At 42.4% G+C, this 135,970-nt stretch overlaps 3 protein-coding genes across 4 annotated transcripts; 1 reads left to right on the top strand and 2 right to left on the bottom strand.

Moving 5' to 3' along the window:
• Nucleotides 1–20,934: 20,934 nt before the first annotated feature.
• rpf1 (ribosome production factor 1 homolog) lies at nt 20,935–30,664 on the bottom strand. Its single transcript, XM_055922856.1, has 9 exons — nt 30,354–30,664; nt 28,420–28,476; nt 28,142–28,222; nt 27,952–28,047; nt 26,913–27,066; nt 26,536–26,618; nt 25,847–26,028; nt 21,747–21,873; nt 20,935–21,302 (listed from the first exon to the last, which is right to left on the bottom strand). Exons 1-9 carry the CDS (start codon nt 30,594–30,596, stop codon nt 21,261–21,263), a joined length of 1,065 nt encoding a protein of 354 aa, XP_055778831.1. The 5' UTR covers nt 30,597–30,664; the 3' UTR covers nt 20,935–21,260.
• Nucleotides 30,665–74,045: 43,381 nt separating this feature from the next.
• LOC129855322 (importin-13-like) lies at nt 74,046–117,475 on the top strand. 2 transcript variants are annotated; one of them, XM_055922852.1, is made up of 23 exons: nt 74,051–75,003; nt 90,795–90,920; nt 90,994–91,137; nt 94,456–94,668; nt 94,794–95,047; nt 104,618–104,758; nt 105,160–105,301; nt 105,420–105,586; nt 106,051–106,171; nt 106,248–106,395; nt 106,602–106,783; nt 106,907–106,933; nt 107,459–107,593; nt 108,867–109,019; nt 109,148–109,228; nt 109,402–109,539; nt 109,644–109,740; nt 111,160–111,212; nt 112,547–112,613; nt 112,830–112,888; nt 114,781–114,870; nt 115,048–115,229; nt 115,356–117,475. In XM_055922852.1, exons 1-23 carry the CDS (start codon nt 74,935–74,937, stop codon nt 115,456–115,458), a joined length of 2,892 nt encoding a protein of 963 aa, XP_055778827.1. In that variant the 5' UTR covers nt 74,051–74,934; the 3' UTR covers nt 115,459–117,475. The 2 variants fall into 2 exon arrangements, with proteins under 2 accessions (XP_055778828.1, XP_055778827.1); XM_055922853.1 differs by lacking the exons at nt 111,160–111,212; nt 114,781–114,870; nt 115,048–115,229; nt 115,356–117,475 and having other exon boundaries at nt 74,046–75,003.
• Nucleotides 117,476–122,710: 5,235 nt separating this feature from the next.
• Nucleotides 122,711–135,529, bottom strand: LOC129855323 (E3 ubiquitin-protein ligase RNF170-like). Its single transcript, XM_055922854.1, has 6 exons — nt 135,421–135,529; nt 133,788–133,839; nt 128,325–128,433; nt 124,799–124,872; nt 124,525–124,635; nt 122,711–123,832 (listed from the first exon to the last, which is right to left on the bottom strand). Exons 1-6 carry the CDS (start codon nt 135,459–135,461, stop codon nt 123,533–123,535), a joined length of 687 nt encoding a protein of 228 aa, XP_055778829.1. The 5' UTR covers nt 135,462–135,529; the 3' UTR covers nt 122,711–123,532.
• Between the last annotated feature and the right edge of the window lie 441 nt (nt 135,530–135,970).

The following is a 135,970-nucleotide window of genomic DNA, read 5'->3' as shown; positions in this document are numbered from 1 at the left end:
GTGTGTGTGTGAGTGTGCGTGTGTCTGGGTGTGTGTGTTTGTCGGGTGTCGGGTGGTTTGGGCAGTGAGACGTCTTTACTATTTAATGGAAGTGAGGGCAGTGTCGTCTGTCACAGGGACAACGCTGGGTCTGGCCCCAGGCCTGAGGGTGGGTGTGTGGGTGAGTGTGTGTCTGTGTGATTGTTTGTGTCTGGCTCCAGGCCTGAAGGGGTCCACTTCGCTGGCACCACTGATGGTGTGAGTCATAACTCACCATCTCTTTCGGTTACTGCTATCGCCCTCTTTTTTCTCCTTCTCTTTCTCTCTCTCTCTGGCTTTCACTTAATCTCTTCATGGTTAGAGATATAGCATGAATACTTTTCTCTGTCTCTTTCTTTGCTTGGTTATAATTATCTTTCTCTCTCTCTTTGTAGTTTTAATTCTCTCCTTCTGTCCATGTCTCTCTGCTTCCCTCTCCTTATCGCTCTCTCCCCTCTCTCTTCCTCCTCTGTCTGTGAGCCTATAACTCTGTATTCTTTGTGAGTGTATGTCCATCTCCATCATTCTAATGTAATTGGAAAAGGAGCAACTGCGTCCACTATACACTATACTACACTATACATAAAACACTGCACTACAATCTTAGAAAAAAGGGTTCCAAAAGGGTTATTCCAAAAGGGTTCTGCTATAGTCTTCATAGCAGAACCCTTTTTCCCCCAGGTAGAACCCTTTTTGGTTTCAGGTAGAACCCTTTTAGGTTCCACATAGAACCTTCTGTGGTAATGGCCTTCAGAAAGTATTAATACCACTTGACTTAATCCACATTTTGTTGTGTTACAGCCTGAATTCGGGAAAAAAAATCGCCCATCTACACACAACACCCCATAATGACAAAGTGAAAACATGTTTTTGTATTGAATGTATTGAAAAGGAAATACAGAAAAATCTAAAGTATTCACACCCCTGAGTCAATACTTTCTAGAATCACCTTTTGCAGCGATTACAGCTGTGAGTCTCTAAGAGCTATCTACACCTGGATTGTGCAACATTTGCCGATTGTGATTTTCTAAATTCTTCAAGCTCTGTCAAATTGGTTGTTGATCATTGCTAGACAACAATTTTCAGGTCTTGTCATAGATCTTCAAGTAGATTTAAGTCAAAACTGTAACTGGACCGCTCGGGAACATTCACTGTCTTCTTGGTAAGCAACTCCAGTGTAAATTTGGCCTTGTGTTTTAGGTTATTGTCCTTCTGAAGGGGAATTCATCTCCCAGTGTCTGGTGGAAAGCAGACTGAACCAGGTTTTCCTCTAGGATTTTGCCTGTGCTTAGCTCCATTCCGTTTCTTTTTTATTCTTTAAAACTCCTGTCTTTAATGATTACAAGCATACCCATAACATGATGCAGCCACCACTATGCTTGAAAATATGGAGAGTGGGACTCACTTTGTTTTCAGGACAAAAAGTGAATTGCGGTGCAATTATTTTTGCAGTAGTACTTATTAAGTGCCTTGTTTTTTCTGTACAGGGGTCATTCTTTTCCCTCTGTCATTTAGGTTAGTACTGTGGAGTAACTGCAATGTTGTTGATCCTTCCTCAGTTTACTTCTATCACAGCCATTAAACTCTGTAAATGTTTTAAGGTAACCATTGGCCTCATGGTGAAATCCCTGAGCGGATTCCTTCACCTCTCCGGCAACTGAGTTAGGAAGGACGCCTGTGACGTTGTAGTGACTGGGTGTACTGATACACCATCCAAAGTGGAGTTAATAACTTCGCCATTCTCAAAGAGATATTCAATGTCTGCTTTTTGTATTTTTACCTATCTACCAATAGGTGCATTGGAAAACCTCCCTGGTCTTTGTGTTCGAATCTGTGTTTGAAATTCATTGCTTGACTGATTGACCTTGCAGATAATTGTATGTGTGGGGTACAGAGATGAGGTAGTCATTCAAAAATCACGGTGAACAATATTATTGCACACAGAGTGATTCCATGCAACTTATTATGTGACTTGTTAAGCCAAATTTTACTCCTGAACTTATTTAGGCTTGCCATAACAAGGGGTGAATACCTATTGACTCAATACATTTCAACTTTTAATTTTTATTACATTTTTAAAATGTTGAAAAACATAATTCCACTTAGATCTTATGGAGTATTGTGTGTTGGCCAGTGACAAAAACATCTGAATTTAATCAATTAAAATTCAGACTGTAACACAACAAAATGTGGGAAATGTCAAGGGTGTGAATACTTTCTGAAAGCACTGTTCATGGAACCAAAAAGGGTTCTACGTGGAACCAAAAAAGGTTCTACCTGGAAACAAAACGGGTTCTTCAAAGGGCTCTCCTATGGGCACAGCTGAAGAAACCTATTAGATTCTAAAAAGCACTTTTTTTCTATGTGTACACTGAAAAAAAAGGAAGGTTCTTAAATGATTCTTCCTCAGCTCTTAAGGTTCCTTGGAGAACTCTTGCCTGATAAATAACTTTTGAGTTAAGTGTGGGGTTCTTGATGTGGTATCTGAGGTTCTTCAGAATTCTAAAAGGATTTTGAAATTACATTTACATTTACATTTAAGTCATTTAGCAGACGCTCTTATCCAGAGCGACTTACAAATTGGTGCATTCACCTAATGACATCCAGTGGAACAGCCACTTTACAATAGTGCATCTACATCTTTTAAGGGGGGGGGGGGGGGCAGAAGGATTGCTTTATCCTATCCTAGGTATTCCTTGAAGAGGTGGGGTTTCAGGTGTCTCCGGAAGGTGGTGATTGATGTATGGAATGTATGGAATCCTGCAGATGTGTCCCTTTCATAGCACACAGCAAATTGGCCAGTGTTGACTAGTGTTGATTTTTCAGTTTAACATTTCTAGTGTTGATACAAGAGTTAAATTAACACTGTAAAGAGTTCAATTAACCCTCAGTGGTGTAAAATTACCCCAGTGTTGGTGTTAATAACCAGAGTTGAACCAAAACCACAATCCTCAATATCATATTTCCCAGCATGCTCTATTGCAGGATGATTTTTAGAATTGTTTGTATCTACAGTACCAGTCAAACGTTTGAACACACCTACTCATTGCAGGGTTTTTCTTTATTTTTGCTATTTTCTACATTGTAGAATAATAGTGAAGACATCAAACTATGAAATAACACATATGGAATCATGTAGTAACCAAACAAGTGTTCAACAAATCAAAATATATTTCATATTTGAGATTCTTCAAAGTAGCCACTCTGCCTTGATGACAGCTTTGCACACTCTTGACCTTCTCTCAAGCAGCTTTAACCAGCTTCAAATTCACTTGAAAGGCACCCTGGTAAATATGCAAATACGGCTTAAAACCCTACAGGATATTTAATTATAGTCCTGGAGGTTAGAAACATTTCTAAAATGGTTCCCCTATGGTTTATTAATGATTCACACCTGAAGACCAATGCACAGAGCAGGTCCCTATAGAAGACATAGAATCAGAACTTTGGACATTTTACTGTAATTCAGCTATACTTAAATTTGATGTAAAAAATATTAATAACAATGTGGAGGGCAGTCCCTTAGACATTTCACATTTGAGTCATTTTGCAGGCAGTCTTATCCAGAGCGACTTACAGTAGTGAGTGCATACATTTTCATACTTTTTTGTACTGACCTCCCTTGGGAAGCAACCCAGCAACCCTGGCGTTGCAAGCGCCATGCTCTACCAACTGAGCCACACTGGAGCTTAGCCCAGATGAGTGTGTTTGTGTGTGTTCCACGTGTCATTAGAGCGTGCTAATCTAGTGCTCCCTGTTCAGTTTGGTGGAGTTAATGTGCTCACATAACGCCTAGCCCCCCCCAGCCCTACACACACACACACACACACACACACACACACACACACACACACACACACACACACACACACACACACACACACACACACACACACACACACACACACACACACACACACACACACACACACACACACACACACACACACACACTGACCCCCACATGCACCCACACAACAGGCTTGCATATTGGCAATGCTAACATGGCTTTACTAACAAACACACCAACACACATACTAAACCCCTTTCTATCACACACACTCTCGCTAACACACCTGCATCCTGAAGGTGCGAGTAAAAATGACTCCCATTCACATAGATATACACACACACACACACACACACACACACACACACACACACACACACACACACACACACACACACACACACACACACACAGGGCAGGCAGGCACCACTGTTGTTTTGTTTGTTCTAAGGTTGAGGTTGTAAGCAAACAGATGAACCAGCCCAGAGATCAGATGAGTAAAGAACATCTCTGCCTGAAGACATTTTCTATTTATATTTATGGACAACCAGATGAGCAATGACATACATACACTAAACATACATCACACATAAGGCTCCATATGTGTGAGGGTGTATGCGTGTAGATATTCTATGCGTGTAGATATTCTATGTGTGTATGTGTGTGTGTGTGTGTGTGTGTTAAGTGCGTGCGTGCATGTGGAATCTCAGTCTCATATGAAAGGTCAGGCATGAGGGTCAGTAATACTGTAGAGAGAGTTGCCCTGAGCAGAGCAGTGATATCCCCCTGACAGACAGGCCATTCACCATCTGACTCAGACCCAACATCATGCCCTCTCACTTGGCCTCCCTCCCTACTCCAGCCCCAGGCTTTGGTTGACTGGAGGCCCTCTACAGCAGCATACAGAGAGTCCCTCCCCCACAACCACAATCTCTGCCCTGGCTACCCTGGCTGGAACTCTCTCCCCTAGAGGGGGCTAGGGCCTGGGGGTAGGGGGGAGGGGGAGAGGAGGGGGAGATGGGTGTGGAAATGGATGAGGGAAAGCAAGAAAAATAAGAAGAAATGGGTGAAGAGAGGGGTGAGGCTGTGTTTGTCTCCCCTCTGAGAACTGCAGTCTGTCCCTGGCATTGGGGACAATAGAGGAAATAGACCTGTCCAACTGGGGAAGCCACAGCCAATAGCAGGCCGAGACAGTGTGGACACAGGAAGTGTCTACAGTCTAGAGGATATGATGACTCATCAGAGAGAGGCTGACAACACAGAGTACAGCGCCCTTCTAGCCAGCCCTCTGATACTACACTGACACCTACAGGATGGGAGGGGAACAGCAACACTGGGCGATAGCTAGCCATACTCCTCTGTTGTGTGTGTGTGAGCGGCGGGGTTCTATGCGGTGTGTGTGAGTGGAGGTTTGTGTGTGAGCGAGGGCTTCTAAGAGATGAGATGGTTGTTTGTGCCACCCGTTGTGTGAGTGGATTCCTATGGGAGATGTGTGTGTTCCTGCTGCAGAGATGTGTGTTTGTGTGGGGTATTTGTGTGTCTCTGCGGTGCGCGTGTATGTTCCTGCCATGAGTGTGTGTCCCCCAGATTGGTTTTCGGCAGAGAGGGCAGTGTATCTGTCCTGATGTAGCCAGGCTAGGGTGCAGCAGGCAGGGCCAGCAAAAGGTGTGACCGCATGGTAGTATGGAGGGAGGGTGGAGACAACTGTCAAACTCACTGAAACACACAGGACACACCTCCTCTTCCTCCTCTTTCTCTTCATCTTCTTCCTCCTCTTCTTCCTCTTCCTCCTTCTCTACCTCTTCCTCTCTCTGACATAATAGAATTTTGTCTTTGCTGTGTGATAACATTCCTGTCACCTTGGGCTGGTCTGAGGTCAGTTTTCAGAGCCTGTCTGTGTCTCAGCAGGTCAGTCTCTGTATTAAGGTCACTGACCAAGGATCAGTGTGTCACGCTGTCTCAGGTTTCCCGCCTGTGGCTTGTGTGCGCCGTGTCCTGTTAACGTGTAGCGTGTTGTCTGTCTGTCAGCAGGGCTGGTGAGTCCTGGCTATGTCAGACAGAGGACATTAAGATCAGTGTCACAGAAACACACACACACGTAGATGCACACACACACACACACACACACACACACACACACACACACACACACACACACACACACACACACACACACACACACACACACACAAATGAGTAAACGCACACACACATAGACGTACGCACGCACAGACACCACAAACGCGCTCAAAGACCTACGCACACACATCAAATGTCAGTCTCAGTTTTCCATTCAGACGCACATCACACACACACACACACACACACACACACACACACACACACACACACACACACACACACACACACACACACACACACACACACACACACACACACACACACACACACGTTCACTAGGACAAAAGAGAAGAAATACACACCGAACCCAACGCCAGTCCAAACCAATGATCCTCCTCAGATTCACTGAAGATTTCCACTGGGTAACCCAGCAGGGAGAGTTAAGTACACATGCACGTACAATCACACACTTTCTGCAGTACTCACTCAAGTCCAGAGCTCTACAGACAGTGGTTTGTGTCTGTGTGTGTGGTCAGAGGCTTGGGATTGACCAGTAGGGTGTGAGATTCATCAGTCAGCTTCAACTCCTAAAAACAGCAACTTCACTCATCCACCATGACCAAGAATCTCAGCGCTTTCAACAAACATCACAACACATTTCATAAATTACACACAAAGCAATTATAATGACGACTGAATGACCAAAAAAGAACATTAATGACATATAGAAAAGTAATAGAGGGAATTTAAAGTAATATAATGACAAAAAAGAAATGGCATGAATATAATGCAGAAAGTCAGGTAGGGAAGTAATGAAGATACAACTGCCTGCAGACCCTAATTATCCAAATGTAGCCCGCATCGGTCAGAAAATCAATTCAAACGTTTTTAATTGCTGATTCACTAAAATGTTTTGCTCAAGTTAGTTTCTTTCTACTTCCCAAAAATACCTCATATTTTGTGACAGCTATTGTGTCCTCTCTACTTCAGTGTCGAACTAAGCATGTAACGATAGTGTCGATAGTTATTTTGCATGCTTGAACAACCTCAGGGAATATCAGTAGCCTTGTCAAACTGCTTTGCGCGCTGACCAATGCAGGTAGGTGGCCTGTTCCTGATCTTGCACAGCAAGATTACGCCTTATTAGTTCAGTGACAACCTATGTCATTTGCTAGGTTATTGTTATTTATGACTATGCGCTGTTGAATTTTTTTTTTTACCTGAATAAAAGTAAACTACCGGAGACACAACTCCCCACTGGGAAAAAACTGGTTAAATCAAAATTCTTAAAACATCATTTAAAAAAACATCAAATTCACGAAATGAAATAACATCTGTGACCAATAGGTCTCATCTGGCTATTGGCTACAGCTGAAGTCAGAAGTTTACATACTCCTTAGCCAAATACATTTAAACTCAGTTTTTCACAATTCCTGACATTTAATCCCAGTAACAAATCCCTGTTTTAGGTCAGTTAGGATCACCACTTTATTTTAAGAATGTGTAATGTCAGAATAATAGTAGAGAGAATGATTTATTTCTGCTTTTATTTATTTCATCACATTCCCAGTGGGTCATAAGTTTACATACACTCAATTAGTATTTGGTAGCTATGCCTTTAAATTGTTTAACTTGAGTCAAATGTTTCGGGTAGACTCCCACAGCCTTTCAGTTCTGCTCACAAATGTTCTATAGGATTGAGGTCAGGGCTTTGTGATGGCCACTCCAATACCTTGACTTTGTTGTCCTTAAGCCATTTTGCCACAACTTTGGAAGTATGCTTGGGGTCATTGTCCATTTGGAAGACCCATTTGCGGCCAAGCTTTAACTTCCTGACTGATGTCTGAGATGTTGCTTCAATCTATCCACATAATTTTCTTTCCTCATGATGTCATCTATTTTGTGAAGTGCACCAGTTCCTCCTGAAGCAAAGCACCCCCACAACATGATGCTGCCACCCCCGTGCTTCACGGTTGGGATGGTGTTCTTCAGCTTGCAAGCATCCCCCTTTTTCCTCCAAACATAACAATGGTCATTATGGCCAAACAGTTCTATTTTTGTTTCATCAGACCAGAGGACATTTCTCCAAAAAGTACGATCTTTGTCCCCATGTGCAGTTGCAAACCGTAGTCTGGCTTTTTTATGGCGGTTTTGGAGCAGTGGCTTCTTCCTTGCTGAGCGGCCTTTCAGGTTATGTTGATATAGGACTAATTTGACTGTGGATATAGATACTTTTGTCCCTGTTTCCTCCAGCATCTTCACAAGGTCATTTGCTGTTGTTCTGGGATTGAGTTGCACTTTTCGCACCAAAGTACATTCATCTCTAGGAGACAGAACGTGTCTCCTTCCTGAGAGGTATGACAGCTGCGTGGTCCCATGGTGTTTATACTTGCGTACTATTGTTTGTATAGATGAACGTGTTACCTTATGGCATTTGGAAATTGCTCCCAAGGATGATCCATACATGTGGAGGTCTACAATTGATTTTTTTAGGTCTTGGCTGATTTCTTTTGATTTTCCCATGATGTCAAGCAAAGAGGCACTGAGTTTGAAGGTAGGCCTTGAAATATATCCATAGGTACACCTCCAATTGACTCAAATTATGTCAATTAGCCTATCAGAAGCTTCTACAGCCATGATACAATTTTCTGGAATTTTCCAAGCTGTTTAAAGGCACAGTCAACTTAGTGTATGTAAACTTCTGACCCACTGGAATTGTGATACAGTGAATTATAAATTAAGTAATCTGTCTGTAATCAATTGTTGGAAATATTACTTGTGTCATGCACAAAGTAGATGTCCTAACCGACTTGCCAAAACTATAGTTTGTTAACAAGAAATTTGTGGAGAGGTTGTAAAATGAGTTTTAATGACTCCAACCTAAGTGTATGTAAACTTCAGACTTCAACTGTACCTACTGAACAGGGCTTACAATATATTTTATTTTGATTGTTCAGGTTCACCATTAGCAAAAGTTTTGGTAGTTTTTAAATATGCAGGGTAAAGTTGATAATTTCATGGCGAGTACATCAATCACTTTGTGAGGCGCACTTTACTGTGTGTGACTTATTTTATTCAGGCATTTATACAGAACAATAAAGCATGTTATGATTGCGCAACAAAGACAAAGGAGGCCATTTATTAGAAGTTGTTTTTTATTCGTGTTCTGTGTAAACGGGGCCTGGTTAGATGGGTACCTAGGTCAGGTGCACTGTATTTTGGTAGGTTTTGTGATTTTGTCAGTGCATACTTAAAAAAAAAATGATATTTACATAAGTTAAAATGTAGGTCAACAGAGAAAAAATGACAAAAAATAGTCTGTTATAGCCTAGGGACTACACTTGAAGTACATTTCTTCAATGGGAAATAAGACATGTTATTAGGAAGGTTACACATGTCTTGTGTTTGTGGTCTGAGGTAGGCTATGTTGTACTGTAACTGTGTGTGCGTCAATAAGCTAGGTTTGTCTGAATAAGCTTGGTTTGTTTGCCATCCTAGACTATAACAGACACAATTCCGCACTTGCACATGTCCTTCGTCCAGTAGTCATTCACAGTTCTCTTCTTACCGACAAACAGTCTGCAGAACCAGCAGCAGCATTTTTTCTTCTCCTTCTCCTTTTTCCTCTTCCATCATTGCCCTCTAAACAAAGCTGCTAAGGGGGGAAAAACAGCAGGGAGCTTTTTTATTTATTTATGTACAGGACAGGAAAGACACCATCCACATTTTCTGATACTATCAATCAATCAAATGTATTTATATATCTCTTTTTACATCAGCCGATATCACAAAGTGCTATACAGAAACCCAGCCTAAAACCCCAAACTGAAAGGAATGCAGATGTAGAAGCACGGTGGCTAGGAAAAACTCCCTAGAAAGGCAGGAACCTAGGAAGAAACCAAGAGAGGAACTAGGCTCTGAGGGATGATACCTGGATTGTACAATATTTGCCAATTATTATTTGAAAAATTCTTCAAGCTCTGTCAAATTGGTTGTTGATCATTGCTAGAAAACCATTTTCAAGTCTTGCCATAGATTTTCAAGCAGATTTAAGTCAAAACTGTAACACGGCCACTCAGGAACATTCACTGTCTTCTTGGTAAGCAACTCCCGTGTAGATTTGGCCTTGTGTTTTAGGTTATCGTCCTGATGAAAGGTAAATTCCTCTCCCAGTGTCTGGTGTAAAGTAGACTGAACCAGGTTTTCCTCTAGGATTTTGCCTGTGCTGAAAAACTCCCCAGTCCTTAACGATTACAAGCATACCCATAACATGATGCAGCCACCACTATTCTTGAAAATATGGGGAGTGGTATTCAGTAATGTGCTGTATTGTACTTGCCCCAGACATAACACTTTGTATTCTGAACAAAAAGTGAATTGGTTTGCCACAGTCACAGACCAGCAGGGACCCGATTCCCAGTGATCTCGCCAGCACTGGTTTTGGGCCTAGCACCTGCTCAAGGTTGTTGATGACAGCCTTGGCCACCTTGTAGGCATCAATGGACTGCTGAGTGTTAGACAGCCCCTCCTTCTCAGTGACTTGGACCCAGTGAATTGACCACAGAAGATTTTGGGTGTGGTCGACGAAAGCAGGTGTCTCCAAATAGACTTCCTCCTGAAAGGCTTGGTGATCTACTTGAGAAAGCAACCATGCTTGACTTTGAAACCAAGTGCTTCAAGCTGTTTTGGCATGATCTTTATCTTCATCATGGACTTCACCATGGCCTCAATATCTGTGAGGGCCTTTTGGATTGTGGGAGAGCTGCTCAGGTCAAGGACCTCAATGTTCTTTTCCTTCACATGGAAGAGAAAGAGAGGCATTGTAATGTTAGCTCCATGTACACCTGTGGTGTCTTTACTACAGTTTAAAGCAGCAGTCCATATGTATTGTAGTGTATATCTTAATAAATATACAGGTATAGTTCTATTAAACAGCAAAAAGTCACAAGTAGACCCAGTCATTCTCTCCGGGACCTCCATGATTTCCACTGCTGCGGATGAGTAGGGAGATGGGATAAGCTTTGCCTCAAGGTCCTGAGCCTTCATCTCATGGTCTTCTGCATCCATCACCTTGTATCAAAAGGTTGGCTGGTCCTCATTAAAGTCCTGTAGATCACTTCATTACTCCATTTTTGTTTACAAAGCTTTACTACACAAGCTTCCGACCTACGTCACTTCATTGTTAAAATAAAACAAATATGAGAAACCAACCCGCTCACAGGGATGATTAACTCTGGAGGTTCCACTAGTATGTACCGATTTTGGTTTTAATGCCCCACATTTTTGGAATAGCCTACCAAACTCCCTAAAGCTTGACTCTGGTGCCTCTAGGGCAGTTTAAGACTTTGATGTTGAATGAATTTAATGAGAAAATACTTGTAATTTTGGTTTTTGAAGCTGTAGTGTTGATTCTGTAATGTGTAGTTTATTTAATTTTTTATTGATCCTTTTGAATTTGTTGTATTGTTGTCCTCAGGGCACCATTGTAAATGAGACCCTGGTCTCAATGGGTTTTCCTGAATAAATAAAAGTTAAATTGTCCACCAGGCTCTCGATGACCTCCCTGACTTCCTGTGAAATCTCCACCTGGATTTGGCTGATGAGCTCCACCTGGAGCATCTCCTCTGATGTGATCTCAGGCTGGCCCACCATGGTTACCTTCAGATGGAAGAGAGGAAGAAGACATTAGTTCATAGTGTTCCTGTGTGAACTAAAGGTGTAATAACAGATAACCTTTCTAGGACACACGTTCCGCTAGCGGAACCCCCCCCCCCCCCCCAACATTCCGCTGAAAAGCAGCGCGGGAAATTCAAAAATATTTTTTTGAAATATTTTACTTTCACACATTAACAAGTCCAATACAGCAAATGAAAGATAAACATCTTGTTAATCTACCCATCGTGTCCGATTTGTAAAATGTTTTACAGCGAAAACACAACATATATTTATGTTAGATCACCACCAAATCCAAAAAACACACAGCCATTTTTCCCAGCCAAAGATAGTCACACAAAAGCAGAAATAGAGATAAAACTAATCACTAACCTTTGATAATCTTCATCAGATGACACTCATAGGACATCATGTTACACAATACATTTATGTTGTGTTCGATAATGTGCATATTTATATCCACAAATCTCGGTTTACATTGGCGCCATGTTCAGAAATGCCTCCAAAATATCCGGAGTAAATACAGAGCCACGTCAAATAACAGAAATACTCATCATAAACTTTGATGAAAGATACATGTTTTACATATAATTAAAGATACACTGGTTCTTAATGCAACCGCTGTGTCAGATTTTTTTTAAACTTTAGTAAAAAGCACACCATGCAATAATCTGAGACGGCGCTCAAATATAAATAACATTTCTCCGCCATGTTGGAGTCAACAGAAATATGAAATTACATCATAAATATTCCCTTACCTTTGATTATCTTCATCAGAATGCAATGCCAGGAATCCTATTTCCACAATAAATCGTTTTTTTTGTTCGATAGTGTCCATTACTTATGTCAAATTAGCCACTTTAGCTAGCATGTGTAGTACACGTGTCCAAACACTGGCACAAGTGAAGGCAAACGTCGGACGAAAACTTCAAAAAGTTATATTACAAGTCGAATAAACTGGTCAAACTTAGTAGAGAATCAATCTTCAGGATGTTGTTATCATATATATCCAATAACGTTCCAACCGGAGCATTTCTTCATGTCTGTATAAGTAGTGGCACACATTGCCATTCCATGACTAGCGCACGTGACCAGGAACTGGCAATCTGCCAGACCAGTGACTGAAACACCTCCCATCCGGCCCCACATCACACTAAAGGCTTCATTCCACGTTCTACTGACTGTTGACATCTAGTGGAAGGCGTATGAAGTGCAAACAGATCCATAAATTACAGGGAATTGAATAGGCGATGACTTTCACATCGACCCTTTTCAGAATTCTCACTTTCTGTTTAGAAGTTTGCCTGCCATATGAGTTCTGTTATACTCACAGACATAATTCAAACAGTTTTAGAAACTTCAGAGTGTTTTCTATCCAATAGTAATACTAATATGCATATATTATAATCTGGGACAGAGTAGGAGGCCGTTCAATTTGGGCACCAATTCATCCAAAAGTGAAAATGCTGCCCCCTATCCCTAAAAAGATAAATAAACAGTCTATGTGGATGGCACAGGAGCTTGGTGGCACCTTAATTGGGGAGGACGGGCTTGTGGTAATGGCTGGAGCGAAATAGGTGGAATGGTATCAAACACATGGTTTCTATGTGTTTGATGCCATTCCATTTGCTCTGTTCCAACCATTATTATAAGCAGTATTACACATAGCAGCCTTCACTGGTGGACGGGAGCAGTGGTATACTGTCTTTTAGGAAATGGAAAAATATGATTATACCTCTCCTGAGGACTGGTGACATTGGCATTGTGTTACTCTTAGCTCTCTATGAACTCACTGCTCAATCTCATGGAGTCTATGGCTACCCTTCACCTTCAACATCTGTACACACAGAAGGAGCTTTTGTTTACAAATACAAAAAGTCACAACAAAGTTTGTGCCCATTCGACATTGTAATTTGCTTCAGGCTATCACAGCTTTATCTATTAATCTATTGCTCTGTAAGACAGGCCATCGTTAGCTCTCTTTTCCCTGGTTCCAGACCTATCAGCCCATTTATTGAAACAGATGGATGTGGATGGTTACTTTAGGGCACAACATTAATTCAATACTTAAGAGGTCCAAAATAGGATGCTTATAAACATGAGACCTACTGTATAATGACACATGTACCTGCTCATCAATGTAACACTACCTAAAATTATCTTTGGATCACCAGGAGACCAGTAAAACAACTAGAAAAGCTTTTATGGTGGAGAAATTACAAGATGATGTTATAATGCTGTTATTGCATCAAATGGTTGTTTTATGCAACAGAATAAGGGGTTGTTAGAACGCTCATCTGTGTGTGTTCTACTGAAGATGGGCCTCTGGAGGATTTACGATGTCTTTGGGTGATACCGCATTCCAGAGCATGAGTTAATGTTTCTGTTCTATAAGGTACCAGGGAGAGATGACCCCAGATGACCGCCAGACCTTGGTCTCTACACAATGAGATACTGTCTGCTGTGATTTAGAAGTATCTTTCATACTAGTCTTAACCTTGTGACCCATTCATTACATCTGTTGTTTGTCATGTAGACTGAAGGGGGTGTATCTTGGCTATAAAAGACCTTTGTACTTTTGTCTCGGGGCTCTCAACGAATCATCTGAGAGTGACTCGTCGAACAGCCATCATTAACGTAGAGCACTCAATCAATTCACTTCATATGTGTGTGTTGTATTGACCTGCTCCCTTATAAATAAATAAAAAAAATATTTAGTTTAAGTATAACTGTGACTTGTGTCATAAGTTTGTCTCTCCTCATTTGATAGTAAAGAAATTAACCACCACGCTTTCTGTACAGAAAACTGTACAAAAAAAATCAGCTAGAAAGCTGAAATAAGACCTATATAATCGACCAATGCAAGCAACACCAGAGGTGGAAATAGCAGTCTGAATGCAAAATGCATTTGGAACACAAAATAGCCATTCCAATTTTTTATGCAATGACATGTGTGATATTGTGATTTCACTGTTAGATGGCACTTGTTGACAAGAACAACCACTCTCTAATCATCATAATGCATTCTAAAACAGAAGGGTCTTCATGCCACAGGCTTGAAGCATCATAGTAGAGTAGCTAAACTACCACATTTTACTAAAATGTTCACTTTGTGATAAAAAATTGTGTGCGAGCAAGGAGGCCAATAAACCTGACTCAGTTACACCAGCTCTGTCAGGAGGAATGGGCCAAAATTCACCCAACTTATTGTGGGAAGCTTGTGGAAGTTACCCGAAACATTTGACCCAAGTTAAACAATTTAAAGGCAATGCTACCAAATACTAGTTGAGTGTATGTAAACTTCTGACCCACTAGGAATGTGATGAAAGAAATAAAAGCTGAAATAAATCATTATTTCTTCTATTATTCTGACATTTCACATTCTTAAAATAAAGTGGGGATCCTAACTGATCTAAGACAGGGAATTTTTACTGAAATTAAATGAGTTTAATGTATTTGGCTAAGGTGTATGTAAACTTCCGACTTCAACTGTACATTAAAAAGTAATATTTTAAATGCACATGTGTAATACCATCCTTCTTTTCTACATTTATTTCAATTTGTTGGATGTTGCAGTTTTGCAAATTGTTATTTATTTTTCTTTGATATGGTGCAATATTCTATTATGCTGTTCAGATTGTATTAGTTTTGAATGGTTTGATTGATATGTGTCACGAATCCCGCTTCCTGAGTCTGTTTTTGCCTGTGTTCTGTCCTGGAGTGTTTTTCCGGTGTCCTGGAACGCACCCTGTCTGGTTGCCGGGCGACGTAGCTAGTTGGGAGATCTCTGATTACACGCACCTGTATCCCATCAGCTATCTGCACACCTGGTCCTGATCATCACCCCTCCACTTCATAAGCTCTGACCTGACATCCATTCCCTGCCGGATCGTTAGCCATGAACAGTATGTGGTGCCAGCGTATCAGCCTCCAGTTTGATAGTTTGTTTTGTACGTCTTGCTTGCCTTGAACTTACCTCCGTTTGTTCTGTCTACAGTCATTCACCCGGAACACTCACCCCATCCCTGCCTGGTCGTCGGTGGCTTCTGTTACTCCCTTGGATCTGCCTATTCACTCCCATCAACTCACCTCCGCTGCCCGCTCCGCCACCTGGATTTTTCTACCTCTACGTTTAAACTTGTAAATAAATACTCACCTTCGTTCTACTCTCCTTGTCCTGGTCTGCTTCTGGGTTCTACTTTAGAAAAACCGTGACAATATGCACTTCGTTTATGTACATTAAAAAGGTATACTTTAAATGCAAATGTTTAATAGCTATTAATAGCATTCACCGCTATCAGGTGTGGGGTTTAGAATGGATTTCCTACAAATTGCATTTTGACAAATGTTTGAAATTGAAGTTATATTGGCTGCTTCATTACACAAATTGCATTTTCTGTTTAGATATATTAACATAATCTAAATGTGATTCCTGTCATTCTGAGCAGTGGGTGGAGGCCCTAATCCTAACCAATACATATGGGTCGGATACATTTTTCAAATGGTCGGAAATGTATTCTGGCACCACATTTTCTTAACTGGAAACCTTTATTCCTAGAGATACAAAGATGAGTCTTATATATCTGTACCATTATAATGTTTGTGACAGCATGGCCAGCTCCATTTTGAAGTAGTACCTTTTCTTCTTCACAATTGGCTGATCCCTCCTGATGACCAAGTTGAAAATGACTCCAACAGGGTCACCAGGAGGGATCAGCCAATGAAGTTGGAAGTCCCACCCATTAGACAATATTAAAACAGTGGAAGCCCTCAATGGCGCTGCCCATGCTAATAGTCTTTTGGCCACTAGAGGCCTCTATCATTCTTTATGGCTTACATCCTATCGAAACTGTCGTCTGGTGTGTTTGGTTAGACTACTAGCTATTAGCCAATGCCATGGGAAGCAAGGTTAGGAATTAAGCTAGCTAGCCTGTTATGCTAGTGTCGACAATAACCGTTTAGCTAGCCAGGAAGCAAAATATTTGTCTAGCTGGCCATGGCAAGCAAGGTTAGGAATTAAGGCTTAAGCTAGCTAGTTTATGAAAGCAATGTTAACTGTTTAGCTAGCTAGTTAGCTAAAACATTCGTAACGTTCCTTATCAAACACTATTTTCCACCACGAGGTGCTAAATGCTAATCCCGGATGTTGTGCATCAACATCATTTGTTGTGCAGCAACAAGCATTTCGCTACACTCGCATTAACATCTGCTAACCATGTGTATGTGACCAATAACATTTGATTTGATGTAGGTTTCTAATCTTTCCATGAGGGCATTTACCAGGGCCGGCGTTGTGGGTAGGCCTTAGGGGGCCTGGCCCGCCCTACCGTACCTCCTTGCCCTTCCAAATAAAAATATTGAAATAGTGCTCATTTATTTGACCGAGATGCGCGCCAAAAAAAGTAAGACGCATCAATCTCAGATAAAGCATCCGATCGAGCGAAACAACGTCCTTCTGTCTCAGTATGTGTAGACCATGTATCTGATGCTGTCTGGACAAAAATAGTATGGCATGACATAGTCATATGAAAAAGTTTGGGCACCCCTCTGAGGCTGCATAATAATTTCCTCTGTCGTCACAGAAAATGATCACAGTGGCATGCCATTCATTTTCTAATAAAAGCTGAGTACTGGGGTATTGTCCAGACAAAGATTTTTAGTGTAGCAATATTAAGTTGTATGAAATTAAATCAGATGTGAAAAATAGGTTATGCAAAAATGTGGGCACCCTTGTCATTCTGTTGATTTGAATACCTGTAACTACTTAGCACTGATTAATTGGAACAGACAATTGGTTTGGTGAGCTCCTTATTAAGCCTTGAACTTCATAGACAAGTGCATCCAATCATGAGAAAAGGTATTTAAGGTGGCCAATTGCAAGTTGTTGTTCTCTTTGACTCTCCTCTGAAGAGTGCCAACATGGGGGCCTCAAAACAACTCTCAAATGACCTGAAAACAAAGATTGTTCAACATTATGGTTTAGAGGAAGGCTACAAAAAGCTATCGCAGAGATTTAAGCTGTCAGTGTCCACTGTGAGGAACATAGTGAGGAAATGGAAGACCACAGGCACAGTTCTTGTTAAGGCCAGCAGTGGCAGGCCAAGTAAAATATCGAAGAGGTGAAGGATGGTGAGAACGGTCAAAAACAGCCCACAGACCACCTCCAAAGACCAAAGCCCATCTTGCTGCAGATGGTGTCACTGTGCATCGTTCAACAATTCAGCGCACTTTGCACAAGGAGAAGCTGTATGGGAGAGTGATGCGGAAGAAGCGTTTTCTGCACACACGCCACAAACAGAGTCGCTTGAGGTATACAAACGCACATTTGGACAAGCCAGCTTCATTTTGGAATAAGGTGCTGTGGACTGATGAAACAAAGATTGAGTTATTTGGTCATAACAAGGGACGTTATGCATGGCGGCAAAAGAACACAGCGTTCCAAGACAAACACTTGCTACCCACAGTAAAAGTTGGTGGGGGTTCCATCATGCTGTGGGGCTGTGTGGCCAGTGTCGGTACTGGGAATCTTGTTAAAGTTGAGGGTCGCATGGATTCCACTCAATATCAGCAGATTCTTGGGAATAATGTTGAAGAATCAGTCACAAAGTTGAAGTTACGCCGGCGCTGGATATTTCAACAAGACAATGACCCAAAACACTGCTCAAAATCTACCCGGGCATTTATCCAGTACAATGTTCTGGAATGGCCATCCCAGTCCCCAGACCTGAATATCATTGAGAATCTGTGGGATGATTTGAAGCGGGCTGTCCATGCTCGGCAACCATCAAACCTAACTGACCTGGAGATGTTTTGTAAGGAGGAATGGTCCAAAATACCTTCATCCAGAATCCAGACACTCATTAGAGGCTATGGCAAGCGTCTAGAGGCTGTTATTTTAGCAAAAGGAGGCTCTATTAAATATTGATGTGATTTTTCTATTGGGGTGCCCAAATCTATGCACCTGTCTAATTTTGTTTTGATGCATATTGCACATTTTCTGTTAATCCAATAAACCTCATTTCACTACTGAAATATTACTGTGTCCATCAGTTATTTGATAGATCAAAATTAAATTGCTGATCCAAACACCCAATTATTTATAAATGGAAATCATGGAAATAGTCAGGGGTGCCCAAACTTTTTCATATGTATTGTTTCTGGCTATACAGGATCAGATACATGTGCTACATATAGTAAGACAGAGTGGCGCTGTTTGGCTCGCTTGAATGCTTTCTCCGGTGAAGAGATTGCCTCACTCTTGCCAAAATCTGTCCAGAATACCCCTAATGCATTTTTATCGGCATATAATGCAGACCTAAGCTTGCAGCCTGCCTTTGGGACAACTGCCATTGTTAGGGCGAAGACATGAGCATCTCGTCATTGTATACATATTTCTGGTTTCAGCCTCATGCGAATTGGAATGGACAGTTGGCTTCCCCTTAATTTTCCAAAATTAAATGACTCCTTTCAAAATACTTCACCAGAGAGAATGATTTAGCCACAGAGGATCATTAGCTTCTTATATTTTTTCTGTGGATTGTTTCAAATCACTAGTGCATAGCCCTCTGCCTATTTGGGAAGCCCGCAATTTGGGCAGCCCGCAATAGGCCTAGCTGATTAAGTTGCGGCTGTCTGTAAAAAGCATCTAAAATGAGTGAAGATAATGGGTCTTTATAATTTAAAATGTTGAGACAAGGGGAGGGGTGTGTGGTGAAGATATGCCACCTTGCTCTCCAGAATGCATGCACTCAGCTCTTCAGCTGTCGCCCGCAAATTCTTGCGCTTTGATTGTATATTTATTATCAATGTCACCAGTAGGCCTAGTAAATGTACCGTTACTCCTCTGTCATTTGGTTACATTAATTTGTTAATGCATGTATTAGTTATTTAGCCTACCGTTCTCATTATCGGAGTGGAAACTTTGTTTGCAGAAGTTCACAACCTGCTACAGTTGTGAGAAACAAGTTTTGGTTTATTTCATAATCATTTACGAGTTGTCATTTTCATTTGTTTGGAGTGACCCATGTGAGCATGGGTCTGGATTCTCTCTAGGAACATAGAGGGAGCTTGACTGCCTGAGCATGGATAGAAGGCCTACCAGACCTGCATATGTAGGAAAGTGGCCATTTGGGATGTCGGATTTCTGATTGTCTTAACTCACTACGTCCAGTAGCGATGAATGAGAGTCTGAGAGTTTCTCATTCATTTTTTTTCTCTTCACCTCACAGTAAGTCAAGTCTCTTTTTCTTTTATCCTTTGCGAATAGATCTTCACAGTATTTAAAAAATATTTCCAACACTCTCCCGGCCTCGATAATCACCAAGCCTCGGTGACAAACCTATCATGATCTGATGATCCCATATATCCAGTGGAAACAGCTGTCTGGCAACTCTAGGGAGACACACGGAGTAGAGGGATTAATGTTATTTGAAAGAACTGGAATTTATCAGGATATCTTCCGTTTTTATTTGTCGGCTTTTGGCCTATGTATTTTACTTAGTTGACGATGGACGCTATAAGGCCTACTGCTGCTCTGGTCTATTTATAGCTTAGTTCCATGCGCTCATATCTTTTGCCTCCAATGGGATCACAGTGTAGACCAGCAATGTCTCCATATGGCAGAGGCTAGTGCTTTCACCTTAGTTTAATCTTTACTTTTAGTTTTATCATTTTTAATCCAGATTATGATTAACCACGTGACACTGATTATGAAGAAACAAAAACATTATTAGTCAAATGAAACTGTTCCAAGAAAGTGCACATAAAAAATAATCAAAACTCGCAGGCAGGTCGGTAGAAATGGTAGGATAAATTGTAAACCCCACGGGGAAAAAAACATGCCCGCCTATGGAAATCAAAGGCCCATCCAAATGATTTGTTCTACTGCCGGGCCTTCACCGAGTAGATTGAAAGGAGCTCATGAAACTGAACCACTGCAAACCAACATAGGCAGTAGAAGAGTTGCCAGAAGATACAGTAACGCTTTTTTACACCGAGCTGTATTGAGGTCGGAATGCAATCATGGTTACATTAAGACGTCATGGAGCCTGAGCGAGATATGGGTCGGAAAAGATACCTCAATGCAGGGATAGGATATGCCAATGTCCTCCAAATTTTACCTTCATTCATACTGCTCCATCGAAAAGATTGAAATACTGCTAGTTTTCCGGAAAACTGACCCTTTTTGTCCTCATGCTAGCAAGCAGTAGACACCGCAGCCATTTTGGAATGGCATTGTCAGTGTATCAGCTTATTCTTCAACGAGACATGCTACGCATCTTGTGGTGCCCCTTATACACTAAAGTCAAGGGAAATTGCATACCACGTGCTTGTACAACATTTTACAAGTCTTTGATAATAAATGACTAACATTTCAGAGTACATACATGTTTTACTTTAAAATATGAAATACCATTTACAGGTACAGATTAATGTTTTGTCTAAAGCACAAACACAAGTGTTAACAAAGCCAGAATCTATCAATCAGACTGCTTTGCTCTTTCACAATGACTGTTTATCAAATGTGAACAAGATGCATCAAATTAAAATGACAACCTACAACAAGTTGTCACATTTTAAGAGACTTGCATGGGCAAAGGCACAACTGCAATTTTTGCCTTGACAATCTGACAAACTGGTATGCATTGTAGAAAATGTCTCATGTAGATGATGTCGTGGGAAGGTCCATATGTTTCACTCAAAGGTTGAACCTCCTTCTGCAGACGTCATTTTCATGTCGCTGAAAAGTGTAAAAGCAAATTTAGGAATTATTTAGCTACCAAACAGGATCTGCCCTGATTCTGCCATTCACACTAGTCCAATATCGCAAATCAGTGATGCAGCGGTAAAAACATTGATCACTCTTCACAGGGAGTAAAGTAACACCACCTTTGGCTATTTTCAATGTATTTTTCCTGCAAAAAGTGGGTCAACACAAAAGGTGCGCAAAAGGCATTTACCCTCCACTACACCACTGATCTCAACTTCTCACCCAAAACCAAATCACACGAGATTTGGTTATGGGTTGCAGAGATGAGGAATTATTCAAAATTGAGCTGCACACCTTTACTCCCACAGTACTATTGTAAAAGGTTTACTGTTCCACTGCTTTTGCTAAACGAGCAGTCACTATCAGTTTCAATTGTTCCACAATCAAAGAAAAAAACAGGACTGAACAACTCACCTTGAGAACCCACTCATATTCCCCAAACTTGGAGTCAAAGGTCCCTTTCTGTAATGATCGGAGTTTCAGAGTGAAGCGTGGTCCCAGCTCTTGCATGCCGACTCTCTTCTCGTTCTTAAAGATGTACCTTTGGAGAGTACAAGGGCATTGACATGTTGCGGACCACTCTATAAGCCCATCATTCAGATCCCATTAGAATGGGAAACAACAATGGCCTGACAACACTATGCAAAGAGAGCAGCAAACACGCACACCTTTGGCCGACGTATCAAATTGTGTAGGGAACATGAGACTTGTTCCAGTCGCATTGACCCGGACATACATTTTAGCTCTATACATTTTTTTTTTCACCTTTATTTAACCAGGTAGGCTAGTTGAGAACAAGTTCTCATTTGCAATTGCGACCTGGCCAAGATAAAGCATAGCAGTGTGAACAGACAACAACACAGAGTTACACATGGAGTAAACAATAAACAAGTCAATAGCATAGTAGGAAAAAAAGAAAGAAAAAAAAAGAGTCTATATACAATGTGTGCAAAGGGCATGAGGAGGTAGGCAATAAATAGGCCATAGGAGCAAATAATTACAATTTAGCAGATTAACACTGGGTGATAAATCATCAGATGATCATGTGCAAGTAGAGATACTGGTGTGCAAAAGAGCAGAAAAGTAAATAAATAAAAACAGTATGGGGATGAGGTAGGTAAATTAGGTGGGCTATATACCGATGGACTATGTACAGCTGCAGCGATCGGTTAGCTGCTCAGATAGCAGATGTTTAAAGTTGTTGAGGGAGACAAAAGTCTCCAACTTCAGAGATTTTTGCAATTCGTTCCAGTCGCAGGCAGCAGAGAACTGGAAGGAAAGACGGCCAAATGAGGTTTTGGCTTTAGGGATGATCAGTGAGATACACCTGCTGGAGCGCGTGCTACGGGTGGGTGTAGCCATCATGACCAGTGAACTGAGATAAGGCGGCGCTTTACCTAGCATAGCCTTGTAGATGACCTGGAGCCAGTGGGTCTGACGACGAACATGTAGCGAGGGCCAGCCGACTAGAGCATACAGGTCGCAGTGGTGGGTGGTATAAGGTGCTTTAGTAACAAAACGGATGGCACTGTGATAAACTGCATCCAGTTTGCTGAGTAGAGTATTGGAAGCTATTTTGTAGATGACATCGCCGAAGTCGAGGATCGGTAGGATAGTCAATTTTACTAGGGTAAGTTTGGCGGCGTGAGTGAAGGAGGCTTTGTTGCGAAATAGAAAGCCGACTCTAGATTTGATTTTGGATTGGAGATGTTTGATATGAGTCTGGAAGGAGAGTTTGCAGTCTAGCCAGACACCTAGGTACTTATAGATGTCCACATATTCTAGGTCGGAACCATCCAGGGTGGTGATGCTAGTCGGGCGTGCGGGTGCAGGGAGCGACCGGTTGAAAAGCATGCATTTGGTTTTACTAGCGTTTAAGAGCAGTTGGAGGCCACGGAGGGAGTGTTGTATGGCATTGAAGCTCGTTTGGAGGTTAGATAGCACAGTGTCCAAGGAAGGGCCAGAAGTATACAGAATGGTGTCGTCTGCGTAGAGGTGGATCAAGGAATCGCCCGCAGCAAGAGCAACATCATTGATATATACAGAGAAAAGAGTCGGCCCGAGAATTGAACCCTGTGGTACCCCCATAGAGACTGCCAGAGGACCGGACAACATGCCCTCCGATTTGACACACTGAACTCTGTCTGCGAAGTGGTTGGTGAACCAGGCAAGGCAGTCATTAGAAAAACCGAGGCTACTGAGTCTGCCGATAAGAATATGGTGATTGACAGAGTCAAAAGCCTTGGCCAGGTCGATGAAGACGGCTGCACAGTACTGTCTTTTATCGATGGCGGTTATGATATCGTTTAGTACCTTGAGCGTGGCTGAGGTACACCCGTGACCGGCTCGGAAACCGGATTGCACAGTGGAGAAGGTACGGTGGGATTCGAGATGGTCAGTGATCTGTTTGTTGACTTGGCTTTCGAAGACCTTAGATAGGCAGGGAAGGATGGATATAGGTCTGTAACAGTTTGGGTCCAGGGTGTCTCCCCCTTTGAAGAGGGGGATGACCGCGGCAGCTTTCCAATCCTTTGGGATCTCAGATGATACGAAAGAGAGGTTGAACAGGCTGGGGGTGCGACAATGGCGGCGGACAGTTTCAGAAATAGAGGGTCCAGATTGTCAAGCCTAGCTGATTTGTATGGGTCCAGGTTTTGCAGCTCTTTCAGAACATCTGCTATCTGGATTTGGGTAAAGGAGAAGCTGGGGCGGAGCTGTTGGCCAAGGTTGGAGTAGCCAGGAGGAAGGCATGGCCAGCCGTTGAGAAATGCTTGTTGAAGTCTTCGATTATCATGGATTTATCGGTGGTGACCGTGTTACCTAGCCTCAGTGCAGTGGGCAGCTGGGAGGAGGTGCTCTTGTTCTCCATGGACTTTACAGTGTCCCAGAACTTTTTGGAGTTAGAGCTACAGGATGCAAATTTCTGCTTGAAAAAGCTGGCCTTTGCTTTCCTGACTGACTGCGTGTATTGGTTCCTGACTTCCCTGAACAGTTGCATATCGCGGGGACTATTCGATGCTATTGCAGTTCGCCACAGGATGTTTTTGTGCTGGTCGAGGGCAGTCAGGTCTGGAGTGAACCAAGGGCTATATCTGTTCTCAGTTCTGCATTTTTTGAACGGAGCATGCTTGTCTAAGATGGTGAGGAAGTTACTTTTAAAGAATGACCAGGCATCCTCAACTGATGGGATGAGGTCAATATCCTTCCAGGATACCCGGGCCAGGTCGCATAAGTGTTTTAGGGAGCGTTTGACAGTGATGAGGGGTGGTCGTTTGACCGCGGAACCGTAGCAAATACAGGCAATGAGGCAGTGATCGCTAAGATCCTGATTGAAGACAGCAGAGGTGTATTTGGAGGGCAAGTTGGTCAGGATAATGTCTATTAGGGTGCCCATGTTTACAGATTTAGGGTTGTACCTGGTGGGTTCCTTGATGATTTGTGTGAGATTGAGGGCATCTAGCTTAGATTGTAGGACTGCCGGGGTGTTAACATATCCCAGTTTAGGTCACCTAACAGAACAAACTCTGAAGCTAGATGGGGGGCGATCAATTCACAGATGGTGTCCAGGGCACAGCTGGGAGCTGAGGGGGGGTCGGTAGCAGGCGGCAACAGTGAGAGACTTATTTCTGGAGAGATTAATTTTTAAAATTAGAAGTTTGAACTGTTTGGGCATAGACCTGGAAAGTATGACAGAACTTTGCAAGCTATCTCTGCAGTAGATTGCAACTCTTCCCCCTTCGGCAGTTCTATCTTGACATTGTTGAAAAGAGAAGACTATTAGCTTTAAAATGATGCATAACTTGTGTATCAATCCTTAAAATGTTGCGCAGCAGAGCTAATTACAACAGATCAGCTGTTCAGAGAAATACACCCCTGAAGTCGGGTAGTTTTAGCGCAGCGCCGTTTGCATGCTGGACATCGTAACGCAAGTGTCACCGCAGAGGACAATATGTCTTATTTGGCATAAATTATTAGCAAGGAAGCTACAAGTTAACAGTTTGACAAGATTGTGCGCTAGCTAGTTGGTTAATATGTTTACAAATGAGTTTGTGGGTGTGCTAGCAAGCTTGTCAGTTGATTGTTAGCTAGCCAATGACTCGTTTTGAAAGGTGGATCTTGTCATCGGAGACATTTAATCAATTAGGGTTGGCTAGAAAATATGTTTTAGTGAATTCTGTTTTAATCGAAAAACACACCATGCCAATCATTTGACAAAATGTGATTTTTTTTATGCTCATGAACTAGCGGGACTGAAAATGATAGAGCACGTCACATACATAGTTTGGAGAGTATTTGAATATTGGGGAGACCTCGCCGAGACGTATAAATTATGCAAGTGTCGAATTTACAATGCAGATATTAAAAATACATCTGCAAGATGTCTTGCCAATTAGCAAACGATGTTTAAACTGCATTTTCCCAATGTATCCTTCATACATCATGCAAAACATTGGGCAGAAGTATGTGTGCTATCATTATGCGAATGATTTCTAGGCATTCTAATTAACATTCACCTGTGGAATCTGAAAAAGATGAAGTCTCTCTGGTTGTGGAAAGTGGCGACTTGGCGTCCCACAAACTGGGGGTCGTGAGGGAAAAGGGCAGCAAAGAGTCGTCCCATGCTGTGGCCCAGGCGGGTGGTGAAATTGTTGAGGATCACCTCTGGGGAGTGTTCTGTCGGGTCCTTCCCTCGCCTCTGTAAAAGGTTTTTCTTTCAGTATTTATATTCTCACAATGTATACATTTTCCAGATCCATCCCCTAAGTGAGCAGAATTTCTGCTTAAAGAATACCAGACTCATTTGAATCATTTTAAAGCACATAGATACAACACTAAAACATTCAGTCTGGGATTGATACATTTTGGGAATTTTAAATGAATTATAGCTACTCATTCTTAAAATAATAAAACCTGGAAATACCTCATGAGCTTAGTACAACTGTCTTACCCCATCAGAACAATGTCATTGTAAAAAAACACATGGACTGTCAGTTCTTGTATCTATCGTATCTAGTGTGCCGTTTATAAAATTGAGGTTACATTTACCCAGCCCCATCCCCCAGAGAATGTTATTACGGTATTATCCCTCAGCTATATATCAAAATAAGTGGCGGAGCATCGGGTTTGTTGTTTTTCAAATTACATACTGTAGCTCTAAGTGAAACATTGACATGTCTGTTTGAACAGTTTTGAAATGTCTTGCCTTCATCTCCTTCCGCAGTCGGACACTGCTGACTTTGAAGTGTGCAGTAGGCCCATCAGGGAGGTGGCAGAGAACCATACCATCTTAGTGTTGTGGTGAAGGAAACAGAGACATCTACAAGGGACTTTGTATTATTACTGACTCCAACTACAACTCTCCACCTCGAGGTGGGCGGGGCAACTTGAAACAGGACTTAACTGTGTGCCAGGCTGTTAGGATTGTGATACTGAAGCCTGGTCTGTGACTTAAAAGCGAGTGCATGTAATAAAAACGCAGACCAACAACAGCATTAGAGTACCATAAGCATCCTGCTTCATTAACAGTCAACATATTAACATTCGCAATGTCCCTGTTTCAGTCAGTCAACCAAAGGATACTGGGCTCCTTACGATCTTCATTGATGACCAGGAGGTATGTGAAACCTCTGGCTATACACTGGGGAATGACCTTCTTGAGTGCCAAGCCTCTTCTGTAGTACACGTGTGCGTCGGGGATGACTGTGGCCAGCTGGTTGCAGAACCTCACGGTCCTCTGAAAGACAAAGCAGAAAGCAGACAGTTTTGTAATAACTACCATAAAATGTTACTGTATATCTGATTATTTGTTAGAGAATATTAAGTGAAGACTGATCGCCCAGCCCTACATACAGTATTGGTGTCCTACATTCCAGTGCGTCAATAACCGTCAACCTTCTTGTCTACAGATATCAGCCTGAGCTAAATTCACTAGGTCTAATCTTTAGAAGGACTTCTTCCCTTTGTTTGGAATTTTAGGTGATTTACATAGATCAGCCAATGAGGCAACACGTTTTAAAAGATCTGTTTGATATACAGGTTCTCTCTAATTTAGGCTTTGGCCACAAATATGAGTCAACAACATTAACAGAATATGGACTTTTAAAAGTGAGATTTTCACTGGGTAATATGATAAAGCAGGAGTGGCCAACCCTCTTCCTGGAGAGCTACCAGGTACACAGGCTTCCCCCCCATGTATTGACACCTGAACCAGCAGATATGCTAGATCAGCATTAAGGAGCCTACAGCAAGGGAGCGGAAAACATCAGCCAAGCCCTCTACAGTTGATAAAAAAAATATTTTTAAAGAACGCGGTCCAGCGGCAAGGGGAAAAAGTTCAAGTGTGTTTAACTGGACTGGCAGTGAAAGATTCTCCGCTCGTGCATGTGGTTAACAACTGGTGTCCCTCCCGGGGGCCGCTGCTGCCGGGGTGTGGCAAATTTGACGCCGGCTTTATTTGGAAACCAATGGAGGCGGCTGCATTTTACTTTCTGGAGTGTAAGCACCTTTAGAGCGAAAGCTTGCAGAAGGTATCACCCCCGTGATATCAATCTTCTGAGATTCACAGCAGGACTGAAATAAATAACAGCACCGTCTCCGGGTGCTGTTCTAGTCCACTCACCCCTCTAGGTCTGTCCGATGTGGTGATGAGGACTTTGGGGTTGGTCAGCCGGTTGAAATAGGCCGAAAACTCATCAGTTCCCTCATCAAAGGCAACCTGCAATGGAGAGTATCTGAGTAATGCGCAACATCAAAACACTATACTGTAAAGGCACGAGATGACATCAAACAGCTCTGCAGAAAGACAGTACCTCTTCATCTTCAGGGTTAACAGTAGTTTCGTCGTATACCCTCTGGTTTTCTATCGTCTTTGGAACTTCCTTTGGGGGAGCCTACATTGGAAAGGTAAGAGTCATCATCTTAATATCAATTATGTTTAGGCCTACATCTTGGAATTCTTTGGTCTGTCAATAACGGGCTACTCTTATAGTCTTTCTGCTCACAGAGGACTCTAACAGTTGTCTCTATTCATTTACAGATCAGTGGGACCAAGTGATGTCATAAGTGTTGCAGCATCCAACCTACTTACCTTGTCACCTAGAGCATCCCTCTCTTTTTTCTTTTTCTTCTTCATTGCCAACTTTTGCTGAAATTAAATTAAAAAACACCATGTTACATGGTTACACTAAAAGACCGGAATAGATATTCTCGTCCAGTTCCAACTGGTAAGACTTTCCACCGGGGGGGCAGGTATAGCGTCGAGGTTAGAGTGCTGCGCCAGTTACCGAAAGGTCGCTGGTTTGAATCCCGGAGCCGACAAGGTGAAAACCTGTCATTGTGCCCTTGAGCAAGGATCTTAACCCCAAATGCTCCAGGTGCGCTGGACAAAGGTGACCCTTGCCGTGATCCCATTCCCTGCGGGTGTCTCGGGGGGGAGTTGGAATATGCAAAACGCACATTTCCATTACACACTTGTATAAACAATACAAATAAGGACGCACCTAATTGTTATTATTTTGAGGACTGGGTTGTTCAAGTGTTTTCTCTAAGCACCGGCCATCATCCAAACAGCCGTTAACAGACTTATTTTCAGCCGGCTACTTTAAAAAACATCTGCTACTTTTCATTTAAAAGTTTCAATTCGCTAGTCAGAAAAGTCAGCCGAGCCACCTCCCGCTAGAATGAAGGATATGCATCTTCTATCGATCTATGGATAGGACAGGTGCTGGTCAGTCACAAAGCGAGCGATGACAGGGCAACTGCTGTCTGCCTCACCTCCCGGTACCAGTGTGATGTGTGTGCTCTGTGGTTGGTTGTAGTCTAAATTTATTTAGCTGAAGGAGGGAGAGCATGGTGCTCCATCGTCTTTGTGAGTGAATTTGCACATCCCGTGTAGTGCAAGTGGTAACGATGAATTGAAATACTAATTTGTTGTTTTCTGGCACATTCATTTATTTTCTTTCGAGTGTTTTCTTTAGCCAACCACAGAATCATGGCGCATAGGCTATTTGCTGTGCTTAGCTGTGCTTTGATTTATGACCGAAAAGCAAATAACTAGTTTATAAAATAGTATTTGACCATTTAATTAGCATATTTAATCGAAGAGAAAATGTTAATGATAATATTAAGATTTTTTGGGGATTAGTAATAATTTACTTTAAAATATGTATGTGTAAAGTTATATTGTGTAACACCAGGGACGGTAACAAAATGACAGTAACACCAGTGACCAATAACACTGTTAAGAATATTCTATTAACAACACCAGCGACGGTAACACCAGCGACGGTAACACCAGCGACGTAACACCAGCGACGGTAACACCAGCGACGGTAACATGGCGGCCACAGTGGATCAAACCACACTTGTTAAATTGTAAATAAATCACTTATTCATGCAATTTGATCAATTATTGTAATAACATTTCCCCCTACTATAAACTGTCCAACACCAGTGACAACTTAAGGTTACGCATGAAATTACCAAATTAATCATCAAATTGATAAAATATGAAGGGAGAGTGCAGACACACCATGTGTTTTTCAAAACATCCCTTCCTCCAATGAATGTTGCATTTTTTTAAAGTGGTGTTTACATTTTTTAAAGGGTAACACCAGTGACATGTAATTGAGGGACAGCTATTCCCTGTAAATCATTTTTTATATTCGTTTTTTAAGTAGTCCACGAAATAAAGCTAAGACTTTAATTTGCATTATGATATTTAAAGTGGGGGGGGGATTTAACATGACAGTAACGTTAAACCTTGACTCATGACCAGAGGGACAAGCACATTTCATGCTACTGACCGGATTGTACAATATATTACACATTTTTTGTTGCCGTCTAACATATATTTTATAAAAAGAAACATTGTAAAGTTGATCAGACATTTAAGTGTTTTAAGTGGTGGTCACGGCGGGGACTGGAAAGACACTATTTTCGTAGATGACCCGACTAAAGAAGTAAATAGAGAACTTTCAAGAATTATGAAGTGGGAACACATGCATGCTAAACGTTCATTACCTTCCGTTTCTCCTGCTTCAGCTTCATGAACATGAGGTGTCTGCGTTGTTTATTTTTGATTTCAGACACACTGAATGTGGGGGGAAACGAGAATTCTGCTGGCGGATCCACATGTTCTGGCTCTGTTTTCTCAATCATGCTTTCGTTACCATTTTCAAGTGGAGGCTTTGGCTGTTTCTTTGGCTTCTTAGTCTTCTTTTTCGTGGGTTTATCCTGTATATCATGCTCTTCTACGACGTCCATGTTGTCAGCTGAATGTATATTCTTTCACGTGTTCTGTCCAGTACTTCCGCCTTGCTTCCTCATGTAAAAGGAAGTTACGTTCAGTAGAAAAAACGAAACGCCCTGCCCTTTCTTCTTCTTTTGAATAATGGGGTTCACAACAATTATATGTGCATTCGCCACCTACTGTACAGGTGGATCATTTTTATTTGTATTATTTATTTCACCAGATAGGCCAATTGAGAACAAGTTCTCATTTACAACTGCGACCTGTATAATGATCCAAAAATGAAAACATTTGTGGTAAAAAAATGAATAAAAAATATCATTCAAACTATCAGTAACAAAATGTTAATTAAGCTAAATCAGCCTCATTTTCTGTTTAAATCATGTCCCTACACAGGCTCAGAAGGCTCCTGTGATGATGGGACATCTCCTGGCGACAGTCCTTGCAGTGCTTCTGCCGTTAAGTCTTGGAGGCCCAAAACCTTCTCGGCTGCAGAGATGATGTCCAGCTTCTTGGACACTTGTGCAGTACAATTAATAACTGTGGCTATATATGCCACAAAATCCACATTCTTAACAATAAGTGTATCCAGATCACTTGATTGGCGTATAACACCGGCAACTGGTTGTGATGCATCCACCGCCATATCTTCTTCAGAACTGTGGCCTCTTGCCTCTTCAACTCTCTTCACCAACTCCACGTAGGAGATATGCTGTACAGCCCTGATCCTTGACACCTCAACCTCTTTCACCCTAACAGGGCACTCAGGGAATTTGGAAATAGGATCTCCACCACAGTTGCAACATTTTACATTCAGACTCTTTAATAACATATTCCTTCCGTCTGCAAACAGTTGACACATGGACAACGTTTTTACATTTCTTGCATTGCATCGGGTTTTGCACGAACGCTCTTACGGCGTACAGTATCTTATATATCCCAACTTTACATAGGGTGGTAAATACCCAAACGTCAATAATACAGATAAACTTTGCTCCTTTTCCCAATTCTCCATACGGGTCAAGCAACGTGCATTAACTACTCCTGGAATTTTTTTGCCTAAGATATCATCACTGTCCAGAGATAACACCTTTTACCGGTGCCCTGCTCCGAAAATCAAAGCTGTCCACTTCATGCGTCGATTATTCCGCGCTCCTGTTGCTCTTTAGGCACACACAATATCAACATCATACCACTCCTGTCTACTTTGATTGCATTCACTTTCACCAAAGCTTTCTTCCCCATCCTCGTGACTTCACAAGGGTTTCCCAAATAAGCATTATTATCGGGAAAAAAATGGACTCCAACAAGCAACGAGTTATCAGACTAAAAATGTTGGGCTCAAAACAGGTGGGGCTCTTTTGTACACTCAGTGATCCCCACGCAAGGACTAACAATCCATGACATCCAACAGATAGTTAACCACATGACATTGGTTGTTCACATAATTGATGTTCATAAACAATTGAGAAATAAAGGCTTATATTTGGGCATATGATGGAGACATACAGATGGGAGCTTTTTTCATTGATAATATTTCACGTTCTATTTTAATCACGGCAAATTGCCTACTATGACAACTAGGCAGTTCAGAATGATAGGGCCTTGGAAGTTAGTGCAATTGCTTACATATAACAATACAAAATGACTGTTTAAAAGTATTGTGACATGATGGTGGGTAAGTGAGAAACAAAACAAATGATTGATACAATGAAGACAGTTATGCATGTCCTGTCTATAAATCCATAGAAATTCTTATATTTTAGCGTCTGATTTCCTGAGAGCATTAGTACTGTGTTTCTAGACCTATCCAACTAAACAGCTATACATAGAGACTGCTAAGGGTATAATATTTTTCAGCAGCCGCTGTTTCTTATTTAATGACACAATACAGGAGAGATCGACATGCATAATCTACTAAAGGCATGACTACCAACAACATTGTTGAAAGTCTTCCGCACAGCTTGGTTCTCTGTGCATATGGTCCCTCCACCTCTGCTCTCCTGGCTAACCTCTCTGTTCATGTCAGCAATAGAGGTCCAGTGATACTTGGGCCCGCCGTTGTCACACACACCACTTGCAGTCATCCACGGTGATGCTTTACAACTTAACCGAGGGGAGCTGCAGCTTTATCAAAACGTACACAGTGGCCAATGGTGCATCCTGCCCCAGCTCTTGGCCTAGAGGGCACTCCCCAAATGTTTATACAGAAGACCAGAGATCTACAGGAACAAAAGAGGTACAAAAAAAGATAGACATGATTGGACTAGCACAAAATGTCAGAAAACAATTCCTTCAGAATTCTACATCAATCTGGACGAAGAACAAATACCTAGGTAGTCTTTTTAGGCTCATATCCAAAAACAATGTCTTACTGTCATCATATTTGCTGTAGTTTACGTAGCTGACAAACTTGTTTCTAGCCAATGATGTCCTATTCAGCTGTCGGTACTAGTGCCCTTTCTTGGGATAGCAGCCTCAGTGGACCACACACTGGAGCGTGGGGTAAAATGAGTTGTGGATGTTGTCGTACATAAGTAATACTGTATGAGTATACATGAATGTACTGGAGCTGAATAGCTGTGAATACAGAAAATAGTGGGTAAAGATACTATATTTCATCCTCCAATTTCTTCCACCGTCACCATGCTGTAAAATACATGGAACCAAAACACATGTTGATATAAATATTTTAAGGAACCATATAAGCAGTGGTGTTCAAATAACATTGTCAGGAGTCAAACTTGTAAAATCTAGATCATGCTGTTTCAATCACCTACTCAATAATGGTTATGTATTTGTAAACATTACCAATATTAATGAATTCGCTGTATGTGTAGGTCACACAGATGAACGTTTGACCTTTGTTGTATCCACTGTCAGAAGTTGGTTGTTTTAGTTCCTTGAAACTGGTGTGAAACGTGAGAGCCAAATTCCAGTGTATTTCTCCATCATCACAACCCCTGTCACACACGTGTAAATATCTGTATTTTCAGTACTAGACACAAGAAAACATCAGGTGACCCACCAGGAACACACCATTTGTATTGTTTAACATTTCAATTGACTGACTTTCATTGAACAACATGTTCTTACCTGGAGAGAGAATTTGCTTATAAGTGAATATAACTGTATAGGCAGAGTTGCAAAGAAAGCCATATCGCAGACCGGCCAATAAAAATAAAAAGACTAAGATCGGCAAAAGAACACAGACACTGCACAGAGTAACTCTGCCTAGAAGGCCAGCATCCCAGAGTCGCCTCTTCACGGTTGACGTTGAGACTGGTGTTTTGCAGGTACCATTTTAATGAAGCTTCCACGTGAGGCATCTGTTCCTCAAACTAGACACTTATGTCATTGTCCTCTTGCTCAGTTGTAAGCACTCCTCTTTCTATTCTGGTTAGAGCCAGTTTGCGCTGTTCTGTGAAGGGAGTAGTACACAGCATTGTACGAGATATTCAGTTTCTTGGCAATTTCTCACATGGAATAGCCTTCATTTCTCAGAACAAGAATAGACTGACGAGTTTCAGAAGAAAGTTATTTGTTTCTGGACATTTTAAGCATATAATCGAACCCACAAATGCTGATGCCCCAGATACTCAACTAGTCTAAAGAAGGCTAGTTTTATTGCTTCTTTAATCAGAACTACAGTTTTCAGCTGTGCTAATATAATTGCAAAAGGGTTTTCTAATGATCAATTAGCCTTTTAAAATGATAAACTTGGATTAGCTAACACAACGTGCCATTGGAACACAGGAGTGATGGTTGCTGATAATGGGCCTTTGTACGCCTATGTAGATATTCCATTCAAAATCTGCCGTTTCCAGCTACAATAGTCATTTACAACATTAACAATGTCTACACTGTATTTCTGATCAATTTGATGTTATTAAAATGGACAAAAAATAGGCTTTTCTTTCAAATACAAGGACATTTCTAAGTGAGCCCAAACTTTTGAACGGTAGTGTACGTCAAATACGTCATGATTGATGTATTGTAACAGGCCAACAATGTGGCGTTAACTTCCATACAAGCATTATACTCAGATTTTTTCCTCAAAATAGTGTGAAATACACATATAAAACAATAGACTAAATGTCTGCAAACTTTACTGGGGGGCAATGCGGAGATTCAGGATCCTTCCCCAAGCATTTCCCTGGCATTTCTATTGTTTTGGTCAAGTTTGATTTACCTATAGCATATGGTTTAGTCAATTGTTTCCATCCTCATCAAACCATATATGCGGTAAAGAGGTCAACAGAACGCAGATCATAGGGGATAGAAGAAAGATGCCGGATTGGTGCATATTCAACAAATCTGATCTGACAAAGTGGATATTTATCAAATCCGTCATGTATTGCAGGTGTAGGCAACCCTGTTTCTGGAGTGCCGCAGGCACTTAATGTTTTTGATTTAACCAAGCTGGATGACCAGGTGTGTTGAATTTAGGGAATCATAGAACTCAGGTATGGTATGGTGTCTAGTAGGAACCAAACCCTGCAGTACCTGCGGCACTCTAGGAACAAGGTTACCCCTGATGTATTTTAACAGGCCCACAATGTGGTTACTAAAGTCCGATTTGATTATGCCGTATTGGCTGTTTTCGCACAACACAACGCTGCACAACATTTAGCCGTAGCCCCTGTTCAGGTTTAAAAGAAGTGACTGCTAAATGCTAACTCACATTCGTATAAGTTTAAGTCGGAAGTTTACATACACCTTAGTCAATTACATTTAGACTCAGTTTTCACAATTACGGACATTTCATCCGAATAGAAATGCCCTGACTTAGGTCAGTTAGGATCCACTTTATTTTAAGAATGTGAATTGTCAGAATAATAGTAGAGAGAATGATTTATTTCAGATTTCATTTCTTTCATCACATTCCCAGTGGGTCAGAAGTTTACATACATCAATTCGTATTTGGTAGCATTGCCTTTAAATTGTTTAACTTGGGTCAAACGTTTCGGGTGGCCTTCCACAAGCTTCCCACAATAAGTTGGGTGAATTTTGGCCCATTCCTTGCTCGCACACGCTTGTTCAGTTCTTCCCCAAAATTGTCTATAGGATTGATGTCAGGGCTTTGTGATGGCCACTCCAATACCTTGACTTTGTTGTCCTTAAGCCATTTTGCCACAACTTTGGAAGTATGCTTGGGGTCATTGTCCATTTGGAAGGCCCATTTGCGACCAAGCTTTAACTTCCTGACTGATGTCTTGAGATGTTGCTTCAATATATGCACATCATTTTCTTTCCTCATGATGCCATCTATTTTGTGACCTGCACCAGTCCCTCCGGCAGCAAAGCACCCACTTTTTTTATGGTGGTTTTGGAGCAGTGGCTTCTTTCTTGCTGAGCGACCTTTCACGTTATGTCAAAATAGGACTCGTTTTACTGTGGATTTAGATACTTTTGTACCTGTTTCCTCCAGCATCTTCACTTCCTTTGCTGTTGTTCTGGGATTGATTTGCACTTTTCACAAAGTACGTTCATCTCTAGGAGACAGAACTTAAGAGGTATGACAGCTGTGTGATCCCATGGTGTTTATACTTGTGTACTATTGTTTGTACCGATGAACGGGGTACCTTCAGGTGTTTGGAAATTGCTCCCAAGGATGAACCAGACTTGTGGAGGTCAACAATTTTTTTTCTGAGGTCTTGGCTGATTTTGAGTTTGAAGGTAGTTTGAGTTTGAGTTTCAAACTGAGTTTGAAGGTAGGCCTAGAAATACATCCACAGGTACGCCTCCAATTGACTCAAAGGAAGTCAATTAGCCTATCAGAAGCTTCTAAAGCCATGACATCATTTTCTGGAATTTTCCAAGCTGTTTAAAGGCACAGTCAACTTAGTGTATGTAAACTTCTGACCCACTGGAATTGTGATAAAGGGAGTTATAAGTGAAATAATCTGTCTGGAAAAATTACCTGTGTTATGCACAAAGTAGATGTCCTAACCGACTTGCCAAAACTATAGTTTGTTAACAAGAAATTTGTGTAGAGGTTGAAAAACAAGTTTTAATGACTCCGACAAGTGTATGTAAACCTCCGACTTCAACTGTATATATATATATATATACATACACACACAGTACCAGTCAAAAGTTGACACACCTACTCATTCCAGGGTTTTTCTTTATTTTTACTATTTTCTACATAGTAGAATAATAGTGAAGACATCAAAACGATGAAATAGCACATATGGAATCATGTAGTAACCAGAAAATTGTTAAACAAATAAGACTATATTTTATATTTGAGATTCTTCAAAATAGCCACCCTTTACCTTGACAGTTTTGCACACTCTTGGCATTATGACGTCATTATCATAGTGCTTTCAAGACAACTGGGAACTCCAACAAATACGAGGTGAAATCATGACGATCTGAGTTCCCAGTTGTCTTGAACGCACTGAAGTCGGAAGTAGGAGATTTCCGAGTTCCCAGCTGTTTTGAACACGGCATTAATGCTCAGGGAAAGAAGACAGGATATTCCCTTTGAGACAGGAACCAAAATCCTCCATAGTGACCTGTGAATGCGTTCGGTCCCGACAGCTCGATATGCTGTTCGATTTCACTTACCGGCATGCCAACTGAGCCAGGATCACAGTGAAACGGATTGGGAAGTATGCCCCAAAGTGCTCTTCCAAGCGTTGGAGGTGAGCAGTCATCACTCATGTGAAACACTTACTGATTCTGTGTTCTGTTAGAAACATGCACAACAGCCGAGGGAACGGGGCATGGTTCGCTTTTGAAAGACTCTCTCTCCAATAAGAATTCTTTCCTCTGAATCCACTGATTTGGTCACTCATCTGTATAATGTTTTTGTATTTTCCCTGCATGCTTGCATTCAGTTCCCCAAATATGTATGTTACATCCTTTCCTGTTACATAGGCAAGGAGACACATAGGCAAGGAGCCCATAAATTTAGAATTTTGTAACATTCCCAGAATGCATGAATTAGTGAGTCATTAGTAGTTTTACACTTCGGACATGACTCTGCCATTGTGCTGTAGAATTTGTGAATTTTTGTATAATAAATTCTATCCATACATTTATACTGAATTAAGAGTAAATTTTCGTTAACTGCAATCTCGTTATGTTCCAACATTCCCTCCATCTTGTGCCAATATCAGTTTTTTTAAAACTTCTCATGGATAGGGGGAAGCATTTTCACGTTTTGAAGGAAAGTGTGCCCAGAGTAAACGGCCTGCTACTCAGTCCCAGTTGATAATATATGCATAGTATTAGTAGATTTGGATAGAAAACACTCTGAAGTTTCTAAGACTGTTTGAATGATGTCTGTGAGTATAACAGAACTCATATGTCAGGTGAAAACCTGAGAAAAATCCAACCAGGAAGTGGGAAATCTGAGGTTTGTAGTTTTTCAAAGCTTGGCCTACCGAATACACAGTGTCTATGGGGTTAATCTAACTGCACTGTCCAATTCACCGTAGCTATTACAGGGAAAAAATACCATGCTATTGTTTGAGGAGATTGCGCAACAACAAAACACTTTTATCACGGCAACTGGTTTGATACATTCACGTCAGAAAGTAAATAATGTACTTACATTCAATAATCTTGCTCTGATTTGTCATCCTGAGGGTCCTAGAGATAAAATGTACGATAGTGTTGTTTGATAAAATTTATTTTTATGTTCAAATGTAGGAACTGGGTTCTACAGTTTGAACCCCTGCTGTGTCAATCTACACACAATACTCCATAATGACAAAGCAAAAACAGGTATTCAGACCCTTTACTCAGTACTTTGCTGAAGCACCTTTGGCAGTGATTACAGCCTTAAGTCTTCTTGGGTATGAATACAAGTTTAGCACACCTATATTTGGGGAGTTTCTCCCATTATTCTATGCAGATCCTCTCAAGCTCTGTCAGGTTGGATGGGGAGCGTCGCTGCACAGCTATTTTCAGGTCTCTCCAGAGATCAAATCAAATGAAATTGTATTCGTCACATGTGCCGAATACAACAGGTGTAGTAGACCTTACAGTGAAATGCTTACTTACAAGCCCTTAACCAGCAATGCAGCAGTTTTAAGAAAATATTTACTAAATTAACTAAAGTAAAAAAATGGGGCGGGGGGAGTCAGTGCAAATAGTCTGGGTGGCCAATTAATTGTTCAGCAGTCTTATGGCTTCGGGGTAGAAGCTGTTTAGGAACCTTTTGACTTACACTTGGCGCTCCGGTACCACCTGCTATGCGGTGGTAACCGTCGATGACTTGGGTGACTGGATTCTGCCCATTTTTTGGGCCTTTCTCTGACACCGCCTAGTATATAGGTCCTGGATAGCAGGAAGCTTGGCCCCGGTGATGTACTGGGCTGTACGCACTACCCTCTGTAGCGGTCAGATGCCGAGCAGTTGCCATACCAGGCGGTGATGCAACCGGTCAGCATGCTCTTGATGTTCGATCGGGTTCAACTCCGGGCTCTGGCTGTGCCACTCAAGGACATTCAGAGACTTGTCCCGAAGCCACTCCTGCGTTGTCTTAGCTGTGTGCTTAGGGTCCCCCGTTTGCTCAGTTTGGCCGGGCGGCCAGCTCTAAGAAGGGTCTTGGTGGTTACAAACTCCTTCCATTTAAGAATGATGGATGCCACTGCGTTCTTGGGGACCTTCAATGCCACTAACATTTTTTGGTACCCTTCCCAAAATCTGTGCCTCGACACAATCCTGTCTCAGAGCTCTACGGTCAATTCCTTCGACCCCATGGCTTGGTTTTGATCTGATATGCTCTGTCAACTGTGGGACCTTATATAGACAGGTGAGTGCCTTCAAAATCATGTCCAATCAATTGAATTTACCACAGGTGGACTCCAATCAAGTTGAATGTGTTGCTAATGTAGGAGGCTGTCCTTTTACTGGTTGTCTCCTCTGTCTTTCTCAAACACCCACAAGCACAGCCACACACAGTCCCAGAGCGCTGCCCCCTTCCATTAAAATGGTTGCATTTTCAAATCCAAACAACGAGAGGTCTCAACACTCAAGGGAAAAAAATATGAGAGAGCTAATCAAACCCAGAACACAATTTCTGAGCGAATTTTGCATGACAAACATCATCCTTTCTAGACCAGTGTGTTCACAGCTCTCCCTGCGCTGTGGGTCACGTGAGCCAGGCTACCAGAGAGCCTGGAGCTAGAGGATAAGTGCACTAACTCCTGTGCCATAAAGGCCCAGACTTCTTGGCACCATTGTCCTATGGTTTGTGTAGAGCAGCCATGAGATGAACTGGGAACACCAGCTGAGCTCCATTCTCTCAGCAGCTGATGGCAGCGTGGCCAAGATGAGGGTGAGTAACCAGTAGATGGCACTATAACATAATTATACATACTGTACTTGGCATTATACATCTCTCGTCTCCCCCAGCCCTCCACCTCTGTTCTCACCCTCTGTGATGCAGTGGGCAGACCTGGCAGCCGTCCAATCACAACTGCAGATCCAGGTCCGTGTGTGTGTTGTGTGTGCATGCGACTGTATATGTTTATATAAAATAATACTTTTTATTACATACTTAAAAGGTGCCTAAATAGCAATACATTTTAAGTAATTTCTTCTTCCTGTTGTAATGGTTTCCAGGCCCTAGAGTCTCTAACTCAAGAGTCTTCATGACATGGACAGAGAGAGACACTCAGCAGTGCCACATACAGTCACTACAAGGTACCTATAAATGACACTAACAATTATTGCTCACAGGAATATAGCAACCAATATTAATAGATTTATTGAATGAATATTGTAGATGTGTTATTCTTTTATCTCTCACAGACGAGATTCACTGGCTGTGAGAGCAGGCGACGGAGAAAGAGCAGGAACGAGAGAGGGATGGAGAGAGGAGAAGGTCAGAGCCGGTGAGTCCGGGAGTGGAGAGAAGGAGGAGAGAGCAATGGAGGAGAGAGGTGGGCCGTGAGCTCAGCACTTTGAGAAGGCACATCACTAGGTAACCTGGAAGAGAGGTGATATGTACCCCGACCCAATCCTAAATCAACCATTAGCCCTTAGTGTGGAACCATACCAGTTTGGAGCAGTTTGGTGAAAGCTGTCCTTTTCGTTGATCATTGTCATTTACAGTTTCAGCTCTTTTAATTTGATTTATTTTACCAGGTAAGTTCACTGAGAACACGTTCTCATTTACAGCAACAACCTGGGGAATAGTTACAGGGGAGAGGAGGGGGGGGATGAATCAGCCAATTGTTGGGGATGGGGATGATGAGCTGGGGATGATTAGGTGGCCATGATGGTACAGTATGAAGACCAGATTGGGAATTTAGCCAGGACACCGGGGTTAACACCCCTACTCTTACGATAAGTGCCATGGAATCTTTAGTGACCACAGAGAATCAGGACATCCATTTAACATCCCACCTGAAAGACAGCACCCTACACAGGGCGATGTCCCCAATCACTGCCCTGGGGTATTGGGATAAAACAAAATAGACCAGAGAAAAGGGTGCCTCCTACTGGCCCTCCAACACCACATCTAAGCTGCAAAGGGATCATCTGAGGAGAGAGGTGGACACACTCAAACTCTGTTCTCAGGTTGTTTCTGCAGGACTATACATCTCAGACTCAGAGCTGGTCTCTGTAAAAAAAAAAAAAAAAAAAAAAAAAAAAAAAAAATCCCAATGCCCCAGGGCAGTGATTGGGGACACTGCCCTGTGTAGGGTGCCGTCTTTCGGATGGGACGTTAAACGGGTGTCCTGACTCTCTGAGGTCATTAAAGATCCCATGGCACTTATCGTAAGAGTAGGGGTGTTAACCCCGGTGTCCTGGCTAAATTCCCAATCTGGCCCTCAAACCATCATGGTCACCTAATAATCCCCAGTTTACAATTGGCTCATTCATCCCCCTCCTCTCCCCTGTAACTATTCCCCAGGTCATTGCTGCAAATGAGAGCGTGTTCTCAGTCAACTTACCTGGTAAAATAACGGTAAAAAAATATATAAAAAAATAATAATGGAGGGCAAGCACAGTCCTGCTTACACCTACTCCTTCTGTTTCATCTTACAGTATGCGTGTGACAGGGAGGCATGAGGAGGACATGTTTCTTCAGCAGTCGGAGGCCAAAGAGATAAGGGGGAAGTATGAACGCAGGTGCAAGGTATGAATGAATGAACAAATGAATAATAAAAGAATGGATGAAGGTAATTTGAGTGACTCCCGACCCCTAACCTCTAAAAAGTATCTTTCCCCAGACACAGACACAGCTACAGAAACCACAGCTTTGACCTGACCAACTGTCTTTCAATACACACACACTGAGCAGATCAGGTGTGTGTGCGTGTGTAATAATGCCATCTCTGTGTGTCCTGCAGGGCATCTGTATCAGAGCTGAAGGACGAGATCAGGAGTCTGATTCTCACGGAGAGACAACACACCTACTTCTACAACACGCACAGCAGGCAAAATACAAACACACAAACACACATACTCACCTGAGTGGTTTAACCCTCTGTTTCTCTTTAACCTGCTTTTTGGCACTTCATATATGGAGCTACTAATACAGGGGTGCAAATTAACTACCATTCAACTCAACTCGAATAGAACCACTTGGTTTCAACAATGACTTTAGTCCCATTGATACAGATGAGTGGCACGACAACAAACCCCTTGACTTGTTGGTCTGCAACCAACAAATCTGTCAACTAGAGGGCGGTATCCCAAGCAGGAACTCTAAGGTAGCTAACTTTGATAAACATTCAGAAATAGAAATAACTATTGCTAATTAGTTTTTTAAAAAGGTCAACTTGTATGTGCTGTTGTGAGTGTTGAGTCAGTTAAACCATTTCTATCTCTCAGTATCCACCTGTCCACAGTCTATCAGTATCCACCTGTCCACAGTCTATCAGTATCCACCTGTCCACAGTCTATCAGTATCCACCTGTCCACAGTCTATCAGTATCCACCTGTCCACAGTCTATCAGTATCCACCTGTCCACAGTCTATCAGTATCTTTATGAAGTCCGAAATATGAAGTTATTTCACACACACACAGTACTCACTTCACATTAATAGAGCATAATCCTCATAAAAGCTTTACATAAGAGTTTCTCTCTGAACCTGTGTGATACATTTACCATGTCTGTGTTCATGGAGTTCCCTTCCCTTGAGACAGTAAATGGACTACTAATGGTAGTGGCTAGCACTGACTGACTTAACATATTGGGCAACAAGTTACCCTCATGTGATGTAGTTACATGATTAAAACAAGGAGTGAATTGTATTGAAAGACAACTTCTCAAATTCAGTTGGAAACAGTCATGTCACCAGTGAAATCTCTTCTGTTGAATCTTCCCAAAGCTCTTCCTGACTAAGACACAGACATGTAAGAGCATAGATCTGGGTCTGGGACTGGCTGTGAGAACTGCATTGATGGACAACCCAGTCTCAGAGTTAAGAACGCTTGCTATGAAATGTAGAATTTTAACTAGCATGAAATGTTTTGCGCTGACATGGAGGAGTTTCCTCTGTATTGACTCGCACTCTGTCTATATCTCTGGTGACGATGAAGAGAGTCCATTAAGGCTCTATAAAAGGTACTAAAGATACTCAGACAAAGACCCCTCCCCTTTTACAAGTGTGACTGACCAGGTTTGAAACCAGACTGTCTGCACGCCACAAGGCTGTGTTAGCCCACTGAGCTAAAAGCACCAGAGACAAGTCTCCCAATAAATAAACAAGAGAAGATTTTAAAAATGAACAATAACAAGCAGGACCTTTAGAGAGAGGAACTCGTTTTCAATTCGTAAAGTGCAACAGTACTGTACGACACTATAGCCAGGCACAAGGAGCCTACCAGGCTTTAACTGGTGTTGAGAGATGATCCTTTGTTACTGACCACTCAACCTAACCACAGCTGACTGAAAGTGCACCCTAGAATGTAGATGTGGGAGGGCTGCTGATGGAACCTGGGATCCATACAGATCAAGAGGAGAGCTGTTCACACTCAGAACCCTACTGTTGCGCACGGAGAAGGAACGCCAAAGTTGCATCTCAATGGTCTAAAATGGCGCCTCCTTCTACCCCATTCTCCATCTGCACTGATCTGAAATCACAGGCTCAAGATAAGCAATATGGAGGATGCCTACCTGGGACTGGCTTTCACCACTCCATTTCTCTCATGTCAGTGCAGATAAAGGAAAGGAGATGAGGACAGGGGACAAGGAGAATAGATCAGGTTGGACTATAGATACGCAGCCCCAGTTCAGAAAGAGAGGGTCTGTGGGGTTCTAGCTGTTCCACCTGGTCAGAGACAGAGGGTCTGGGGGGGTCCGTTTGGCTGTTACATCAGGTCAGACTGTGTCCTCTCCGTCTCCATCAGAGGCTGCACATGGACAGGGGAGTATCCTCCATCATATCATCCTAAACAGGGGAAAACGCAACAGGATATCAGCAGGAACACGAGTAAACACTGAACGGTTAGCACTGGTCCAGGTGACAGGTGGTGAGTGAAGTAAATTCTAACAATGCCTACTTAGTGTAATAGCTCACAAAACAAGACTAAGGCTATCACAAGTCTTCAGGTCTCATTACTGTTAAGCGTTACACTAGCTCTTCACCTAACCACTTGTGTTCTACTGTCTCACCATAGGCAGGTCCTGGAGTGTGTGGAACTCAGGCCGCTGGTCCCGTCATTGCAGTTTAATGAAAAGGAGCAGGGTGATAATGGCTGCCGTGACGATGAAGGCTGACACTACTCCAGCTAGGTCAGGGTCCAGGGCAGGAGCACCATTATGGAACACTGGCTCCCCTGCCGGGGTTAGGGGAACATATACACACACACATATACAGTATAACATACATTGAGTGTATAAAACATTAGGAACACCTGCTCTTTTCATGACACACTGACGAGGTGAAGGATTTTTAAGCCTTGAGACAAGGATTGTGTGTATGTATGCCATTCAGAGGGTGAATGGGCAAAACAAAATATTTAAGTGCCTTTAAACAGGGTATGGTAGTAGGTGCCAGCTGCACTCGTTTGAGTGTGTCAAGAACTGCAACGTTGCTAGGTTTTTCACGCTCAGCAATTTCCCGTGTGTATCAAGAATGGTCCAGCACCCAAAGCACAGCCAAGTCAACATGGGTCAGCATCCCTGTGGAACGCTTTCGAAACCTTGTAGTCCATGCCCCGACGAATTGAGGCTGTTCTGAGGGCAAAAGAGGGTGCAACTCAATATTAGGAAGATGTTCCTATTGTTTTCTACACTCAGTGTACTATATTAACATTAAATATACCATATTTTTTCAAATAAACACAAGCTATTAACAAGTTCTACTACAAAGACAACAAGAAGAAAGAGAGTTCCGACAGGATTGATTGTAGGATATTGACAGAGAGCGAGCAGGCCCCGGGCTTTCTAGGCACAGGAGTAGACTGACACACCCAGCCAGCACTGAATTGGCATCACAAAAAAAGCTGTTCTTTGTTTCCCTGCACAAGCCCCCCCCCACCCCAAACAGCTAAAATAGTAAAAGTGCTATTGGCACCACTACCCCACAATCAGCTCTCTGTCTGGCAAGAGACAGACACAGTCATGGGACTGACGAGTGAACCATTTAGGTTTTGTGTGTATGTGTGTTTTTTTTAAACTAGGGTTGGATGTCTGCCCGCTTTATCCGCCAGAGAGGCCAGAGTATATAATACTGGCTGCTGCTGTTTGATAACAAATAACAAAAACACTCTCCCATAGCAACTTAACACACACACACACACACTCACGCACAAAGATCTCACCATTCACCACATTGAGCTGAGAGTGGGTGTTGGCATGCATTTTAACCTGGGCTGGAGGCCTGCTGGCTGGGGTGGAGGCCAGAGGAAGCTGGGTGGTGCTGGAGGTCTGGGGCTGGGGCTCAGATGTAGTTTCAGCTGGGGAAGAGGTGGTGGTAGTGGTTGTAGGATGGGGACTGAGTTGCTGTTTAAGCTGGGTAAGGGTAGAAGCCTCTGGGTTAGGGCTGGGGATGAGCTGAGCTGGGGGGCAGAGGTGGTGTTAGTGGTGGTCTCAGGCCTAGTAGGGGCTGGTTTAGATGGGGAAGCGGTGGTGGGTGTGTGGATTTTTGGATGATGAGTGGAGGGATGAGGGAAATGACTTGACGGAGGACAGTTGTGTGTGTGTGTGTGTGTGTGTGGGGGGGGGGGGGGGGGGGGGGGTGGAGCTTTGTGTATGAGGGCCACAGTATTGTGTGTGTGTGTGTGTGTGTGTGTGTGTAGGGGCAGAGGTTAGGGGTGTGTGAGAATGGTCAGTTTGGTTGTCAAAGCGGGCAACGGGGCTGTACGGTCTCTTCGGTGAGGATACAGCTCATAATGTGAGGAGAGAAAAGAAGAAGTGTTGAGATAATATAGACCCAGGGGGTGAAACTTTCACTGGGGACGAGAGGGACATGACCCCAAAACATTCGGAAATTGCATTTTTGTCCCTCCAAGATTTATCATTGTACTGAGATACAAAAAGATGATTCAGTGTGCTTTAGGACCATGCGGACGCCTCAGAGTGGTCAAGAAGGCTGTGTGAAGGTGAAACTTCTGAGAGGCTGGCTTATAGTCCCCCACAAGAGACGCGTCATAATACCCATAAAGCCTAGCGGTCAAACACATAAATGGTTCCAATCTTCTTTCCACTATTCATTTTTCACATCGTGGATTCTACAAACACTTCAAATTAAGTATATTACGTATAAGCTTACCTTGGCGTGACGTTTTGATAACCGTGAAATTCTCACTCGGACAAGGTGAGTTAATCACTCTATTCGCCTCGATTTGCTCTCAAAAATTCCGAATACTAATTAGGAACAGAGAAGGGCTCAGCAAGACCACAAATTCCGACAGGCAGCTCCTGCATGGGGTGACCTGGGCTGGAGGCCTGCTGGCTGGGGTGGAGGCCAGAGGAAGCTGGGTGGTGCTGGAGGTCTGGGGCTGGGGCTCAGATGTAGGTTCAGCCGTTCACCAGCGCGCTACCGTTCAACCGTTCACCAGCGCGCTATCGGAGACCTTTTGTGCCCAATCCATGATGAATCCATGCGCTGTGTTGAAAGTAATTGAATAAAGTCTTGAACTTCTTACGTTCCCTTTGTCTATTTTAGCTCGCCACTGACTACACTTTAGCTAGCTAGTTAACAGAGCAGTAGATCAAAACAGTATTTTGTTATACTTAGCCTAGATAATTGTTTGTAAAGTATGTCAACTTTGGTGTCTAGTTCAAACATTATGACATTTTTCAAGGATGAGCATAAGAGCGTTAAAAGGAGAGAGGACCACTATAAGTCCCTGTGCCCTCTCTGGATCGTGGTATTGAACGTATTAGCAAGATTCTTTCTCTTCACAACTGGCTACGTGATTATTGCAGCTCAATGGGTGTAACTTTTGTTGACAATTTCGATACCTTTTGGAAACCAAACATGTTTCATAAGGAGGGTGGGATCCACCCAAATCATTTGGGTTCCTGGATCCTTTCACAGCATTATAAGGCTGCCTTGAGACAATGACTTATCAATGACCCAAGCCCAGCTCAGTTAATACCTACCATTGTGACACATTGTTGTCATAATGCTTCAGCAAATGTACATTACACCAGGGGCGTTGGTAGACATGTCCCTCTAACTGTCCTGAATGCCTCACACTGCACTGACATAAATAATATGAGCGTATCTACTTCTGCTGAGCTTCCCAGTAAAGCAATAAAACTAAGCATCCAAAAAGAAAAGTTAACATATGTAGCTTAAGAAACAAGGTTCATGAAATCAATAACTTGCTAGTAACCAAAGACAGTCCTATTCTGATCTCTGAAACTCACTTAGATAATACATTTGATGATACAGTTGTAGCAATGCAAGGTTATAACATTTACAGAAAATATTGAAATGCCAATGTTGGAGGTGTTGCTGTGAATATTCAGAACTATATTCCTGTAATGATTAGAGAGGATCTCATGTTAAATACTGTTGAAGTAATATGGCTACAGGTTCATGTTTCACCTAAAGCACATTCTGGTGGGAAGCTGCTATAGACCACCAAGTGCTAACAATCAGTATCTGGATAACGTGTGAAATGCTTGATAATATATTTGATATCAACAGAGCTATATTTTCTGGGTGATTTAAATATTGACTGGCTTTCATCAAGCTGCCCACTCAAGAAAAAGCTTCAAACTGTAACCAGTGGCTGCAACCTGGTTTAGGTTATCAGTCAACCTACCGGGGTAGTTAAACAGCACAGGAATAAACAGCCTAGGAATTGTGAGAGCAAAATTGCAAGATTATGTTATAATACTTTTATTGCATCAAATAGTTGTTTTATTCAACAGAATAGAGTATTGTTAACTATTGTGTGTGTGTTCTACTGAGGATGGACCTCTGGGAGATAACACTGACAGGAGATTTACCATGTCATTTGGGTGATAAAACCTAAAGAGCATTCCAGAGCATGAGTTAATGTTTCTGTTCTATACCGTACAAGGGAGAGATGGTTCCAGTTTGGAGTCGGAGGGCCAGACACTGGTCTCTATACAATGAAAACGGTTGACACAGCAGATACTGTCTGCTATGTATTATAGGTATCTTTCATACAGATCTTAACCTTGTGACCCATTCTATATATTTGTTGTTCGTCATGTAGGTTGAAAGGGGTATATCTTGGCTATAAAAGACCTTTGTACTTTTGTCTCGGGGCTCTCAACAAATCATCGCTACTGCAAAGCTCTCACTAATAAAGATTCAGTTTAAGTATAACTCTGACTTGTGTGATAAGTTTATCTTTCCTCATTTGATAACACAAATTAACCACCACAGAATAAAATCAACATGTAATGATCACATCTTTACTAATGCTGCAGAAATTTGCTTGAAAGCAGTATCCACATCCATTGGATGTAGTGATCACAATATAGTAGTCATATCTAGGAAAACCAAAGTTCCAAAGGCTGGGTCTAATATATTGTGTAAGAGGTCATACAATTAATTTTGTAGTAATTCCTATGTTGTTGATGTAAAGAATATTTGTTTGTTGATGGTGAGTAATGAGGAGAAAACAGACACTGCACTTCACACATTTCTGAAATGTCTTATTACAGTTACTAATAAGCATGCACCTATTAAGAAAATGACTGTAAAAAGTGTTAAATCCCTGTGGATTGATGAGGAATTGAAAAGTTGTATGTTTGAGAGGGATGAAACAAAAGGAAATGGAATGGCAAATAAGTCTGGCTGCACAACAGATTGGCAAACATAATGCAACTTGAGAAATCATGTGACTAAACTGAATAAAAAGAAGAAACTACACAATGAAACAAAGATAAATGACAAAGAATGATAGTAAAAAGCTTTGGAGCACCTTAAAATGACATTTTGTGGAAAAAAGCAAATTCAGCTCCATCATTCATTGAATCAGATTCATCACAAAACCAACTGATATTGCCAACTACTTTAATGATTTTTTTCATTGGCAAGATTAGCAAACTTAGGCATGACATGCCAGCAACAAACACTGGCACTACACATCCAAGTAAATCTGAGCAAATTATGAAAGACAAGCATTGCAATTTTGAATTCCGTAAAAGTGAGTGTGGAAGAGGTGAAACAATTATTGTTGTCTATCAACAATGACAAACCACCGGGGTCTGACAACTTGGATGGAAAATTACTGAGGATAATAGTAGACGATATTGCCATTTCTATTTTACATATTTTCAATTTAAGCCTACTAGAAAGTGTGTTCCCCCAGGCTTGGAGGGAAGCAAAAGTCATTCCGCTCCCTAAGAATAGTAAAGCCCCTTTACTGGCTCAAATAGCCGACCAATCAGCCTGTTACCAACCTTTAGTAAACTTTAGGATTTTTTTTGTTGTTGACCTGATACAATGCTATTTTACAGTAAACAAACACATTTTCAGCATGCTTATACTGTAGGGAAGGACATTCAACAAGCACAGCACTAACACAAATGACTGATGATTGGCTGAGAGAAAATGATGATAAAATGATTGTGGGCTGTGTTGTTAGACACTGTGGCTTTTCACTGTGACATTATCGATCATAGTCTGCTACTAGAAAACTTGTGTTATGGCTTTACACCCCTTGCTATATTGTGTATAAAGAGTTTCCTGTCTAACAGAACACAGAGGTTGTTCTTTAATGGAAGCCTCCTAACATAAATTGCATTTAGCTCAGAACAGGGTTATGAGAGGTATTGACATGTTGAATGCACCGAGCTATCTGTTTGAACTACTAGCGCACAGCTCGGACAGCCATGCATACCCCACAAGACATGCCACAAGAGGTCTCTTCACAGAAAATACACCTTATGGAACAGAGGGGACTGTGAAGCAACACAAACATAGGCACAGACACATGCATACACACAGGATAACATACTGTAGATATGTGCACCCTAGATATGTGGTAGTGGTGGACTAGGGGCCCGAGGGCACACAGTGTGTTGTGAAATCTGTGAATGTGTTGTAATGTTTTAAAATGGTATAAACTGCCTTAATTTTGCTGGACATCCCAGGAAGAGTAGCAGCTGCCTTGGCAGCAGCTAATGGGGATCCATAATAAATATAAATAAGTCTGGCCATGTGGAGAAGTGCAGCTATAGTGAGGGGAAACTGACGGGTTTGTTCAGCGCCAGCATGAGGGATAAAATGTATCCTGTGTCGGTGAGTGTAGCTATTAAGTTAAGTTTAAGCATCTTAGCAATACAATGTGTTCTATACAGCAGTCAACATTCTACAAGGAAAGAGCCCACTTAATCAATTATGTAATCACTAACCAGATTACTCCGGATACCAGACTTAGATGAGTAATAACTCCATTATGGAATGTTGTCATTGATTAGAATGAAACTGTAAATCTCTTGACATTCAGAATATCTGACTTTGTTTAGACATCCAGCCTGTATTGGGGTCACATGACCAGAGACAAATCTTCAAAGGCACAGTATTTATTTATCCAAAGTCGTACGTGCATTCACACAGTCTTGATTTATAGGATCCATCCAACTGATTGATATGTCAAGTGATAAAATTCCAAGTTATTAATTAAAAGTTAATGGAAAAACTGCACTTGCCTTCATGTGAAAATAACAGTTTATGAAATATTCTACAGCTGCAATGCCATCAATCAAATCCAACTTAATTTATATAGCACGTCTTCCAGCATATGCATTTCAAGGTGTTCATAGTCATGTATTGAAAGGCATCTGGCACTTAACATCCTTCCTCATGGCAGGTCTCTACAGGTGACCAGGGGATTCTCTCTACCACAAGCGAATGCCCCCGTGGAGCTCATAATTGTAGCCATGCAACTGCAACGGCTATTTTTGTGGTTCACAATATCAGCTGTACCGATGTGGAATGCGAGTGGAGGAAGCCAGCCGTGCCCAATTAGGTGGACTCAGTGGATGACCTGTAACTGGCCGAAGACTACAAGCCTCTGTCCCTAGAGCCCACAGAGGAGGATCTTCAGTGGTTAAGGAACCGTCTCTGGGGCAGGTTCAGTGGAATGGTATGTCTCCTTGAACCTGAGCCAGAACAACCGCTACCCTGTCTGACATTGTTAAAAAAAGGGTGCCTGGATGCATCCTGGCTTGCATTGCGCTGTCGGTGGAGCAGCAGGAGCTTGTACGGCAGGGCACCAACCTAAACTGGCACACCATGAGGAGTGAGGTTGGCGGCCAGCAATTTTGAAGCAGTAGTTAGGGCCAAGTGCTAAAAAGGGTCCTTAGATCAGTCACTGGATGGGGTGTTGTCTGTAAGTTGGGGCACAGATAATGAAGAGGAGAGCATCAAGGCATTTAAAATGGCTACAGGGACGGATATGCAAGAGTTAGGGCTTTGGGTCACGGTGCCTGGAATCCTGAGTGCCAAACAGAATGGTCTGGTGGGCACCACAGCAGTGGTGGAGGTCAAATGGTCTATGGTGCAAGAGACCTTACCATTGAAAAGGCAGTGAAGTTGAAGGATTTCTATATCCAGGAGGAGGGAGGGTCTTACCCTGTGCTCTTCACGCCCTGTGCTCTTCACAGATGAAAGCAGGTTCACACTGAGCACATGAGCACATGTGACAGAGTCTGGAGATGCCATTAGGTACCGAGATGAGATCCTCAGACCCCTTGTGAGACCATATGCTGACACATGCACATTTGTGGCCTGCTGGAGCTCATTTTGCAGGGCTCTGGCAGTGCTCCTCCTTGCACAAAGGCGGAGGTAGCGGTCCTGCTGCTGGGTTGTTGCCCTCCTACGGCCTCCTCCACGTCTCCTGATGTACTGGCCTGTCTCCTGGTAGCGCCTCCATGCTCTGGACACTACGCTGACAGACACAGCAAACCTTCTTGCCACAGCTCGCATTGATGTGCCATCCTGGATGAGCTGCACTACCTGAGCCACTTGTGTGGGTTGTAGACTCCGTCTCATGCTACCACTAGAGTGAAAGCACCGCCAGCATTCAAAAGTGACCAAAACATCAGCCAGGAAGCATAGGAACTGAGAAGTGGTCTGTGGTCACCACCTGCAAAACCACTCCTTTATTGGGGGTGTCTTGCTAATTGCCTATAATTTCCACCTTTTGTCTATTCCATTTGCACAACAGCATGTCACATGTATTGTCAATCAGTGTTGCTTCCTAAGTGGACAGTTTGATTTCACAGAAGTGTGATTGACTTGGAGTTACATTGTGTTGTTTAAGTGTTCCCTTTATTTTTTTGAGCAGTGTATATAAATGTACACCAAGGTAAGTCTTTGTCATGCCTCATCTTAGCAGGATTAGATGGTGACAGGGATCTCAGCAGGGTCAGGCAGCCATGATGAACCAGTCTGTGACAGAGCTGAGGGGAACAACACTTTATTATCTCTGTGCAGCAAACACTGGACAAGCCAGAAGTGTCAAGGATTGAAACCATTTTAAGGCAGTCTGACAAAACCTCTAAAGATGATTTCCAAACTGTATCAAGGGTTGAGAATTTTCCCAATTACACGAAACATGAAAAAAATGTGAGGAAGTCCTGAGAGACACTATTGATTATGAATGGATACAGATATGTTTGAGTGCCCAGAATGTTCATATAATCTCAGTCATAAATTACTGCCGTTTAAGACCACACATAGAACGTACTATATTTCATTACGTTTAATAATGTTTACATACTGCTTTGCTCATCTCATTTGTACTGTGGATCTAGGAGGATGAGATTTAGCTTTGGCAGTGAGGAGAGCCTCCGTGACACAGAGAAGAGCAGTCTCGGTTGAGTAACCTGTCTTGAAGCCTGACTGGTTAGGGTCAAGAAGATCATTTTGAGGAAAATAGCAAGATAGTCAGTTGGTCAGAGACAGCACACTCAAGTATTTAGAAAAAAAAATGTTGTTGTAGTTTGACATCAAAGAAGTTAAGTGTTGGTTTCTTGAGGAGGGGAGCAACTTTGGACATTTTGAAGAGAGGGAATGCAACCAGTGGTCAGAGATGAGTTGAGGGAAGTGAAGAATGGCCTAAGGTCTCCAGAGATAGTCTGGAGAAGGGAGGAGGGGATGAGGTTGAGCAGACAGGTTGTCGGGCAGCCAGACCTCACTAGTCACAGGATTTCATCTGGAGAGAGAGGGGAGAAAGAGGTCAAGGCAGAGGGTAGGTCTGTGTGAGTGGGATCAGTGGACTCAATAGGCTGAGTGAATGAGGAGCAGATGTCGTCAACTTTCTTTTCAAAGTGGTTGACAAAGTCTTCTGTAGAGAGGGATGAGGAGGGGATGGAGGATTAATGAGGTTAGGAGAAGATGGGGTTAGAGGCAGAAGCTTGACATTATGAGTCATAGAAAGTGGCTTTCGCAGTGGATACAGAGGAAGAGAAGTCAGAGAGGAGGGAGTGGAAGAATGATAGGTCCTCCTAAAGTTTCCTTTTCCTCCATTTTTTCTCAGCTGCCCTGTTCTGTAAGCTCGCAATGAGTCACTCAGCCTCGGAGCAGGAGGGGAGTGCCGAGCTTGCCGGGAGGAACGGGGACAGTGCGAGTCATAGGATGGTGAAAGGGAGGAGAGAAGGGTTGAAGAGGCAGAATCCAGTGACAGGAGGGAGAAGAATTTAGCAGAAGAGAGAGATGATAGGATAGAAGAGGAGAGAGTAGTGAGAGAGAGAGCGAAGATTGTGACAGCACATTACCATCTGGGTAGGGGCTATGCGCCAAGGGTTGGCCCAAAGGGAGACAGAAAAGGAAATTAGTGATCAGAGACCTGGAGGGGGATTGCAGTGAGCTTAGTAGGTGAACAGCCTCTATTGAAGATGAGAGGGGACTGGGAAAGGTCAAAAGACAAGGAGGGGAAAGAGAGTTGGAAATAAATAAATCAAAGGCAGATGTCAAGAGGTTGAAGTCACCAAGTATGTAGAGTGGTGAGCCATCATCAAGAAATTTGATTATCAAGGTGTCAAGCTCATCGAGTAACTCTCTAAGGTCACCTGGTGGGCGATAGATGACAACAATGTTAAGCTTGAGTGGACAAGTGACAGTGACAGCATGGAATTCAAATGAGGAGATATACAGGCGAGAGAGATAGAAAGAGAAAATGTATTTACATTTATTTAACCTTTATTTAACCAGGAAAAGCCCATTGAGACCCAGTCTCTCTTTTTCAAGGGAGACCTGCTCATGAAGGCAGCAACAATCAATATATTACATAATTCAAACATACAACACAACAACATTATCCAGCCTAAAAAAAGCATTTACACTCCTCTATAACAGAGTCTCCCATTAATATTTTTTTAATTAATTCAGTGGCACTAACATATCTAGATGAAGCATGGATTGTAGACTATTCCATGAGTCTGGTGCATAAGAAGAGAAGGCAGTCTTGCCTAATACTGTGAATGTCCTGGTGACTTTAACTAGCAACCACGTAGCAGACTGGGCATGGTAACGTAGCAACCACCTAGCAGACCAGGTATGGTAACTGCTGGTGGTGAAGGAAACCAGACTACAGAGGTAAAGAGGGAGTTTACCCAAAAGGGCTTTGTAGATGAACACATACAAATGTATCTTTTTGAGTGACTTGGCATTTGTAAAAACGCGCAAAGATGCATGATAAACAGAGTCCAGTCTCTGTAAGACGGAGGAGGATGCATGATAAACAGAGTCCAGTCTCTGTAAGACAGAGGAGGCTGCATGCATATACAACAAGTCACCGTAATCAATTACAGAGAGAAATGTGGCCTGAACAAGCTTCTTTCTAGCCATAAGCGGGAAGCAAGCCTTATTACGAAAATAGAAACCCAATTTCAATGTAAGATTTGTCACAAGATTATCCACATGAACTTTAAAGGACAACTTGTCATCCAACCAAATACCTAGGTATTTGTAGGATGACACTTTTTCAATGGATAAGCCACCAGTTTTTTGTATATTCAAGACCAGTTTGAGACCATAAAGTTAGGCCTGCAGTGACTGAAAATCAGTCTTCAGCAGCCTGAATCAGAGAAGGAACCACATTAATATATGACTATCATCTGCATATAGATGTAACTTTGCTGGTTGCATCTCATTTCCCAAATCATTAATAAAAATTGAGAACACAGGAGCACACCTCTATTAATCTCAAGAAAGCTAGACTTCTGATTGTCAGTATATACACATTGTGTTCTGTCAGAAAGATAGTTCCTAAACCAATTTACTGCCCCTTCACTGAGAACTATGTTTCTGAGTCTAGCTAGCAACAATTCATGGTCAACTGAATCAAAGGCATTTGATAAATCCACAAACAGTGCAGCACAATGTAGCTTTTTATCAAGTGCATTAATGATGTCATTTGCCACTGCCATAGCTGCAGTTGTGGTGCCGTGCCCCGATCTAAAGCCAGACTGAACCCCGCTCAGTGTGTTCTTTTCAATGAATATGTTTTTTAACTGTGAGTTCCATAGGGATTCATAGACTTTGGCCAGGATAGGGAGTTTGGAGATAGGACGATAGTTATTAGCATCTGAGGGATCTCCACCCTTTAACAGTGGGAGGACATACGCTGATTTCCAAATGCTGGGTATGGAATTGGTAAAGAGACTCAAGTTGAAAATGTGAGCCACAGGTTCAGTAATAATTCCAGCTGCTATCTTTAAGAGGTAGGGGTCCAGGTTGTCTGGACCTGCAGACTATTTACTGTCTCCTGCCTTTAGTGCTTTATAGACCTCAGTATAAGAAACAGGCTCAAAGTTAAAATGGTTCACATGAGGGCCTATATCATAGTTGACAGTAACAGAGCTTACATTAGAGGCCTAGGCACCACCATTATCAAAAACTGAACCAGCAGATATGAAGTGCTTGTTAAAAAACTCTACAATATGGGCTTTATCCTTCACTTCATTACAATCCATCATTAAATGGTCAGGGATGCCAGAGGATACATTAGAACCTGACACTGTTTTGATTAGCTTCCAGAACTTGGTAGGGTTGTTTAGGTTCTCTCTGACTGCATTTAAATAGTAATCTGACTTGGACTTCCTGATTAATCCTGTGCATTTGTTTCTTAGCGCTCTGACGGAGGCCCAGTCAACAGGAGCATTTGTATGTCTAGCTTGAGCCCAAGAGATATTTATTTTTCAAATAAATTCTGCCAAGTTATCTGAAAACCAGGGATTGTCCCTTCCACTGATTCAACATTTCTTCACAGGGGCATGCTTATCACATATCGACACAAATGTAATATAAAAATAGTCCCAGGCAGTGTCAACATCAGGAATCAGATTTACACTGTCAACATTATGGTACAGATCATGTAAGAAGGCTTGCTCATCAAACTGTCTAAAATGTCTTAAAAATGTAACGGTGTTTGGCTTTGGTCATTTTTGTATTTCTAACACAAGCAATTGCACAGTGATCACTGACATCATTACAGAATATCCCAGTCGATGTGTATTTGTGAGGGGTATTCGTTAGAATAATGTCCAATGGCGTTGATTTGTTAGGTGCTCTGGGATTCGGTCTTGTAGGCTCATTAATTAATTGAGCGAGATTCAGAGTCACATAGTTCTTTAAAAGAGTCCGATACAGATGTGAGCATGTCCCAGTTCAAATCTCATAAAACAATGAATTGAGAGTAATTTAGCTTGTGTAGGACATGTAGCAGCCGGGAGTCCTGTAGCAGCCGGGAGTCCTTATACGTGTTCACTTTAACCGCAAGCAATTCCAAATGTTTGGCTTTGGTAATCGAGAGAATTTCAGAGGTGTTAAACTCGGATTTCACATAAATTGCAACCCCTCCTCCTTTACTCATCCGATCCGTTCAAAAAAAAAAAAACCGTGTACCCGTCAATAGAAATCAAGTTATTTGACACAGATGTCTTTAGCCAAGTTTCTGATAAAACATTTACGTCTGCATTTGTCGTTTTGGCCCATATTTTAATAATGTCTATTTTTGGAAATAGACTTCTGACATTTACATGCATGAGGCCAAAACCTGCTCTGTTTTAAAAATCACAGGGAGTCGGTAGGGATTACGTGGTATCTACTGGCCCAGGATTTGGTCGCACATTACCAGAGATGAACAATAAAATCCTAACAATATATCTCAGTTGCCCAATGCGTGAGGACTTGGTGGAACCAGCACCATTGTGAATAAAACGAGTCTTTCGACACAGAAAGAAAGTAATTCAATAGTTTGAGATTTTGGAAGTATGCCATCAAGTGTACGTCCAATTGCGTTTGGGAGTGGTACAAATGTAATTGCAGAGAGAGACCAAGTTCCTGATGGTATTGACATGATGGTCTCGTCGGAGTGTTTGCAAACTGTGGGGCATAAAGCGAAGATAATTAATTTAGCCTATTTAATCCAGGATGGCATGGAGTAAAGATCAGGCACAGTAACAGATACATAATGCCGGTTTAGAGGTATTTAAGCACAGGTGTGCAACGACCAATAGACGTTGTGTAGAACACGGTAGATTTTCCCACCGCCCACGGTGCATCAGGTTTTCCAATCCGATAACCACTTCTCCGCTCCGAGCCTTCAGTGCGCGCATGCGCTCGCGTAGCAGGCCTTGCGCGCAGACAGACGCTCCTGACACCGCGAGCTTCAACTCCAGAAAGTCGTAAAAAAATAATAAAGGCCTTCTCAATCCGAAATCTTTGTACAAGTAAATTTCGTAAAACAGAGACTGATATCTAAAAATAATAGTTGTTATATACAGCAACCACCTTCACATAAAAAGTATTTGAGCAGCCCCGGACATACCCAGGGTCAGAGGACAGTCTGATGGGAAAGAGGAAGTAACAGGGAGGTCCTGGCCTGGAAGAGAGAGAATCAGGGAAGGAATTTTGACTTTTAGTTATAATATGAGAATAGGAGTGTTCTTGCTGAAGCACTATAAGGAAAGACATGAAACAATATATTCACAATCTCTGAAATAAGCCCATCTGTGAGTTCTGCATTTCTGATGTCAGATGGTTTTCGTTTTCCAGAAGACTGACAGATCCATTAAATCCCTTCAGGACCAGTTAGGATCATTTCTTCTGACTCCTCTATTTTTAAAGAAGTGCAGACAGAGACAATTGATGGTCTACTGAAATAGATGGTAAGGGAGAATAGATGTAATATGTATTATTCAACACAAGTCTATGTCTGCTAAAAATAAGACATGGGGGACCTGCTTAAAGGAGGACTGCCATCATGGAAAATATGTAATATGCATATGGTAATTTCCATGTAAAAGGAACCATGAGCACCAATATGTGAAGTTTGTAGGAGTGAGTATATCACATTTGGTGTCAAATGAAAGCTAAGCGTCCTTACAGTGCATTCGGAAAGTATTCATACCCCTTGACTTTTCCACATATTGTTACGTTACAGCCTTTTTCTAAAATTGATTAAATATTTATTTTTCTCATCAATCTACACACAATACTGCCTAATGACAAAACAAAAACAGGGTTTTAGAAATTTTACATTTACATACAGTACCAGTCAAAAGTTTGGACACACCTACTCATTCAAGGGCTTTTCTTTATTTTTACTATTTTCTACATTGTAGAATAATAAGACATCAAAACTATGAAATAACACATATGGAATCATGTAGTAAGCAAAACATATTTTATATCTTAACTCTTCAAAGTAGCCACCCTTTGCCTTGACATCTTTGCACACTCTTGGCATTCTCTCAACCAGCTTCACCAGTAATGCTTTTCCAACAGTCTTGAAGGAGTTCCCACAAATGCGGAGCACTTGTTGGCTGCCTTTCCTTCACTCTGTGGTCCAACTCATCCCAAACCATCTCAATTGAGTTGAGGTCGGGTGATTGTGAAGAACAGGTCATCTGATGCAGCACGCCATCAGTCTCCTTCTTGGTCTAATAGCCCTTACACCGCCTGGAGGTGTTGGGTCATTGTCCTGTTGGGAAAACAAATGATAGTCCCACTAAGCGTTAACCGGATGGGATGGCGTATCGCTGCAGAATGCAGTGGTGACCATGCTGGTTAAGTGTGCCTTGAATTCTAAATAAATCAGATAGTGTCAACAGCAAAGCACCCCCACACAAACACACCTCCTCCTCCATGCTTCACGGTGGGAACCACACATGCAGAGATCATCCGTTCACCTACTCTGCATCTCACAAAGACCAAAACATCTCAAATTTGGATTCATCAGACCAAAGGACAGATTTCCACTGGTCTAATGTCCATTGCTCATGTTTCTTGGCCCAAGCAAGTCTCTTATTCTTATTGGTGTCCTTTAGTAGTGGTTTCTTTGCAGCAAAATCGACCAAGAAGGCCTGATTCACGCAGTCTCCTCTGAACAGCTGATGTTGAGATGTGTCTGTTACTTGAACTCTGTGAAGCAATTATTTGGGCTGCAATCTGAGGTGGAGTTAACTCTAATGAAATTATGCTTTGCAGCAGAGGTAACTCTGCGTCTTCCTTTCCTGTGGCGGTCCTCATGAGAGCCAGTTTAATCATAGCGCTTGATGGTTTTTGCGACTGCATTTGAAGAAACTTTCAAAGTTCTTGAATTTTTCCGAATTGTCTGACCTTCATTACTGTCATTTCGCTCTCTACCATTTGAAGTACTTTATTAGGCCTATGTGGTCTAAAATGAAACAACAATACAATCACGAGGATCCACTTTTATAGATAATATACAGATTCACTGACAGCGCATTGCGCAAACAAAACAATGCAGATATATAAACTATGGCATATATTCGACGATAAGCGGTTTGATTAAGACATGAGCGAGCTGAGACGGATGTAGCCTATATGCCACCTATTTGTTCAGCACTTTTGATATGGACAGCGACAGAATTCAGAACATGGGCCGTTCTTACAGTATTCTCCCTGTACACCAAGTCAGAACCGTAGGATAAATAAAGGGGACAGGTAAGCAGGCAATGAAAACTGTTACAATATTCAATGATTAGATTTCTCTAAAACTGGCTATAGGCTAGATGTGCACAACCAAGTCCGAACAGTAGTCTCAATTAACAGGGGAACATAAGCAGACAATGAAAGCTCTTAAAATGGGGGCAGGTAAGCAGGCAACAAAAGCTGTTACAATATTAGATTATTACATTTCTCTAAAACTTGCTATAGGCTAGATGTGCACAACCAAGTCCGAACAGTAGGCTATATGCCTATTTGTTCAGCAGTTTTGAAATGGACAGCGACATAATTCAGAACATGGGCTGTTCTTACAGTATTCTCCCTGTGTACCAAGTCCGAACAGTAGGCTATATTAACAGGGGAACATAAGCAGACAATGAAAGCTCTTACAATGGGGGCAGGTAAGCAGGCAATGAAATCTGTTACAATATTTGAAGATGAGATTTCTCTAAAACAGGCTATAGGCCACATGTGCACCACCAAGTCAGAACACTAGGCTAAGTTCTAAGGGGGGAAAGGGACCATATTCTTAGGGTGAGGCACATGGGCTACTACCTACTTTCTACACAACATACACTTTGTATTACTTTCTTAGCTACAGTATATATATCTCCCTGTCATATTACATCACTTAAGCAGCAGCATACTAGACATATTTATGGACTTACGGAAGTGTGCTATGCTCACTTGCACACGAAATTCACATGGCAGTCCTTCTTGTGGGCAAACCTCTCAATTACTTTGTCATCAAAGTCTGGCATTCTCTGGATAAAGTCATCCTGGATTGATAACATGGCCAATGCATTTAACCTTTTCTGGCCCATGGAATTGCGTATGAAGGTTTTTATCCTTTTAACGGTGGAAAAGTTTCTCTCTGACTCGCCGGTTGTCATCGGAGTGGTGATGATGATTTTGAGAAGAGAGACCGTCTCAGACAACGCTTCCTGCAGGTTGTTCTTGTAGAGTGATTTCAATAAAGAAAGTGCTGTCTTTCCAGTATGCAGCTCAGGATGCCGGTAGACAGTGAACAGCTCACTTTCAACTTCTCCTGGTTGCCCACAGGTCATAGCTTGATAGCACACTGGAGTTCTGCGGGAGTTTGGAAAGGAATCCTTCAGTAACGTTTGGACATCACCGCTGCCCTGTCGTGGGTTTGTGCAACCAGCTTCTCCTTGACATTCAGTGGCACTAGGACTTGTTTGATGGTGTTGGAGAGGCCAACACCAGTTTTGTCCTTCACCTCAACAAAAAACTCACACACACTGTTGTCTGGTAACATGTAGCGCAGTACTATTACCATCTGTGATTTACAGGAGACGTCAGTAGTCTCGTCTGCCTGTACAGACGCAAAAGGAGTCTCAGACACCTCCTTAGCTATAGCTTCTCTGTACGCTTCATACATACAATCCAATAGTTTGTTTTGGATCGTGCTTGATGTACCCTTAAAAATTGCTTGGTCGTCATAATGCCTTTGTAGCCTGTAATCTCCTTCATGCGTGGTCTCAAAAATACACCTGAAAACGCCTGGGTTCAAGAAGTCAACTGACTCGTCGTGGCTCTGCAGTTCTCTCACAATTGCCACACAATTTAATGCATGCTATAATTCTGGCAAGCACGTACCTATTCTCCTCCATTTGTTTGTTGTGAAGGTCGATGGCTCGTCTAGCTGAGCCACAACGTTTGATTTCCCCAGTAACCCGAGTTTAACAGCGTTGTGTATATGTGATGCACAATTCTCATGATTTGTGACACTTTGAGACAGACTTGGACAACACACCCTCTGCACTGAATAGCAGGCAGGGGAAGCAAAATAGTGATAGCTTTGAGATGCTTGCAGTTAGCCACTGCTTCCTTCCAAACCACTCATTGTTGTATTTGCAATTTCCAACTTGTTGTGTAATGTTTTTGTCCAATGGCTGATGAGCACCGAGACGTTTTATCTCTAATTTCTCTTCATATGACAAGGGTCGAAAAGGATTTGCTAGTAGATTGTCGACTTGATTCATGATGATGACTGCTAGCTTGCTAGCTAAGATTTTTAAAGTATGTTGTTGACATGATCAGTCCAATCAAAGCTACTGTAGATATAATGTGATTTGACATCATTTTATCTGTGGCCAATGACCTTGAGCCTTCTTGGATGGGCACTTCTAATGTAACTTTGGCAGCACACAAGGGGCTTCATTTTTCGAGATCTCCCCGTAGATTTTGCAGTGACGTAGTGTCCCCATGAGTGACAGAACACTGACCCAATCAAGGCATAACTAGAGAACATTAACAACCCCTATGCTCTGTATTTCCGCTGGCTGCCCCACCACCACAGAAAGATGCGCAGCCATTGCAGCTAATTTTTACGTCACTCAAGAGCTTGATGCAATTTCCCCTGATGTGCCCAAATTCATCATGGGGGATTTCTCTCAAGCGCATTTGGAGTACTTACACTCAGCATGTGACTTGTCTAACAAGGAAAAATAAGGTCATTGACTTATGTTATGACTCAGTCTCCAAAGCGTATTTATCCTTGGCCAGACCTCCACTGGGTGGATCAGATCATAACACTGTTCTTCTCAGACCAACTTATAGACAGTTACTCAAAAGGGAGAAGGTGGTGGGAAAACAAATACAGGTGTGGGACAATGACAGTATTGATCAATTGCAAGGATGCTTTGATTGTACTACCTGGAGTGTATTTGAAGAATCATCAGCTGAACTGAACAAGATGACTGACTTAATATTTAGCTATATTGAATTCTGTGTTGATTCGGTGATCCCCAAAAAACATGTAAGATACACAATATATACAAAAGTAAGTGGACACCCCTTCAAATTAGTGGATTCGTCTATTTCAGCCACACCTGTTGCTGACAGGTATATAAAATTGAGCACACAGCCATGCAATTTCCATAGACTAACAACTAACATTGGCCTTACTGAAGAGCTCTGTGACTTTCAACGTGGCACCGTCATAGGATGCCACCTTTCCAACAAGTCAGTTCATAACATTTCTACCCTGCTTGAGCTGGCCAAGTCAACTGTAAGTGCTGTTATTGTGAACGGCAAACATCTAGGAGCAACAATGACTCAACCAAGAACTGTTCGTCGGGAGCTTCATGAAATGGGTTTCAATGGCCGAGCAGCCACACACAAGCCTAAGATCATCACGCACAATGCCAAGCGTTGGCTGGAGTGATGAATCACGCTTCATCATCTGGCAGGCCAATGGACAAATCTGGGTTTAGCGGATGCCAGGAGAACGCTACCTGCCCCAATGCATAGTGCCAACTGTAAAGTTTGGTGGAGGAGGAATAATGGTCTAGGGCAGTTTTTCATGATTCGGGCTAGGCCCCTTAGTTCCAGTGAAGGGAAATCTTAACGTGACAGCATACAATGACATTCTAGACGATTCTGTGCTTCGAACTTTGTGGAAACAGTTTGGGGAAGGCCCTTTCCTGTTTCAGGATGACAATGCCCCCGTGCACAAAGCGAGGTCCATACAGGTGTCCACATACACTACATGACCAAAGTATTTCCTAACAACAAACCATGAGTGACCAAAGAATTGAAAGTGGTGCTTAAGAAGAAGAAACCAGTGTTTGCCTCCGGGAATCTAATCGAAAGAAAAGAGGTACAGAGAGATGTTAACAAAGAGATAAAAAGGCGATATGCCAGTACAAGGATAAGGTGCAACAGACACTATCCCAAGGAGACTCTCTGTCTGCCCGGATGGGCATTTAACATAAGTGGTTGTGTCTTGAAACACTGTTCCACTCAGCTAAGCAGTCTTCTGCTCTCTCTTCTAGCAGTCCCAGGATACACTGGAAATTCCATCTCTGTGGAAGAAAATCAATTGCTGTATCTGTCCCAAAAACTTCTCATCCATCCGCATCAAATGACTACAGACCTGTCGCTCTTACCTCCCTCTTGATTAAATCTCTTGAAAAGATAATCAAAGCATACATCATCAACACCACCAAACATCTCCTTGGCCCCCTCCAATTTGCATACCAGTCGTAGAGAAGAACAGATGATGCCATTCTCTCGTTCTTAAATCTGGTGTACATGCATTTGCAGAACCGCAAAACCCATGTGCGTATCATGATCACAGATTTCAGGGCAGTGTTATTTCACCGGTACTATACATACTGTATACAGACAGCTGCCAGAGGCAGTTCCCAGGGTACCACCTGATCAAATACGCTGACGACACTGCTTTGCTCAGTCTCCTCGATTTGGAGGAGACCGAGCACGGACCGACTCTGAATGAATTTACTGTCTGGTGTAAGTCGTCCCATCTAAAACTAAACACATCAAAAACAAAGGATATGGTGATTGATTTTCAAAGGAACACTACCTTGCATACACCATCACTGATAAAAAGGTAAGCCCATCGAAATAGTACAAATACCTTGGACTAGTCATTGACAAAAAGCTGTCCTGGGATCAGTGTAATGATGCCATTTTTAAGAAAGGCCAACAGAGACTGTATTTCCTACGGAAACTACACTTTTTAATGTTGACCTAACCATCATGGATCTCTTTTATATATCATCCTAGTGCTTGACCTGCTGGTTTGGGAATATCAGGTTGCACTGAAAAATATGTTGGGCAAGACAGTCATGACTTTGCAGCAACAGCAAAAACTGTAATCTCTTTACCTGGCCAGAGCCCTCCAGAAGGCGAATAAAATAGTTGTTGACTCTTCCCACCCACCCCACCCCAAATTCGAGCTACTCCCCTCGCAGCAGGTACAGACTACCTAAGGTTAAAAGAACTATGGCCAAGTACTCTTTTACTCTGAATGCAATTCTGCAACTTAACAAAATCTTGGACTACTTGCACTTTAGCACTTGCACTTTAGCACATGTACCTGGTTTTGGCATATTTATTATGAAATTGCACTTACCCAGCCCACTTGCTTGTAAACATTATTTGCTATTTGCTATTTTTATTTTATTTTAAACATGTGATTTCATTTGTATGTTTTTTAAATGCTGCACAATTAATTGAGGTCCTTAGTTTTCTGAATCTGAATCCTCCCCTCTTCTCCCCATCACTTTTCTCTGTTCCTCCTCTCCCTCAATCCTCGTTTCCTCTTTTCTCTTCTCCTACAATTTAATATAACCAAGCTTGGAAGAACAATAAAGGTTGACTAGATGACTATAGAACAGCGTTTCTTAAAGTATGGGTGGTTGCGGACTTGTTCATGGTGGGTCGCGACGTAAATGTAGAATTATTACCTATAATTACTGGAATTGATTTGGACAAGTGCAACTTCGAACTCGGTTCAGTGCGCTCTCTGCTTAGCAGCGGGCACTGCTCAGTTTGGCAACTGCGCGATTGGGAGAGGTAGAGGGAGATGCCCGTGTGCTTCGCGATTTATCGGATCTTTTTTCTGCAGTTTTTTTGAAGATCACTCCGCGACCCACACGCTGCATGGCTGTAGTTCAAGCCACTGACTTGTTATTCCCACTCGCCATCACTCACCGCTGTCATGAAATGGACTCATGCTAACAAGTTCTGACTGAGCTCAATCGTCATGAGACGCAAATACAGTGATGATTTTTTGTCTCTTTCTTACAAACTTTGAGAAATAATGAGGAGCGCCCACAATGTGTTTTGTGTGGGGAAGTGCTTAGTAATGAGTCTCTCAAAACGAACAAATTTATAAAACGACCTGATCAAACATCCAGGCACAACATGACCGTAAATTAAACCATGGGAGTTCTTTCAGAACAGGGCAGAATGCTTCAGGAAACAGTGCTTCGAAAGTGGAAAAGTAAGTCAACTAGCAAGGCATTGTTGTCATTTTATAACAGGTGATGATAAGCAGAAATAAGGGAGTACTATCTCATCGTAGTAACGTTAAATGTGAGTTTCTCTTCCAAACAATCCCCTGGCATTGTAGTTACACAGCTAATAACTAACGTTAGCCAAAGCAAGCTAACTAGCTACTGTTAGTGCAACCCAAAGAAACAGTACAGATGAATGTAATGATTTTTATTCTGAATTGGAATAAACTGATTGAAGCAAGATGCTTTTTGAGGCAAATACTCACACAGTTCTGGGATGCTCATCTGCAGTAGGAAGCGGTCTCCTGCCTGACTGAGAAAGCAGTAGATGTTCTGATCCAGTTTGGCACCACATACCTATGCAAGTCAGGGTTCTGAAGTACAGAAACAGTGTCAATGTTGAGCATGACCTTAGTGTTGCACTGTCAAAAACTGATCCCAGAATAGACATGCTGGTTGAAAACCATTAGGACTGGGTGTTTTCTGGTCTACATCTGTGTGATGTGATCAATCAGTTTATTCCAGTTCAGAATTAAATTATATTTTGTATTTTAACAGCAACAGTTCCAACCTAGACAGGTATGTAAGAGTGTTTTTAATGAGGAAAAAAGAAACATTAAAAGATATTTATGGGTATTTCATTGTTATTTGTTTTTGTCTATATAGCTTCTTTTTTTTAGGCATAAGGGCAATGAAATGTATCGATATTTACGTATAGTTGCATATTTTCCTAAGCTTGGGTCCCAGGAAAACACAGAATTTCTAATTCTCGCTTGGATCCCAGGCTGAAAAAGTTTAAGAAGCCCTGCTATAGATTGACTGGATGTCACTTCAGTGACAGTATCACTTTAGTGACCTGTTGACAGCATATGCAGCCCACTGCAGGCTTTGCCATTCATCTGCGTTTCCACACTCATTTACCAGCAGCAAACGCCACTCTGTGACTCTATTCCCTTGTTCATTTGAATTCCAACTTGTAGAACTTGTGACAGCATTGTGCTGCAATAAAACCTTTTCAAATGTCAAACTGTGTGCTTCCCTGTTCTTACTTAGCGACTGTAGACTATACACTCTGCTAAATAGAGCTGAGAAAGAGAGAGAATGTAAGATGGCTAAAAGAAGGATGGGTGAGTGAGAAAGATGATAGAGGGAGAGATGTGAGTGAAAGAGAGAAGCATGAGAGGAGAGTTGAGAGCGAGAGGTGGCGACAGCTAGACAAGAGTGCAGCAGCGACATAAATAACTGATTGTTCCTAAGCCTACTCAGTCCCTCTCCTGCTGAACACATACACACACAGAGAGAGAGAGAGAGTATGGATATTGGACACACAAAACTGTAGCAATCCTTGGTACAATAGGATACAGAGCTTGTAACCCGAGGCTCTGGTTTGGGCCTGAATTCACTATGCTTTGGTTAGAAAGCATGCTTGACATCTTGGAGCCATTGCAGACACACATGGCGTATGTAGGGAACCTTGCAGTCAAGGAACTATGTCTAGGAACTATGAACACACCCAGATGGCCTGCATCTTCCCTTTGTGGTTTGAGGAAACAGATATAATTGGGTGCCTCTCAAGACACTAGACAGCGTCCTGGGGTACCCTCAGGGGCCATGGCTGCACATTTTAGTTCCAGCCCAGCACACCATTTTGCTCTTGATTAGTTTAATCAGGTAGGTCCCTTCTGCAGGAGGGGGCAGAGGAACACTGGTCAAAGGCAGCTTCCATCCCTCATTTCCTTCATCTGCACCATACAGATAGAACAACACCATGGTAACTAGGGTCCAACCCTACCACACCCCATGTTTGTCCTCAGAAGATGACTGTGTTTGTGTGTGTGAACTAGCATATATGCTGAACTGTCTGTGAATAACATCTCTGTTCATTGCAGCAGACCAACAAGACAGCCTTTTAGTGACTGTTATTGCTCCATAAAATAAAATGTTATTTTTCACATACAACGGGTGTAGACTTTGAAGTGCTTGCTTAGAAACCCTTAATAAAAATGATGTATTATTAGAGATAACGGATTCAGAAGTAGTTAAAATTATCATGGTAAGCCTATACCACTTATTAACAGTGTCATAACCTGCATCGCTCACACGTTCATAAGTCTTTACTATGCCTGTGAGATAGAGAATTAGAGGCAGTGCAGACCTACAAACTAACAGAGAACAAATATAAGATCAGTAGGGATTAGAGCAGAGGAGTAATAAACTAACTTAAATAATTGCTAAAGGCAGAACTGTAACAGCTAATTAGAAACTAACTTAGTTAGAAACACACATAGACATCGACATACCGTAAATAAATCACACAGACTTTGATATTCAAACAGCGCACAATTGATCCATCAATCGCACGCAGTCTCCGGTACAATTCCTCTCCAACCCACAGGAACATGATGTAACCAACCCCAAAATGGATCCGAGAGGACTAAAATGTATTCTGTCTATATGTATTATAACAACCTCTTAAACTGCCACAGAAAACACAGAAGTGAAAATCACAGAGCTTCTCGTTCCTAATAGCAACAGAGATCTGTTAGTTCTTTGTGGCCCTCTCAACTATAAATAACTGCATGCACGGCCGATCAGTGGAGAGCCCTAACCCTAACCTTAACCACACTAACCTTATGCCTAACTCTAACCTGAAAATCAAAACCCAAAAGCAAATGTTTTATTTTCATTAATTTATAATATAGTTTTGTGGCTGTGGTAACTAGTGGAAACCTTTGTGCCTGTCGTTCACATGCTTATTTGCCCTCACATTGGCTAGAATGGTCCCTATACTATTAGTCTTTGGTCAGAAAGGATGTAATCGCCAGTGCCAGTTGGGCGCGTACCACCAGTGCCAATAGAAGGGGCGTAATGGATTAGATTAGAGTAGACATTTAATAGTAACATGTACATGGCTGCAGATGTAATTACAGTGTATAGTGAAAATGTTAAGCTCCAAGCTCCAACAATGAAATACACCCCATGCTGTGAAATAAAAACTATAAAGGTATACTGAACAAAAATATAAATGCAACATGCAACAATTTCAAAGATTTTACTGAGTTACAGTTCATATAAGGAAATCAGTCAATTGAAATAAATAAATTAGGCCCTAATATATGCGGCCATGGGTGGGCTTGTTAGGGCATAGGCCCACCCACTTGGCATCCAGGCCCACCCACTGGAGAGTCAGGCCCACACATGGCTGCACCCCAGACAGAAATACTCCTTAGCACGCCCTCAGACGATTCCACAGGTGAAAAATCTGGATGTGGAGGTCCTGGACTGGCGTGGTTTCACGTGGTCTGCGGTTGTGAGGCCGGTTGGACGTACTGTCAAATTCTCTAAAATGACGTTGGAGGCAGTTTATGGTAGAGGAAATTAACATTCAAGCCTCTGGCAACAGCTCTGGTGGACATTCCTGCAGTTAGCATGCCTTTTGCATGCTCCCTCAAAACTTGAGACATCTGTTGTATTGTGTTGTGTGACAAAACTGCACGTTTTAAAGTGGCCTTTTATTGTCCCCAGCACAAGGTGCACCTGTGTAATGATCATGCTGTTTAATCAGCTTCTTGATATGCCACACCTGTCGGGTGGATGGATTATCTTGGCAAAGGAGAAATGATCACTAACAGGGATATAAACAAATTTGTGCAAAACATTTGAGAGAAATAAGATATTTGAACATATAGAACATTTATGGGATTTTTTATTTCAGCTCATGAAACATGGGACTAGTGGTGGCTATTCAGAGCGACGGGAGGGAGGATTAGCAGGGAGGGGAAGAGAGACAGAGATGCCATGAAATTATAATAACGAATACAGTAGCTTTATCATAGTCTGTGACAGAAATAGGGGACATATGACTTGTGCAATATTGAGTGCACCCCTTATATGGCATTGCATAGTTATATGAATTGAGGAGAAGCATGGCACAATATTCTAACAATCAACAGAATAAGAGAAATTACAGGAAGGAAAATACAATATATATTTGGGAAAACATTTATGAACACTTGACATAGACTGACCAGGTGAACCCTTGTTTATCACCTGTTAAATTCCCTTCAATCAGTGTAGATGAAGGGGAGGAGACCGGTTAAAGAAGGATTTTTAAGCCTTGAGACAATTGAGACATGGATTGTGTATGCTTGCCATTCAGAGGGTGTAATTAAGTGCCTTTGAACGGGGTATGGTAGTAGGTGCCAGGCGCACCTGTTTGAGTGTACCAAGAACTGCAAAGCTGATGGATTTTTCATGCTCAACAGTTTCCTGTGTGTTTCAGGAATGGTTCACCACCCAAAGGACATCTAGCCAACGACAGGCCAGTGGTTGAAAACGGGTCATTGATGAAAGAGGACAAAGGAGGTTGACAAATTGTTCAGAGCAACAGACGGGCTACAGTTAGTAAACTGACAGTCCAGTGCAACATTGGTCCCCAAAGACCAGTGGTGGAAAAAGTACCCAATTGTCATACTTGAGTAAAAGTACATATACCTTAATAGAATGTTACTCAAGTAAAAGTGAAAGTCACCCAGTAAAATACTAATAAAAGTATTTGGTTCTAAATATACTTAAGTATCAAAAGTAAATGTAAATGCTCAAATATACTTAAAAGTAAAAGTATAAATAATTTCAAATTCCTTATATTAAGCAAAGCAGATGGCACCATTTTCTTGTTTTTAAAATGTATGGATAGCCAGGGGTGCACTCCAACACTCATTTACAAAATATGCATTTTTGTTTAGTGAGTCTGCCAGATCAGAGGTAGTAGGTATGACCACGTGTTCTCTTGATATTGGATATTGTTCCTCTGTCCAGTGTCTGTGTTCTTTTGCCCATCTTAATCTTTTCTTTTTCTTGGCCAGTCTGAGATATGGCTTTTTCTTTGCAACTCTGCCTTGAAGGCCAGCATCCCATTTACATTTACATTTAAGTCATTTAGCAGACGCTCTTATCCAGAGCGACTTACAAATTGGTGCATTCACCTAATGACATCCAGTGGAACAGCCACTTTACAATAGTGCATCTAAATCTTTTAAGGGGGGGGGGGGGGGGGGGGCAGAAGGATTGCTTTATCCTAGGTATTCCTTGAAGAGGTGGGGTTTCAGGTGTCTCCGGAAGGTGGTGATTGACTCCGCTGTCCTGGCGTCGTGAGGGAGTTTGTTCCACCATTGGGGTGCCAGAGCAGCGAACAGTTTTGACTGGGCTGAGCGGGAACTGTACTTCCTCAGTGGTAGGGAGGCGAGCAGGCCAGAGGTGGATGAACGCAGTGCCCTTGTTTGGGTGTAGGGCCTGATCAGAGCCTGAAGGTACTGAGGTACTGAAGGTACTGAGGTGCCGTTCCCGGAGTCGCCTCTTCTCTGTTGACGTTGAGACTGGTGTTTTGCTGGTAATATTTAATGTATCTGCCAGTTGAGGACTTGTGAGGCGTCTGTTTCTCAAACTAGACACTCTAATGTACTTGTCCTCTTGCTCAGTTGTGGACCGGGGCCTCCCACTCCTCTTTCTATTCTGGTTAGTGCCTGTTTACGCTGTTCTGTGAAGGGAGTAGTACACAGCGTTGTACGAGATATTCAGTTTCTTGGCAATTTCTCGCATGGAATAGCCTTCATTTCTCAGAACAAGAATATGCTGACGAGTTTCACAAGAAAGTTCTTTGTTTCTGGCCATTTTGAGCCTGTAATCCAACCCACAAATGCTGATGCTCCAGATACTCAACTAGTCTAAAGAACTAGTCTAATTGCTTCTTTAATCAGAACTACATTTTTCAGCTGTGCTAACATAATTGCAAAAAGTTTTTCTAATGATAAATTAACATTTTAAAATGATAAACTTGGATTAGCTAACACAACGTGCCATTGGAACACAGGAGTGATGGTTGCTGATAATGGGCCTCTGTATAATGGGCCTCTGATATTCCATTCGAAATCTGCTGTTTCCAGCTACAATAGTCATTTACAACGTTAACAATGTCAACACTGTATTTCTGATCAATTTGATGTTATTTTAATGGACAAAAAATGTCCATTAAGCACATTTCTAAGTGACCCCAAACTTTTGAATGTTAGTGTATATAGTGTATATATATGTTAGTGTATATATAATGTTAGTGTATATATATATATATATATATATATATATATATATATATATATATATATATATATATATGTATGTGTATAATTTGCTTTTTAAAAAACACATTTACAGTTGTTGGCTAGGAGAGAAAATGGTTTATTTCATGAGTCTGTTATCATTCATTCATTGACCTTGACTATTTGATCCAATAGAAGATTCGTAATGCTTAAGTTGTTTCGAGTGTACTGATGTTAATAGGACACGTGACATCCCGGCAACTTTGGAGAAAAAAAAAGCTATATCGGAGTTTTCTCGAGATGGTATGCATATTCATGTTATGAGGCCATAATAGCGTCTCTCTCCATTGAATACAGGTGGATGACGTTAACAACCCTCATCGAATATTCAATATAGTATTACAATAATGAGATGTATCCACCAATCCAAATAAAGCATAGGTGGGAGCAAGACAGCCCGCCGTGCCTCCCATTGTTAGGGCGGAGAGACATGTATCTTGGCAGTATATCCATAATTTTTGCGATGTCATAGCAGAGCGTTTTACTGTAATACAAATGTATGCAATGTTTTCAAACAGCCCCAAAGAGACAATGTTGCACTGTAAACCAGTCTACAAAGCGACGAGAACAAATAGACTAAGAACCCCATCAACCTATCGGCTTGCCAAATGCAAGCAACGTCGGATAGGTTGAATTGCCAGAAATAAGTTACCTCTGGTTCGTTCAGCCATCCCCATGGGAAAAATGATATAGCAGGTGGCTATATCAGCCGACAGGGCTATTAAAGGCCCAGTGTAGTACTTTTGTGGCCCCCTTTTGTGTAAAGAAAATTACAGCACATTTTCTACATTTACAGCACAACCACAAAACGTTTTACAGCACATTTTCTGCAATTCTACACATTTTGCCATAGGGTGAAAGGGAAAGTAAAGGGAAAGGGGAGACAAGTTTGCAGTTTTTAATATGATATCTGAGTGGGACTGACTAATAAAATCAATGGGGACCCCCGGCCAGTAATTCGACCATGATAACAATAGCTGGTCGCTAAAATAACTTAGCAATCTAAAAAATGTTAGCTGACATTGGCTAATTGCTGATGCACAATAACATTTTGAAATTGCACTTTCAGTATTCTACTGTTGTAACTTGCAACAAACAGTACGTTGTGTTTTTGTGTTTTCGTTGTGTTTTCCTAAATTAGCCATGGATGGAGATAGGGATTTGGACATGTGGTTTTACTTAATTCTCTGTACTGGCTAATGATTATAACGGCGATTCTGATCCAACCATAAATTCATACATTGTGCCCCTGGCCTGATGATGGAAGTTCAATATGTAGCTAGCTGTAGAAGGCTAATGTTAACCAACTGGCGAATCGTTGCCCATGAAAGGAAGTTAGGCTAGCGAGTAAGCATTTTAGCCAGGTAGCCTAGGATAACAAAAAATAAAAGCGTGTTTTGTATGACAGAGTCATAGACCGTTTCGGCAACATGAAAGAGAGGAGGATGGCATTGACATTTCTCTACAAGTAGTGTGAGTCAACATGTTTTTCTACTTACGCACACACACAAACAGAAATTAGTACCATGGACAGTCACATGATATTTAACTTACATGGATTGGACTAAATTGTTTTAGGAACCTTTTAGTTGTCACTGTATTAGACTAAGCATAGGTGATTTGATGATGATGAAATATTGAAGTTGAAATGGTGCTGGAATAGTTGAGTCAGCTCCTGTTTTTTTGCAAGTTGTGGTAACTCGGTGCTCTAAATCAATAGTTGTTTAGTAGTCCAAAAATGTCGGAAACATTGACTTGATTGACTATTCTGTAGGTCATGTAACTGTTTGTTACATGCAATATACTTTGTGGACTCCACCAGACATATGTTGCTCTCTGGTTTTGTGATGAAACAAAGGTGTGGTTGAATTTATGCTGCCACTGTGTCTTCTTATTGTCTCTTTGCCTATATATCCCGGTGGCAAGGCAAATGAACTAACAGGTTAAGGAGCAAACAATGCAATTATCACAACACATAGGTTGTAATATGGCCTTTCCCCCCTAGCTTGGCTTCCCCAGTGATTTTACCCTCGCACACCTACTGGTGTGTTAGCTGTGGAAGTGCCCATGGTGCTGGAGATCAGAGGTGTCCGGTGAGAGAAAGGCAGGTTGAGGTTGCCAGGGTCAGAGTAGTACAGAAGGTGTCGTATGCTGAGACAGTGAAGAGAGTAGTAGAGGGAGATCGGTACAGGGTGAGGGATCCTGAGAGGATCCCTGTGAGTAGGCACGTGGGCCAATAGAGAGTGATAGGAATAATATGTGATTCAGTAAGGTGGGTTGCTTCGCATTCATAATTATGGTTGTCAACTGTACTCCTGAAATGGAACATAAGTCACAGAAAATAGAGGTTGTGGTGGCAGTGGCAGAGAGGTACTTGGGATTTTGAGGTTTTACTGTAGAAGAGTTCCAAAGGCCGTTGGCCTGGTGTACGATTAAAAAGTGGAATGGGGGTAGTGTTTTTTTAATGAGGGCTAGTAGTTGCCAGGGTAATTTTTCCTTCTCCCCAATTTTGTATCACCAAAGATTGTTTTAAACCATCACCACGTAAAATGGATTGCACAGTAGGTGGCAGCATGCACCTTTCACATTTTTTGGCGGACCGCCATAACTATAGAAGAAGAAGAAGATCATTTATACCAGCGTCGTAGCAAAGACACAGCGACTATATACTGGATATTTAGCAACAAATAACTACCACCAATTTCTTATGTCAACGCATGTTTGGATGTTAATGACTTATATCGTCAGCTAAACACAGGTTTAGCTAGCTAGGTTGTTTTTACAGATACATGTCCAATAGGGTAGCGAGATGCTAACTAGCTAATGTCATCAAGCCATAAATTGTGACCCCAGACATACAGAGGAATCGGGGCTCACTGAGGCCGGTTAGGCAGCTTGCTAACAGGGTTTTGCTACGGAAGCTAACACAGAATAGCCAGCCATCCAAATCGTGGACAATTGACTAGTACCGCAGTCTGTAGTTAGCTAGCTTGAGAGACAGACAGCTAGCTAGATAGCTAGCTAAAGAAGCGACTCTGTCATTTATTGACAGACCAGCCGGTTGGGCTAACATGGAGACATCGGGGAGAATAGCAACCACGCCAGACGCCCTCGACTTCACAGTGGAAAACGTGGAGAAGGTAAGAATCTTAGTCTATGGACACATTCTCCAATCAAGCATGTAGAATCACACTACTAATCACAATATCAAAATGTGTGTGTGTAGCCAATGTGGGTCTCTGTAATGTATTTTCTATGGGGTAACGTTAGCTATGATGGTGGCGGGTCTAGCTAAAACATACTGTATCATGACGTGAATTAACAGCTACTAGATAGAAAGATACTTAATAACAGTGGTGCCACAAACGCGTTGTATTTTGTCCCTGCAGCTGAAAATTCCACAATTAGCAAGTCTGCGTTCTGTCCTTGCTTGCTATTACCCTGACTAATCTAAACCAATATGACTGGAGGGCTTAATTGTTGTCTCTCTGTGTAGTTGACTGTAAGAACAATACATCCCTCACCCGTCTGTGTGAGACACTACATCATCCAAACCACTCTTGAGTCTTAATAAGGTTGTTGTGATCGAATGTAGGCTAGAAGAGAAGGGTGTTGTGGAGTGTTTTGTGAATATACTGCAGAATATCAAAACAACAATAGATTTGAAACTGTGGTTTTTGGTTTAGAGGTCTGGAATGGGAAGCAGAAGGAGAAGCAAGGCACTCTTCATAGTGTTTGAAATGCCTTTATTTCTGACATGAGGTGTTTCAGTGTGGTCTTTGTCAGTGAATGAGACATGGGAAACCATCACAATGTTTTAAATCAATGAAATGTAATTTCTCTGATAATGTCATTTCTAGTAGCCTATGTAGTGTTACATCTTCCTAACGTCTCACACACACACACACACAATCCATTCCTCTTCATCTGTCACTGACAGACAAGTGGTAGGATTCATCATCAGTAGCCTATTTTTGAAAATCTAAAATCTGTTTTAATGAATGCACAGAGGCTTGTGTGTGGTCCGACCATATATTCCGCCACAGGGAACACCCGGTTTTGATAGGCATGATTAACAGTAGCTGGCAGGTCCGACTCGCTTGCTTACAGCTGCACTAGTGTCGGACAGGCTTCCTGTGTAGATTAGGACACCGAGGGGCTGGCAAAAGATAATGGCTTGGAAAACGTACCATTAATCCAGGGATGACAAATGTGTTGTACTCGGAATTGTACCATTTTCTCCTTCCTTCACTCCGTTCTTATTTTTGTGTGATTTATTTCTGTTCTTTTAAGTGTAGACAGACCTGCTGCTGTGATTTTCACACAATATTATGCCACCAGCCACCTGTCTGTGTCCCTCTGTCTGTGTCTAAACTCTGTCCTAATGAGAAAGATAAAATGTATGTGTGTTACAGTCCATTACTGGCTAACTGCTGTGCAGAGAAAGTCTCAGCTAATGACTAGCCGGCTGGGCTAAGAGTTGTCAGAGGGGGGCGGAGGGAGAGAGAGAAATATGCAGACTATTCTGATACTGGAGGTCATTATAGCCACCAGCCAACTCTCTCCATCTGTCATCTAAGGTGTGTGTGTGCGCAAGGGTTGCGTTAGAGTTGAGATCTGCATTTTCAAAAAGCAGACCATAAAAAAATATGCTTTTTGCACAATATCACCTGCATGTTGTTTGCTGTTAGTGCATTCGGAAAGTATTCAGACCCCTCGACTTTTTCTACATTTTGTTACATTACAGCCTTACTCTAAAATGGATGAAAAAAACAAAAAAAATCCTCTTCAATCTTCACATAATACCCCATAACGACAAAGTGAAACAGGTTTTTAAAAATTGTCAAATGTATTAAAAATAAAAACATATATTCTGTATTCAGACTCTTTGCTACAGGTTAGCCACAGAAAAAGACCGCAACCTTCCCGCTAGCCACGGTTGGCTGAGATAACTAGTGGGCTGGACATGCCGACAGATGAGTTTGGATTGGTCTGCCATATAGCATGCTTCTGTCTATTTCAGCTGGTCAGTATGTCTAGGTAATCCTGTCTAACGTAGCTTTTTTAAAGATATTGTGTATTAAAACTGCATAAGTGATGCTCTCCACTTTCTGGAGGACTGAGTTTTGAAATCAGTGGAATTCGAGTATGATAGCTTCCGGATTACATCTTCAAACTAAGGGCAACCATGAATGATGTATACGGGTAAGATAGTCAGACTAGCTACATTATCAGATATTACATGTTTCTATTTTTGACAAAGAACCATTTACTTGGCTAAGCTAAAGGCTAATGTTAGTTAGCTAACATTGAACCTAGTTGGTTAGCTACCTGCAGGGTAGTAACGTTGTAATTATGGTTCATTGTTTATCTAGCTAGCTACATGTCTTAACAAAAGACTCTACTAAGGAACCATTCGAAATTCAGTCTGGCCGTCTCCTCCGATTTCAGAGTACTCTCGTCTGAGTGTGCCAGAGAGCTCAGAATAACTGATGAATTTATGAATGCTCAACACCTGTTGAATATGGCCGGTGTCAGTAAACTCATCGGCCGGAGCGTCCGCTGTGCGCTCTGAATGCAAAACGCTCTGAATTTCCGAACAGACAATCTGACAGCACAGTTGCAATCACCAACGCTCTGCTAGGAAGAGTAATAATCAGTGAGCTGTTCTCTCTCACTTAGATGTCTGGAAGTAGCTAGCAAGTTAGCTTGGGTGCTTGACTGCTGTTAGTACATTTCGGGTCAACCCTTAAAGAGATGGGTGGGGCTAAAGCTTAAGAGGGTGTGAACAATGTTGAATGGGTGTAGACAAAGAAGGTCTCTCCAATATTAGTACCAAAACATTCAAAGGCCATATTCTCAAAAGTGATTTTACAAGTTTATCAACATTCTAAGCAAAATTACTTTCCCATTGTTCCTCAACTGTAGTAGTGTATGATATTAAATGTTGTACCTCTGAGCTTCTACTTTTATCCAATGTAAAAAAAAACACTACTTCAAATTTTGCTACATAAGACCTATTTTGAGCCGGTTGGTCACATTGGGTAAAAAAAAATATGACTAGTTTGGTTTCCTATATCGTGCAGTCCTATGTGGCAGTGTGGAAATTATCTCAAATTAGTGCAGAAATTGCTGGATAATTTTTTATTTTTTACTGTTTAATTAAACTTCAATCAGAATGGAGAAAGACCCATTGAAATCACTTAGAATGTATGTGTTGCCACCCTAGGGTCATGCACTACTCATAAAGCAAATGCAGAACTTATTTTTATACCGTGAGAGTAGTCCATATCGCTCAGGCCTAATCTAGCTAAGTGCTTAGATTCTTGCAAAATCAAGCTTCGCTTGGTAACAGGAGAGAATCCCCTCCTGGATCAAGAGCCTTCCTGTGTAATTTTTGTTTGTGCAGGAAACTGTGAGCAGCATTTTGAGTTACTTGTATAACTATGAGCTGGGATGTCTGCCCTGCAAATACTGTAGTTTTAGGTGAGAGACCTAACTTTTACTTGTTAGAATTGCTAACCTTTGGATCTAGATGCTCAGGGGGTATGGAAAATAGCGCTCCTTATGTTCTGTGCCGGTATTACCGAATGTTTCAAGGTCAGTATAAAGGTATGACATTCTGAATACCGCCCAAGCTTAGCCAGTGACCAGAACCAGAGGAGAGGGGTGATGGGGATGGGTGAGACAGAGAGAAAAAGCTGTTGCTGCATAGAAGCAGACATGAGGTGATGAGCTGGAGGACAGTGGGGGGGGTAAAGGAGAGAGGATGGGAAGTGCAGGGGAAATGGCTTTTCCCTGATGGAACACAGATGACGGGGGTGAGGGAGGGAGAGGAAGGAATGTATGTTTAAATAGATGCTGGTGGCCCCTTATCATTGGTTTTGTCTGTTTCACACTATTTTAAAGCTAGTGTCAATAATTGTGTTGTAGCTTCCTCTATTTGTCTCCTCACCATCCTCTCATTGTCTCCTCTCCTTTATCTGCTCTGAATAGGGATTAATAGAAAGGTGAAAGCGAAGTCGTTGGCCGGAGGGAGAGTAAGAGAGAGACTCTCTCTGTAGGCTGTTCAGGTATATACCTAGTCCCCCAGTTCGTAACTCTATTAGCCGAGTTCAACGCACATGCAAACATCTCTTTAGTGTCCTAAAGCTAAATTGTGCTTCCCGTAAGTGGTTAAGGAGCGTGTGTGTCATGGAGAGGTTGGTTCCTGGCTCTGTCATGATTCCAGCAGTACAATAGCCTTTTTCCTAACTGTGTATGTGCCTAGCACAATCCCGTTGTACACACAGTCAGGCGGACATCTGGGCACCTGTGTGATTGTAAAATATATATATATATATATATATAAGAGCACTCCAGCCGGCGACAGGCGAGGAGGGTGGTGGAATATGAAACTAAAAGGAGTCGTTGTGCAGAGGAGAGCGAGCAATATGCATCTTCTAGTGATCTATTGATAAGACAGGGTCCTGTCAGTCACAAAGTGAGTGATGACTGGGAAACGTAGTCTGCTCTCTGTCCCGCCTCCTGGTACAATTTGTGTGCTGTGGTTGGTTGCAGTCTAATTTCTTTATGAGGTGGAGGGAGAGACCATGATGATTGTGAATTTGCAGCTCTGGCTGGGTCACTCAAGGGCATTCAGAGACTTGACCAGAAGCCACTCCTGTGTTGTGAACCCCCCCCCCCCCCCCCCCGAGATCCTGAGCGCTCTGGAGCAGGTTTTCATCAAGGATCTCTCTGTACTTTGTTCCGTTAATCTTTCTTGACTAGTCTCCCAGTCCCTGCCGCTAAAAAACATCCCCACAGCATGATGCTGCCACCACCACGCTTCACCGTAGGGATGGTATTGGCCAGGTGATGAGCGGTGACTGGTTTCCTCCAGACGTAATGCTTGGCATTAAGGCCAAAGAGTTACATGTTGGTTTCATCAGACCAGAGAATCTTGCTTCTCATGGTCTGAGAGTCCTTTAGGTGCTATTTGGCAAACTTCAAGTGGGTTGTTATGTGCCTTTTTACTGATTAATCTGTCTGGCCACTCTACCATAAAGGTCTGATTGGTGGAGTGCTGCTGAGATGGTTGTGGTTCTGGAAGGTTCTCCCATCTCCACAGAGGAACTCTGGAGCTCTGTCAGAGTGACCATCGGGTTCTTGGTCACCTCCCTGACCAAGGCCCTTCTCCCCCGATTGCTCAGTTTGGCTGGGCGGCCAGCTCTAGGAAGAGTCTTGATGGTTTCAAACTTCTTCCATTTAAGAATAATGGAGGCCACTGTGTTCTTGGGGACCTTCAATGATGCAGACATTTTTTGGTAGCCTTCCCCAGACCTGTTCCTCGACACATTCCTGTCTCGGAGCTCTACGGACAATTCCTTCGACCTCGTGGCTTGGCTTTTGCTCTGACATGCTCTGTCAACTGTGGGACCTTAAATAGACAGGTGTGTGCCTTTCCAAATCATGTCCAATCAATTGAATATACCACAGGTGGACTCCAATAAAGGTGGAGGAACATCTCAAGGATGATTGATAACTGTACAAAACTGGCAATAGTTTTCCGAGCTAAAGGATAGCTAATGAGCGCTAGCTGTGGTTAGCTGAACTATTAACGTTAGCTACTAACGTTAGCTTGTGAGCTGGCTAACTTCTGGTTAGCTTGTTAGCTTCTGTTGTAGATTTCGGATACGAGGTGAATAATACTTTTGAGGAAGAAAAAAAAACAGATCCGCACCACATTTGGTGAGGTGGGTTGCAGGAGAGTGTTTTGAAGTTGAGTTTTTAAGAAGAAAATAATATATATATAAAAAAGATATGCGAAGAAAAATATATATACACGGGACAAGACGAGGACAATGGACATCTGACTGCTACGCCATCTTGGATTTAGAAGCAGCCCCGCCCGGCCCGCTGCTACTCGCCCAAGCGTCCCCAGCTTCTCCTTTACCCATATCCAGATAGCAGATGTTCTGAAAGAGCTGGAAAACCTGGACCCATACAAATCAGCTGGGCTTGACAATCTGGACCCCCTATTTCTGAAACTGTCCGCCGCCATTGTCGCACCCCCTATTACCAGCCTGTTCAACCTCTCCTTCGTATCATCTGAGATCCCCAAGGATTGGAAAGCTGCCGCTGTCATTCCCCTCTTCAAAGGGGGAGACACCCTGGACCCAAACTGTTACAGACCTATATCCATCCTGCCCTGCCTAGCTAAGGTCTTCGAAAGCCAAGTCAACAAACAGATCACTGACCATCTCGAATCCCACCGTACCTTCTCCGCTGTGCAATCCGGTTTCCGAGCCGGTCACGGGTGCACCTCAGCCACGCTCAAGGTACTAAACGATATCATAACCGCCATCGATAAAAGACATTACTGTGCAGCCGTCTTCATCGACCTGGCCAAGGCTTTCGACTCTGTCAATCACCATATTCTTATCGGCAGACTCAATAGCCTCGGTTTTTCTAATGACTGCCTTGCCTGGTTCACCAACTACTTTGCAGACAGAGTTCAGTGTGTCAAATCGGAGGGCATGTTGTCCGGTCCTCTGGCAGTCTCTATGGGGGTACCACAGGGTTCAATTCTCGGGCCGACTCTTTTCTCTGTATACATCAATGATGTTGCTCTTGCTGCGGGCGATTCCCTGATCCACCTCTACGCAGGCGACACCATTCTGTATACTTCCGGCCCTTCCCTGGACACTGTGCTATCTAACCTCCAAATGAGCTTCAATGCCATACAACACTCCTTCCGTGGCCTCCAACTGCTCTTAAATGCTAGTAAAACCAAATACATGCTTTTCAACCGTTCGCTGCCTGCACCCGCACGCCCGACTAGCATCACCACCCTGGACGGTTCCGACCTAGAATATGTGGACATCTATAAGTACCTAGGTGTCTGGCTAGACTGCAAACTCTCCTTCCAGACTCATATCAAACATCTCCAATCCAAAATCAAATCTAGAGTCGGCTTCTATTCCGCAACAAAGCCTCCTTCACTCACGCCGCCAAACTTACCCTAGTAAAACTGACTATCCTACCGATCCTCGACTTCGGCGATGTCATCTACAAAATAGCTTCCAACACTCTACTTAGCAAACTGGATGCAGTTTATCACAGTGCCATCCGTTTTGTTACTAAAGCACCTTATACGACCCACCACTGCGACCTGTATGCCCTAGTCGGCTGGCCCTCGCTACATGTTCGTCGTCAGACCCACTGGCTCCAGGTCATCTACAAGGCTACGCTAGGTAAAGTGCCGCCTTATCTCAGTTCACTGGTCACCATAGCAGCACCTACCTGTAGCACGCGCTCCAGCAGGTATATCTCTCTAGTCACCCCCAAAACCAATTCTTCCTTTGGACGCCTCTCCTTCCAGTTCTCTGCTGCCAATGACTAGAACGAACTACAAAAATCTCTGAAACTGGAAACACCTATCTCCCTCACTAGCTTTAAGCACCAGCTGTCAGAGCAGCTCATAGATTACTGCACCTGTACATAACCCATCTACAATTTAGCCCAAACAACTACCTCTTTACCTACTGTATTTATTTATTAATTTATTTTGCTCCTTTGCACCCCATTATTTCTGTCTCTACTTTGCACTTTCTTCCAATGCAAACCAACCATTCCAGTGTTTTTTTTAGTTTTTATTTTACTTGCTGTGTTGTACTCACTTCGCCTCCATGGCCTTTTTATATTTTTATTTATTTATACATATATCTGTTTGCCTTCACCTCCCTTATCTCACCTCACTTGCTCACATTGTATATAGACTTATTTTTTTTCACTGTATTATTGGCTATATGTTTGTTTTTACTCCATGTGTAACTATGTGTTGTTGTATGTGTCGAACTGCTTTGCTTTATCTTGGCCAGGTCGCAATTGTAAATGAGAATTTGCCTACCTGGTTAAATAAAGGTTAAATAAAAATAATAAATAAATAAATTGAGGAAATAATTGCATTTAATCCATTTTAGAAATAAGGTTGTAACGTAACTACATATGGAAAAAGTGAGGTGGTCTGAATACTTTCCGATTGCATTGTAGGTATTGAAATATAGGCCTATATAAGTTATGGTATTAAAACTAAATAGCATGCGCTCCTAGGCCTACAGGTCGATGGTGGTTATACAAGGCTGCTATACTAAGCCTACTAATGATAATGACATTACTTATTATTATAATAATGAGGATCATAATAATAGTAATAGCAATAGGGAGATCTAGAAAAAGAAAGGTTATTGTTTGGAAAACTGTAAATCTCAAAATAATACCACGTTAAGTGTAAAGCCTTTATTACAACTGCCGAATTTGTGAAATGTTTTATCCGACATGTGGTTGCGTGAGGCTTGACGCTCCCGGAATCAGTAGGCCTATTAAACAGTCAAACGGGCAACAGGAGCTTTCTTATTTCTGTTGATATATATGAGGGTTTATAAAGCCAGGCACATTTAACAGTTGAGCTATTGATTATAGACCTAATTAAGTTGGTTTCCTCTCTCCTCATTTTTCTTAGACAATTAAGGCAAGGGCTCTTTTCATATTCTAAATCTGCTGCTGCCTCCGCTGCATTGTTCTCAACACCAATATGCTGGTTAACTTTGCTATTATGCACATAGCAACATGGTCTAGGAAAAGGCATCAATTCAACAGCGCACTGATGTGTTTCAGGACAGCTATCCAACACGGGAGAAAGCGTATCTTATATAATGTTGTTTTTATTGGTGTTGCACTATTGTTCCTACATAATATAACTATATACAATTTCATGTCTTAGACTGATGGACTGTGTCACCCCCACAGCCTCCACAATGGATTAGTCCACTCTGACAGACACGTTTAAGACAGTTGTCTTCTACACCATAATTATTATTATTTTTGTGTTTTGCTACTGCTCGACTAAATAAATCTCGGTCGACCAACAGCCTATTGACCAAACAGTTGACTAAATGGGGTCAGCCTTAATATAATTTCATCCCTGGTATAACAAGTGCACAGGCCAGTAGGCTTTGCAAGTCCACTGTCACGCATCAGTGCCCGAGAGGAAAGACAGCTTCACGACAGGCAGGCATGCATGCACCTTTACAGAAAACGGTTTGCCTCTACCTCAAATGGTTAAAAAAAATCTGAACTATACAAGCTACCTTTTTTCTTCGTGTGGATTTGATATAATTTCAAAAACCATGTCGCTGGCCGTTTTTAAACTAATCCCGGGCCGATAATTACGGTTTGATAACAAACTAGGTTGTTCAGTCATGTTACCTAGCTAGTTAACAATCGAGTAACTTGACAGTAGGACTAGGGACATTTGATTGGCACTGGAAGAAAAGACAAGTGTCTGCTGATGTTCTTTTAAAGGTAGGATTCATATAGGCCTAATGTAAGCCTAAACTATATCAAACACCTATCTCTTTCGGGTGCTTCTAACGTTCTGTTTGGTGCCTAATGTTTTCAAAGTTGAGCAGTATGTGTTTGTTGGAGAGAGTGGTGTGTGTTTGTGAGAGAGGGAGACCGTGGGAGAGTGGTGTGTGTTTGTGAGAGAGGGAGACCGTGGGAGAGTGGTGTGTGTTTGTGAGAGGGGGAGACCGTGGGAGAGTGGTGTGTGTTTGTGAGAGCGAGAGACCGTGAGAGAGTGGTGTGTGTTTGTGAGAGAGAGAGACCGTGGGAGAGTGGTGTGTGTTTGTGAGAGAGGGAGACCGTGGGAGAGTGGTGGGTGTTTGTGAGAGAGGGAGACCGTGGGAGAGTGGTGGGTGTTTGTGAGAGAGGGAGACCGTGGGAAAGTGGTGGGTGTTTGTGAGAGAGGGAGACCGTGGGAGAGTGGTGTGTGTTTGTGAGAGGGGGAGACCGTGGGAGAGTGGTGTGTGTTTGTGAGAGGGGGAGACCGTGGGAGAGTGGTGTGTGTTTGTGAGAGGGGGAGACCGTGGGAGAGTGGTGTGTGTTTGTGAGAGGGGGAGACCGTGGGAGAGTGGTGTGTGTTTGTGAGAGGGGGAGACCGTGGGAGAGTGGTGTGTGTTTGTGAGAGGGGGAGACCGTGGGAGAGTGGTGTGTGTTTGTGAGAGGGGGAGACCGTGGGAGAGTGGTGTGTGTTTGTGAGAGGGGGAGACCGTGGGAGAGTGGTGTGTGTTTGTGAGAGGGGGAGTGGTGGGTGTTTGTGAGAGGGGGAGACCGTGGGAGAGTGGTGGGTGTTTGTGAGAGGGGGAGACCGTGGGAGAGTGGTGGGTGTTTGTGAGAGGGGGAGACCGTGGGAGAGTGGTTTGTGAGAGGGGGAGACCGTGGGAGAGTGGTTTGTGAGAGAGGGAGACCGTGGGAGAGTGGTGTGTGTTTGTGAGAGGGGGAGACCGTGGGAGAGTGGTGTGTGTTTGTGAGAGGGGGAGACCGTGGGAGAGTGGTGTGTGTTTGTGAGAGGGGGAGACCGTGGGAGAGTGGTGTGTGTTTGTGAGAGAGGGAGACCGTGGGAGAGTGGTGTGTGTGTGTGTGTGTTAGAACTGAAGAGTAAAGGTTTTATACTGTGTTTTCCCCTTATAGCAACAGTGACACGCAGGTCATTATCCATGTATATTCATACCTCCAGCCAAATCACAGGTAGGCCTTTGCAAATATGAGCAAATCTGCCATACTATGCACAATTTTATTATAGTGGACAGTGTGAAGGTAAATTCAATATGTGTTGAGTTGAAATGTGAATATCAGTGACAGTTTTTTTGTGTAGAATATGCGCATAATGTTTAGAAAACATGAACAAGTGTCGGGGGGACAGGGGGAAAGCAGGATGCTAGGCCACTCCCCCGTAGTATTGCGATACTTGGCCTGGTATCGTATCGTTAGTAAAATGTTGGTATCTTGACAACACTCTATGTAACTGTATTCACCCCCCCCCCCCCCCCCACCAAAATTGAGCTCTTCAGCAAAAAATGTTGAACCCTTTGGATCTGGCTATTTTTTCTCAGTGGTGTAAAATACTTAAGTAAAAACACTTGAAAGTACTACTTAAGTTGATTTTTGGGGAATCTGTACTTTTTATATTTTTGACAACTTTTACTTTTACTCCACTCCATTTCTAAGACAATAATGTACTTTTTACTCCTTACATTTTCCCTGACACCCAAAAGTACTCGTTACATTTTGAATGCTAATTAGGACAGGAAAATGGTCTAATTCACACAATTATCAAGAGAACATCCCTTGTCATCCCTACTGCCTCTGATCTGGCTGACTCACTAAACAATTGTAAATTATGTCTGAGTTTTGAACTGTTCCCCTGGCTATCTGTAAATTAAAAAAACAATAAATATTTGTGTCTGGTTGGCTTAATATAAGACATTTTAAATTATTTTTTACTTTTGATACTTAACATTTAAAACCAAATACTTTTAGACTTTTACTCAAGTATTATTTTACTAGATGACTTACTTTTACTTGAGTCATTTTCTATGAAGGTATCTTTAATTTTACTCAAGTATGAAAATTGGGTACTTTTTCCACCACTGCTTTTTCTATTTGGTTGGCTGCTCTATGTACTTGTCGGAAACACTGGAGAGACTAGAGGCTGTTTTAGACATGACTGATATGAGAGGTAGAGCACTTCCAGTTGACAGAATAAGGCATGGTGTCAGTTCTCTTTCCCTTATCGATTGTTTCTTATTTTAGTGCCTGGGGCTAATACCTTATCTCATATCTGCTTTCCTGTTCAGGGGTTGGATGTCATCAGTCTTCTCAATGGCAACCACATAACAATCATTCAGTGTGTGTGATGACAGGTTGTTTTATTGTTGCTGACGCAAGTGTGAACTGTCATTGTTTTCCGTCTAAATTGGTAACATGGGTTTAGTATTTGTTTTTTATATCTCTGCGCAAACTGCAGCCAGTCAACAACCAACCACGCCACTACAAATGAACCTACACACACATGCGAGCGCGCGCCCACACACACACACACACACACACACACACACACACACACACACACACACACACACACACACACACACACACACACACACACACACACACACACACACACACTGTCCCCGCTTCATTCATCAAATCACCTACTTCCTCTGCATGTTATTTAATCTACATTTCACATCATGAATATTAATATGAAAAGTTATGATATAAGAGGACATGGATCTAATCAATAATGATGTTCAGTCAGTATCCTGTCCTTCAAGAAGAGTCTCTGAGCACGCCCCTCTGTCCCCCACGAGTACAGAAGTGAAAACTGAATACAGACGGTACATTATAGTAGCTTCAATGGATACCAAACCCAGGTCTGCTGTGTGACTCAAGCATATTAGCCTGCTGAGCTAAAGCTTAGTCGCTAGATCTGGGAGCTACAACGAGTCTTCAGGTCTCAGTCAAGGTTACGCAACACAGTTTACTGAACCTCATAGCCAATACGTTCATCTGCACCCTCACAGTACCAGAGTTAGGAGCAGATTTACTATGTGGCTGGTTACACCTGTGCAGTATTTGCATACTACTCCCCAGAGGGAGTACCCAATGGAAGGCAAGCTACTAAGACAAAACCGGGGTCTACAGACAACCTGCATGTGATGTGCTGATAGGCAGATTCATGTTTATTTTCTTACTCAGAAAATAGCTGGTGCTGTCTCTGTTACTATACTATTTTCTGGGACACTGTGGACCGACCGGCTATTCAATGCAACAACTGCCTACTTATGGAAGACAATTGGACAGAGCTGTCTACCCTAAGCAAACAAATCTCAGTGTTGCACAATTTGCTGGGGAAACTAGTACGTCCACCTACCTTCTCCTTTTCTACATCTCAGGATGGACGTCATTTCGATATGGTGAGAGTATCACCACCCTGTCAGCACTCTTTATCTGACTGGCCAGTACTTCACCGGGGCCTCTTACCAGGGAAGTCTCCCCTGCCTGTGGAAAATGGGACAGGACCGACGCTTCTAGAGGCCCTTGCCGATGCCACAGTCTCCGATCCCGCAATGGAATCACATCTAGGGCTATTGCGGTGACCGCATTAATGCCAAAACAGCAGTCATGAGTCATGACAGCAGTAAATGTCCATGTGACCGTTGAGTCATGGTAATCTCCTTTTATGTAGTCTGGGCATGAGTCGGTAGTACCCAACTATCGAACAACCATCAGGTCTCTAATGGCCTGGTGCTCAGCGCTCTTTTGTCCCTCGAACGCAGGCCTGGGAGCCGTATGCGGCCCGTGATCTGATTCAATATGGCCCGCAGAATCGGGCTCAGATCACAAAGAATTTGCCATAGTAAAGTTCAGAAAAATGTATTTGTTATTCAAATTAAAAGCCCAATGAATACTCACCTTTGTGTAATGATTTAAGATTTATTTTGAAGGCACGTATAAATAGTAACTGCAAGAGGACAAGACCGTGACTGACAGGCTGACACACACACGTCACAGTTACAAATGGTAGCTAGCTAGAAATTGCGCAAAATGTGTTTTTCAAATTTTTAAAAGAAAAGGAAAGTAGACTGATTTGTAGGGTGTTCCAGCAAGAGTGGAACGTTCGCCAGATGTACAGTGTTTCCTCCAACACATTGTTGTGGCTGGCTTCCGGGTTAAGCGGGCATTGTGTCAAGAAGCAGTGCGGCTTGGTTGTGTTGTGTTTCGGAGGACACACAGCTCTCGACCTTAGCCTCTCCCGAGGCCGTACGGGAGTTGCAGCGATGAGACAAGACTGGAACTAGCAATTGGATACCACAAAATTATTTTCCTGCATTGCATTATTCATCAGGAAGTGTTCTGAAAATGAGCCATGTTGTGGATACAGTCTCTAAAGTGGTAAACTTCTTCATAAGAGCAACATCTTTTAAACGGAGGCAGTTTGTCTCACTGTTGGAAGAGACTAGAGGTCGACCGATTATGATTTTTCAACGCCGATACCGATTATTGGAGGACCAAAATAAATAAAATATACTCCCACTGACCTGCAACTTGAGCTTATCGATCTTCAGTCTGATGCAGTGATTGGAGAACTATTCAAAACAATGTCACTAATGAGGTTCTATGCATCTCTCGATGAACAAAACTTTCCAAAGATTAGGAGTCATGCTCAGAAGATGTTTGTACTGTTTGGGTCAACCTATGTATGTGAACAGACATTTTCAGTGATGAAATAATAATAACAATAATAATAACAAGTCAAGACACCGATCATCTCTTACTGACTCACCTCTCAGCAATCCTGCACATAGCGACGTCAGAAACTATACCTGACTTCACTGCTCTAGTCAATGCTCATCAGAAACTTCACTCCTCACACTGATTGAGTAGTTTAAATGTAATGTTGAGCTCTCTCTTTCTTGTGTTTTTTGTGCGTACCCGTTAAAAGAGTTCTGTACTTTTCCCTCTGTGTATTTCATTGCATGTTTAATAATGAAAATAGCTACCAAAAGGAGAACATAGATGTGGTTTATTTCTGTGCATGTTAAAGTAAAATAAGTAGCATATCTGGATGTGATTTACTGTAGATATATCTGATGTATAATCCTGTAATATGATTCTGGCCCGTGATGGCAAAAATATATTCTAATGTGGCCCTCCATGGAAAAGAATTGCCCAGGCCTGCTCTAACCACTCTGACGTCAATGCAAATTAAATCGAAACTCACATCAAACACTTATCATCAAAACAGTGTTGTGCTTTTAAAACTCGTCTCACTCAAGTTTCCCGTGTGTATCAAAAATGGTCCACCACCCAAAGGACATCCAGCCAACTTGATACAACTTGGGGTGTATTTTTGGGTAATGTGACTAGACCCCAGGAAGAGGATCTGCTTTTGGGGATCCTTAATAATAAATACAATACCAGGTGCTCCAGTCTGATCCACAGCTGCAGGTAGGGAGGTGGTTCAGCTGAGCAGTAGTTTGGCACATTAGAGCCACAGCAGTTTCACTAGTTGCCCTGAACTGAAAGCATATCTGATCTCTGGTGGCTAATGAAACAATTGAGCTGTTAGTTGATTTGCATTTGGCTGACTAGTGAGATGGGTCTCACACCCCATGTTTTGCTTAGTCTGGAGTGTGTCTCGGGGAAAAGAAATCTCCTTAGATCACACGGTGGACAGCGGTAATGACCTGGTTTGAACTCTGGGAAATCATATCCTTGGAGGGAGAGATTTCAGTAACGACAATTCAGTAAATACACCGCTCCTCAGTAAAAATCACTTTATTGGTCAATTGCACCCTCCGAAAGACACACATGCATACATATACACAAACATATACATATTATCGGGAGGTGCGTGGTGGCTACCACACTGGGTGCCCAGGGAGCTGCTGTTGTATGGGGTTAAGTGTCTTGCTCAAGTGCATAACATCAGGAAATGGCATCTAGGATTTTATACCAGCAAACCCTCCGGTTGCCAGCTCACTTCCTGACAGATTTTTCCTGTCGGACCCGGGATTTGAACTGGCAACACCTCTCTAACCCCTAGCGTACCTGCTGCCTCTGAAGAGAGTTTGCCTGAGCTGGGCCGATACACTGTTAGACTTTAATAACAAAAAGCGTGTGTGTGTGAGAGACGGTTATAGCAGTGTTTCAATGAGGAACAACAGAGGACTGGAATATGATTCAGGCTGTGATCTCTACCGTATGACACACTCAACCCGAAACTCTTCATACTGTGTGTTTCCATGCTAGGAGGTGATTTCAAAAGGAAACAAAGGGACCCTGCACAGACATGTTTCTTCCATTAGACAATGTGTCAACCAGCCACCCACCACACTAGCTCTTGGTCAGGGCGTTCGGGTTAATCTACACACCAGCACTGGAGAGCCTCTTGATACTGACTGTCTCTATTGATGGTGTTCTTTAACAAGTCAGTCATACAAGAGTCTAGAAACACTTAACGTTCCTGTTCTAAATGACATATAATTGCATTGCAAGAATTATACTGACTCCCTCCCATCTCTATCTCTCTATCTATCTGTAGGGGCTCCACCAGTTGTACTATGACCCTAACATTGAGAATAAGAACCTGGCCCAGAAGTGGTTGATGCAGGCTCAGGTCTCCCCTCAGGCCTGGCAGTTCTGCTGGGCTCTGCTCAGCCCTGACAAGGTATGAAATGCCCACATGCGCTCGCACACACACAAATGCACGCACCTATACATAACCCTCTCTCTTCTCCTAGGTTCCTGAAATCCAGTACTTTGGGGCTAGTGCCCTCCACACTAAGATATCCCGCTACTGGTCTGATATCCCTTCTGACCAGTATGAGACCCTGAAGACTCAACTCTTCTCCCAGATCGCCTGCTTCTCCTCCGGATCCAAGATGGTGGGTAAATGGATGGACAGTTGGTTGGACAGTTGGACTTATTAGATCAATAAAAATACTAGTGATGCACCGATATTATTATATTTTTGACAAATACCGATATCCGATATTTTCCTTGCCAAATAACCCGATACCGAAAACCAATATTTAACATTTTAGCGGCCTTTTAAGCATTCTAGTGCAGTTAAATATTTAAAACACACACAAACGGACGCAGCGGTCTAAGGCACTGCATCTCAGTGCAAGAGGCGTCACTACAGTCCCTGGTTCGAATCCAGGCTGTATCACATCCGGCCGTGATTGGGAGCCCCACAGGGGGGTGCACAATTGGCCCAGCGTCGTCCGGTTTTGGCCGGGGTAGGCCGTCATTGTAAATAAGAATTTGTTCTTAACTGACTTGCCTAGTTAAATAAAGGTTACACACCCACACCACACTGACCAAAAAGTTATTTTGTTGGCATTTACGTATGTCCCCATTATCAGTCAAACATAATCAAAATCTATTTCTTTCACTTACTTGCTATGCTATTTCTTTGTTCATTTGTTCAGTCGTTTCATTCTCAACCAGTACTTCTATGGAACGCCGTTTGGGTCTTTGCGTGTCAAAAAAGATACACGTCAAATAAGCTTGTTGACCAATCAGGTCCTGAATATGACTGCACGTCACATAATAAATTAACTCGTTCATAAATGTTTTACGTAGTTATTACACTATCACTTGTATTTCATATGTCACAACGATTCATCGATACGTATGCTATGATGCTGGTAAAGTTGTCTCGCGCACCTACAGTTCTGGTCATAAAAAAAGCTAGCTAGCTCATGGATGCAAACAATCTGTTTCAGTAGCTATCGTTAACTATATAGCTAGGTGTCATCTAAAATAACCCTAATTTATAAGAGTTCTTATTTGAATAATGGTGGTCAACCAATCTATGTGAAGCTAGCCACGATAAGGATTAGCCACAATAGTGGATTTTGCAGTTAGCCTTCAAAATAAAAGTATGTCATTGACAGTGATGCAAATGAATACAACTCGTAGAGTTTGTCATAATTTAATAGATCATGATAAACGAGGTTGGAATGTTATATAGAATCAACAAAATACTAATTTGTTAATTTGACAAATCTGAAATCACACTGGATGTATATATACTTTAGAATTGCATTGAGGGCATACTTATTTCACTGTACAGCCTTACCTATGGATTGTGGATCAATGACATGAGGTATCAGTCTACACAGTGACACCCAGAGAACATTAGCATTGTTAGGTTCTTATTTTTCAGAGTTAATAACTCACGGACACTTGAGAAGCTTTAACCAAGTTTAATTCTTCCCAAAGGTTCTGTACAGCTGTAATCAGACAGCAAAACATTTCAGACATCAGTTATATACATCCTACTTAAGACACTCCCTCTCTCCATCCTTAGTTTATGCCCAAGAGAAAGAAGGTAACCAGATACTAAACCTGATTACTCCCTTAAGGGGAACGGACCTCACCCCTCACCTGCTGACCTCAACCCCTCCTTCACCTAATCCACAGATATCCATCTGTCTTCCCTATATCAACACATCGCTCTCCTCTCCTCCATCAAACACATTCCAAAGCCTTCTGGGTTGCTACAGATTCTTTCTATTCAAGGCTTCATCTCTATCATTTATTTAATATCTCAATGTTCAAAGTTTAGCCGATTCCAACAGCATCATAGCTCTTATTGCGGGACTCTGAAACAACTTTGAATTGAGACATTTATTGTCACCCTATGTGTATTGAACACTATTCCAGAGGAAAAACAATACTGCGTGGATGTTTTGGAGTCTGATAACTCTGAGGACGTTGGGAAAAAATATATTGGGTATTGAGTAGACTGTTAACCCATTTCATTGATCTCCAATCCTTAGGTAAAGCTGTACATTGCAATATGAAGGTCAATACACCCAATAGGCTGACTGGGGAGGTGATTTCACACAGTCACAGTCCCGCGTTAAGAGCTACAACGCTAATATTTGCGTAATCTCTTCACAGTTGTGTTCTGTGGGTGTCATCGAGTAGACTGATACCCCATCTCAGTGCTTCACATTCCAACCTTGTTTAACATTATCTAGTCTAAATATTGCATAATTCCACCAATTGTAACCGTCTGCATCACTTTCAAAGAGGTACTTTTATTTTGAAGGCAAACCGCAAATTCCACTATTGTGCCTCCTTATTGTGGCTAACTTCACAACACATAACCTGGTCAGGTCGAGCCTCACTAGCCAGATGAAGCTAGCTGGCTGCTTATAACGTTAGCTTTGGGCAACAGGGTTAAGTAGCTGGCTAGCAATTTATTTTCATGAACTGAAGTTAAATTTCAATAGATGAACAACAAGTGGCTACCTAGCTAATAGTTACTCACAAGGATTCCTAAATCATTGCTAAGAATAGTGAAAATGACTGCAGTTTCTACTGGTCATTTGTTTTCAGGCTGGTTGTATTGGTACTAGCTAGGTACCAAGCTAAAGCTAGCTAGCTACCCCAGAAGATGCGGTCGAACAAATAATGATTTATTACCAACGCGGTATAGTAAACACACCGTTCGTGGTACAGCTTTGACAGTGCGACTGATAGTAGTGGTGGTGCTTGGCTTGCACGTGCAAATTCAGAACACACAACATTCTATAATAGAACTGCGTTATTTGACGTGACAAATTAAAAGCTTATTTAACACATCAAATAGTGTTAATTGATGTGTATCTTTTATGACACGCAAAGACCCAACGGTGTTCAATAGTATGTTGTGAAGCTAATAGCAGTGACAGTATTACTGCATCACTCCGGTAGGGCAACATCTGAACAATAGTGCACTTGGTAACGTTAGTGTGTACCGGTGCTCGACCAGTCGCGAAAGTCAACATCACCCACGACAGGGAACGGTTGATTGTCAAGGGCAATGGATTTCGACTTTGAGTTGTCTCGCTGAAATTCTTACTCTTTCAAATGACTGCTCAATCCACACAGCAGACATTGTGGGCTAGGTTAGGAATGCTGTGTTGCACGTTTAGCGCAAAATTTTACATGGCGTCATGTACCTTATGTAGGTATGCACGTCAACTTTGACATCGGTTTTTCACATCGCTGTTAAACTAGACATCGGGCCAATATCAACGTTGGCATTTTTAGCTAATATATTCCAATCCGATATGTTCACCGATATATCGTGCATCCCTAAAAAACACACATAACTGGTGGTAGCTACGTGCCTTAAAAACAATCAAGCATAAAAACAATTGTAAAGTTGTTGACTTACAAGACGTTGTGGTCCTGTTTCCAAGGTGCTGACGCGTCTGTGTGTGGCGCTGGCCTCCCTGGCCCTGAACACCATGCCAGAGGTGTGGCCGGGCGCCGTGCCAGAAATGGTGCGTGTGTTCCAAGAGGAGGGAGGGGGGGTGGATGGCCGGGCCAGATGTCTGGCCCTGCTGGAGCTTCTGACCGTCCTGCCTGAAGAGTTCCAGACCAGCCGCCTGCCACAGTACCGCAAGGGACAGGTGAGGGGGTGCTAGAGACTGAAGGGTGCCAATGGGGACAACAAAAAGGCAGACGGGCACACACAAAAGGACAAGTGGGGTGGCAGGTTAGTATTTCCTGTAACCTTGTGTCTTTCTGTCTGTAGGTGCGAGGTGCTCTGGGTCGAGAGTGGGGGTCAGTGTGTCCACTGCTCCAGCAGCTGCTGCGTCAAGAGGACAGTCCCGGGGCAGTGAAGGCTCGTGTCCTGCGCTGTCTGTCCTCCTGGGTGCTGCTGGACGTCCCTCTCAGTGAGAGTGAAGGACTGGTGGAGGACTGTTTCACTGCTCTACCAGACCCCGAGCTGTTTGAGACCGCCGTGGAGGCTATTGTCAACGCCATATCACAACCAGACTCCCAGAGGTGCGTCCGAGCCAGTGGGAGGTTGAGTGGGTGTGTCAACCAGAGTATGTAAGTGGAGCAGCGAGGAGCGGAGTGTGCCCAATGGGAATCTCGCCCCGCTTTTGGCTGGAGCGTCGGCCTTCTCGCCTGCTCCAATTTCACTCCAGTAGCGCTCACTTCATGAGCTCAGGGCATGCCAGGCCCAGCATGCATTTTGTAGTCTTTGTAACACGGAACCCAAACCGGGCTGCGTTTGTCCTCCTACACCAAACGCGATCACGACACGCAGGTTAAAATATCAAAACAAACTCTGAACCAATGACATTAATTTGGGGACAGGTCGAAAAGCATTAAACATGTATGGCAATTTAGCTAGTTAGCTTGCACTTGCTAGCTAACGTTAATTTGTCCTATTTAGCTAGCTTGCTGTTGCTAGCTAATTTGTCCTGGGATATAAACATTGAGTTGTTATTTTACCTGAAATGCACAAGAACCTCTACTCCGACAATTAATCCACACATAAAATGGCCAACCGAATCGTTTCTAGTCATCTCTCCTCCTTCCAGGCATTTTCATCTTTGAACTTATATTGTAATCGCATCTAAACTTTCATTTTATTACTACGACAACCGACAACAAAGTTCGTCTTTCAATCACCAGTCACGTGGGTACCTGCTTCTATAAACCAATGAGGAGATGGGAGAGGCAGGACTTTCAGCGCGATCTGCGTCAGAAATAGGAATGACTTCTATTTTAGCCCTTGGCGTCGCAGACGTTTGTTGGCGCAATAATTGAATAACATGGATTTCTACATTTATTTTGCGACGCTCGCGCACGCGACGTGTCCGGTCTGGTCAGCATGTAAGTCACCTTGCTTTAGCTACTGTCATGGAGTTAACAAAATATTTCCATAAAGAAATTGATTAAACACACAGGTGCAAAATCAAGGTGACTTACAAAGATGAGGACCAAGAGCAAGAGAGGGAGTGTGGTGATGTAGTGTCCACAACTAAAGAATCATAATGGAATCTGAAAATACATGTATCCCGAAAGCATGAAGGTGTACTTACTTTGTGCACATGCTAAAAGAAAGGAACGAGGTGGGTAGATAACTGTCTCGTTTTCCCCCCTGTTATCTGTACAATAGACCATAATTGATATTGGCCCAATAGACCTGGCATATTCCCACGTCCAAGGAGCTTTACGTTTTTATTGGGTTATTTTGCCTAAAAATGTTTAGGCCTACCTAATACAAGAGAGAGAAAAACCAGCGCTGCATCTCCCCAGCCTGGCAAAAGTGGCCAAAAGGGTGTTTAGAATCCCCAGTTGCTCTGCGAGTGTGGAGAGGATATTCTTCGCTGCTGGCCTGCTCTCCAGGCACCATCACATGAGCCTGAAGCCACAGACTGGCCAAACTCATGTTTCAAAGGCACTGAAGTCATTTTTTTGTAAATCACAGCAGATATGCACATTTTATAGACTCTAATGATTTTAATACAACAAAATGTTGTTTAAATGCTGAGCGCTTTATGTTCCTACCAGCCTGTTGTGTCACACTCACAAATGCTCCACAATGTATGTATTTGTAGGCTATAGCCTTGAAATAATTAAAACAATATAGCCTTAATTTTTGTTCATTCTTAGGCTCCTGACCTATTTAGTGTTTATATTATGTTTTAATATGTCATGTAGCCTATTTGAAATGATCTGGGCTTCTTACATTCAGTTTTTAATGTTTATTCAAATACTTTTCATTCAAATCCATATGTTTGGTACTTCAAAACCAATTGGTAGGTCCAGGAAGTCACAAAAATAATTGTGTGTTGGTTAAATTGTGATTTTAATGAATGGAGTGAATTTGGAGCAGCAGTTTTCTTCCATTGTGAGCGTGGAGTGCTTTTTAGTGGAGTGGTTGGAAAGGACATGTAGTACCGGAGTGATGCGCAAACTCCGCTCCGTGAGCGATTGAGCGGGATTTCCAACCAAAGAGAGAGAGATGGGAAGGGATCAAGAAAGACATCCAGGGAGAGATGACAGCCAAGAGGACAGTGCGGGTATGGGAAGGGCATCTGAGAGAGGGGGGGAAAATAGCGATGCAGAGAAATACAGGCAAGGGAGAGTTGACAGACGAGGGGAGGATGGAAGAAAATAGGTTTACTGAGGGAGAGAATGGAGGGAGTACATGGAAAGTTGACTGCCAGGAAGGGAGGAGGGAGGAGGGCATTTCGAGGCTGGCTGGTGTTGCCATGGTTACACAGCTGGGGAGCGATGTCATCATGCTCCGTTTGGCTCCGATGGCAGGCACCCAGTACCCCCTCCCGAGAGACGGAGAGGGAAAGAAAGATGAGCAAGGGAGAGGAAGAGGTGCCACATCCACCCGGCAGGTTGGAGCTATGATTACTCTGCTGACAGGCCTGTTCTCACACGCACAGCACACATTACTTCTCTGTTCAACTTCTCAAGTCTCCTCATCATGCATGTTGTTTTTATTGATCTATAAGTAAGGCCAGTATGACTGTAGGAGGAATGAATATGAACCTCATATTTCTCATTCGTAGTGTCATCCATCCTGAGGCAGAAACACTCCACATTTGATGGTTGTGTAAATTTTTGTGTCTGTGTGTGTCCTTCCTTCCTCTTTCCTTCACTTACAATGTTTCTCTTTCTCTCCCTTTTCTGTCATTCCCCCTTTTCACCCATTTCCATCCTACTTAATTACTGGACAGGGGAAATTAGTTGCCTGGCAACAAGACCGTTGGACCAATAGCATCCTCCCAAATGACTTCACTGTAATGTGTTTAAACAGAGGGAAAGGGATGAAAAGAGGGAGGGGAAATTAGGTGCTTTTAAAAGACAAATCCACCCAAAACCACTCATTCCTTTTAATTTACATTGTTAAATAACACAGAGAACAACATTTTTCATTTTAGCATTATAATAAGGTTGGTAGCAACATGGGAAATTGTTGTGGAAATCTGTTGCAGCTCAAGTCAACTACAAAATCTACAGTGAAATTCTCTCTCGATGGGCTAGGTAGCTAGCTAGCAAGCAAACCTAGCTACACACAATAATACCAAAGACATTATCAGCATGTAAAGTAGCTAGTTGGCTGTAAAATCGCCTAAACAAACTGCACTATCAATTTAGGAGTCTACAATCTCAATATGTTCAACCTGCAGATCAATGTGCCTCAGAGTAGAGTCTGACATTCACAACGGCTGATATACTTTTGAGGGAAGAGCATGGGCAACGTTTCCTGTGTCAATGGGCTGCACGGTGCATTCTGGGCGATTTTGGGACAAGGAGCGTTCTCCTTCAAGAAATGAAAGGGAGTCTATTGGGCGCTAGCTCAAAAATCCAACATTAGCACGGATTTCATCAACGAGAAGTAAAACATTACAAATCTTTTCCCGATTTATGTGAGGTAGTTAACTTGCTATCTGTAATATCGTACAGGTTTGGAATCGTCACATTACGTACTTTCGAAGAAAATAGGCACGTTTCTCGACAAAGTGCATTCGGAAAGGATTCAGATCTCTTGACTTTTACCACATTTTCTTATGTTACAGCCTTATTCTAAAATCGATTAAATTGTTTTTTCCCCTCATCAATCTACACTGCGATTACAGCTTCGAGCCTTCTTGGGTATGACGCTACAAGCTTAGCACACCTGGATTTGGGGAGTTTCTCCCATTCTTCTCTGCAGATCCTCTCAAGCTCTGTCAGGTTGGATGGGGAGTGTCGCTGCAAAGCTATTTTCAGGTCTCTCCAGAGATGTTCGATTGAGTTCAAGTCCGGGCTCTGGCTGGGCCACTCAAGAACATTCAGAGACTTGTCCCGAAGCCACTCCTGCATTGTCTGGACTGTGTGCTTAGGGTTGTTATGTTGGAAGGTGAACCTTCGCCCCCAGTTTGAAGTCCTGAATGCTCTGGAGCAGGTTTTCATTAAGGATCTCTCTCTCTCTTTGCTCCGTTCATCTTTCCCTCGATCCTGACTAGTCTCCCAGTCCTTGCCAATGAAAAGCATCCCCACAGCATGATGTTGCCAACACCATGCTTCACCATAAGGATGGTGCCAGGTTTCAACCAGATGTGATGCTTGGCATTCAGGCCAAAGAGTTCAACCTTGGTTTCATCAGACCAGAGAATCTTGTTTCTCATGGTCAGAGTCCTTTAGGTGCCTTTTGGCAAACTCAAAGCGGGCTGTCATGTGCCTTTTACTGATGAGTGGCTTCCATCTGGCCACTCTACCATAAAGACCTGATTTGGTGGAGTGCTGCAAAGATGGTTGTCCTTCTGGAAGGTTCTCCCATCTCTACAGAGGAACTCTGGAGCTCTGTCAATGACCATCGGGTTCTTTGTCACATCCCTGACCAAGACCCTTCACCCCCGATGGCTCAGTTTGGCCATGTGGCCATGGTGGCCATGGTGGTTCCAAACTTCTTCCATTTAAGAATGATGGCGGCTACTGTGTTTTTGGGGACCATCGATGTTGCAGAAATGTTTTGGTACCCTTCCCCAGATCTGTGCCTCAACACAATCTGGTCTCGGAGCTCTACGGAGAATTCCTTTGACCTCATGGCTTGGTTTTTGCTCTGACATGCACTGTCAACTATGGGACCTTACGTAGACGTGTGTGCCTTTTCTACATCATGTACAATCAATTGAGTTTACCACAGGTGGACTCCAATCAAGTTGTAGAAACATCTCAAGGAGGATCAATGGAAACAGGTTGCACCTGAGCTCAATTTTGCAAATTTGCAAACCTTCTAAAAACCTGTTTTCATTTTGTCTTTATGGTGTATTCTAAGTAGATAAGGGGGAAAATGTATTTAATCCATTTTAGAATAAGGCTGTAATGTAACAAAATGTAGAAAAGGGGAAGGAGTTTGAATACTTTCCGAATGCACTGTATCGGCTACTTCAAGATATATCATGGAAATAGCTTTTGATTTCTATGTGAAAATGTGTTACGGGATTTGCTCCAGTGGTTTTGTTGGTAGGTCTACATTATGCTCAAATAGCCACAATAGCCTATTGGCTAATGTCTAAAACTGTAAGGGTACAGCCTCAGTGTTCACTATAAACGCTCGCCAGAAGTTGCACAAAATTCTCACCATGTTCAATTTCCACTCACAAAACCTCAAGTTTACTCAGTACCCCATAAAATTATAGGGAACATTGATAGACACTCACACTCTTAAATGCACAGTCACTTAAATACTCAACCCATTACCCTCTGAATAACATTCACACACACACACACATTCACACACACACACACACACACACACACACACACACACACACACACACACACACACACACACACACACACACACACACACACACACACACACACACACACAGGGCTATGTTGGTCATGGAATTTTGGATAACGGTAATTGGCCAGCCAAATGACCGCGGTCTTTAATAACCGTTCAAATAGCAACACATTTAATTTTTTTACCCACATTTTCTCCTTTCCTCGGCTCCTGACTGCATGTGTTCTCATAGAAATAGAATAAATGGTTCAAGTAAATGATGGCATAGTGGTTGGACTGGCATCCATTGCTAGTGTACCCATAGGAGCAAAGCTGGAATTAAAAGCAGGAAATGTACCCATAAATATGTGCTGTTATTTGATGATTCAACTGACATTACAAAAAATACAGTCGTGGCCAAAGGTTTTGAGAATGACACATATTAATTTTCACAAAGTTTGCTGCTTTAGATATTTTTGTTAGATGTTACTATGGAATACTGAAGTATAATTACAAGCATTTCATAAGTGTCAAAGGCTTTTATTAACAGTTACATGAAATTGATGCAAAGAGTCAATATTTGCAGTGTTGGCCCTTCTTTTTCAAGACCTCTGCAATCCACCCTGGCATGCTGTCAATTAACTTCTGGGCCACATCCTGACTGATGGCAGCCCATTCTTGCATAATCAGTGCTTGGAGTTTGTCAGAATTTGTGTGTTTTTGTTTGTCCACCCGCCTCTTGAGGATTGACCACAAGTTCTCAATGGGATTAAGGTCTGGGGAGTTTCCTGGCCATGGACCCAAAATATCAATGTTTTGTTCCCCGAGCCACTTAGTTATCACTTTTACCTTATGGCAAGGTGCTCCATCATGCTGGAAAAGGCATTGTTCGTCACCAAGCTGTTCCTGGATGGTTGGGAGAAGTTGCTCTCGGAGGATTTGTTAGTACAATTCTTTATTCATGGCTGTGTTCTTAGGCAAAATTGTGAGTGAGCCCACTCCCTTGGCTGAGAAGCAACCCCACACATGAATGGTCTCAGGATGCTTTACTGTTGGCATGACACAGGACTGATGGTAGCGCTCACCTTGTCTTCTCCGGACAAGCTTTTTTTCCGGATGCCCCAAACAATCGGAAAGGGGATTCATCAGAGAAAATGACTTTACCCCAGTCCTCAGCAGTTCAATCCCTGTACCTTTTGCAAAATATCAGTCTGTCCCTGATGTTTTTCCTGGAGAGAAGTGGCTTCTTTGCTGCCCTTCTTGACACCAGGCCATCCTCCAAAAGTTTTCGCCTCACTGTTTGTGCAGATGCACTCACACCTGCCTGCTGCCATTCCTGAGCAAGCTCTGTACTGGTGGTGCCCTGATCCCGCAGCTGAATCAACTTTAGGAGACGGCCCTGTCACTTGCTGGGCTTTCTTGGGCGCCCTGAAGCCTTCTTCATAGCAATTGAACCGCTCTCCTTGAAGTTCTTGATGATCCGATAAATGGTTGATTTAGGTGCAATCTTGCTGGCAGCAATATCCTTGCCCGTGAAGCCCTTTTTGTGCAAAGCAATGATGACGGCATGTGTTTCCTTGCAGGTAACCATGGTTAACAGAGGAAGAACAATGATTCCAAGCACCACCCTCCTTTTGAAGCTTCCAGTCTGTTATTCAAACTCAATCAGCATGACAGAGTGATCTCCATTCTGTCCTCGTCAACACTCACACCTGTGTTAACGAGAGAATCACTGACATACCAGCTGGTCCTTTTGTGGCAGGGCTGAAATGCAGTGGGAATGTTTTTTGGGATTCAGTTCATTTGCATGGCAAAGAGGGACTTTGCAATTAATTGCAATTCATCTGATCACTCTTCATAACATTCTGGAGTATATGCAAATTGCCATCATACAAACTGAGGCAGCAGACTTTGAGAATTAATATTTGTGTCATTCTCAACTTTTGGCCACGACTCTACATTCCATTGCATTCGCCACATCAGTTAACATCATTTGAATGAACATTCTATATTACCATGGATGTGATTTTGGCACAATGCCAGGCAGCCATTGCGAGTGTACCCATGAGTTAAGGCTGGTTGAAACTTCGCCTATTGACATGTCTGTCGATAGTTGGCGCAGTGACTTCGTGAACATTCAATTGTCGTCCGACGTCAAACTTGTCATTATGAAATAGTATATACTCAAAACCGATGACCTGGTGGTCCAAAATAACATAACTGCTGTATTTGAAATCAAATTTTATTAGTCACATGCGCCGAATACAACAGGTGTAGTACAGTGAAATACTTACTTACAAGCCCCTAACCAACAATGCTGTTTTAAAAAATGTAATAAATGAAAGTAACAAGTAATTAAAGAGCATCAGTAAAAAACAATAGCGAGACTATATACATGGGGGGGGGGGGGAATAGCCATTTGATTAGATGTTTAGGAGTCTTATGGCTTGGGGGTAGAAGCTGTTGTGAAGCCTCTTGGACCTAGACTTGACGCTCCGGTACTGCTTGCCGTGCGGTAGCAGAGAGAACAGTCTATGACTAGGGTGGCTGGAGTCCTTGGCATTTTTTTAGGCCTTCCTCTGACACCGCCTGGTATAGAGGTCCTGGATGTTAGGAAGCTTGGCACCAGTGATGTACTGGGCCGTACGCACTACCTACCTTGAAGCTCTCAACCTGCTCCACTACAGCCCCGTCGATGAGATTGGGGGTGTGCTCGGTCCTCCTTTTTCTGTAGTCCTGACATGCAGGTCATTATGCATGTATATCACATGAGGTTGGTGCCACCCTATTTGGGGAGGACAGGCACATGGTAATGGCTGGAGCAGAAGATTGGAATATTATCAAACACTTGGGTTCTATGTGTTTGATGCAATTCCATTTGCGCCGTTCCAGCCATTATTATGAGCCGTTTTCCCCTCAGCAGCCTCCTCTGATGTGTATTACTTCCTCCCATTCCTCCAGTCAAGTCACAGGTAGGCCTTTGCAAATATGGGCTAATCATCTGTACTTTGCAGTATTCTATCAAACACTGAACAGGTGTGAAGTTAAATTCAATGTGTTTTATTGAGTAGAAGTGTGAATTTCAATGACAGGTTTTGGGAGAACGTTTAGAAAATGTGAACAAGCGTCCGGGGGATGGGGCGAACAGGATGCTGGTCCATTGATTATTTTCCCACTGTGGTATCTCGATACTACTCGGTATCGTGATACTTGGCCTGGTATCGTTTTTATAGTTTTGGTATCGTGACAAGGTGAAATCCCTGAGCAGGTTCGTTCGTCTCCAGCAACTGAGTTAGGAAGGACGCCTTTATCGTTGTAGTGACTGGGTGTATTGATACAACATCCAAAGTGTAATGAATAACTTCACTATGCTCAAAGGAATTTTCAGTGTCTTTTTTCTTTTCTTTTTTTTTTACTCATCTACCAATCGGTGCCCTTTGCGAGGCATTGAAAACCTCTCTGGTCTTTGTGGTTAGATCTGTGCTTGAAATTCACTCCCTGACTGAGGGACCGTACAGATAATTGTATGTGTGGGGGTACAGAGATTGGGTAGTCATTCATAAATCATGTTTACCACTATTATTGAACACTGAATGAGTTCATGCAACTCACTATGCACATTTTTACTCCTGAACTTATTTAGGCTTTCCATAACAAAAGGGTTGAATCCTCATTGACTACAGACATTTCAGCTTTTAATGTTTAATTAATTTAAATGTTTTACCAACAAAATTCTACTTTGACATTATGGGGTAGTGTGTGTAGATCAGTGACACAAAATCTATGGAAATAGTCAAGGGGTGTGAATACTTTATGAAGGCACTGTAATTATTCAGAAGCCAGAACCAATGATACTGGAAGGTTGTCCGGATCTGTAAACACACACACACACCTTCATCATACAGTGTCAATTGTAGGGTAAGATGGCAGTTTGAGCTTAATCAGAATAGCAGAACAGGAGGTCAGGTGTGTTTGTACATGCGTAGGAGTGTTGCTTCTGTATCCTGTTCACATTGTGTCCGACCTCCAGCCAATCTCTATTTCCCTCTTAGAGGGTCAAATAAAAACATTATCTAAACGAGAGATGGTGTGTTGGTGCTTCCGGGGAAAAAAACAATAGATTTATTAGAAAGGACTGAGATGGCAGGAAGAGCAGACCAGAGTAATTTAAACCTTCAAGAGAACTGGAGAAATGAAACAAAGAAACCGAGTGATGAAGCTGGTAAAAAGTGAAAGATTTCTGTGTGTGCGCGCAGGTGGGTTTGAGTAGAGATTTTTCCCCTGGTATGTGAACTAACCCATCTCTTTGTCTCCCTGTGTGTGTGTAGATATGTGAACACGCTACTGAAGCTGGTGCCCCAGGTCTTGTCCCTGCAGGAACAACTAAGAGAGGCAATCCAGAACGGAGACATGGAGACGTCACACGGAATCTGTCGCATCGCTATCGCGATGGGTGAAAACCACTCCAGGTGCGTGCGCTGTCCCCATATCAATCAATCCTTTCACTTCCCCTCCTCACACTGCTTGGAGACGACATTGATGCTTCTGGGTTCATTCTCACAAACCAATCAACAAATAATCAGATCAGATGACGTGTTCAGTTTCAAGCTCAGGCCCACCCTGGTAAACAAGCTGTTTGTTATTGTGTGTTTCTGTCTCCGGAGGCGTCATGTCTCCCTGTGTATGTCAATGGCTCCAGTCTGAACCCTTCAACTGTCACACTCTATCTAGAGAAACAGCCCTGCCTGTCCCACCTCACCTCACTCTTCCTGCGCACTGACCTAGTTTTCCTGGCTCTGTGTCCGTTTCTCTCACTCTCTCGCTTTTCTCTTCTCTCTCCTTTTCCATCTCTTGATCTCAACCCCCCCAGGGCTCTGTTGGAGCAGGTAGAGCATTGGCAGGGCTTTCTCGCATTGGTCAACATGATCATGTTCTGCACTGGGATACCAGGACACTACCCAGTCAACGAGACGACCAGCTCCCTCACACTCACCTTCTGGTACACACTACAGGTATGCACTCTACACCCATTAACACTGTAACCCAGGACACTTAACTTTACACCCTAAACCCAACTACCCTGTTCAGAATAACAGCACTTAACAGTACACACTCTCGCTCTCTCTACAGGATGACATCATGTCGTTTGACCTTGAGAGACAGGCGGTGTATCTGCAGGTTTATAGACCAGTGTATTTCCAGCTGGTGGATGTTCTGTTGCATAAAGCCCAGTTCCCCTCTGACCAGGAGTACGCATCATGGTCCTCGGATGAGAAGGAACAGTTCAGGATCTACAGGTACAAGAGTGTGGATGGGGTTGTGTGGGTGAGCGAGCAAGTGAAATTCAGTATGCCGACAGGTCTATTGCTGGGTGTGTTTGTGATTGTAACAGCCTGTAAGTGAAGTAGCAGCTGAGGGCACACATTTTGGATGATAATGTTTGAGTCACAGATCATCAGATGTTCAGAAGCACATTACAAACAGCACATTATAAAGTGATGCCCTGCTGTTAGTCCCTGCACAGTTAAATGGCGCCTTCTATTTCACTTGATTTGAGGTGTAAACACAAGATTTTTTTGTGTACTACATTTACGGCAGTAGACAACAGCAGCGGACCCAAAACTGAACCTTGTGACACACCACTTTCTCCACCCTCCCCCATAGCATTGATTGTTCCACCTCTATAACAAAACCTTGCTTTCTGTTGGTGGTATGCATTACACTTCTGTATTCTAAGACTTAACACATTTGTGTGTTCCAGGGTGGATATCTCAGACACTCTGATGTATGTGTATGAGATGCTAGGAGCTGAGCTGCTCAGTAACCTGTATGAGAAACTAGGACGAATACTGACCAACACAGAACAAACCTCGTCATGGCAGGTACGGTACACACACATTCAACAAACACACACACACACTGAACACACTGTCTGAAGCCTTTTATTGTCTCCTCCAGCATACAGAAGCGTTGCTGTATGGGTTCCAGTCTATAGCGGAGACGATAGATGTCAACTACTCTGATGTCATCCCAGGCCTGATCGGACTCCTCCTCAGAATCAACATCAACAACGTCCAACTGGCCGACACCGTCATGTTCACTATCGGTAGGTACTGATACGCTCATACGTGCTCACGATAGGTATTAATACAGTGATACCTGTCATTTTGTTGTGTGTTCTTCCAGGTAAATAATAAGCGGGAAAAGAAGAGAAACTAATTGGACAGGAGAACAGGAAAAGCACCTGTCTCATGTAGCATAAAGTGTTCAGTCTCTTTTCATCCACTGTGTTCTTCTCCCTCCTGCCTGTAGGAGCTCTAGCAGAGTGGTTGGCGGACCACCCGGTGATGTTGAGTAGTGTTTTACCTCTGGTACTCCAGGCCTTGGGGAACCCAGACCTCTCCATCTCCTCGGTCTCCACACTCAAGAAGATCTGCCGAGAGTGCAAATACGACCTGCCACCCTATGCCTCCAACATAGTGGCTGTATCACGTGTACGTCTGTGTGTGTGTGTGTACCGTATATGTTTTATGTCTAAATTAGTGTTTTCTGAATAAAATTATTACATTTAAGTCAATATTTTATTCTTCTGCTTCTGCTATCCTCTCTCTTCACAGGAGGTGCTGAGCAAACAGATTCACAAGGTCAGTCCCAGTCCTGTCTGGAGATGCAAGCCATAACCCCAATGTCCCGACTGGACCCACTCTACTGTATACAACATCCTGGAGAATCATTTATAGTGAAATTCAGGGACAGAGTCAAACTTTCAAAAACTTTATTGCCTGTGCATTTGGCACATGCAACAATGAGCATATTCAATACATTCAAATGAACCACAGGGAGCACATCAGACCATAGAATCAGTCAGTCCATTCAGTCATGAAAACAAGGTAAGAACTGGTGACAAGACTGGATGGTAACTAGCAAAAGACCACTTATCAAATCACATTTTATTGGTCACGTACACATGGTTAGCAGATGTTATTGCAAGTGTAGCGGAATGCTTGTGAGGAGTTGACACAAGGAGTCAACCTTTCAAAAGTCCTGGAAATGTGTAACAATGTTCTCTCCTCTTCCTCTCGCTCTTCTTCCTGCTCCCCTCCCTTCCTCCTCCTGCTCCTCTCCCTCTCTTTCTCCCTCCCTCCTCTTCCCTTCCTCTCCCTCTCCAGACCAGTCAGTGTATGTGGCTGATGCAGGCCTTAGGCTTCCTGCTGTCTGCTCTGCATGTGGAGGAGATACTGAGGAACCTGCACTCTCTCATCACTCCCTACATCCAACAACTTGAGAAACTAGCTGATGAGACGGTACACACACACACACACACACTGTGGTAACAGTGTTATTACAGTGACATATTTTCCTGTCTCTGTTGGACTGCGGCCATATGAACAGACTGTGTGTCTGCATGGATGCACTACACACTAACACACACGCTGCGCACACAGACACACACACACACACTCTTTCTTTTGTTTCTTCCCCCTCTCACTGTTGGACTGTGTCCATATGAACAGGCGTTGTGTCTGTGTGACTCCACTGCAGTTGAACATTTCTCTGTGGGACCAGATTGGCTTCATCACCACACCATTGGTTACTGAATCACAGGGCCGTAACTCACACACACCACATTCTTTATTAAATGTCAGGTCTAATGAATCCAAGCTTTATCAGAGCTAAAAAAGAAGGATTTGACATTTTCTCAAAAAAGAAGCTGACATTAACTACAAATAGGGATGTGACATTATCAGTGTTGAATTAGTATTTCTCCCCTGATCTACTGTTCTGGAGTCAGCAGAGACCTGAGTGTCTGGGTGAACACAGATGTCAGTTCAAATGAAGAGTTTCATCTCTTGTGCTCACTTTCTCCTCTCTACTTCTTGCTCACTCTGTCTGATGTATAGCCATAACATCAGACTATGGAATTAGGTTGTCTGTACAGCCTAACAAACACTGGCACCCTAAGGCAAGAGATGAAACTGCACCTCCACTATGTAATTAGCTACAAGCAATGTCTGTTTTTATGCATTTAGGGTGGTATTCTGACTTAAATACTGTGCTCGTCATGAAAATGTTCACCCATTGACGTCTCTGAATGATTAAGGCATAAATCCAAGTTGAACATACCCATCTCAAATGAGCGTGTGTTCAGTTGCAACATGACCCGTTGCTCGTTAAGAGAAGGGTCGTCAGCCCAGCCACATGACTCCTCCCTTGTACTCCACAGCTCCGTTGTCATGGATACCGAGCGGTGATTAAATGGTTGCTAATGAAGCTTTAATTAGTGTTGTCACCCTAGAGAGAGAGAGAGAGAGTGTGTGTGTGTGTGTGTGAAATCTGCAGAAAAATGAAGCCATCAACTGACTGACGCACCCAAACGTCTGTCTTTCACTGATCCCTCTTTCCCTTCTGTCCTTTTTACTTCATCCCTCCCTTCATGGTCTTTCACTGTCTTTTTGCTTCACTCTTTAACTCGTCCACAAAAACCAACAGAGAAAATGATTGATGGCAAATCTTGTTTCAGCCTTTTTTCGGAAAGCTATTGACTTACTCTCTCGCTCCCTCTTTCCCTCTCTCCAGCCCAACCCGTCCAATAAACTAGCGATAATCCACATTCTAGGTTTGCTGTCCAATCTCTTCACTACGCTGGACATTAGCAAACAGGAGGACGAATCAGCAGAGAGCACTGCTCCCCCTGTCAAAACTGCCCCGCCCCCACCAGGGCCTAACCCGGTGAGATGCACCTTCATCATCATCAGCACTCAGCCACACGCAACCTCTTTTACCGGGGAACGTTCATCCAGTTTTCATCATTTGTTCCTCATTTAGCTAGTGTTGTCAAACTAACCTGTGTGTTCTAGGTGGTGGTGGTCCTACAGCAGGTCTTTGCTCTCATTCAGACGGTCCTCAGCAAGTGGCTCAACGACTCTCAGGTGGTGGAGGTGAGACGAACACACACACACAACAAAAAAAGTGATGCGTTGACTCAACAGTTTCAATAAATGATCTGCACGTTCATGAAACATAAAAAAATCCAGCCTGAACCAGCTGAAATGAAACTCTCATTTCACTCTCCGCTCCCTGCCCTCCCATCTCTCTCCCGCCTTCCTCCCAGGCCGTGTGTGCTATCTTTGAGAAGTCGGTGAAGACTCTCCTCCATGACTTTGCCCCCATGGTGTCTCAGCTCAGTGAGATGCTAGGACAGATGTACAGTACCATACCACAGGCCTCAGCACTGGACCTCACACGACAGGTACATACACACACGCTTGAGAACACTCGCATACACCATACACACTCGCATGCATACATTCAGAGGCGCACCGATGTGAAACCGTCTGTGGTTGTGTTTGACAGATGGTCCATATATTTGCCAGAGAGACGGAGCACTTCCCTCCCATCAAGGCTCTATTTGAGCTGGTCACCTCAGTAACACTCTCCATCTTCCAGCAAGGTAGGGGGTCCTGCAGGGGAGGGGGAGGGGGGTAATCTCTGCCTGCTTTTGTTTTGGGTGATTTTGATTGACAGACAAACTTGCACACACTCCTGCTTTCACAGGAGAACAAGGAACATGGAGAATGAACATGGCTTCCATGAGAAATGCTTTAAGTGTGTGTGTCAACTAATACCTGCATAGCACAAGTGGAAACCAGGATGGCTGCATCTCAATAGTCTGAAGTCCTTGTCTTCTCATATTGCTTTCACCTGCCCTGTGTTTTTAGATGAGGGCAGATGAAGGGGATGAGATAAGGAGAGGAAGCCACGTTAGACTGTTGAAATGCATCCTCTGTCCTCCTGTGCTGCTATGGAGAATTACACAAGAACGTTTTGTTTTTGAAGCTGATAATATCCAGTGGGTCTTACCTGAATACTGTCTGCCTCTTCTCCCCTTTCAGTTCTCCTCTCATACCCTTCTCCCTCTTCTTCTGCTTTGTCTGTGTTTGATTGATAATGGCTGGCTCTCCTTTTTTTTAAATTTTTACTTTCTTTCTGAGCAAGTGTCCTTCAATGTTGCTCTGTGGCCAGTATTTTATACAATATGGTGCAATGTTACAAAACATAAGAGAATGTGGTTGCAGAACAACGTTCATATAGAAATGTATTGTGTAGAAGAGACATCCATCTTTTACAGAACGGGGACTTGTGTGGGCTCTATTCGTTGCATTTCTATCTGGGTTGCACCCCACTGAATAAGCCTGTAAGGTGGGGGCGTGTATGGGGAGTTGAGGGATGGGGTCTTGTTTGGAGTCTAGGAACAGCGAAGGGAAGGGTTGCCTCCTAAGTGTTCACCTTTTTGGGGGGTGGTTAATGGTCAGGGGTACTATCCCCTAGGCACATGGTGGTTGTAAGCCACACAGAAAAAACTGATCTTGCCTATCGTATTACACGGTGGAGCTATTAGCAAGCCCCTAGTGTCTAGGGGAGATGCCTAGGGCTTTGGGTGGTTAGTCCAAGGGGCGGGGGATTGATTTGGGACTTGACGCCCCTTTTCTCTGAAGCGTTACAGTAACAGTTGCCTCCTGGGTTCCCCACTCCAAAGCCACTTTTGTTATTTTTAGGTTTATTTTTCTCTCGTTATTCTTTCCTTTTTTTTATATCTCCAAATGGAACCCATGTCTCCTCTTTCTCTGCCTGTTTTCTGTTCGTTCAACCGCTCACTGTTTCTCCCAAGACTCTTCCAAAGCTTCACATGCCCCTCCCTCTCTCTCCCCCTTTGTTTGTTCTTTACTCACGTGTGACAATTATTTCAATGAGATATTTTTGGTTCTCTTTTCTTTCCACATGACTGTTGAATCGGTTGAGTTGCTGTTTGTATATTATTATTCTCTTTATTCTTTATGATTTGTTAAGTTTCATCTTTATTATATTTTAGGACCCAGGGATCATCCTGATATTGTTGATTCATTTATGCAACTCCAAGCTCAGGTGTGTTTTTGGTTTCTTATTTCATTCACTTTGGGTTTCTCTCTCGTTCTCTCTCTCTCTCTCTCTCGCTCACACACACTCTCTCAAGCTCTATCTTTCTCTTTGTTCTTTGTTAAAGGGTCTGAGGGCGACCCATCATAATGGCATGGCAGAGAATAGACAGTAGGTGGTGGTATTGAAGGACGGACTCTGTCTCCTTCAATACTCAGGGCTCTAACCATTCTGATGAGGGAGTAAGGGTCAGCGTTCACCAAGGTCTTGTCCAGTAGGCACAAAACATGACAAAATGCTTTGTAACGAGGAGGGACTACCAGAATGTGTCCAATAATAAGCATGTTCATGTTCGGTTGTCTTCTGAACATGACCCTGGGATGTAGTTCCCTGTGACCTCACTGGTTAGAATCCCCTAGCCACGCCCCTTTTTGGATGTCATTCCAACCCATAGCCAATCAAAGCCACAATTAATTAATATGCCATTAATTAATAAATTCAGGCGAATTGGGTGCCCTCTGTTTTTTGTTTGTTTTTGTCTTCCTTCTACATTCTTCCTTTAATTTCTATCTTTGGATAGAGCTGATCTCCATCTCTCCTCTCCTCTTCCCTCGCTCCCTCTCTTTTCCTCCATCCTGAATGAGTTCATTACAGTATCAGTTGTATTTATCCGTTCATGTACCTTACTTATGTTGCATATTCAATCCAACCAGGCCAAAAAAAGGGAGAAAAAATTGTATCAGAATGAAATTGATACAAACAGCAGCTACAGAACCATCATTGCCTTTAGTTTGACTTAAGTTTTAAATAATTTTTGTTTGATTTCCTCCAGTTTGCTTGCTGAGTTTTCATTGGAGCAGAGTTGTGTACTGTATGAGTGATAGTTTATCGTAGAGAGAGGGAGTGAGTTAGTCTAGCCTGGTAGCCTCCACTGTTTATCTGCTGTAGATGAGTCCTTTAGCCCAGTTCTCATTCACTCCTCCTCAAGAATTTAAAAGCATTGGGATTGGTGTAAGAAACACTTTGTCTATACCAATCCAATACTGTTAAATCCCAAAGGGGGAGTGAACGAGATCACACTTCAGGGAGAAGGGGGACAATCAGAATTTGGCTTTTGTTGTCATATCTATGTCCCAGAATTATTTTCCTGACCTTGTGGGCAAACAGTTGGACATGACAATGACAAAGGAGTTATCTAATGCAGACACAGTTCTGTCTACGAGGCTAGGAGAGTGGGGGGGTTCAGTATTTTCCGGGGTGGGAGGTAGGAGTTGGGGTGTACCCCTTGAGTAGGGGAATAGACTCCTGCCCTGTGTCATGCCTCTGTCTGCCTCCTACTGTAGGCCCTCAAACGGAAGCCAGATCTCTTCTTGTCTGAGACTCTTGACGTGAAAGCTGTGTTCCATTGTGGTAAGTGTGTGTTGCTTTGCTCCCGCACACACATGCTGCTCATTGTATGTGTTGCTGCGTTTCTCTTAACACACACACACACTTTGTCAATCGTTTGTGCCTCTGAGATCCACAGAGATTGTACTGGAAACATCTGAAGAGCAAAACTGTTCGTTTTTAAATAGAAATGTGTATTTGGATGTTTCTAATACCCTCCCCTCTCTCTCTCCTCTGTAGGACTACTGTCACTGAAATTCCCTGAGGCTCCAACAGTCAAGTCTACCTGCTTGTTCTTTGTGAGTGTACACACTAGGGATGTGAAAAATTTACAAATATTCTTAACGTTTAAAATGCTATTTTCTTTAGCGTTTAAATATATTATTTTTTCATAAAATAAGCTGAAATTAGAATCCAGATATGGTTCTGCGTTTGACCACTAGGGGGCAGTGCAGTTCAACCTACCACAAACCTGGCTACCTACCTGTCGTCACTAGTTACCACAGCCACAAAGTCCTAAAGCTTGCCTATTTCTGCAATTTATCTTCTTAAAATGTGATTTTTAAACCTAACCTAAACCATAACCACACTGCTAACATTATGCTTAACCTTAAATGAAGACTATAAGATCATTTTTGTTTTCATACATTTTTACAATATATCCAATTTTGACTTTGTGGATGTGGTAACTATGGGAACCCAGCAGATGGCGCTCACCTTACTGCTGTCCCCCACCCACTCAGCAACGATGGTATTAATGCCATTTTAGGTTCTCTGTTGTGTGCCTCTCCTCCATGTCCTTAGTTGTCAGTATGTACTTCATGTCCCACTTTTCATCAATGTGAAAGCTCGTCGCAGTGATCTATAACGGCTTGTTCATGTACGGCCATCAGGGCCGTCATGTTTTTTTCACATGGCATCTTGTGGTCTGGTTCTAGATAAGCCAATTGACAATGGCTGCATATCAACTGCAATCATTTCTATAATCAGCTCTGTGATTTTCTCACTCCTTCTCTTATTGCACTGCTGCCCAGCAATGGGTTGGGTCTCACGTTGCCTCTTTTCAGAATTGCACCTGTACTGCCACTGTAGCTCAATTCCACCTCGCAAAGTTTGTATTTCGTTAGCTTCTCATTTAACTTCTCAAAGTATTGCCATAGAGGACTTCGTTGTTTACGCCATTTTTCTAACTGTTAACAACGATGACGTGTGGCGCGCTTTGGCAAATATATGAAACAAAAATATAAACAATTCTACTGAATTACAGTTCATATAAGTCAATTGAAATGAATTCATTAGGCCCTAATCTATGGATTTTACATGACTGGGCAAAGGTGCAGCCAGGCCCAGCCAATCAGATTTTTTATTTTTTATTACCTTTATTTAACTAGGCAAGTTAAGAACAAATTCTCAATGACGGCCTAGGAACAGTGGGTTAACTGCCTTGTTCAGGGGCAGAACGACAGATTTGTACCTTGTCAGCTCGGGGATTTGATCTTGAAACCTTTCGGTTACTAGTCCAACACTCTAACCACTAGGCTACGCTGCCGCCCCATGAGAATGAGTTCTTCCCCAGAAAAAGGCTTTATTACAGACAGAAATACTCCTGAGTTTCATCAGCCGTCCAGGTGGCTGGTCTCAGATGATCCTGCAAGTGAAGAAGCCTGATGTTGAGGTGCTGGCCTGGTTACACTTGGTCTGCGTTTGTGAGGCCGATTGGACGTACTGCCAAATGGCCATTCCTGCAGTCAGCAAGCCAATCTCACGCTCCCGCATCTTGAGACATCTGTGGCATTGTATTATGTGACGAAGCTGCACAGGAGAAATAAGCTTTCTGTGCGTATGGAATATTTCTGGGATCTTTTATTTCAGCTCATGAAATACGGGACCAACACTTTAGATGTTGCGTTTTTATATTTTTGTTCAGTGTATCACCTACTTACATCATTGTTGCGTTAGTTATTTGTTTTATTTTTATTTTTGCCTTAATGATGATGATGATGATTGTGACCTGTTAATGGTAGTTTTGTGATAACTGATTTTTTTTACATTTAAAATTAATTTAAAAATGTAATCGTTTACACGTCACATCCCTAGTACACACACACACATTTTTGGTTAACAGGTGAATCTTGTTGAGATGTGATGTTAGTGTTGTGGTTTGTTCTGATAGTCCCTGTGTGTGCCATAGACGGAGTTGTTGCCACGCTGCTCAGATGTGCCCCCAGTGGCCAGAGTGGTGCAGGAGAACGGAAAACTACTGCTGCAGGCCGTACTAGAGGTAAACCTACATACTCACATCCTCGCTAATGTCTTTTACCTGTCCTACTGTATACTGAAACATATCACCTACTGACTGGTCTTTGCCCCCTCTCTCTTTCCTCTCTCTCTCGCTCTCTCTCTCGCGCTCTCTCTCTCGCTCTCTCTCTCGCGCTCTCTCTCTCTCTCGCCCACCCAGGCAATCGGTGGAGGTTCATCTCGTAGTCTGATGGAACAGTTTGCTGAAGTGCTGTTCAGTCTCAATAAGCACTGTTTCCCTTTGCTCACCGTGTGGCTGAAAGAGGCGCTGCAGGCACAAGGCTTCCCCTCTACTAGGGTCACCACAGAACAGAAAGACACCTTCACCCAACAGATACTCAGGTACTACATGCACGCACACACAAGTATAGACAGACGGACATACACACACATTTGTTTTCTGTCTCTCTGTCTGACTCTCTCGCTCCCTCCTCCCTTTCTATCTCCTCCCTTTTCTCTCTACTCTAGAGAGCGAGTGAATAAGCGGAGGGTGAAGGACATAGTGAAGGAGTTTACACTAGTCTGCAGAGGTCTTCACGGGACCGAGTATGCTGCTGAATACTGCCTCTGACCCCTGACCTTGCCACGACCCCCAGGCCGGACGCCACATTACTACAGTACCCATAAACCCCTCAAAACTGGAGTTTCCATTGGACGATAGAAACAAGACCCTCCCTCTAGAACAGAAAACACCTCCCCATAAGGTCTGCCATTGATGGAGCTATGTCACACCCCACAGTGGTCTGAGGAAGGTTGCTCAACCCCCCACCCCCTCATTTCTGTGACTTCAACTACAAGCATGCCCTCTGTTTGTCTCGCTTTGACTTTTGGTTACGATCTTCCATGGCTCCAAGGCTGTTTCTCTGCTCTTTCCTGGTTGTTTAGCATCTGAGACGATAGTGGTACTGTACCTACCGTACGTAGCTAGCTAGTTGTCCTTTGTATCTTTGGAAAGAAAACCAAAATAAATATATATCTAAACATATATATATATATACACACACATAAACACCTATGTAATGAAACACAGCCAGTCCTGCTGCTGCTAAACAGGAAGAGAGAGGGACCAATGACAGGACAGCATTCTGTGGATAGACACATATTTTCAGCATAATGTATATCGTACAACACTGACTCGCGCACTCCCATGCTCTTACGTTTGCCAAAGTTATCGTGGAACGTCATGTGAACTAGTCTTTTATTTTGTGTATTTGATAGTTGCCTTGATGGGGAAATTATGAGGTGATAGATTGAACCACTAAGGAGACTAAAGTAGAAGATTATAGACTCTGCTCTCCTGCACCTGCCATACACACACGCACACAGTCACACACACACACACACACCCAGTCATCCACACACGGTCACAAAACTGTGGTTTCCTCATGAATCTAGAATGTATTTTGTCCAGGAGAGAGTGATAGAGGTAGGAGAGATGATGAATGTTGGGAGGGGATAGATGGGGGTGTGTAGGAGATGGGTATGTTGTCCTAGCTGTGGACTACAGTCACTGTAATCGTGCAAATCTATTAATCATGTTGTGCGTATTAACAGTCATATTACTGAACATTTCCGTGCGTGTGTGTATGGGCGCATGTTTTTGCGCGAGTGTGCAAATGTCTGCCTCCCCACTTATTGAGTGCACTTATATCTGACCGACATCACTTTCACATACCAAACACCCCCCATGGCCCCGCCCCCTTTAGAAACGGACCCCACCCTCCCATTTGACACTTAGTCCTCCCATACATACAGCACATGTCCTGAGTACTCCACTTCAATGTTCTCCGCTTGCCACACAGACCAAAATAATACAACAGTCCACTAACCTCCACATGGCCTGGAATGACTGACCAGTCCTAACCAACGACTAGATGAACTCATCCATATGATCTATAAACCAGTAGAACAAACTGCACACCATACTGCTCTTAACCGGTGCCTGTCAACCAGTGTCTTATCAACCAACCGGTTGCCTGCCTAGACTGAAACCAGGGGGGATGGGGGGTAGTCACTGATGTTAGAAAGATTATTCAGGAAGTATATTTGCACTGGGCGCCAGATGAAATGGACTCCTCTCAGTGAATGGAATTGAGACTGTGTCTGAAATGAAACCAACGTGCACTACTTTGAGAATAGATGGAGATCAGAGAATAGGGTACCATTTAGGACGAATGAAACGATTGGTGCAGCCGGCTCACGTGTATTTCCTGGTTCCTTATTACGTCAACTGGGTCCATTCCCTCTTTCTGTCACTCTAGGTGCCTGCAGACATGTAGCATGTGTGTGTTTTGTGGTAAGGGGGTGGGAGATTATGAAATACTGTGAGTGTGACACTGAGAAGATTCTCTGGGTAGAAGTTGGCCTTAGACACAGATCATGGATCCTCTTAACCATTACTGACTGAAGATGCAAGACTGACTTTAGATCAGTGTCTAGGGTTGACTTCGTCCAGTGCCTAGGGGCACAGTCTGGGAATATGTTTGTCACTGAGAGAGGAGGAGTGGGTGAGGGAAGGGGGGGATAAAATGTACATTGTTTCTTTTTTGTACTTTGTTTTAATTTATTAAATATATCTTAAGACGGCACGTCTGGTGTGCGAATGTTTCCATTAAACCTTTTCAGGCACTTCCTACTGGCCGCTATGTTAGGTCTGTGTTTAATGTAAATAAAAAATGTTAAATGAAACATCTGTTACAGTTATAGGGCACCAATCTGTATTAATTCAACATATTCATGGTCATCTTTCTCATTTTCCAAAGCGAAGGAGAGAATAACATTTTCAAGATCACAATTAAAGGTTCTGATTTGGGCATTTAGAAAGCTCACAACCCATCCATTTCAAGGTTATGTCATCTTATTTACATCACTGAATGTCGCAGGTGAAAATGTATTGGTTGTGGGTTTTTGGGATACTTCTAATGCCATAGAGCCCATGGTGGAACTTTTATATATTTTAAGATTCAGTACCAATCACATTTTTTGGATATACCTACTCATTCCAAGGTGTTTCTTTATTTTACTAATTTCTACATTGTAGAATAATATTGGTTATCAAAACTATAAAATAAAACATATGGAATCATGTAGTAACCAAAAAAGCGTTAAACAAATATATTTTGAAATTGTTCAAGGTAGCCACCCTTTGCCTTGATGACAGCTGTGCACACTCTTGGCATTCTCTCAACCAGCTTCATGAGGTAGTCACCTGGAATGCATTTCAATTAACAGGTGTACATTGTTCAAAGTTAATTTGAGGAATTTCGTTCCTCAATGCGTATGAGCCAATCAGCTGTGTTGTGACAAGGTAGGGGTGGTATACAGAAGACAGCCCTATTTTGTAAAAGACCTAATCCATATTCGGGCAAGAAGAGCTAAAATAAGCAGAGAGAAATGAGAGTTCCATCATTACTTTAAGATATGGTCAGTCATTGCGGAAAATGTCAAGAACTTTGAAAGTTTCTTGAAGTGCAGTCGCAAAAACCATCAAGCGCTATGATGAAACTGGCTCTCATGAGGACCGCCACAGGAAAGGAAGACCCAGAGTTACCTCTGCTGCAGAGGATAAGTTCCTTAAAGTTAACTGCACCTCAGATTGCAGCCCAAATAAATGCTTCACAGAGTTCAATTAACAGACACATCTCAACATCAACTGTTCAGAGGAGACTGTGAATCAGGCCTTCATGGTCGAATTCCTGCAAAGAAACCACTACTAAAGGACACCAATAAGAAGAAGAGACTTGCTTGGGCCAAGAAACATGAGCAATGGACATTAGACCGGTGGAAATCTGTCCTTTGGTCTGATGAGTCCAAATTTGAAATGTTTGGATCCAACTGCAGTGTCTTTGTGAGACACAGAGTAGGTGAACGGATGATCTCTGCATGTGTGATTCCCACCGTGAAGCATGGATGAGGAGGTGGGGGTGCTTTGCTGGTGACACTCAGTGATTTATTTAGAATTCAAGGCACACTTAACCAGCATGGCTACCACAGCATTCTGCTGTGGTACGCCATCCCATCTGGTTTGCACTTAGTGGGACTATCATTTGTTTTTCAACAGGACAATGACCCAACACACCTCCAGACTGTGTGGAGTGCTGCATCAGATGACCTGGCCTCCACATTCACCCGACCTCAACCCAATTGAGATGTTTTGGGATGAGTTCTACTGCAGAGTGAAGGAAAAGTAGCCAACAAGTGCTCAGCATATGTGGGAAAGCTTAAGACTTTTGGAAATGCATTCCAGGTGAAGCTGGTTGAGAGAATACCAAGAGTGTGCAAAGCTGTCATCAAGGCCAAGGGTGGCTGCTTTGAATAATCTAAAATCTAAAATATATTTTGATTTGTTCAATTTCTGTTATTTAAGCGTTTTGATGTCTTCACTATTATTCTACTGTAGTGTGGGGCGGGGTAGTAATATGAATGTTTCTTACCATTTCAGAAGTGAAAAAGACATCCAAGCTGAAGTTGGACTCCAGTGTGAGAGAGCTGTATTGTCTAGCTAACTCTCACTGTTGATGACTACACCAGGCAGCAGCGTTGGTAAACATGCGTAGCCCGGGAGATCACTTGAGCTGTCTTTAACGTTCCAATGTTCACGCTACTACTAACACAGAGTTTGATTGGTCCGCTGTCTATCACTGGTACTGTTCAATTATATTGGAAGATTAGTTATTGTGTAATTTACTGACCAATTGACAAATGGTTTATGGAAGAAAAAAAAATCAAATTGAGAACTAAATAAATACATTTCAACATGTGGAGATGCAATAATTGACACTCAAGGTCAAGGAACAAACTTTCGGAACAATACATACAACATTTATAGAATTATAAGTGTTTTACAAGTATTCACAATGTTAAGTAAGGGATAATCAACGTGGGGGCATTCTATGGAAAATAACAAGCTACTTGAAAGGTGTTCTGACCTTTCACGGAGTTGCATTATTTTCCAGAGAACGCATAGAGCCCCGAGTTGATTATCCTTTTTATACCATGGCTATAATTTAACATTCACTTTAGACGCTAACAAGTTTACTAGATAGCTACAATACTTGCAGTGGTAACCAAACCATCAGTCCTAGCTTGACATTATGAACATCCAGTGGTGGAAAAAGTACTTAATTGTCATACTTGAGTAAAAGTAAAGATACCTTAATAGAAAATAACTCAAGTAAAAGTGTAAGTCACCTAGTAAAATACTACTTGAGTATACTTTAGTATCAAAAGTAAATGGAATTGCTAAAAATATATTAAGTATCAAAAGTCAAAGTATAAACCATTTCAAATTCCTTACAATTTAAAAAACGTTTTTTTTTTTTACATTGATGGATTGCAAGGGGCACACTCCAACACTCGGAAATCATTTACAAACTAGGCATTTGTGTTAAGTTAGCCTGCCAGATCAGAGGCGGTAGAGATGACCAGGGATGTTCTATGATAAGTCTGTGTTGGGACACTTTTGGGTGTCAGGGAAAATGTATGGAGTAAAAAGTACATTATTTTATTTAGTAATGTAGTGAAGTAAAATATAAATAGTAAAGTACAGATACCCAAAAAATCAACTTAAGTAGTACTTTAAATATTTTTACTTAAGTACTTAACACCACTGTGAAAATCGAATTCAACAATACTTTCAATTTAACATTGGCATTCAATTATTTGTTTATTTTTTAACCCTGTGCATCTGACTGGATAATCAGTTCAGCCAGGCCATTTATTTACTAGATCTACACTGTAAAAAGTATCTAGACATTATCTCCCATTTATTTTAGACTAGCATTTGGTTTTCAACAGCGGAGATTTGTAATAACCTTGCTGTCTGTCTCCAACATTTAAACATTGTTTCAATATTAAAATTCAATCTCCAGCTGTCCTATGGTAATGAACGTCTCGAGAAAGACAGGCTTGCAGATTTTCTCAACCAGTCGAAATTATGAATCTGCATAATTTCTTTGGACATATACAAAGAATAGAAAAACACGAAATGCAGCTCGTTTGCTTTCATTTCAGCTTCAGTTTGAAATGATTGTGTTAGCTGTGTAGTTGGCTATCTATTCTGAACAGTGGCCTGGCGAGAGCGCAAATATTCTATGCGAGGCGAAATCGCACATTATTAGTTCATTGTTATGGATGTATCCACATTCAAGGTCTCTAGAAAACAGCTTAAACAAATGCAAATGCAGTTACTTTGGCTGCACTTTTTTGGTGTGAATGTAAGTTGGCCATAGTTGGCTAGCTAGCAAGCAAGGGATAAGAATGTTGCCAGCCAGTATGGCAATGGAACATTGAGAACTAACGACTGGGTTGCGTCTCTAGCAACCGAACCGATAGAACGAACGACCAGCCGGCTTGGGTAGCAACCCTAGACTTGTTGGGACTATATCTTGTGGAAGGGTGAAATAGTATGAATAAATTAATCAAAATAACGTTTTTAATTAAAATATGTCAATCATTATTTGAACATGCTGGTAACCCAGTGTATAAAAGTGATAATACCCTCGAAGCTAGTGTTTGGAGCATATATTGGCACGGTTTACCAACCGTCGACTTCGTCTCAGGCCTAACAACACCCGTGCCATTATATCCTCCAAATATCCTCCAATGCTTCTCTGGCATTATCACTTAATTATAAACTGGGTGGTTCAAGCCCTGAATGCTGATTGGCTGACCGCCATAGTATATTATTTTACCTGCTCTAATTACGTTGGTAACCAGTTGGTAACATGGCATCTTGCCTAAGAACAGCCCTTAGCTGTACTATATTGGCCAAATACCACACTCCCTCATACCTTATTGCTTAATTAAACCATGGTATTGTTGAATAGTCCTTTCTGATTGGCTTGAAGGGCATTCTGTGTGCATTATTTCCCTACAGTGCACAGTATATTTTCACTGTAGAATTCAATGGCTATAGTGAATTTGTACATGTTTTGTTTGAGCTGCTGTGATGGAAATGTTTATGTTTGTGCTTTTCAAATTATCAATTTCTATGTTCTGTTTGTGCTTTTCTAATAACCAATTTCTGTGTTCATGCAAGTGACTAATTGAATGCCTGGGAGAAATCCTGACTTCAGTTTCAAAGTCTCAGCTTGGAGAGAAGAAGCCTCATGAGGTATTGGTCTGCCACATGCATGAACCAGTATTGGTCGGTCACATGAAGGATAGCAATCCGTCACATGAATGACAGCAAGCAAATAATGAACAAGCTAAATCATGCAAGTATTACTTTCTGTGTAAGTATATAAGAGAACTAACAGGACTGCCACATTAGAGACCCTGATCGACATGTGTACTATGGTGCATTGAGTTGGGTGGAACCTCTCCAGAACGCTGACAATAAACAATGATTCATTTAAGATTTACTTTGAGTGTCCCTGTGTAAGAATTTCCACAACACTGCTTTTGAAAGCAAAAGTCTAATTGAAAACAGTATTGGTAATGTTGAATTCAAAATTCATAATAGCAAGCTAGGACTGATGGTTTGGTTAGCTAAACTAGCAAGTCTGTTTGTTCGGTTACCACAGAAACTACTGTAGCTATCTAGTTAACTTGCTAGCTAGCTACTTCAGTGGATGTTAAACACATTTCTCCCAGCAAAGAACACAAATGTGTTAATTTATAGCCATGGTATAAAAGGGATAATCAACTTGCGTTCTCCAGAAATGCAACTCCATGGAAGGTCAGTTCCACTCTGCTAGTGGTGTCATGGAACACACCTTCCACGTGTTCATTATTTTCCATAGAAAGCATAGCCCCTCATTGATTATCCCTTACATAATGCACGCTCTAGAATGCCAATCAGAAGCAAGTATTCAACAATGCCTTGGTAAAATTATTTATTTAAAATTAATTAAGTATTTACAGTTTAATTTTACAGTACTGGCGTCACTGAGAAACAACAGGGTTGCGTTGAGCAGGGTGCAACACAAGAGGCCTACATTTCATCTGCACCCTCCTGAACAGACCCCAGCTCTCACTGAAGGCCAGTGATAACCATAACTGTCTCCAAAATAAAGGCTACAGGTACTGTATATACTGTAGGAGTAGAAATAAACACTACACAAAAAACATCATAAAATGCTACATCGTAATCCATCAAACGTGCCCACCCTCAAATGAGTTGAGTAGGACTCAGTGGAGGCTGGTTGTAATGGCTATAATGGAATTATGTTAGATACCGTTCCATTAATTCCATTCCAGCCATTATAATGAGCCTGTCCTATAGCTCCTCCCACCAGCCTCCACTGGTAGGCCTACACCGCATGTATGGAGAAACTAGTTGTGTAGGTTCCACCATGTAGCTTTCACCATCTCACCAGATCACTGGTCACTCATGAAGGAAAGAAAGAAGGCAAGGTGTGAGACAGTTGAGACACTTACGTCAGCATACATTCATCAACGCATAAACTGGGCCCCTGGTTAGACTGTCTGCTGTTCACCTGTAATTAGCTGTAAACCTAAAGGTTGTCTATGTTAGTGCTACAGTGAGTCCAACACCTGCTAACACCAGGATGAAAACCAGCAGACGGACGCTGCTGACATTTTGCCTGGTCGCACTCAAAAAAAAGTTTCTTCACCTTGAGATCTCCTGTTGAAACCAAGGTTAAATCACTGCAGGTTATCATCTCTGCTGCTACAGCGAGTTACTGAGCAGACCTACTCCCTGTGTGTGCTGAGGAGTTCCCACTCTCTGGCGCCATTTGCTGGTTGATGTTGATAACACAGGTGAGCAGCAGGAAGACTACCACCAGGTCATCCAGGACCCCCAGGAGGCCAGACAGGGAGGATGGAGTGTCCAGGGGGGCAGAGGAGAGGGACACCATGGCCCCAAGACAGCAGAGCACCACTCTGACAAAGAAGAGGCACACGAGCCCCCCCATAGCGCCCAGGCTGCGAGCTAGCAGCTGCAAGAACAGGGGCGTGTCACACAAGTAGTCTGTCACCTAAGGGACAGAAGACAAGACAGGGGCACAGGTGTGAGTACAGGGTGTCACGGTCATTTCACCTGGCTTCAGGTGGGATAGAGATCTGGCTCGTGTTCACTAGAGTAGAGCATGATGTAGCAAAAGGTTTTGTAACGTTTTCTTATTTTAGATCAGTCCAGATGAAGTAAAGAAAATGAGGAGAGGTGGCCACTTTAGAGTATTGAGATGTACACAACAGTATCAACCACAGGAGTGAGAGAGAATTGTATTCTACTTTAGTGTGATATCCTTCCATTATCCTTGTACAATACAGGCTTTATGTGGTGGTTGCGTAAGCAGTATTCCAGTTACAAAACCATTATCAGAGGGATGGGAAAGGAACTCACCTTTATTATCATGTAAATACTGCCATCTTTTCTGCAGCCACATTCAAGGTCAAAATTAAATCACAGAACCTGATATGTTCATAAAACGTGAGAGAGAGCAAGCTATCTACAGTATAACAAAGGCTATGAAGCTCTAGTCTAGAGAGCGAAAGAATACCTGCAGAAAGACCCTTGAGAATGTGTTGTATGGTTTAATTGGTAAAGATTTTCTGAAGGTTTTGTGTGTTACTAGGTTGTAGTGCGGTTGTAGCATGTTTTAATACATTTGTGTGTGGTACTCATAGAGACAGAACAATGTAATATATGGTCTATGGTGGTACTGACCCTTCGAGGGGTTCCTGAGTAGCGTTTGTTGTAGTCTGTAATTTCGCCCAGAACCTCCCTCTCCTTTCTGTCTGACCGACCCTCACCGACGAGACGACACAGGACACTGACCTGAGAGCGAGAGAGAGAGGGAAAATCCCTTCCAGTTACATTCAATTCTGAACCATTATTTATCACTTTTATTCAACATAATTTTGCTATTTTTCTTGTCGGATAACAAGTGTAATATCATGGTAATAATGGATGTTTCTACAGTTGGGTGTGTCTTGCTTACCCTTTGTCTACACAGAGGGCAGCTGATGGCATCCAGACAGGACCCAAGTCTCCAGTACGAGATCAGACAGGGAGCTGCAGACAGAGAAACAAGGTAACATAAATAAGTACTCAATCACTACTCTTTCCATTAATATTTGTACCCCCAAAACTACGATTCACCATTAGGGAAACTGTCATATTGCTAGTGTAATGTGTTCATATTATTGCGGGATTGAGCAAAATGCAGGTATGAGCAAAAATGCTGACGGCCGCATGAGAAGCTTTTGTACTAGTGACATGACCTTGTCTACTGAATGTTAATTAACTAAGTACAGCCCCTCTCTCTCTCTTAGGGGGAGGCATGGGTAAGAGGGGCAGGTCTGGTGGAGTAGTTATTGAATCACGTGATGATGACACAGACAATGGTGAAGGCGAGGGAGAGGAGATTGACATATGCTACTACCATTATCAACCACTATCTGAATCCACCACTCATATAGCTGTCTATCACTGTTGTCCCACTTCTGTAATGAGATTTTGGCCAAAACAGACAGTTTTACTACAAAACACAAAACTGATGATGGAATTACTCAACTGATCCGTTGCATACTCAGGGATAGCAAACATAACTTGGTCGAACAAGTATTAAAAATGTGTAAAATACTTGGTACTCTTGATTTAGCAAATTTGTATTTTGCACTTTTGGGAGTATTTATTGGTTCTATTAAGCTTGACAAACTAAATCCAGCACACGTCAAATATTACAAGTATTACAGCAAGCCAGCAAACAGACTGGCAACCAGGTTAGCGTTGTCATAACAATGCCTTGTGATCACCATATCCTAGAACTCTTTAAGACCATGGATGGCTGGGGGAGTTCCTCTTTTCCATGGTTTCCATAGAGACCCTCTGGCCAAATGAGAGAGGTGTGAGTGAATGATCAAAGCCTGAGTGTGTGTGTGATCTCTTTCAGGTGGGAGCCACACACTGGTTCACTATAGCAACGATTGTCAAGTATTAACCCCCCAGGCTAGACAGGTCTTGGGGCTCTCATCACATGACACAGACAGAAAGTTTCATTGGCCAGACAGCCTCATGATGGACAGGCAGATGGACAGACAATGACCTGCTGCTGTAGTCAGTATGTTGTATGGCATTTTCTTATGTAAGCTACTCACTTAGGTTTTAACGACCTTTACTTTAGGAGATCTGAGGGAGGACCACCATTTTTCTTTAAACACCATCGCTAGCACAGGGAAGAGAATAATTATCTCTGCCCCCGTCCCGTGTTTCTTTTAAGGAACTCAGCCCGGCTTTAAACTTACTCTTGAAAGTTGTAATAGTAGAATGCACAAGGTGCAATTTGACATTGGGTAGTGCATCATCAGTTTCTCTTGTCATGTTAGTCACTTCATTCCTTAGAGAGCTATTTAGAATAATATAATGCCCAGATCAACTAGCCCATGTCAGTTTTTTTAGCCCAAAGATATTGTTGTAATCTTTGAGTCATTCAAATACCACATGAATACACATGAGAAAATGTGCTTTAAAACTACAAAATGATTTTTGCACGCCGTGATAAAATGTGTAGAATTGCAGGAAATAAGCTTTAAACCTGCAAAATTCTCTCCACCAAAAAGAGAGGTATGAACAGTTTGTGTCATGAACAGCAATTGTGCTCATAGAAATAGACGTGGATCCCCAATGCTGGAAGGGGGGGGGGGCGTTTGGGAACCCCTGCACTTTTTAAAGAGAAGGGATTTACCATAACCGCAGGGGTTCCAGGAATATTTCCAGCATCATTGCAAACTGTTTTAGAGACAGACCGACAGGGTCTGGTAGTGCTCTAGTTCTCCCTGTCAGAATAAGGAACAGAGGATTTGGAAAGCATCAACTCCTGTAGAAACGGCTCTAGGGTTATTTTGAGTAACTTCATTTATGTTCCCTTAACTCTGCCTTCTAGTGAGTTTATGCAAACTATCATCTCCTACCATTCTGATAGACTGGAAACTATCAGAAAATGTGGTTGAAACGTTAATAATTTGGTTGTTATTCCATTGGTTACCTTGAGGCAGTTGCCCCAGGGGCAGAGTGGCCCACACTCATTGAATATGTTGCTTTTAAATGTTAGAGCAATCACTAGTAAAACCTTTCTCATGAATGACCTCATTACAGAGCGCAAAGTTGATTGCATGTTTCTCACTGAAACATGGATGTCTTCAGACTGTAGTGTCGCTCTTATTGAAGCCTCCTCCTGGATTACAGCTTTTTATACTCTGTCAGAAAAGGGAAATGGGTGGGGGACAGCCTTTTTCCCTTTTCTGACAGAGTATGAAAAGCTGTAATCCAGGAGGAGGCTTCAATAAGAGCAGCAATACAGTATTTACAGTATTTATCTATTTTAACTACTGCTCTCAGCTGTAAGGACATTTTGTTTGGCGACTTTGGGTCTTTTGAGCATCATGCCATACTGTTTCAATGTCAGCCACCAGTGCTGTGCATCAAAGCACTGCCCCACTTTCTTTACTGGTTTCTCTAAACTATTGTCTATTGTGCTTGAGAACAATGATAAAATAATTGTGTTGGGTGAATTTAATATTCATGTTGACAAAGAGACTGACTCCAAAGCCATTGAATGTATTCATCTTTTGAGCTTTATGGACTTTATCCAACATGTTAATACCCCATAACAGCGGCCATACTCTGGACCTGTTATTACCAAGAGGCTTTCTATTGACATATCTTCTATAGTTGATGTTGCTTTATCTGATCTCCACTGTGTATCTTGTACTCCCTTGTTGCCCATAACACAGGGTAATACTGAACGCATTATTAAGAAACACCATCTTACATTTGAAGTAGCTACATATTTTATTGAGTGTATGAACAATACTCGATCACCTACTCTGCCTTCCTCTTGTGATGATTTAGTTGATCACTTTCATAGCAAATTAAGTGCAACTATTGATACCATAGATCCAGTAAGGTTGAAAAAGGCCAGATTAGGAATGCCAGATGGAGGCCTCCCGAGGGGTGCAGCGGTCTAAGGCCCAGGTTCGATCACTACAGGCCCAGGTTCGATCCCGGGCTGTATCACAACCGGCCGTGATCGGGAGTCCCATAGGGCGGCGCACAATTGGCACAGCGTACCTGAGGGGTGCCAAAACTGTGGACATACTATATTTAAACCAGATCTTAAAACACACCGTTTTAGCTTTGCTTTTCCTTAGGGTGATTTTTAGTCATTCAGTCTTTATTGTTTTTCTTTCGTTTTTTATCCTCTTACGTTTGTTGTGTAATAAATATTATAATTTTTTTTCATAGTTTTTTAAATATTTTTTTTTCCTGGGAAGCACATTGCGTTGCATTCCATGTCTGAACTGTGCTGTATAAATAAAGCTTGATTGGATTTGATTTGATGTAAATGTTAATATGCTACCTTCTGGGCCCTGAAGACCTCTTTCTATCTGTACAAGTCTCTCTTGACCCAGAGATAAATCCGATCAAATTCTGGTTTTGGGGGATGGTGTGTGGTGCTGTCTTACCACAGAAGAGATGGCCACAGTTGGTCTGTACAGGGAAGCTGGCAGTTTGCAGACACACAGGGCAGAGCCAGTCTCTGTGGCCCGCAGATGGACAGATCTGAGAGGTGTTCTTGAGAAAGAGGAGTACATTGGTACGGTTAGAGATAAATATAACACAGGTTTCTGTTTCTCCTCTGCACTTAACTGATCACAAAAGAGTGATTGGACACTGTGGCCCTCATGAACATGAGATACACCCCCCTGGAATAGCAGGACAATAACAGAAACAAACACCTGAGAAGAGATGAAGCCAAGGTCTTATAAATCACAGTGGACCTCATCATAAGGAAATATCAGCTCTGAAATGATCAAGGTCTAAGTTAGCTTGTCAGCTGGATGGAGCTCTACGATCTCCTCCTTCACTTCAGACTGCCTCTGTTCTCAGCATTATTAATAACACTAATGGTTATTAGTAAGAGTTGTCAGTTAATTTAGAGATTTTTTGGTACATTAATATTAGTATGTTCAAAAAGTAAAAATAAAAATGTCGAAACCTTGATGAAAATGTACATTTCCGTTAGTTTATCATACTAATGTCATCAAAATGTCATGAATTGGAACTACTTTTAAATGGACATGCACTGAGTGTACAAACAATTATCAACATCTTGTAGTATCTATTGTACCTTTTGATTGACACTGCTGTGTGATTGTATTGGTTGTCACATTAGGGCTTAGAACCCTTCATGGCATTTGCATAAAACACCTTAAGTGTTATCCTTAAAGGGACACTTAAAAATCTCCACCACCACCGCAACGTCAACATACAGTTGAAGTTGGAAGTTTACATACACCTTAGCCAAATACATTTAAACTCAGTTTTCACAATTCCTGACATTTAATCCTAGTAAACATTTCCTGTCTTAGGTCAGTTAGGATCACCACTTTATTTTAAGAATGTGAAATGTCAGAATAATAGTAGAGAGAATGATTTATTTCACCTTTTCTTTATTTCATCACATTCCCAGTGGGTCAGAAGTTTACATACACTCAATTAGTATTTGGTAGCATTGCCTTTAAATTGTTTAACTTGGGTCAAACGTGTTGGGTAGCCTTCCACAAGCTTCCCACAATAAGTTGGGTTAATTTTGACCCATTCCTCCTGACAGAGCTGGTGTAACTGAGCCAGGTTTGTAGGCCTCCTTGCTCACACACGCTTTTTCAGCTCTGCCCACAAATTTTCTATAGGATTAAGGTCAAGGCTTTGTCATGGCCACTCCAATACTTTGACTTTGTTGTCCTTAAGCCATTTTGCCACAACTTTGGAAGTATGCTTGGGGTCATTGTCCATTTGGAAGACCTATTTGCGACCAAGCTTTAACTTCCCGACTGATGTCTTGAGATGTTGCTTCAATACATCCACATAAAATTCCTTTCTCATGATGCCATCTATTTTGTGAAGTGCACCAGTCTCTCCTGCAACAAAGCACCCCCACAGTATGATGCTGCCACACCGTGCTTCACGGTTGGGATGGTGTTCTTCGGCTTGCAAGCATCCCCCCTTTTCCTCCAAACATAACGATGGTCATTATGGCCAAACAGTTCTATTTTTGTTTCATCAGACCAGACGACATTTCTCCAAAAAGTACGATCTTTGTCCCCATGTGCAGTTGCAAACCGTAGTCTGTCTTTTTTATGGCGGTTTTGGAGCAGTCGCTTCTTCCTTACTGAGCGGCCTTTCAGGTTATGTTGATATAGGACTCGTTTTACTGTGGACATAGATACTTTTGTACCTGTTTCCTCCAGCAACTTCACAAGGTCCTTTGCTGTTGTTCTGGGATTGATTTGCACTTTTCGCACCAAAGTACATTCATCTCTTGGAGACAGAACGCGTCTCCTTCCTGAGCGGTATGACGGCTGCGTGGTCCCATGGTGTTTATACTTGCGTACTATTGTTTGTACAGATGAACGTGGTACCTTCAGGCATTTGGAAATTGCTCCCAAGGATGAACCAGACTTGTGGAGGTGTACAATTTTGTTTTCTGAGGTCTTGGCTAAATGTTTTTTGATTTTCCCATGATGTCAAGCAAAGAGGCACTGAGTTTGAAGGTAGGCCTTGAAATACATCCACAGCTACACCTCCAAATGACTCAAAGGAAGTCAATTAGCTTGTCAGAAGCTTCTAAAGCCATGACACTATTATCTGGAATTGTCCAAGCTGTTTAAAAGCACAGTCAACTTAGTGTATGTAAACTTCTGACTGACTGGAATTGTGATACAGTGAATTATAAGTGAAATAATCTGTCTGTAAACAATTGCTGGAAAAATTACTTGTGTCTTGCACAAAGTAGATGCCCAACAATACATTTGTGGAGTGGTTGATAAACGAGTTTTAATGACTCCAAGCTAAATATTTGTAAACTTCCGACTTCAACTGTATGTGAAAATGGCAAGTTTTTATGTATTGTCTATTAGTTAGTTGGTGATGTCATTGGAAACACTTATCTTCCTCTCTTTTTGACTACAAAACATAGAAACTCGTTATTTTCATGCACAGTTGGTCCTGGAGATGATGAATATGAAGTTGAACTTCTTTGACATTTCCCTTTAAGGGTTTACCTTAAGAAAGAATTTTCCCTTCTTTAAGTGAATTGTATAAGGGTGTTGCATCGAGCCTCTCAAACATTTCCTTAGGCAAGTGCATCATTTAAGGGTTTTATGGTGGTTTGAAGGCATGTATGGCCATGTAATTAGAAATTAGAATACTAGAATGAACATTAACCTCTTTCTGATGGTCCAAATGTCAGCCATGTTGGTCAGGGAGTTGGTCTACCATGGTTTGCCAGTGCTATGATAAGATATTGTGTAAAACAATGAATGGGAAGAATTGATCTGCACTGTACAGTATGTGTGTTAGCTAGCTAGCCAGGCAGTTTTAGAGGAATGATTCCATAAATGTTTTTAATTCACTGACAATATGTCAACATTACATTCCAACAATGCAGTCAATCCACAGCCGTACATACACTGGCTCAAATCAGTTCATGATAGGACTAGTTGAAAATTGTAAATGCAGCAAGTTGTATCATATAATAGTGCTCACAGCTATATATGAAAACAAAATCTGAGACATTTATGCTGTTTACATATATTTTAGATGCTATTTATACAGAAAATGTGCATAGAACCTGTTTAAACGGTATTTGTTATTATATGACAATATTTTAGGTTGACTATAATTCCATTACACAATTTCTGATACATAGCATGCCTTACTTTTATTTTCCTGTCTAAGTAAAAGCAAGAAATGCATCACCTATGGCCAGGGGTGAAAGTATTTGCACCTTCTATATGTGTACGTTGTTGCGCATAATTCAATGGGATCTCTGTGGGCCTAGTTGTATAGATTTGTCATTTAACTTTTAAAAGGTATTACATTTATTGTGGCATAAACACAACCAGTCATGATGTTTTCATCTGATCGTCAAACAATCACTTCAAACAACTCCTACCCAAGCAAGTTAAGTAATGGTTAAATAAAAAAATAAAAAAAAGTTCATCCACTCGCAACATATTCCCAGTCTCCCTACAGTGGTGAATGGAAAGAGACATCTCTTACACAAAGCATCACAAAATGTAAAGAAATTTGGCGTTTGTCATTAGGCCAGAATTTACACGTCCACTGCTGTCCGTGCGCGTTTCGGTGTCGGCCACTCATCTCTGCCTTAGCAAAATGTTAGTGTTTAAGTTTAACCACATCGCATTTTGGAGCGTAGAATATACCACCTGTTTTCAAGTCCATTCGCTCATTTTTATGCCTCTGATATACGGTATTGATGCATAATGGTGTAAATAAAACTGACTATCCTACCGATCCTCGACTTAGGCAATGTCATTTACAAAATAGCTTCCAATACTCTACTCAGCAAACTGGATGCAGTCTATCACAGTGCCATCCGTTTTGTTACCAAAGTCCCTTATACCACCCACCACTGCAACCTGTATGCTCTAGCCGGCTGGCCCTCGCTACATATTTGTCGCCAGACCCACTGGCTCCAGGTCATCTATAATTCTATGCTAGGTAAAGCTCCGCCTTATCTCAGCTCACTGGTCACGATAACAACACCCACCCGTATCACGCGCTCCAGCAGGTATATCTCACTGGTCATCCCCAAAGCCAACACCTCCTTTGGCCGCCTTTCCTTCCAGTTCTCTGCTGCCAATGACTGGAACGAATTGCAAAAATCACTGAAGCTGGAGACTTATATTTCCCTCACAAACTTTAAACATCAGCTATCTGAGCAGCTAACCGATCGCTGCAGCTGTACATAGCCCATCTGTAAATAGCCTAACCAGTCTATCTACCTCATCCCCATATTGTTTTTATTTACTTTTCTGCTCTTTTGCACACCAGTATTTCTACTTGCACATCATCATCTGCTATTTATCAGTGTTAATTTGCTGAACTGTAATTACTTCACTACTAAGGCCTATTCATTGCCTTACCTCCTCACGCCGTTTGCACACACTGTATATAGACTCTTTTTTTTCTATTGTGTTATTGACTGTACGCTTGTTTATTCCATTTGTAACTCTGTGTTGTTGTTTGTGTCGCACTGCTTTGCTTTATCTTGGCCAGGTCACAGTTGTAAATGAGAACTTGTTCTCAACTAGCTTACCTGGTTAAATAAAGATGAAATGTATATATATTTTTAAATAGCCTACAGTTTTCTATGACATTTTGTTTTAATTATTTTGATAGGCTCATGTTTTACCGATATGGCATACCTCTATTCTCTTTTGACTGAACGCCATACCGGACCGTACCGCCTTACTTTCACCCATGCTTATGCTTCTACTGCCATTCATTCCAATTAGACTGGTTTTAGATTTTTCCCTGACCAATATGGCTGCCATTTTTGCCCCATTATGGACATTTGAGGGTTTATGACATAGCCCCATTAGTAATATAATAGGATCTCTACTAAATGTCAGAAAGAGTTTTTGGTTACCATGAAGATGACCTGATTCACTGAATGAACTACTCATCAAAGAGATCGCATTTATTTTGGGAGATAGCAAAATAGAACTTTTAGCTACATTTAAGACAGGAGAAACAAATTAATTCAGAAAATAATAAAACACGTTTCTTTTAGTTACTTTTTTCTCTACTTGTTTTGATTACTTTTCTAGCACTTCAAGCTAATTTACAGAGTAGGTAGCTAGCCATCTAGCTATGTGGCCATGGATTGTGTACCTTCCATTGTTTAGCTAAGTAGCTAAAGTGACCTAACTAGATGGTGGATGTTTTCCTTTTGAAACCAGGGCAGAGGAAAGCAACATTCAACTCCACAAATGCTGTTTACATTGATATCCATACTGAATGAAGTGTGTGTGTGTGTGTGTGTGTGTGTGTGTGTGTGTGTGTGTGTGTGTGTGTGTGTGTGTGTGTGTGTGTGTGTGTGTGTGTGTGTGTGTCCTCACCTTGTAGCTTACACGTTTGAGGGCTGTTCGGTCCTGTGTGTGTTCTGAGGATCTATAGGAGGTGCATCCGGAAAGTATTCAGACCCCTTCCCTTTTTCCCTTTTTTTTTAACGTTACAGCCATATTCTAAAATGGATTAAACAATTCTACACACAATACCCTATAATGAAAAAGCAAAAACAGGTTTTAAGACATTATTGCAAATGTATTACAAATTAAAAAAAGAAATACCTTATTTACATTACTATTCAGACCCTTTGCTATGAGATTCAAAATTGAGCTCAGGTGCATCCTGTTTCCATTGATCATCCTTGAGATGTTTCTACAACTTGATTGGAGTCCACCTGGGGTAAATTCAACTGATTGGACATGATTTGGAAAGGCACACACCTGTCTATATAAGGTCCCACAGTTGACCGTGCATGTCAGAGCAAAAACCAAGCCATGATGTCGAAGGAATTGTCCGTAGAGCTCCGAGACAAGATTGTGTCGAGATACATATCTGGGGAAGGGTACCAAAAAATGTCTGCAGCACAGTGGCCTCCATCATTCATAAATGGAAGAAGTTTGGAACCACCAAGACTCATCCTAGAGCTGGCCGCCTGGCCAAACTGAGCAATCGGGGGAGAAGGGCCTTGGTCAGGGAGGTGACCAAGAACCCGATGTTCACTCTGACAGAGCTCCAGAGCTCCTCTGTGGAGATGGGAGAACCTTCCAGAAGGACAACCATCTCTGCAGCGCAAGATTCTCAGGTCAGATGAAAGCAAGATTGAACTCTTTGGCCTGAATGCCAAGCTTCACGTCTGGAGGAAACCTGGCACTATCCCTACAGTGAAGCATGGTGGTGGTAGCATCATGCTGTGGGGATGTTTTTCAGCGGCAGGGACTGGGAGACTTGTCAGGTTCGAGGGAAAGATGAATGTAGCAAAGTACAGAGATATCCTTGATGAAAACCTGCTCCAGAGTGCTCAGGACCTCAGACTGGGGGCGAAGGTTCACCTTCCAACAGGACAACGACCCTAAGCACAGCCAAGACAACGCAGGAGTGGCTTCGGGACAAGTCTCTGAATGTCCTTGAGTTGCACAGCCAGAGCCCGGCTTGAACCCGATCTAACATCTCTGGAGAGACCTGAAAATAGCTTTGCAGCGACACTCCCCATCCAACCTGACAGAGCTTGAGAGGATCTGCAGAGAAGAATGGGAGAAACTCCCCAAATATACGTGTGCCAAGCTTGTAGCGTCATACCCAAGAAGACTTGAGGCTGCGAAAGGTGCTTCAACAAGGTACAGAGTAAAAGGTCTGAATACTTTTTAAAAATAAATTTGGGATCATAACTGGGATCTTATGGCTAACTACCCAGTGCAAGTTTAGTTAGTTTTCTATACAAGCTAGTAACCAGATACTACTGTAGATGCCCCATTATGTTCCCCCTATACCAAGTACCCAAACTAGTTAACCGTGAAAATCCTAAGATACCAGACCGCTACAGTCTATGTACCAGGCACTCACATTTTCTGACACCCCCACATGAAACACCCAACCACACCTCCACTAGCAGTCTCTGCAGTGTGTGGGTGGGTGGTGTGTAGAGGAGAGGGTATAGATCCTCTGCCCAGAGAAAAGGGGACTTACCTGGGATGAGAGCTGTGGGAGGGTTGCATGGTCTGATTCATCTGGCAGCTGTCTGATCTAGAGCTAGAAGTGTAGGTATGGTAGCTGTAGACAGGCAGAGAGCCTGAGAGTGTGTCTGTAGAGTGTGTGTTTCCCGGACAGGCTCGAGAAGGAAATGCTTCCTGACAGAATCACTGTACACAATAAATCTGACTGGTATTGTTAATCATTAACTAGGCCTTTTGATCTGGGAGCTGATGGCTGCCTGCCTGCCTGGAAGTGACCTAGAGAGACCATTGAGTGACAATGTACTAGTATGACATAACATAGAAGCAGTTTCTCTCATATGTGATAGATGTGATTGGTAAATTTGATTGAAATCAATAAGGGCTCAAAAAAAAAAAACTGTGACCACTCCCATTTCCACATTCTATTATGATCATGTGACCACCCACACAAGGTCAAAGCTATCCTCTTTGACCCCACCTTTTTAGTCCAACTTGGTCAATGATTTATTATACGTTTACTCAGCCCTGGCCCACATATTTAAAAAAAAAATTTAACCATAAAA

The sequence above is a fragment of the Salvelinus fontinalis genome, chromosome 5, assembly GCF_029448725.1.
Source record: "Salvelinus fontinalis isolate EN_2023a chromosome 5, ASM2944872v1, whole genome shotgun sequence".
Lineage (NCBI taxonomy): Eukaryota > Metazoa > Chordata > Actinopteri > Salmoniformes > Salmonidae > Salvelinus > Salvelinus fontinalis.
The sequence above is the reverse complement of the archived record's forward strand: the minus strand, read 5'-3'. Positions and strand labels throughout refer to the sequence as shown.

Coding starts and splice junctions, on each gene's coding strand:
- rpf1 (XM_055922856.1), bottom strand. CDS start 30,596: ATGGACGTCGTAGAAGAGCATGATATACAGGATAAACCCACGAAAAAG. Junction 26,619..26,912: donor TGAAGATCGTAAGGAGCCCA/GTATCCTTTGGT, acceptor CACAACACTAAG/ATGGTATGGTTCTCTGCCAC. Junction 21,303..21,746: donor AATATGAGTGGGTTCTCAAG/GTGAGTTGTTCA, acceptor TACACTTTTCAG/CGACATGAAAATGACGTCTG.
- LOC129855322 (XM_055922852.1), top strand. CDS start 74,935: ATGGAGACATCGGGGAGAATAGCAACCACGCCAGACGCCCTCGACTTC. Junction 90,921..90,993: donor CTCTGCTCAGCCCTGACAAG/GTATGAAATGCC, acceptor CTCTTCTCCTAG/GTTCCTGAAATCCAGTACTT. Junction 114,871..115,047: donor TGCTGCAGGCCGTACTAGAG/GTAAACCTACAT, acceptor TCGCCCACCCAG/GCAATCGGTGGAGGTTCATC.
- LOC129855323 (XM_055922854.1), bottom strand. CDS start 135,461: ATGAATCAGACCATGCAACCCTCCCACAGCTCTCATCCCAG. Junction 128,434..133,787: donor TCAAACGTGTAAGCTACAAG/GTGAGGACACAC, acceptor CTCTTTCTCAAG/AACACCTCTCAGATCTGTCC. Junction 123,833..124,524: donor ACTCAGGAACCCCTCGAAGG/GTCAGTACCACC, acceptor TCTGTCCCTTAG/GTGACAGACTACTTGTGTGA.